Here is a 104,017-nt window from a genome sequence, read left to right on the forward strand (position 1 = left end):
ACACAGAACTTCAAGCAGAACTTGAAAGGACACGTAGAACAGGCCCTTAACCCAGCAGTGGGCCAGATTGGTGGGATGTGTTCCAGGGTCCTCACTGCACCAAGCTCAAAGAATCATATGTGTCAGCCAATTCTATTAAGTGCCTATGCTGACTGCCACCCAGAGAGCTGGCCTACCCATCCCCAAAGGAATTCTTAGACACCTTGCCCACTTCTCATGCCAAAGGCAGCTAAACACAAGCCTACAACTTCTAAGGGACCTGTCAATGTCCATGAAATGGGTAATAATCTAAGACACTTGGTCTTCAAAGTACCATGACGTTCATTATCTCATTTAACCCTCAATAACACCACTACAACCCCCTATAAAACAGACGTCACCATCAAATGAAGAAACTGAGGCATAGAGAGATGAGGTAACACGCTCGGATGAAAGCTCAGCTCCTCCTACATTATATCTCTTTTGTGTAAAGCTGAGAACCCTAAGGAGGAGGAACACTGGGAACCAGGAAGCCTCTGAGGCCTGAGTTCCTCTCAGGATTCTACCAGAAGAAGAAAGAGCCAGACTCTCCCTCCCCAGGTGCTGAATTCACCATAGGGACCTTCCTCAGGTCTTCACAGCCTTAGAACCACCAACATGAGTGGGTCAAAGGCTTAATGGAGAAGGAAAAGAGGCAAAGGGAATTAGCACAGGCTCATAGACTTGATGGGCCCCTCCTGTCCTGACCATCACTGTGAAATGCATCTTCAGAAGGATCCAGGAGAACAGTCAACTAGAGGAATCCTGGAGGTCTTTATGGGTTAAACTTCAGGGCTTCTCCCATCCGCAGTCCAGGTTGGTACAAGCCAGTGCCTGCACAACTTGGCATGGGATTCACTTTGATGTAATTTTTGCTATAAGACAACAAATGCTAATTTGTTCACATTTATTAGAGTTGGTTAATCAACCCAACAGCAGCAGCATAAATGAATGCTAATTGGCCTCAAAGTAATTCATCATCATTAAAGCTGTAAGACTGTGTGCTTACTAATCAACCAGGATTGCAGATAAGAGTAAAAGATTCACCAGTCACTGGAGTCTTCATTTATTACCTCAATAAATTTTACCTAGTACCTTCCAGAGGAAGACACTGTATTAGGTGCTTGAAAAGATGAATAAAAAAGGTCCCTGCCCTCAAGTAGCTCCAACCTTAATAGAGCAACGTATGAGAAGTCCTCAGATAAAGGCAAACTATGCCAAGTGCCATGGGAGGGTAGGAACTGCCATGGCAGTCCAGAGAAGGGATGATCGTGTGGGATCACAGAGGGCTTCACGAAGGAGGTGAGATTGGAGCTGGACATTGAAAAATGGGTAAGAGTAGAACAGACAGAGATGGTGGGGCATGCCTTCCAGGGAGAACATGTGCAATGGCGGAGGTGGGAAAAATGAAGGGCATTTTTTGGAATGAAGCAGTGCGGCTTCCTGGTAGACAGTAGCAGCATTTGTGTGCAGGGAAGTAGTTCGCAAGCACTGCTCGGGCCCTGCTGCGTGCCAGGCACCATGTGCTGTATGCAGCCTCTAGGCCTTCCCAGGGATACACCAGTAAACAAAACACACCAGGTCCTGACCTCACAGAGCTTACAGTCCCTCCTAGGATAAGGCCAAAAAGGAAGACTGAAGGAGCTCCAATTCTGCCCTTCTAAGTAGTTTGGGGATTTTCAGGTTGGCCGCAGGGAGTTAGTGAAAGTTTTAAATGCTGAAAGTTTATGATTAGAGCTTGTTGGAAAATTACTCTGGCCCCAGAGTATAAGGTAAATTTAAGACGAAAGAGGAAAAAATTGAAAGTCAAGATAAGAAGCTATCGCAGTAACTTAGATGAGAGATTATGACCGAAACTAGGGCAATAGGTAGGAAGGAAAACAAAGGTATGGATGGAAGAGATGCTGCCCAGGTAGACTATTACTCAATACGGGAACCAGCCAGATAGAAGGCAGAGCAAGGAAAGAGTGCAACTGACCCGGGCTCTGGAGCCTGGGCAACTTAGAGAACGTTGGTGCCCTTAACCAAAACCAGGGAGGCAAGAGAAATACACTGGGATGGGAAAGGAAATGATGAGTTAAGGTGGGGTATGCCCAGTGTGTTGTCCACCAAGGAGACAGAGCACGTTCCATCCAAAGAGAGCTGGGAATAGCCAAGAAACCATGAAGAGAGGGCCAGTAGGAAAGGAAGGCAAATGAAAAAATGACCAAATGAGGACTAGAGAGCGAGCAGTTACATCTCCTCAAGACTCTGGTACCTGCTATGCTCTCTTGATGTCTCCAAAGCTCTTTAGAAAGACACTGTCTCTTCCAGAATAGCTTCTCCCCCAGAAGACCACACAATGGAGAATACAGTAGAAATATGTGTGACAAATGTGGTGGGGATATCAAAGGGGATTTGGATTCTAGTGGTGGTGGGTGGACAAGGGGTCTCTGACTCCACTGTCCTGTGTAGCTCTAATACTTTATCTTGGTTTCTCCTCTGACAATGGTTCTCCCTCCACACTCTGGAGACCCCAACTCCTGGTCTAGAGATCCTGACTCGTCAGTTTTTCCATTACATTCTGAGCTCAGGCTGACCCAGATTCCAGATGATGGTCACCACTGGCATCAAAAGGCCCAGAAGTCACCCTCTTGGCCAGCACCCAGGGCCTCCTACCTACTCCCCATGTATCACATTATATCAGAGGCAGGCAGGCCTAGGCAGGTTTGGCATGGCAGTTCCCAGGCTGGGGTGAGAAAGTTGCCATCTCAGAGTTGACTCAGAGTGCATGTGCCCCAGCAGAGCACATCCTCTGGGACCTCACAGGCACTTTGGGTGGCATGATCAGGACATTTCTCAGGCCTGTAGCAGCCAAATGCAAACATCTTCAATTTGCAATCCCACAACCGGAGTCTCAAAAACGGACTGGAGCCGATTTCCACAAAGGAGCTGATTTCCTTAGAGATCTAGAATTCCCTCAGCGGCAGAGTTTCTTCATAAATGGGTTAGAAAAACCACTACGGCTTCCATTTTTCTATTGGATCATCTCATTCCTTTCCTAATGCCATTACACAAACCCCAGCAAAGTGAAGCTACTATATTGAAAAATAACTGTCAAATGATCAGTTCTCTACTCATCTCCAGCCCTGGAGATTAGAGTAAAAGTGAGGTCCATTCACAAGAAGATTCCCCTCTTTCTGGAGAAAGCCAGTCACGTTATAGACCTCTCTGAGCTGTGAAATTGAGCAAGACCCTCCAGGAGGAGGGGGCTGGCCCCGTGGCCGAGTGGTTAAGTTCGCGCGCTCCGCTGCAGACGGCCCAGTGTTTCGTTGGTTCGAATCCTGGGCGCGGACATGGCACTGCTCATCAGGCCACGCTGAGGCAGCGTCCCACATGCCACAACTAAAAGGACCCACAACGGAGAATATACAACTATGTACCGGGGGGCTTTGGGGAGAAAAAGGAAAAAATAAAATCTTTAAAAAAAAAAAAAAAAAGACCCTCCAGGAGGAAGCAAGAGAGAGATGGTCCACAGCTGGCAAGGGGAGCCATCACCACTCACCGGGCCCTGCTGATAACCCAGATATCGGGCCTCTGCCCACAGCTCACAAAGGCTGTTCATATCTCACCTCGGGGATATATGGCTACCTCCACATAAAAGGACAGAAAAATAAAAAGGGATTTTTCTTCTAATAAATATTCTTTTGCAGCTAATCCACCCTTTGTAACTGTCAGACTTCATGGGGCTGGCAGCGAGCCCATCGGATAACAATGCAGCTGTGACCGGAGAAACGTGAGAAGAGGAGCAGATTAATAAAGACGAAAAACATGTTTGGTAACTGTGTCTGAGGGGAGGTCCAAGGGGAGTCCTCAGAGGGATACCCTGGCAGCTCAGGGACCCCAAAACCAATGCCACCCAGAAGCTGCAGCCACCCCACAGGGTTAGGGGTCAGATGTGTGGGCCTTGAAAGCAGGCGGCTGGCTTCTCTAGCTTTCTGCGCAGGCATTTGCTCCCTGAGCCTTCCTGGTCAGCTTAATGGAAAACAGGAACAGAACAACAGAGGTGTCACAATAAAGTGTACAGTTAAGGCATAAGCTTTTGGTGTCCCCCACCCCCAGTGTTAGATTGAAGACACACACAGCTCTGCAGGGAGGCAGTACTGTGCTCCCCTCCCGCTCACTGACTAACTCTGGCAAGCAGCCCTATCTGAAGATGAAGCTGTAAGGAGAGGGATTTGACTAGTGGCTGTATTTTCCTAACCAAGAGTTAGGACAAGTGGCCCCACAAGGGCATGGGTAAGATGGAGATATCAGGATAGAAAACATCTGAGTTAAGGCTGTCCTGAAAACTCTGGGTTTTGTATGAATGACAGAGTATATAATGGCAATACTAACTAGTCTTCTAGGCTCAGTGTTATGACGAGGACTATGACATAGAAAGAAGAGGAAGAGGAAGAAGAAATTGAATTCCTTGTTTACACTTCCACACCTTCTCCAGCTTCCCTCCCTCCATCATCGTCTATAATCATATATCCTAACGGAAGATCTCCCTCAAACCAGTCCCCAGGATTTCTTCAAACACTACCAGGTGGTTCTTGCTGCTTTTCCTTGCATCCCTATCCCGGGAGCCTACGCAGGTCCTGCTGACCATGAGAGCTTTGCAAAGCCTCCACGCAGAGAGCCCCCTTCTCTCCCCAGAAGGAACTGGGGACTGTGGGCTTGGGCTCTACGGTCACCACACCAAGGACGGAAGACCGGAGGGGAGCCTGGGAGAACGGTCAGGCGTCATCAGTGCTGTTCACTCCCCAGTTAAACCCAGAACCCTAGGACACAGAGCACCACATTAAATCCTTTCTTTTGACTTCCCTCTACTATCCAGACATTCTCACCTATGTGGAGTTATTCCTACCAGCGTGAGGGACAGGAAGAGCACCACAGCAGCCAGGCTCTGGTAACCAGGAAGACAGTGCGAGGGCCACATTAGCTCAAGGAAGAGTAGGTCCAGTGATCGACCACTGAATAATTAAGCCAAATGACAATCACTGTAATAGACCACTCACTATGTTCCAAGCACTGTCCTAAATTTTTTCATTCAGAAATTTGTCCCATCTTCACAACAACTTATTTTTTTTTAATTGAGGTAAGTCACATAACATGAAACTCACCATTTCAACCATTTTAAAGTGTACAGTTAAGTGACTTCCAGTACATTCACAATGTTCTGCAACCATCACCCTATCCAATTCCAGAATATGTTTATCACCCCGGGAATGAAACCAGTACCGTTTAAGCCCTTACTCACAAGAACCTATTTTTCAGGTAGCGCCCTCTACTGACAAAGCTTAACATTGTGCTTTCTGGAGGGAGACTGGCTTCGAGTCGAGCCGGGACTGCAGAGCAGGAACCGGAAGGCAAGCTTGGAGCTGGAGGCGATAAATGGATAACTGGCACACCACCCAGGTTTTCCTGGTGAGGAAATAAAGCAAGGGAGGTTAAGTAACTTTCTCCAAGTCACACAGTAACTGGTAAAGTCAGGCTGTCTGACTCCAGAACGAGGCAAACACTTCTGTTTGGAAGATAAAGGGTGAGAAGAAAGATGCTCCATATTTTCTCAGTGGTAAACATATGGATAAGGTTCCTATGGGCTTGCTGAAAAAAATCTAAAGATATTAGGAAAAGGGAACATTTAGGGAGCTTTGAACCAGATAGTTTTAGGAAATTGAATGGAAGCACTCAAGAAAATTAGTAAACCTGTGAAATTCATTAGCTATAAGAGACACAGGCCCACCTAAATAGGCCAGGAATTTCAGTAGCAAACGATAAGCATTTGCTGAGTGAAGTTCTATGTGAGGCACGATGGAAAATACCAAGAAGCAACTCCCCAACTTCAACTCTCCTTCAGTTGGTCCAACTTAATTTCTCGTCTCTCCCCAGGGGATGATCTCTCCTCAGGAGCTGATGTCCATCCCACCGCCCTTAAACACTCCGTAGTCTTCCCTGGCTCAGTGCCATTATTGTTTTGCTTTCCATGTACAGAGCATTCTCCTCTCCTCTTCATTTATCTAACTCCCATCCCTTCTGAGCAGTATAGGCCTCAGTGAGCTCTTTCTGTGAATGCAGAAAGCGCACAGTAATAATCGTAGCCAACACTTGGGGAGCCCTTGCTGTGTATCATGCACCGTGCTGAACACTTTTCAGTGCGTGACCTCACTGAATCCTCATAAAAGAACCCAGATGAGGAAACTGAGACCTAGGGAAGTTGAAGAACTTACTCAAAGTCACACAAGCACTAAATGGCAGAACAAAGATTAGAATCCTGGTCTTTATGATTCCAGAACTTAATCTATTAACCACCGTATTTAAGGGCTTCTCAACTGAGATTGGCCATCAAAATGTAGCCCTTCATCATGTGGAGCTAATGTTGTTTCCTAATTATTCTACACATGTTGGCCTTTCCTTCCTTCCAGATTGCAAGCATTTCAAGGGCAGGAACCATGATATAAAAGCACCTGAGCACAGTGTCTCACATGGACAGACTAGCTTCCTTCTTCTCTTCTTTGCCCCATAGTGTCCTTCTTAGTGAGGAAACAGGGCCACATCCAGAAGGAGAAATTAATGGACTTATCTGAAGAGAGACCTGATCTTGTACTTGACCCAGAGAATAAAGGAGGACTCTAGTTTCAGTCATCTGTCAGTTGTCATCATGTGGCGGCTGCATGTTGTTATGATGCCAAAAGCTGTGCCACTGGGATTTCAAATACCAGCAGGGTCACCCATGGTGCACAGGTTTCAGCAGAGCTTCCAGACTAAGAGAGGCTGGGAAGAAGGATCCAGCCACCCACTTCCAAAAAAATTGGCTGTGAAAACCCTATGAATAGCAGCGGAGCATTGTCTCATCCAGCACTGGAAGGTGAGAGGATGGCGCAAAAAGACTGGGCAGGATTTCACTCTGCGGTACATAGGGTCACTAGGAGTCAGAATAGATTGGATGGAACTAACAAAAATGGTTTCAGTATTGTATTGAGAGGTAAACTGAGGGTCGGGAAGTGCGTGGCAAGAGCTACACATTGCTTTGTGGCTGGCCTAGAACCCCAGCTCCAGTATTAACGTCTGCCTAATGATATTATTAACTCTCATTTTTAGAGCCCCTGATATGTGTCAGGCCCTGTCCTAAGCACTGAATTTACGTTATCTCTTGAGTCCACATACCAAGAGTACTAGGTGGGCACTGCTACTATCACTGCTTTAGAGATGAGGAAATCAAGCTCAGAGAATTAGCTTTCCCAAAGGTTCACAGCTGCTAAATGGTAGAGTTGGAATTAGAATGCAGGGCTTTCTGATTCCAAAACCAGAGGGGAGAAGAGGACCCCCAAAACCTATTTAGGGGACAGGACCTCTCACCTAAGTTCAAATTGTTCATATTATCAAATATTCACTATTTATAAACAGATGTTAATTGAGTCATACAAGATATGGCCCCTGCTGTCAAGAGGCTTACAATTTAGACAAGAGGACAGATGAAGGAAAGAAGCAGGATGCAGGACAACAAGCGAGGCTGGACGACATCGAAATGGGCTGCCTTGTGATGGGAGTTGAGGGAAAGCACGGAAGTTTAGGGAGAGGATCTAATTAGATAACTTCTAAGTTTCCTTCCAACACTAATCCGTGATTCTATTAACCGGCCCACAGTCAACCAGAGATGGGAGAACTTAACCCTAAAAAGTTCAGAGCTGAAGACACATACTTTACAGCCATCAGCCCAAAAGTAGTAGATGCTATCACAAAGAGTGGGTGGGATTCCCAATGGCGGACACAGAGAGGGATTGGAACAGAGCCAGAGAACTGAAGATAAAGGAACAGTGAGAGCTAGAGCCAAGGAGACCCTGTCGGAGAGGAAGAAGGAAAATATAAACCAAGTTAGTCAGAGGGCAGCAGCAAGAGAGAGGAGGGCTCAGGGCAAATAGTAAGCACTCATGAGTACCTATTCTTCATGCCTCTGGCATTCTATTCATTCAACAAATATTCATTGATATTCTTGTGTGCCAGCGCTGTGCCTGGAGCTGGAGAGAATGCAGTGAATACACAGGTAAAGCCCGGCTTTCAGGGCACTGACACTCTTGGAGGATGCTTATGAGCAAGACATTCCATTGTGAGGTGACACGCAAGAATGGAGTTCGTGGTCCCTCCACCCAAATCACTCAGAGCTGGGCTATGGATACTAAACTAACATATGGCAAGTTAAATTGCAACCCAATATATAAGTAAGATGTAAAGAAAATAACAGACAAGAGAAACTAGCAAGTCAAAGTGTTATCCTGCCGGGTAGAAGAGACACGAACACGTTTGGAGGCAGGGAAGAGTGCCAGGCAAATTTAATTACATATCGCTTTACATTGTTTAAAAAATTAAACTTTCATGTTCCTCAAAAACTGAATCTTAATACCACTACTCTTCAAGCAGTATATCTGTCCTGCCTAGAAGCAGTTCTAGAAGCCCTTATCATCTCAGCTGGACCAACCCAAGCAGATTCTGCCCAGGAAGGGAGCCAGGAAGGAGACGGTGCCCAGAGTTCATTCATAAACCAGAATTTATTGTTTGCAATAGGCCAAGGAAATAAAATGGTCATAAAATGTACATCAAAGAGAGGAGGGACCTTAAAGATCATCTGGTCTGATTTCCCTATTTTATACATGAAGAAACTGAGGCATGGGGACATGAAACGGTGTGCACACGGTGAATTAGCATCATCAGCAGACTCACATCCAAGTTTCCTAGCCCTCCCGCTTCCTCCAGATAGAAAAAGAAGCATGTATTCAGGAGGCAGTAGGGAGGCAAGGACTCTCTGATGTTCTCCCTAGCCCAAGCCCTGGACAATATCTTTACCCCTTCACCTGTCACTCTCCCTGCCTGACTCTTTCCATCAGCCATTCCAACTCTGGCTGCAGAATAAAAGGCTCTCACCTGGCAGGTCTCTAAAGTTCAGACCGCGTTTGGTCCTGGGGCTCTCCAGCAAGACACAACTCGGAAAGGTTGGCGCAGGCTTTCCCAGGGTTACCTAGTTCTGAGCAGGACTCTGAAGTGTAGCAAGCCCTGGAGGATCCAAAATCAGTCTCGGGTTCTCAAAGCAAACAGAGGTGAGGGCACCTGGCCACAGGCAATGGCAAAAGACCTCTTTGGTGATTCTCTTTGCTGGAATGCTCCAGAACTAGCATCACTCAGGGCTGGAACAGAAACCCAGCAACCCAGCCTGGGCAGCCACTGGGCCAGGGGAAGCTCCAAGCCCTACTCTGCTCTCAAGGACTCAAACCGGGGATGAGGAAAATACTCAAGGGTAGTGTTGGAGAACCCAGGGGCTCTGGGAGACAGGGGGCGGGTGCCTGGAGAGGACCCACCACAACCACCACCACCATCATGGGAAAGAGAAGAAAGGGTCTTGTTTCCCTAGAGGCTGCACCCTACCTGGGGAGAGCAGCTCCCAAGAAATGACACTTGAGGGCCTGGCTTGGGGCCATGAGAGCATATAGCTCAGGGTTTTATTTCCCCTTTATAAATGGAGGCAGGTGAGGAAAGGAATTCTTTGGCTGAGTAACACAATACTTCTGGGTCCAGCCCACCAGGCTTGGCCCTGGGAAGAGCAAACAAGCTGTCTGCCCTGTCCCAACAGGTTTGTGGACACTGGCCCCCAGCTGCCACTCACTGCGCTGAGGTGTGGATGTTGGGGAAGGGGAGGGAAACTGATGCTGGGGGAGATGGGAGATGTGGGGGAGTATCCTTAGTCCAGCCTTAACCTTTGGCAAGGCCAGGGCCCAACACTTAATGCCACCAAGCCATCAAATGTAACTCTGCACCCCATCCCGCACCCCATGCCATCTCAGTTCCCTCCTTCCTCAATGATCCAGGCCCCAGAATCCAGCTGTAAGTCCAGGGTTTCTTCCCCATAGAGCCTATAAGCTGAGGGCCTTCCCAAGTGCCGCTTGTCCAGGCTGAGGGCCTCCCCTTCTGATGTATACGTGTTCTGCACATCACAAGCCAGGAGCAAGCCCCTGTGATCCAAACGCTCAGCCACAGAAGTTAAATCTTATAATAACAAGCATTCGGGCAGTATTCTGCAGCTTACCAAGTACTTCTTACAGATATTATTTCCTGCTAACAAGCTTCTAAGTTAGGCGTTATCATCTCCCCATTTTGCAGATACAGAAACAAGAGGCTGGGAGCAGTATTCACTGGAGCAGCAAAGTCAGTTCTTGAGCCCATACTACCTAACTCGACATCTCCCACTCGTCTGTCCCTCAAACCCAGCAGCCTGGTCATCGGTCTTGGAGATCAGTAGAGTCACTTACGACCAACTCCAGCTTTACAACCCCAGGTCTTTCAAACCTGGCAGTTGAACGAATGAGAGGCTCTCACCTGGCAGCCTGAGGTGGGGCAGGCGGACGTGGGCACAGACCTCCCCTGACCCCTGCGCTCCCAGGCCACAGAGCACAGCAGGTCCCCAGCCCGCCCCTGCAGGTGCCCTCCCACCTCTCCCCCCCTCTCCCCGCTGGCCCTCCCTGCCACACACTCCAGGCCGGCGCCCTCCCTCCACACGCTGTTTGTTTTGCTGAGAGTTTCCGTTGGCTCGCGTGTGGGTGTTTGTTGTATTTCTCCTGCAGATGGCAGACAGCGTGCCCTCCCCACCATCACCCCACCCTGAGGGCTGTGTGGAAAGCAGAAGCTACAGGGCAGAACAAAAGCCTAGCAGATGAACAGCCCTGTCTGCCGGCGTCTTTTATCCAACCCGAGTCCAGACAATATCTTTACAAAATTCCTTTCAACTCCCCCCCCATCATCTGGGACTCTTCCTGCCTGGGTCCCATCCGACTGGAGCCCCCAGCACTTCCCCCACCCTCACAGAAACCTTTGCTCCCCCGATGGGGCGGAGGACGCACAGATCCGAAGAGCGATTAGGTTTGTTTCTTGGGCTTTTTTGTTTTGGTTTTTTGGCTTCCATCCATTACGCCCCCTCAGAACCCAGAGACCCCGTGCTCACAGAAACTTCTGGCAAAAGGACAGGAATATATTGATTGTGGAAAATAGAAAATAATTGTCATCCTCCATGCTCAGAACTCCCCTCAGCAGAAGGGCCCAGTGACCCTCAGCTTTTTACTGCCCCTGAGAGGCCCCTTGATGAGGCCTGTGCTCCTGTGGGGACTAGAGCGGAGGAGTGCTGGAAAAGGATGGAATATCTCTGTTTTAAAAGTAAGTGTTTGGGGCTGGCCCTGTGGTGCAGCGGTTAAGTTCATGTGCTCCAATTCAATGACCCTGGGTCGCCGGTTCAGATCCTGGACGCAGACCTACCACCACTCATCAAGCCATGCTGCAGTGGCTCCCACACATAAAATGGAGGAAGATGGGCACAGGTGTAAGCTCAGGGCCAATCTTCCTCAGCAAAAAGAGGAGGATTGGCGGTGGATGTTAGCTCAGGGCTAATCTTCCTCAAAAAAAAGTGGGACTGTTTCTCATTCCCAAATCTCAGTGTTCCCATTCTGACCCTAAGAGAACCCAAGAGCTGTGCTCAGCTTGAGGACTGGTGCCTTCCCCTCTGGAAATATGCTGGGCCAATGCCAGTGAACCACCTGCTGCGGGGTTTAGGAGCCGGCAAGCTTCTGAGTGTTCTTGCCTCCCACGCCTGAGGCTAGAGCTCCTACGGTGAACACAAGCAGCCATCCCCTGCACCCCCGCCACTGTCCAGCCATCAGGAAACCAGGCTAGCCTCCCCGGTTTTCATCCTGTGGCCTCTTACATGCTTCTACCACTCTGCCCAGATTCTCGGATTGATGGCTTGGGTACCCACCCTTCCCAGGTTTTCTTTTCAGCCCTGGTCGTGTCTTTGGCGATCTTCATCAGCAGTATATCTCAAAGGCCAAGGGTCCATCTCATTCCACCCTCATGGTCAGCTCAGACCTACAGGACCCCAGCCAGACCCACAGCCTCCCAGGAGGAGGAACTGATGGCTATTATGCCTAACCCCTGTTGGACAACATTTCACGCCCACCTGGAAGTAGGGCCTGAGAGATGTCCTAGCTGACCCTGTCATCAAGGACCTAGAAGCAGCTGAAAATGCTGCTCAGGAAAAAGGTGAAGGAGCATGCCAGGGCATCTACAGAGCCATCAGCAGGCTCTGTGGCCATCCCCTGGCAGTTTGGCAGTTCTGCAGATGCTGACACAGGGTCCCGGAGTCCCTAGATGGGACTCCTTAGTTCGTGTGTTGGACGACTGACTCTAATTCGTGCAGGCCAAATTCAAGCACAAAGAGAGAGCTTGGGCCCTGGTATACAGAAGCTGCTTTGCCTAGTCCCCGGAGACGTGCTGTGACCCAGCACACATCGCTGGTCTGCAGCCTCTGTTTCCAACATGAACCCCTTGGCTCATGCAGCCTCCACCGCCTCACCTGCCCTGGCCTCCAGACCTGCAAGGCCTGGCTCCGTGAAGCCTTCCCTGACCTCCTCCTAATTGAAGCCAAGCACCCTCTCAAGGCATTTCTTCCAGTACTTACCAAATTCCACTGGGTATTTCATTATCTGGGTACACATCTTATCTGTAAACTCCCAAACCACAGAGATATCATCTTCATCTCTGTTCTTGCTGACCGCCCACCGCTCCCCACCCCCAGCACCTAGCACTGTACCTTGCACAGAGCAGACATTAAACATTTTCTGGATCAATAAATCCAGGGTAATCCCCACCACCACCAAGTCCTTCTGACTTGCCACTAGGGAGTCTGGCTAATGGTTGAGGGGAAATAAAACAAGAAAACCAAAATATGTCCCATCTCCTTGGCAGCCGCATATAATACCCTTAAGTTTCAAAGGAGAGAATGCTAGAGAGCGCCCTAGGTGAAACAGTCAGAAGTCCCTGGACATAAGAACCTTCCCCATGCTCACTGGACACAGCCCTGAATTTCCAGTTATACTTTCCTGGTGGCACTTCTCTCCCTACACTCCTATCCATCCATCAGAAACCTCTGGTTGACATGTTCAACACTCTTTTCAAAACCTCAATTTCCTGAACTTGAGAAAAAATAGACTTCTCCTGCCTGGGGTGATGGGTGCTGCCTGGCCAGCCGGCGCGTGTGGCTGCCCCCTCTCCTGCACACCCACCCTGGGCCAGCAGCTAAGCCTCTGTGGTCAGGACCCCAGGGAAGCCTCTCGTGATTTGCATATAATCACACACAATGCCAGGCACAACAAAGCCGCTCCACACAGCAGAGCCTTCTCAGCTGAGTTTAAGGTTTAATCTCCTTAATACAAAAGTTTCTGCTTTGCTTTGGATGGATTCTGGGACTCCTGCTAATGATGCTAAACAAATAATCGCCCTTTCTCCCCCTCTGGAGGGTTTGCCCTGCACATTGTGGCTGCACAGGCCCCGGGAGTTGTGGTTTACGGGCCAGGCCTGCACCTGCACTATGTGTGTGAGGTCACCGGGCACCCAGCAGAGCTCTTTAAAGAGAGCCAAGCACAGCCAGGGAGAAGGCGCCAGCCCAGAGGCTGCGTGAACCCCTCAGCCAGACATCAGCGCTAGGCTTCCCCAACTCCCACAGACCCCTCTGGAAGCCCTCATCCCCATGCCCTCCTCCCCAAATCCAGCCCCTTCTGTACTAGTCTTCCATGCTGATCCTCTTCCAGACAGTGTTCGGCCCCCTCGTGCTTCGCCTGCCAGACTCACCCAGCCCCTTGGTTTATGCACTCGTTGCCCCACCATCTGGGAGTCATTCCATACGTCAGTTGTCCTATTAACTTCCACACTTCACCCCTAGGTCTCAGGCTTTGCCCAAGCTAAGATCCTCTAGGACACTCTTGAAGAGATGCTTACTACCTTTAGTCTTCGCTCTGGACATCTGCCAGATCATTTCCAGAATGAACCATGATCCTCTGTCTCTTATATTGATGCAGGATTTGGAGGATGATAATCCGACAGGTGGCCTGGCTGTCTCAGTTATCTATGGCTGTGTGAAAAACAACTCCAAAACTTAGCAGCACAAAGTCACAATCATTTTATTAGATCTCATGATGTCATAGTGCAGAAATTTGTTTAGGGCTCAGCTGGGCAATTTTTCTGCTCTTTGTGGTTTTAACGGGGGTTCCTTTGTGATATTCAGCTGATGGATGGGCTGATCTGGGGGTCGAAGATGGTTTCATTTTCAGGTCTTATGCCTCAGTAGGTGTGCCTAGAAGGCTCGGCTGAGCTAGGACTGTTGACCAAAGGGCCTACATGTGGTCTCTTCAGCATGGCAGTCTCAGGATAACGAGATTCCTTATGTAGCAGATCGCGGTTCTCAGAGAGAATATTCTAAAAGAACGGGGCAGAAGCTGCAAGGCTTCATATGGCCTAGCCTCAGAAATCCTAGAATCTCACTTCTGCCATACTCTATTGGTCAAGCAGCTTCAAGAGGAGGGAATTGACAGACATCTTTCATCTGCCACACCAGCTAAAAGTCTTCTCAGGAGCCACCAGCCCCTATAACCCTATAACCAGTACAAGAGCAATGTCCTGGGCCCAGAGGCTGAATAGCCTAGCCTTGCAAATAGACCATCACAACTACCAGCCTGTATACACTAGGCGCTGGCATCACTCTCATTCTTTCCAGAGACTCAAACAAACATCCTACCCCAGGCCTAGTGCAGCGTCCCCAGTTGACTCACTGTTTGACCTGCCTCTCACCTGCCTTAGCTGCTAGAAGGACCTTTGGTTTTTCTCGGCTGCTGCCAGAAGTAGAGTTGCCCTTTTCAGGTTTTTGTTCACAGGTGGCTTTAGATAGGAGATAAGGAAGTTTGAGTTCATTTTTGCAGAGGCAAAGATGCTGCCACAAGATAGGGAGGTCACTGCTCCAGACTTCAAGTTTCATCCTAGCCTTTGCAGAGTGGCTCCAGCAGCAAGTCCCCACTGAGGGAAGGAGTTGTCAGCTGCTCTGAGGCTTTCTGGGAGTCAGAGACAAGCCTTGAGGACAAGGAGGGCAAGGAGAGTGGGGGGTAGGTTTCTGTCTGCCACACCACCTAGGTGCTCAGTCACATCAACACTAAGCAACGCCTGGTCAGACAGGCTCCGGCAGACCCACCTGGTCCAAACCAGCTTCACTGTTACTGCCTCCAGGCTGGGAGTGGCAGGCGTAGGTAGAGCAGTCTTTGCTTCAGGAGCAAGGGAGCAAGGCGAAGTAGGGCAAGGCCACACACAGGTCTTTTTTCGTTTTCTTCGTTAGTGTGCTTCAGATTTTATTATGAAATATCTAAGCCATGCAGAAAGGAAAGATGAATACAAAAACAGATACCCGGACGCCCACCCGCTAATGTAAGAAACGAAATGTTACCAATGCTGTTGAAGGTCCCTGCGGCACACGAATTTCAGGGCTCTGGAGAGCTGGGGAGAGAAGGGGGTGTGCTCATTTCTACCTGGGAAGAGGAGAAGCCTTGACAGGGAAGAGGGACGCAAACCTCAGCATTAGCAATTGCTGCTCCATCCAAAGCGGATCTGCTTACTGGGGCCCCAGTTAAAGGAGATTTTATATGAGTGTGGGAATAGAACACTCCTTCCTCCAACTCCCAGTTCAGAGACTCCCCAGCCCTCATGGTCTGAATTCCTCACTAGCTCCTTAGGGATTTCTTAGGGACTGACTTTTACGTCTCTACAGCCCTCCATCTCCCACACTTGACTGTAAACTGCATGTCTGTGCGTTATTCATGTTTGATCTCTCACACAGTTCTTGTGCCAAGTCAGGACTCTTTGCTATCGACTTGAATGTGTGATTAATTCTTGGGAAACACTCATGGTCAATGGGAAGGGGACAGGAAACATAACAGAAAGGGAAAGAAAAAATGGGTTGAAAAATAACAGACCAGAGCCTACTTAGCACCCAGATCTTGGTTCCTAATACCATTCTCCCACAAAAGGAACCAAGATTCCCTGGAGAAATGACTCATTCTAAGACTGGGGAAGGAATAAACAAGATGAGCCTGGGGCATCTTATAATGCCAGAAAGCAAGGAAATGCTAAAAAAAAAAAATTAATAAAAATATCCCCAATGATAGGTTATATAAAAGGACCCAGGAGCCAACTGAAAGAGCTCCCAATGGCCAATGTTGGATCTTTTTTTTTTTTTTTTAAGATTTTATTTTTTCCTTTTTCTCCCCAAAGCCCCCCGGTACATAGTTGTGTATTCTTCGTTGTGGGTTCCTCTAGTTGTGGCATGTGGGACGCTGCCTCAGCGTGGTCTGACGAGCAGTGCCATGTCCGCGCCCAGGATTCGAACCGACAAAACACTGGGCCGCCTGCAGCGGAGCGCGCGAACGTAACCACTCGGCCACGGGGCCAGCCCCCAATGCTGGATCATTTTGAGCAAAAAAGTATATATTTTCAACCCAAAGTATGAAGTCAATATCTATGAATCCATACTGAAATAAATAAATAACTGAATAAGTGAATAAATAGCGGAGAAGAGACAAATCTCCCAATCAGAAGAATTCCTTATACTTTATGTTGGCACTCCACCCTCAGGGAGGTGGGGCACAGCTCTCCCCTTCTTAAATGTGGGCTGTACATACTGACTTCCTCCCCCAGAGTACCATATGAAAAGGAGACAAATAAAAGAGTGACTTTACAGTGGAGAAAGCCTAACAAACACGACCTCAGCCAGGTGTTCATGGTCAACAACAACAGTGACACATCACGGTGATAGTATGTACTCTTGACATCAAGTGATGAAAACAGCACTTTATCTCTCTGGTCTTCTTACCCCAAACCCGTAACTCCAGTCTAATCACTAAAACAGTACCACACAGATCCCAATGGAGGAACATTCTACAATGTGCCTCATCAGTACTCCTCAAAACTGCCAGAGTCATCAAAAACAAGTAAAGTCCGAGAAACTGCCACACCCTAGAGGAGTCTAAGGAGACACGACAATAAATGTAATGTGGGATCCTGGAACAGAAAAAGACATGAGGTAAAAACTAAGGAAATCTGAGCAAAATATGGACTCCAGTTAATGTATTGGTTCTTTAACTATAACCAATGTACCATATTGATCTAAAATGTTAAAATACAGGAAACTGGGTATGATTATATGAGAAGCCTCTGTACTATCTTTGCAATTTCTCTGTAAATCTAAAACTTTTCCAAAAAAAAGTTTATCAAAAATGAAAAATCAGCATGTTCTAAGAAAAACTTAAACAGAACTATAAACAGACAGAACAAATAAGAGACTGAAAGGACTTCAGAATCACAAAAGTTAAGAAGTCCCCAACCTGTCAGACCCACTGAAGAGTCAGCTAAAACCAGAGCTGAAAGGTCTAGACCAGCCAGGGGACACTGCCAGGGGCCTGGGAGAGGGCGGGGTTAGGAGATGGTGAGTATGGAAGTCAGACAGCTAGGGCAGACAGTCCAAGGACATGGAAGCAACAAATGTAGACAGACTCTCAGGAAGTGTGTCTTTAGGGATAGACAGAAAGACGGGATGAAGCATCTGGCCTCAGTTAGAAGCCTCAAATTAGACAGACACTTAGCAACACAGATGAGTCTTTAAAACAGTGCTGAGGTGGGAAAGCAAAAAACAGGATGAGACCTCCACATCCATTTAAAAAGCACACGTGCATAAACAATACTCCTTTTGCAAGAACACACACATACACGTGTTAAATTTATTACAGTGTTTGTCTATGGGGAGACAGAAATGAGAATAAATGGAAAAAAAATAAGTGAATAAAATTGAAGAGGGTTCCTGCCCAGAACAGTAATGAAAATGTGCTATAAGCAACTCAAACCTCTACACCTGAGGGAGGTGGGCGGGGTGGGGGCAGGGAGGACGATGAGAGAGAGAGAGAGAGAGAGAGAGACAGGGAAGGGAAACAGGAGAGCCAGAAGAGGTAATAGAATTAGATTTTCTTCAGAACTGGAGGAAAGGCAGAAGAGAAGGAAATAGTGGAAAGGGAGGGGTTGGCAATGCCAAAGAAGGAAGGAAGGGGAGCACAGCATCCAAAGCCAAGTGGGGATTTCTCTATGGGGGGAGGGTGGGAAGGCCATATCAAAGCAAACTGTCAACTAAGGAAGTTTGTTTTTGCAAGCCACAATCTTCCTTGTCAAGTAGGGAGTTCCTACATAAGCTTTAAGGAACAGAAAAAAAGAAATATGGGGAAGGGGAAAGGAGAGGCCGTGGCAAAGAGGAGAGACTGGGAGCTCAAAGGAAAAACCTTTGAGATTTGATCATGGTATCGTGAAAAAAGCCCTGATGGGGGTTTGGACAATCGCCCTCATTCTGCCATCAACCCTTTATGCAACCTTGTGAAAATGCCTTAACCTCTCTGAGCTTCAGTTTCGTCATCTTTAAAATGAAGGGTTGGAAATAATGTCTAAGCTCCCCTCTTTGATTCCACCAGTTCATGCAGTTTGTGAGTTACGGCAGGAAGGAAGACTGGTAGCATTACCTGACGGTGGCTGGGTTCACTCAGCACTCTTCCTTTACTCTCGAGCTTCCATTGTTTATCGCACCAACGAAGCCCAGAGAATGACCTCTCTCTGCACCTTCAGCATGTATAGTCATTCACACAACTTAGCACCCAATTCTCCATCTTTTATTGTGCCTTCATTTGTCATATACACCGCCTGTGAGGGCAGAGTCCATTCATGTCTCGTGCTTCTTTTGTATTCCCACAGGACTGGGCCTAGGAAAGGTGTTCATTAACTACTTTGCCACATTCTAGGCCCAAAATCTCTCCAATGGCTAAAAACTCTCAGGGCAGACCTCTCAGTAGAGACCCATTCGAATCAGATTTTTTATTCAAACTTTGATCCGAGGAGCAATCTCAACTTTTTTTTTCCTCTTTTCCAGTTTATTATTCCTAGAAATCTGATCCAAGGACTTGACCATGTGGGAATTTTGTGTTGACCCAAGACAAGCCACTTCCCTTCTCTGGGTCTCAGCTTCCTCATCTGCAAAATAAGGAGGTTTAAGAATATAACCCCTAGGCTCCCTTCCAGCTCAAATACTCTCCAGCCACAGGAGTTAGCAGATTCTATTTAGGCCTCCAGGATCCTCTTAGCAGCCAAGTCCAACCTCACTGTCCAATTCACTGGGTAGAAAGTAACTGTCAGGATTGATTTCACAGCAGGAAGGGAAATGAGGAGAGCTGCTGGCCATGATTGTAATAGACACAGGATAAAGAGAGTCCAGAAGGTTACAGACCTTCCCATTAGATCTCAGAGCAGGAAGAAGCCCACCTATCTTCTCACAGAAGAAGAAAGTTTAATGAGATGAACCCACATTCTGCCACCTGGGAAATTTATGTAACTGATATGGAAAGAACACGCTTGGGAGCCAGAATACCTGGATTCTTCCCCTGACCTCACTTCCTATTAATGCTATGATCTTAGGCAAGTGACTTAACTTCTTTGAGCCTCCATTTCTTACATGATAAGATGAGGTTTATTGCAATGTCTATGTCACAAGATTGTTGTGAGTATCAAATAGGAAAGTGTGTGTCAAAGTTTCTTACAAAACTTTGCAACTTAAAGCACGGTGACCACAGCCTTATCTGTGACCTTTTTAGAAATGCAGCATCCCAGGCCTCACCCCAGATCACCGATAGCACTGAATCACAATCTCTCATTTAGGAACTCAAACACTTAACAGAAAGAAAACAAATAACTCAATTTTAAAATGGGCCAAGAACCTCAATAGACATTTCTCAAAAGAACACATACAAATGGACAACAGATATACGACAAGATGCTCAACATCGCTAATCATCAGGGAAATGCAAATCGAAACCACAATGAGATATCACCTCACACCTGTTAGAATGGCTATTACCAAAAAGACAAAAGGTAAGTGTTGACAAGGATGTGGATAAAAGGGAACCCTTGTGCATTGTTGGTGGGAATGTAAATTGGTATAGGCATTATGAAAAACAGTATGGAGGTTCCTCAAAAAATTTAAAATAGAACTACTGTAGGATTCAGGAATCCCACTTCCGGGTACATATAAAGGAAAGGAAATCAGTGTGTTGAAGAGGTATCTGCATGCCCATGTTCACTGCAGCTTTATTTACAATAGCCAAGATATGGAAACAATCCAAGTGTCCATCAAAGAATGAACGGATAAAGAAAATGTGGTATACGTATATAATGGAATATTATTTAGCCATGAGAAAGAAGGAAATCCTGCCATTTGTGACAACGTGGATGAACCTGGAGAACATTAAGCTAAGTGAAATAAATCAGACAGAGAGAGACAAATACTATATGGTATCACTTACATGTGGAATCTAAAAAAAAAAAGCCAAACTTGTAGAAGCAGAAAGTAGAATGGTTGCCACCAGGGGCTGGGAGCCTGGGAGAAACAGACAGACGTTGGTCAAAGGGTACAGAATTGCAGTTATGGAGGATGACTAAGTCTAGAGATCTAATACACAGAGTGATGACTATAGTTAATAATGCTGTCTTCGACACTGGAGATATGCTAAGAGAGTAGATCTCAGGTGCTCTCATCACACACAAAAAATGGTAACTATGTTAGGAAATGATATGTTAATTAGGTTGACTGTAGTAATCATTTCACTATATATATGTATATCAAATCATCATGTGGTAGACCCTAAATATATACAATATTTATTTTTAAAAATATATAAATAAAAGAAAAAATAAAATTAAAAGATCCCCAAGTGATTGGTAGGGACAGCAAGTTTTAGGAGAATTGTAAAATATTACACAGATGTTAATCTCAATTTCCACTAAAATAATTAAGGTAATGATACTAATTTATACACACACACACACACACACACACATCCTCCCTTGCAACAGCATTTCCTCTTCTCCCTCCATCGACTCCCCACAACCACCACCACCATTTCCTGCAAGCTCACAGTGCCACCTTCTGGGAAAACAAATGCAGGACATCTGAGCCACTCAGGAAAACAAAGCAGATGCCAGATGTGATGCGCAGAGCAGGGGGGACTCACAAGCCAAGAAGACCCTGTAGAGAAGTGACTTTGCCAGAAGATGATACCATGTCCAAAATGGTAATCACTAGCCACACAGGGCTGTTCAGCACTTGAAATGTGACTGGTCCAAATTGAGATGTGCTGTAAGTACAAAATGGATTTCAAAGACATAGTACAAAAATATGAAAGTAAAATATCACACTATTAGTTTCTATATTGATTACATGTTGGAGTAATATTTTAGATATATTGGGTTAAATAAAATATATTATTAAAATTAATTTCACCTGTTTACTTTTACCTTTATAATGTAATTACTAGAAAATTGTAAATTACGTATGTGACTGACATTATATTTCTCTTGGATGGCATTGATGTCAGCTATATTTTTTCAGAATATAGGCTCCCATGGATCTTAATTTCTTCTCCCTCAAATATGTCACCACAAGAAGCCTTTACCTCTGCACTCCGGTAATTCTCCTTCTGGCCTCAGTCCCACAAACAACATCCAACAATCCTTCAGGGCTTGCAGCACATTCCTGTAGGAATCACCAGCCCCAGAAAAAAGCCTGGCACATAGCAAGCACACAATAAACATCTATGGAATGAATGAGTGAGTAAGTGAAGGGCCCTCAAGTAGAGGGACACATGGTCCTGGATGGATTTCTTTCTAGAAGAAAACGAATTATAAGTTATTCAGAGCAAAATTTGGTGAATTACATGGGACAAATCAAATCAGATACATCATTTATTATTATCAAAACCAAGGCCTGATTACAAAGTCATGTAACAAGTTTTCTTAAGGCTCTCCCAATCCAGAACTATTCAAACTTGGAGTCAGAGGTCTCGTTTGCAAGTTGTAAGTTGTGCTTACAAGCTGAGTGGCCTTGAAAATCCCAGAGCTTCAGTTCCCTGGCCTCCGCAGCCACACCTCATCCATTACTCATCCTTTAGCACTCATTTCTGTTAGCGCTTTATGGCTTTCCAAGCACTTCCTCACCTGTTAGCTTGATTGATTTTCACAACTGCTAGGAAGAAAGCCAAATAGTGAATGTAACACCTGAAACCATAAAACTCTTAGAAGAAAACATAGGCAGTACACTCGTTGACATTGATCTTAGCAGTATCTTCTTGAATGTGTCTCCTCAAGCAAAGGAAATGAAAGAAAAACTAAACAAATGGCATTACACCAAAGTAAAAAGCTTCTGCATGGCAAAAAAAAGCCATCAACAAAACGAAAAGAACACCTACCAATTGAGAGAAGATATTTGCAAATCATATAGCCAATAAGGGGTTAATATCCAAAATATAAAGAACGCATACAGTTCAATAACAACAAAAATAAACCCGATCAAAAAATGGGCAGAGGATCTGAACAGGCATTTTTTCAAAGAAGATACACAGAAGGCCAACAGGCACGTGAAAACATATTCAACATCACTAATTGTTAGGGAAATGCAAATTAAAACTACTATGAGATATCACCTCACTCCCATCAGAATGGCTATTATTGAAAAGACAAGAAATAACAAGTGTTGGAGAGGATGTGGAGAAAAGGGAACTTTTGTACACTGCTGGTGGGAACGCAAACTGGTGCAGCCATTATGGAAAACAATATGGAGATTTCTCAAAAAGTTAAAAATAGAACTACTATATGATCCAGCTATTCCACTTCTGGGTATTTATCCAAAGAACACAAAAACACTAATTGGAAAAGACACATGCACTCTTATGTTCATTGCAACATTATTCACAATAGCCAAGAGTTGGAAGCAACCTAAGTGCCCATCAATGGATGAATGTATAAAGAAGATGTGATGTATATTTTATACAATGGACTACTACTCAGCCATAAAAAAGATGAAATCTTGCCATTGTGACAACATGGATGGACCTTGAGGGTATTATGCTAAATGAAATAAGTCAGAGAAAAACATGTATGATTTCACTCATACGTGGAAGATAAACAAACACATAGCTAGGGAGAACAGATTGGTGGTTACCAGAGGAGAAGGGAGTGGGGTGAGGATGAAAGGGGTAAAAGGGCACATATGTATGGTGATGAATGGCAATGAAATTTTTGGTGGTAAACACGATCTAGTCTATACAGTAGTTGAAATATAATGATATACACCTGAAATTTATATGAGGTTATAAACCAATGTGACCTCAATAAAAAAAAGAAAGCCCGGTGGCACTATTTATTACCACTTTTTAATAAATGATAAGTCAACTGATTATCCAATTTCCAAAGGTAATTAACAAGGCCAAGACTACATCCTTTCTCTCCACCACCTGCTGCGTGCCTTATCCATTGCATCACGTGGTTATTTTAAGGCCTTACGGCTGATTTGCAGTTTCTAGGTATTTCATGTATACATATTCTTTAAGAGCATTTGACTGGTTTATGGATTTGTTAAAACTTTCCATTTTTCTGGCTTCAGTCTTCTCATCTGTAAATTGGAAGGGTAGAACTAAGTGATCTCTCAGATCCTTTCTGATGCTGAAATGGTACGAATCTCTGAAACTTGGCTGAATGTGCACCAAAGGCAGAAGCCCTATGTTTCATTCCCTTTGCACCTCGCCTACAGGATTTTGCACACGCATAGTTCTTCAAACAGGTTGGCTGGCTTTGCCTTGCAGAAGAAGAGAGCTGGAATGTCCCTTGCTCTCACTGAGCCCACTTCTACACATAGACACACACAACTTCCGGCTGATCTTGGAAGGAAAAAGCACATGAAGAGAGAAATAAGAGAGTGGTACTATTTAAGTTGTCTGGACCAAACCCGTCCAGAGGATCCACATCTCAGATTTCATCTTCATGAAATATTTAGTGAGTGTTTCCTGGAGCTCCTGTGAGTGGCAGAGGCTGTCCTTCCTGGCATTCTCTCTGTGTGCAGATCCCTGGGCCCGGATCTCTCTGTGCTTCTCTGATCCTGATCTCATCCTCTCCTAGTGCTGCTGTCACTGTGTCTTTGTCTTTTTCTCCTCTCTCTCTCCATCTGCTTCCCCAGAGGTCCTTCTCGGTTTCTGTTCCCCCTCCACCCTTGCATGTCTGCCTCTCTCTCTGCCACTGTCGCCCCTGCCCAGAAGATGCGGTGGAGTCTGTCCTTTGGAGGCCTCCCTGGGACAAGGGCCTGTGTAACTCTCCTCTGCTTTGCCCTCCAGAGCACCACATGCCTGAGCAGGGAGAATCTTCAGGACTGTGGAGACAAGACGCCCTGTGGAGAAGAAAAGCCGGACCAACCAGGGTGCCCAGAGGGTAGGGGCTGGGGCTGAATTTGCGCCAAAAGAGTTAGGGGTAAAGTTAAGGAATGGGGAAAGAAAAAGTCCCTCCCTGGCTTCATGAGACCCCTGGACTGAGCTGGGCTGGGCTGGGCTGGGGTCAGAAGCCCCTGAGTGGGAAAGAGAGTAGTCAAGGGTCCACGTAGAGGCCCTGGAGGAATCACTTGGGAACCACAGCCCCTGGAAGTCAGTCTTCACCCTAATTACCGTGTTCCCATCACCGCACAGGCAGGCTTTGCCCTGGTTCACCACCTGCTCCCTGTCCCCCTGGAGCTTTCCACTCTGGAGCCGGTCCCCACAACACCCCCTTCTGCCACCTCTGCCCTCGGGGATTCTTCAACCCCTGGCCTGGCCAGAATGCCTGTTTCCCATGTGGCTCGGAGGCCACCCAACCGGAGGAGGGCAAGGACACATGCATCTGCCCAGGGCCTGGGCGAGTGTTCCAGGTATGTCCTCTGGCAGTGGGACCCAAGGACAGGCTGCATTTCCAGAGCTGTTTTGGTCTGAGTCAGGTTCAACTCAGGTGTAACCTGACCCGGGTTAGCTCAGGTTTCCAAGTGACTCACGGATAGGGTTGCTGGATAAAACACAGGGTGCCCAGTTAAACTTGAATTTCAGATAAATTACGGATAATTGTTTAGTACATTTCAAATAGTGAACGGGACATACCTATACTAAAAGAGGATTCATTGTTTATCTGAAATTCAAATGTAACTCAGCACTCAGCACTCTGCATTTTTATTTGCTCAATCTGGCAGCTCTACCAGAAGGAAAGGGCAGGCTGTTGTTCTCCACCATGACCTCGCCCCAAACCCACCCTGGCTCAAGCCCTTCCAATTCGAACTTTCCCTATAAGCCAAAAAATATGCATGTGAACTCTTCCTTTCCTGAAATTCCCAAGTCTTTCGGCTTGAAATGGTAGCACCAGCTGGACCCTGACCAGCACGTGCCTGTAACCTTCCCCTCTGATGTGACTCCTTTCCAGCCCTGTTGATCCCTCACTTCCCCTCCTCTGCCCTTATCTTCTGGCCCATCTCAGGCAGGGTCACAGCCCAAGGGTTGTGTGTGGTTCACCACAACGGAGTATTAACCAGCCAACCAGAAACTGCATTCCCTCCCTCCCCAACCCCCAGCCCAGCGACGGGCAGTGCCCCTGCCTCCCTGGCTACCAAGATGTTGGAGAGCCAAGGGGCTGTGTCCAGCAGGAACACAAGAGCTGCAAGGACGGGGCCACCCGGAATCAGGAGGGCCTGTGTTTGACAAAAGATCAGTGGAAAGACCACTGTGCCCATGAGGTAGGAGGCTGCCATATATCTTACCCCTTGCAGTCCTGGCCCTCTGCCCAATCACTCACATGCCTAACCTCCTAGCTGCTGGGTTCATTCCACTAGCCCCTCTCTAAAAATATGGAGACTTGTACTCTATACTCTGAAGTGGGGGAGAATTGGGGAAAACTTCCCACAAGGAGGTATACCCAAGAAGCTTGAGTCTTTGTGCAGGTGTGTGTTACGCCGGGAGATGTCCATGGCTATGACCCAGGCCTGGGGCTCTGTCTGTGCTGGGGACAACACTCAAGTGGAATGTGTGGCCCCCTGTGCCCAGAGACACAGAGACACATCCTGCAGCTCAGCTGCTCCGAGAGCATCCCGCAGATTTCCGTCACTGAAGGCACCAGAAGGCAGGTACAGTGCCCAGAGGTCCAACCCTAGGCTGAGCTGGGGCGACTGCAGAAAGCACAGACCCAGGACCTGTGGCCTCTGCCTCCTAAGAGAGAGCATGTGTGATGTGCTCGTGCACGGGGCCCAAGGCCCTGCTCACAGACCCACATCATTGGCACAACCTCTGGTACCAGAGAAAAGGCCCCGTTCTTGCTTTAATTTCATCCTATAAAACTCCTTGAAAAAGTCATTGTGTTCATTAAAGAGGGAGAAACTGTCATGGAAATTGTCCCACATGAGCAAGGGACAGTACCCAGAGTCATGACTCCAGGTTGCACCTGCCCCACAGAGCTCTTCGTCCTATTCCCACCACCACCACCTCCCCTCCAACCCAGTCAGGACATTCTGACAGAGCTCGAGGAAGGCCCTCTGCTCTCCCCACCTGCCTGCCAGGCCAGTGCGGTACTCACAGCGTCTGGGAAGACCTGACACTGGACCTCCCCTTCCCAGGAATTTTCCCTTCTGGATAGGCCTTCCTCACCACGTGCTGTGGGCCATCCCTGCAACTTGGACCAAGGGCAGAAGCCTGTCCCTCTGTATGTGGTCAGGATGGACGGTAAGAGAGCTGGACAGAGGGAGGCCCCAGGGAGGGCTACGGCTCAGGACCACATGTGGGTAAGGCTTGTCCTTACCTGGTGTGGACATTGCCCCCGCAAGCAGAACCTGGTGGATAATGGGTGACACCTTCCCCATGGGAAGCTCCCCAAGAAGTGCATGTGAATTCTGACCCCTTGCTTTTTTAGAAAGTTGAATCCTGCCGTGCGCAAGTTCAGGGATGGACAGCCTCTGTTGTATCCATGCACTAGGAAAAACTCTCCCCAGGCCTTGCAGGTTCAGCAAGATCCCTGTCTTGTTCTAGGGACTGGCTTCCTGGGCCTGACCAGACCAGGTCATGAACTACTGCACTCTCTTGGCCTGCCCCTCAGGGATCCAGGGCTCCCAGGCCAGGAAGCAGGTGAGCATCACAGCTGCCACCTGTTGCCTCTCTTCCTCCTCCTCCACCCTTCCCAGATCCGAGCACAAATCCACCTGAAGAGTGGCTACTCTTCCTCATGTTCTGAATCTTGCCCAGGAAAGTCAAGGGAAGGACGTCTGAGCTCTCCTTGGTTGCTGAGCCTCAACTCCACACGCCATGGGGATCTGTCTCCCCCAGAGCCAGGCATCCAAAACCCTACAGTCTGCCTCCAGACCAATGATACACTGGCCTTCCTGGTGACCCGTGAGCATTACCCCGAGTATGACCTGTGAGTGTCCAGAGAACACCACCCTGCCACCATCAAGGCCCTGGGTAGGAAATGCTCCTGTGCCTGCAGCCACTTCCAAGAGACAACACCCTCCTTCCTTTCTCCATCCCCAGGGGCCACTTCTATAACACCGTAGAGGAATTCGACTGGGGGCGCTTCCGAGCCCTGGCTGAGGAGTCCCAGCTCCAAGATCAAAGCCCCTACCTCTTTCTGCAGCAGTTCCAGCAGCCTGGGATCTACGTCTTTCGTCTGAGCAGCAATCGGCATCGGAAGATGGTTTGTCTCTGATGGTTTGCCTCATTGAAGACATTATCCCACCATCCCCCCTCGCTTTAAAAAATACTGCCTCCTAACCATCCCAGACAGATCTCTAAGGAAGGCAATGCCCTGGATGCTCCGATCAAGGTTTCAGTATCAATCCTAGCAGATAATTCTGGGGATGCCAAAGGTTCACTTGATAGCAGCCCACCATGTGATGTGTAAAGAGGGGAGGACTGTGAGGATGACAATACATTGTGTATCTAAGGACATCCAAATGTCTGGCTGTCTCTCACGGCTCTCCATTTCATTGCCCCTCCCCTTGTTTCATCCTGAAGGCACACATCCCAAGCCCATCTACACAGGCTCTTATCCATGTGACCTGCACATGATGCCACCGCCGATCCAGGGGCACTGTCTTGGTCACACACAGGATCTAGCATCTCCATCCATCAGCACAACTTCTAAGAGGTTGTGCTGACCTAGCCCCGGAAGATGCAGTCAGCTCCCCAGACAGTTACCTGATGTGAATTCATTTCCCAGGGAAAACCCAGATTCTGCTTCCCCCAGGGATGTACAAAGATCTGGACTGCTCGGTTACTGTTGACAGGCCTGGGTTCCCACTCTGTCCCCTGCCAGTCTCTGGCAGTGAGGCAAAGGCTGAACAGACTTCTTTCCACCCAGTACATCCGCACCCTCCCACCAGGGGGCCAGTGCTTTGGGGAAGGGCCCTTTGCCTCCACAACTCCCAGGTATCTGATCCAAACTGGCATCGCCAAGATCCCCAGACCCCCGAAGAGGTCTGGCTGGCCCGGAGTCCTCGGGGGGACTGTCCTGCTCCTGGGACTATGCCTGCTTCTGTTGGTGAGTAAAGCTGTGAACAAGTAACATCTTGACCACTATGCAACACCACCTCTCCAATCCCATGTGAATGGGTCTTCCAGTCCCCGTTTGCAGTAGGCATGACAATAGTTGCTAAGATGAAAAGTGACGAAGGAGGAGCCTCAGGCCTCCAGTGGTCAAAGTTTAGGAGGAAGAATAATAGACAAGGAAACAAATAAATGTCAGAGAGTGTTACAGAGTATGTCCATATAAAGTGTGTCCAGGGTGCCCTGGCTGCACAAAGGAGAGATTGATTGTTCTCCCTGAGGGGCATGAGGACAGAGGACAGACTTTCACAAAGTCTGCGATCCCTGAAAGAGGCTTGAAATATGAGCTGTATAGGAATGTGGTCCCTGTGCTAACAAAGGGATTGGTGAGCTGGAGTAGGGGGAGGGTAATCTATTTGGGAGGAGGAGTGGGGATGAGAAAGGGAGTATTGTGAACAAAGGCACAGAGGCGTGAAATGGCATTCACCTGCTCAGGAAACCAAACATGGTCCCCTGCAACTGGAGCTTAGGCTGCAAGGACAGGAATGAGCTTGGAACTGAGAGAGAGACCAAATTGTGGGTGGTCTCAAGGGCCCTGCTAAGGAGTCTGGACTTTATCCTCTAGGCAGTGGGGATTCATTAGGAATTTTTAGCAGGGGAGAAACCCTGGTAAGAATTTTTTTTCTTTTTTTTTGCTTAGGAAGATTGGCCCTGAGCTAACATCTGCTGCCAATCTTCCTCTTTTTGCTTGAGGAAGATTTGCCCTGAGCTGACGTCTGTGTCAGTCTTCCTCTATTTTGTATGTGGGTCACCACCACATCATGACTCATAAGTGGTGTAGGTCTGTGCCAGGGAAATGAACCGTGAACCCAGGCCACTGAAGGGGGGCACGCAAACTTAACCACTAGGCCACAGGGCTGGCCCCCAAGACTTTTATTTTTACGCTAGCAATAGGGTGGAAGACAGAGATGGATTAGAGAGTAGAAAGCTACAAAGAGATAAGCTGTTAGAATGGTCCAAACAAGAGAAAACAAGGTGCTCCCTATCCAAAGCTGAGCAGAGAGCTTCCTCCTCTCAGAGTCTTCAAAAAGGATGCTTCTCCCTCAGTTTTCCTTTATGTTCATATCATCACATTATGTACCTTGTAGATTCAGTATCAGAGCCTGAGCTGGGCCCGCAAGGCCGCTCCTCACCCCACCTTCCGGAAGCATCAGCAAGGATACAACCTGGCTGCCTACACTTTCCCAAGAACTGGGATGACATCAGTGAGGAGAGGCCGGTCACACCCAGACCCTGAGACCCCCGGAGTTGAGGGAGGTCACGGTGAGTGACAGACTTGGGCTAGAATCCCCGAGGGGCCCCCAAATCCACCTGGCTGGCTCCTGCTTCCTTTGTCCATCTTCCTAGATTACTCATTGTTCCAGTCCTCTCCATTCATTCAGTCATTGGCTCAGTAAATATTTACTGAGTGGCCACTGTGCCAGACACTGGCAGGTTCTAGGAGCACACAGTGCAGAGAGGAGTAGAGACATCTAAATACAAACTTTCCAAAAGAAAGGTACAATCACCGTGAACAAAGTTAGGAAACGACCAGGACTACGTGGAGGAGCGGATTGCAGAAGGCGTTACGTGTCCTGCTGAGGGGTTTCACCTTCTACCCGTCTACTCGAAGTCTGGTCCCCAGAGAGCAGTGCTGGAATTTATCCTTCTCAAACTTGAATGTGATTATTAATTGCCTGGGACCTTCTGCTGCAGTAGGTCTGGGATGGACTTAGAATTCTGCATTTCCACCAAGTTCCTCAGCAAAGCTACTGCTGCTCATCCAAAGGCCACACCTTTAGTAGCGAGTCTGTGTCTAGATGGTTGAGGGTCTGCAGGAAGCAGACACATTGGAGATCTGTAGAGAAGCTCCTATTTGCGTTTCAGGAGGATGACCCTGCTTCCCTTCCCCCACAGAGGGGAGCTGGGAGCCCGAGGAGCAGGTGGACCTGGAGTGGTTTGACACGGAAACCTTCTTTGGGATCCTGCTCAGGCAGTCTCTGTCAGTGACAACCAAACTCAGCCAGACCAAGGAGGAGGTGAGTGGAGAAGCCAGAGAAGCAAGTGGAGCCAGAACAGGTTTGTCTACGGCAGAGTTGGGCCATCGAGACTAAAGAAATCCTCAGTCCGTGCATAATGAAGCAGGAAAACAGGAGAGTATACGGGGAGGGGATAGAGAAGATTTCTGGTTAAATTTTGCACCGATAGGATGAGACCTAGGGCCTCAGATCAATGGTAGGAATCTACCAAGGCCATCTCTGGAGTCTCTTAGATCCCCATTCCTGGTCCTTAACCCAAGTGGGTGAGAAATTCAGGCCAGCAGGTGACAAGGGGCACCAGCAAAAAGAACGCACTAGAAGTCCAAGTGTCAAAACTTGGCCACGGGTTCCCCAGGCAGAAGGTGTGAGCTGGGACTTGCTGGCATCTGCCTGGGCTGGTCCTCACCCGTTTCTTCCAGGCGGCAGGGCATTTTTTCCTCTGGAGTCCCGCCACAAGCTGGCAGTAGGGGGCGCTGCGGTCAAGCAGGGAAAGGGGCTGGGTGGCTCAAGGATCTGAGTGCCGGCGAACTCCACCCTCTCTCACAGCTCAAACTCCTCTGCCTCAAACTTGCGAGCGAAGCCCGTTCTGTCCGGCAGCTGTGGGGTGCTCAGCAGCGCATCCCAGCCTGCACTGACCAGCTTTTGAGGAGCACCCAAGGAGAGTGGCAACAGGTCGGGCTGTGTTCATGCCTTCCCATCTGGTCCCTTGTGCCCAAATGCAACTCTCCCCATCACTGAGACCCACACTCCGCGCTTAGCACCTCTCCCACCTGTTCCATCTCCCAGGCCCCAGGGGTTTTACCCCCACCCCCACCCCTGGGGATTTCTCACCCCGTTTGCCACTGCTGCCATGCCCACCCAGAATGCTCTGGAGTTCCCCGGGGAAGCTGATGTCCGGTCCCCGAGTCTGCTGTCCCTGGAGGCTGTAGCCGCTGCAGGTAAGCAGGCAATTGTCTCTGACCCCAGGCTGCTGAGATGGCTGCCAGGGCTGCGGAGGAGGAGGCCAGGCGGAGGGGGCACCTGGCAGGCGAGTATGCGGCAAGCCTTCGTCGCCAACTGAAGCTCCTTCGCCAGGACCTCCGTGCAAGGCAGGAGCAGTGGGGTTCCTTCTGCTCAGCACTGAGGACGGCTCAGCGGCTGCTGAAGGCACAGACAGGCTCTAGATTGGCAAAGTCCTCCCAGGCTAGGCAGAACTCAGCAGGGTGTGTACCTGGTGAATATGAGTGTGGCTTCGTGAGAGCTGGTCTAGGGAAGGAACAAGTGTGGCTTTGTGGGGACTTGGAACTGGCCAGAACAAAGTGTCCTTTTCCCACCCCTAATTGCCTCTCCCACTGATGGGTCCTCCCCCATGCCCTTGCAGGGATGTCCCCCAGCTGGATGCTGTGCTGGGCCACCTGTCCCAGGCCCTGCTGCATGAGGGTCACCGCCTGAAGGCCTGGGGTGTCCTGGGCACCGGCACTGGGGCGGAGCTGCTGCGACCAGGTGAGCTGAGCCTCAGCCAAGGCCCCCCAGGAAGGCTGGCCCTGCATTCAAGGCAACAGGCCCTGCAGAAACTCAAATCTCACCCTTAAGAAACCCTGCAGGGGAGGAAGGGAGGAGGAGGGGTAAAGACAGTGGAAACCCCCAAGGTTGGGAGGGGCTTCCTGTACCATACCCTGGGCAAACGTCTGTGTTACAGAAGAGGGAGCCTCGGAAATGGGAAGAACAGAGGAGGAAACAAACAAAACCACCACAGATTAGAGCTTTACATGTAACGTAGCACTTCCTGAGAGCAAGAGCCTGGCCGATGAATGCACGGGGCCAGGTCTGGAAAAGGCTGGACTTGTCTGAAAGGAAGAGTGGGAGAAGGATCCCTCAGGGACCCCGTAGGCATGCTGAGTTCTAGGAGTCCCCCGACCCCATCTGGTCACCCCACAGGCTGTCACCACCATTTCCCAAGGTGCTTCCAGTCGCTTCCTGTCTGCAATATGATGATATCACAGTGTCATGCCCAGGATGTGGAGTCCCAACCTGGACTCAGCAAGAGACAAGATCCCCTGCCCTCGGGGAGCACCTGCTACACCTTGGTGCTGGGGTGTGGTTGGGGTGGGGTTCTCACCAACTTCTAGTCACCAGTGAAGGAAACACCTAGTCGCTCTGTTGGCTTCAGACCCAGGGCTGAGCTGGCCTTCACTTTCCTGCAGCCTCGGCAGGCCCTCAAGGGGGCACCGATGACATCAGTGTGAATCCTGTCACCAAGTTGATGGTCCCTGGCCCCAAATGCATGATGCTTCCAGCCAGTGGCCACGCAGGGTCCATCCCCCCTGGCTACTTCATCCACCCTGACACTGGGCGGGTGCTGCCCGAGGCTGGAAATCTGGGATATGATCTGCAGGAAGCTACTCTGGTGCCCACCACGGACTCCAGTTCTGGTGAGCCCCTGACCACTAAGTAGCCCCAACCCAGTCCACCCAACTCCTCTTGAATGAATTCATAGGGGCACAGCACAGCAAGCAGGGCACTTGGACAGTGGGGCTTGGTGACCAGCAGACCAATAACCACCTTCTCCTCCTTCCTCAAAAACATTCTTGCTGCAGAGGGTACCATGTTGAAGAGAGGTGCCAGATGAAAGAAAGCAGGTGCCCAAGGCTTCTCTCTGCCCCTGCTCTGCAAGGCTAGGGAGGGAGGCTGGCATGTCAAGGGTACCAACGTCTCCTTGTCTCCTTGTCCAGGTGGCCTCCGAACATCAGAAGCTGCCATCCTCCCCTATGTGCCCTTCCCAACCTGTCCTGCCACAGGCTCCCCTCCAGCCACCCGCCTGCCTGTCCTGCAGCCAAGAAGGACATCTCATCTGGGGGCTCTCATGACAGACCCCATAACTGGCATCGAGGTGCCCGTGCTGGCTGTGACTCTGCACCCCCAAACGAGGCAGTGGCTCACTCTTGGGGGGACATACTGCAATCCCCTCACCAAGACCTTGGCCCCTCTAGAGTTGGGGGGCCCCATGGAGGATCCAGTCACAGGAGGCATATCACCAATCCTGGGAGTTGGATTGGATGAAAACACAGGTCTCCTGGCAGCCCTCAATGCTGTCCTTCCACCCTCTCGTCCCTGCCTGGCCTGGCTTCCCAATCCCCTCCTCTCAGCCCCCAAGGCCCTCTGTGTTCTGGTCCACCCCAGCTCCATCTTCCCACCCTTCATCCTCACTCTGCCTCTCACTCCCACCTTCCCTCTCCTTCCTAGCTTCCTTCACCCCTTCCCCATCTCCAGCACAGTGCACCCAGGGAGGAAAAAGAGAACTGAGCTGGTTCTGCAGTAAAAGTAAATGGATGTTTTTCTTTTTCTTTTTTTTTGGCTGGGAAAGATGCACCCTGAGCTAATGTCTATTGCCAATCTTCCTCTCTTTTTTCTCTTTTTCCTCCTCAAAGTACCAGTACATAGTTGTATATTCTAGTTGTAAATCCTTCTAGTCCTTTTGTGTGAGCCACGGCCACAGCATGGCTACTGACAGATGAGTGGTGTGGTTCTTCTCCGGGGAACCGAACCTGGGCCACCAAAGCAGAGCGTGCTGAACTTTAACCACTAGACCATCAGGGCTGGCTATAAATGGATCTTTCTCAACCAAGAAGGGGCATTCCTCCTTCTGCCACCACCACGTGCTATCCGTCTGCCCTCTCCCTCACCTCTTACCCTCCCCATTCCCACAGCTTCTGATCTCCCACCTTGTCACTCTCTCTGCCCTCTGGTCCTACTTCTCCCTCATGCCTCATCTGCCTGCATCTCTGCCCCATCCCCTTCCCACCTCACTCTCTTGGGTTCCTGCTTCCAGGTCAGGTGCTTGCCCTGGGGGGCCTGCGAGATGCCTCGGGGAACCTCATGCTGCCTGGTGACAGCTTTGTGGAGCCGCTGAGCAGGAAGATGGTCCAGCTCCAGGGGGCTGCCCAACAGGAGGGCCGGACATTGCCCCACATGGGAGGGCCACAGGCCCTGCTGGATGCCAATGTGCTGGTGGCCCAGAGGCAAGTGATTACAGTGCTCCAGAGGTACCAGGAGAGGCCAGGCTCCAGGATCCAGGGGCCTCTGGAGGCTGCCATCAAGGACATGAGACAGGCACTGGCCTTGAGTCTACACCATGTCCTACAACAGGCTCGGAGACTGGAGAGACAGCTGGAGGCAGCAGATGGCATCGAGGCCAGCGGCGGCAGGATAGGTATGCACTGATCCAGGAAAAAGCTCTCAGATCCTGAAATCCCAGGCCCAGAATGACCTGGTGCTTCGGTGCTCGTCAGCCTATAAGCTCAGGGACAGGCCTGCAGCCCCCTGGCCGTGCACACAGTGACCAAGGGAAGAGAGAAGGAATTCAGTGACTTCATGCCCCGACCTCCTGAATGCTTGGCTTTTAACCTCTGTCTTTCAATCTCTTGCCAATTCCATTGGGTCTTATACTTTATGTTTATAAAGTGTATATTCTCTTGTTATTTCATAGGAATCCCCAAATATAGTAACATATTATGACACCCATTTGACACTAGAGAATGTGAATTCAGGGAGTTAAGTGATTGCCCGTCCAGGGTCCTATCGCTGGTTAGCTGCACAGCCAGGCCTGAAGCCTGAGTCTCCTGAGTCCTCAGCTCTCTTCTCACTTTTGTTCCTGCAACAGCCTTCAACTTTCCATTAATAAGCTCAGGAAAGGAGCCCACCCAACTCCTCTGCCTCCCCCACGGCACTAATACAAGGAAGGGCAGGGAGAGGAAGTAAGAGCGGTATCTTCCTGGAGCTCATCTCAATCCCTCTTTCCAGAGGCTTCTGCCCATGGGGTGACAAAAAAGAATGAGGATTTGGGGTCAGAATTTGAGTTTGAAGAAGTGCCCCACCATTTATTAACTCTTTGACCTTGGGGAAGCTGTTAAACCTTGCTCTGCCTCTGCTTTAGCATCTTTAAAATGAGGATAAAAAGTGTACATACTTTAGAGACTTAGTTGTAGAACCAAATAAAATTTAATTTACAGAGAGTTCTTAGCTCAGCCTCTGGCACATGGGAGGTGCTCAAGAATATTTGTTCCCTTGTTTTCCACCTTTTCCGTGTGGCCTGGAAATGGTTCTCAGCTTCCTGAAAGTCCTGATGCAGCTCAATTCTTCCCTTCTGAATTCAAAATGCTAAGCTGGGCCCCAAAGGAAACGATGCAGTCTTTGTAGGGGAGCCTCTCTGGTCAGGGATGTGGCCCTTTGAGCCTGGAAAGACCCTTGGTGTGACACTTAACCCTCCACTCCTCCTCTCTCTGCCCCCTCCCTCTTGTGTTAGGGATGATGTGCTATCCTGGGACAGAGCTGTGGGTCCCGGCCCTATATGGGATGGAGGTCCCAGACCCTGAGGGCTCAGGGCTCATAGTGCCCATCCTGGGCATGAAGAGTGATGGGAATTCTGGTGATGCCACACCCCTGGCAGGTTCAATGGAAGATGCTGATGGCAAAGGTAGGAGGGAGCTTGCAGCCTCTGAAAGCCCTCGGGAGATCAGGAATGTGACTTAGCCCTGGGGGAGAAAAGTCTGTAAAGTTCAAGAGGGGTACCCTCAGTCTGTTCACTCATGAGCCAAGGAATGGGATCATTCTGATGCTTCCGCTAGGGCTGCTGAGAACCAAAATAAAGGTGCTCAGAGATTCCAGAACCCCAGTACCACAGGTCATTTATCCCCCACTGAGAAAATTGGGTCCTTAAAAGACCAGCACTTCAGAAACTCAAGAAGCCCTCTACTCCAGCTCAGAGCCCTTCAAATGGTAGGAGGGGTTCTAAGGGTTCCTTTAGCTCCCTTCCAGCCATGTTTCCTTCTTCCCATGGCTACCCTTCTTTCTTTTTCCCATCTCTGCTTACTAAAGCTGGTGACGGGCTTGGCATCCCACAGGTCTTGTCCCAATCTCAATTGGGGCTCAAGCCATAGACCCGTTGACTGGGGAACCTGGTCCTGTCATTGGTGCTCAAATGGATCCCTCTGCCGGAGTGGTAGTGCCCATTGTCCAGGTGCTGGAGGCCTTACCTCGAGGAATGAGAGACCCTGATCTGGTATGTAGGAGGAGTTCATTCTATTCATTTCTTCGTTCACTCAGCAACTACATTTCGAGAACCTTCTATGTTCCAGGAACGGTGTTAAGTGTTGAGATGCAAAGACACCTAGACAGGGCTCCTATCCTCAGGGAACTGACTGTCTGTGGGTTCCAACCATGATTGTGGTTCACGAGGGTGTTAAGGGAGCCCAGGGGACAGCCATCTAAACCACACGGAGGAGAGTTCAAGGAAGGCCTCCCTGAAGAGGTAATACCTGGGCTGAAACCCAAAGAAAGAGTCAGAGAAAGGCCTAAGGGGCCAGCAAGCGTAAAGGTGGCAGGTGGAGACCACGAATGTTCCAGGATCATGAGGAAGGCATGAGGCAAAGGCAGCAGGTAAAGCCAATGAGGAAGGCAGGAAACAAATCATGAACAGCCCTCTGTGCTTGGCTAAGGCCGAGAAATGTGACTTCTCAGGAAAGTCATGGGGGCCCATTAAAGGATTCTAAATCGACACGTGATCTGATCAAATATGAATATTTTTAAGACTTTTAAATTTGGGAAATATGCAGCAATACAAAAGGAAGACAAATTATTCATAATCCTACTACATTTTTATAAGTATGCAAATGAAGAAGCTCCCTCCTTCCCATTCCTCTCACTCCATCCGCCATCAACACCCATCCTAGTGCTCCCATATCCAGACACTACTCACCTCTCCTCCAGTCTCTCCCACAAATGCAGCCACTATTAACAGGTTGGCACACCTCCTCCCAGACATTTTTGTGCTTATGTATGTGTATATATAATCAGCATTCTAGAAAGTTCCCTCTGGCAGCAGAGGATGGATGGGAGCAGGGCCAGACTGGAGCAGAAAGCCCTGTCAGAAGGTTATTGCAGTAATTCAGGCATTGGCAGATTTTCCCCAAAAAGACAATAATTTAGGGTCTGCCCATAAATTCTCAGCCGAGTTACAGTCTCAGAAACAAAGATGGATGTGTTATAAAAGATTCTCATTAGAAGCCAAGAAATGTAAATTCTAGCCCCAACTCAGTTTCACAGATGAGTAGGAAGGGGTAATATGAGAGGGTGAGAACAATTTCCCACTGCCGCGTGCTCATCTCCCCTGGCCTCCCAAGAGAGAAATGGGAGCAGGGAGACAGGTGACTCTGGAGAGTTCAAGTGTTAGAAGGAGAGAGAGAGGGACCGGGAGCTTGAAGAAGGTTTTACCATCTACAACCAAGTCAACTGCCTCACCAAGCTTAGTCACGGACACCCAGGGGTGGAAGAGGCCCATGTCTTGAGAAGCTTTGGGGATCTTCAATCAGACCACTTGGGGCTGTGAGGAGAAAAAGCATATGAGCCCTAAATAAGCTAAATGTTGTAGTTGGACACCCTGGAGAAGGAGCTGAGAGCCCGGGAGCAGTACTGGCGCCGCCAGGAGCAGGAAGAGGTGCGGCTAGCAGAACACCTGTGGGACCTGAGCCGGGAGCTCCTCTTCACTCCAGGCAAAGACCCCAGGCCGCAGGTGAGGTGCAGAGGCACCCCCTCACGGTTCCCACCCACCCGTCTGCCCAGACAGCACAGGTTTCTCTTGGAAGTGTGGAGGCCTTTTCTCCCTGTACCACAGGAACAGAATCTATCTCAGGGCAGATAAAGTCCCAAGATTCCCCAACTCCAGGCCCTAGATTTCAGCTACTCCTAAGTGTCGCAGCAGGATAGAGGGTGGGGAGGAGGAGACAACATGAGGTGGCCCAGCCCACAGCTCCTGCCTCCCCATTCATGGCCCTTTCTCTCGTGCTTCCTGTCCTGTGTAGCTGAGGGCTGCTGAGGAGGCCTGTGTGGCCCTGGAGTCCTGCTGCCTGCGAGAGACCGAGAGGAGAGCCAGAGCCCTGAACACGCAAAGCGGCCCAGGGCGAGGCCTGCTCTGGCAAGGTGGGAAAGCAGCCCCAGGGCCCAGACCTCCAGAGCAGAAATCTCCTGGGAGCGGTGCCACCACCCACAGCTTCCCAGTTGAAAATCCCTCCTGCTCTCTGCATGTGCTCATCTCCCAGGCTCCCAGCTAGACCCTGGCTCTACCCTGGCAGGTTCCCCTGGCTCCAATAAACTCCTGTGTCTTTGCTTCTATTCCCTACCCCCAGAGGTGGCTGCTGCCATGGGGCCCTTTTCTCTGCCCCTTGTAGGAGACAGAGAGGAGTGGGAACAGGAGGCACAGGTGGTGCTGGGCATGCGGAAGGTCCTGCAGAGTTTAAGACAGGCAGCAGAAAAGCTCAGGCAAGCAGCTGGCTGGCTGCAGGGCCAGGAGGAGGAGATATGGCTACAGCAGAGAAGGAATCAGAGCCCACAGATCTGGAACCGTCCCAGGAAGGTAAGGCTCAGAAGCTGACAAAGGGACTCACATAGGATGAGTACATCCTCCCATGTCATCACATGTGGCTCTTCAGGACAATGTAATGTTCAGGGATGGGTGGACCCAAGGAGCAGTGGATGGACTAGGAGGGGAGCAGGAGGAAAGAGAAAGACGCTGCATTTTAATTTGGACATCTTATTTCCTGTGTTCTAGGTGGTTCAGCATCTCTCTGATGAATTTCAGGCGGTGGTGAGAGAAAGACAGAGCTTCCTGGATAGGGCCCTTGCTCAGTTGCAATACCAACGGGATCTGAGCCGCCTCCAGCTCTTGCACACTCAGGTACTGACCTCTGGACTTGGTCAAGGAGAGCTGTACATCCAACTTTAATGGGGGCTTCAGAGAGAAGCTCGCAGAGCAGCCACGTGGGACATGTGGGAACCAAGCATGGAACTAGGTTCTGACTATTTCATCCTAGATGGTCGCCTCAGGAACCCCTGTGTGTTTGGAGAACTACCCTGGAGACATATTTTATGGGACAATCACAACTTCTCTCAGGGACTGGGCTGCGGCCTGCCCGCTGTTGATCCCCTTCCTGAAGAGCATCACGGCAGCGCTGGTGGGAGCTCAAGGCCGTGGCCCAGGATGGGAGGATCAGGGGCCGGGGACAGGTAAGGCTGGTCATGGGTCCAGTGTTCCCTTCTGCTGCCAATTCTGATCATGTTTTGATGAATTCTAATACTACAGTTAGGGCTTCAGGCACCATAAGAGTGTGGCCATGGTAGTCTCTATGGGAAGAAAATAAAGAAACCCAATGTATTGGTTATACATCACTATGTAACAAACTACCCCAAAATTTCCTGGGTTAAGACAACAAACATTTTTTTATGTCACAGTTTCTGTGGGTCAAGAATCTGGGTGCAGCTTAGCTGGGGCCCTCTGGCTAAGCATCTCACACATCAAGACGTCAGGCCAGGGCTGCAGTCACTGCAAGCTCTGACTGGGGAATCCAAGTTCACTCTTATGGCCCTTGGCAGATCTCAAGTCCTTGCTGGCTGTTGGCCAGAGAGATCAATTCGTTGCCACATAGACTTCTTAGGACAGCTCACAACATGGCAGCTGGCTTCCTTCAGAGCAAGCGAGAGAAGGCAAAAAAAATGTAAGCCACGGTCTTTTTATATCCTGACCTCATCACTTGTGCCATATTCTATTCGTTAGAAGCAAATCATTAGATCCAACCTACACTCAAGGGTAGGGGATTACACAAGGTCTGGATACGCCTGGGGGAATCATCGGGGCCATCTTAGAGGCCACCTGTCACACCAATGCTATGTCTGGCTCTTTTGGACTTTGGCCACAGTCCTGTGCCCCTACTCCAACAACTATTTTCTTCCCCTCTGTTCAGACACAGATAAAGTTGACATCATGTGGACCTCACCACTCCTTCCCATCCTGAAGAACGTAGATATCTGGTCCCAAGCCTACAAGGAGGGAGCTGAACTGCAAGGACAAGTGCATCACAAACCAGGTAACCTCCTTTCCCTGGCAGCTTCTGTTTGGAATTATCATGGCACACTGAAGGTGGGATAACCTTGGGTTCAATGCTACAACCCCTAGGGACTAGGAATGTCAGAATCCTGCTTTGCCAATCATCATTTCTCTCTACCCTCATCCTAAGATTCCCAAGGGATTTTTCCATATAAGGAATAATAAATAGGAATCACAGTCCCACTGTAATAATAACTTGGCCAGTCCCCAAAAGGGAATTCCTAAAGGCCTTCTACCTCCCCACAAAACACTGAATCTAAATCTTGGGATTTTATCCCATACCAGCCAGCCACATGTTACAAAGAGTCAATGGAAAAGTGTGAGACACGGAGATAGACAGAGGAGACAAAGAGAAAGAAGATCTTGCCCCAAAAAGGGACTCCAGATCGCTTACGAATACCACCCTTGAAATTGAAGTCAGAAGAGAATGTGGCTGGCCTGCCCTGAAGAGTCAGGTCTGTTTCAACTATGCACCTCCCAAGTAGAAGAGGATTAACAGGAAATGAGTGTATCCCCTTCAGCTGACCCTGATGCAGGCTACTAGTAAGCACAGTTCCAAGAACATCTTTGAACTTGACCAGGGGTCAGAAAACTATGGCCCACAGGCCAACTCAAGACTGCTATCTTCTTTTGTATGGCCCATAAGCTAAGAATGGTTTTATATTTGTAAATAATTGAAAAAAAAAGTCAGAAGAATAACATTTCTATGGAGTGCTGTACAATAGGTCTTGTGCTATTCTAACTCTTTGGCTATTTTAGCTCATTTAATCTTTACAACGACCCAGTGAAGTAGATACTATTACTCATTTTATATAAGGAACCTGAAGCTTCTGAATAGGTCAAGTAAGTAGTCAAAAATGATATTGCTAAGGAGGGGTTCAGCTGGAATTCAATCCCAGGGAGTCTTACCCCAGGGCCTAACCTAACCTGCTTCCCCAGATGAAAAATTATCCAACACTAGGAAGGCAATGCCAAAAGGGAGATGCAGGCAACATATTCTGGTGAGTTCCCAGGATGGCAGATCACCGTGTATCACAGAAGCAAAGGAAGGCTTTGTAGGAGAATGAGGTCTTCTACCATGATGACAGGGAACACTAAATTTGAACTCCAATTTTGCCTCTTGGCTGGCAAAGCCTAAAATATTTACTTTCTGCCCCTTTACAGAAGAAGTTTGCTGACCCCAGAACTTGACCAATCTTAGTATTAATTCCACTTCTCTTTGGAGGAAACTAAGAAGAGTATGGGCAGAGAAGTGGGCCCTCCTTTGAGGGGTCCCACCATTACGTCAACCTTCGTTGTGTGATAGTTATATTGACTTTATAATGTTGAAAGCAATTTTATATACATTGTCTTGTTTATGCTTGGAAACCAAACTCTAATTCTGTAAGATAGTGGAAGATTATGAACTTATTTTTGTTATAGATGAGAGAACTGATGCTTGAAGAAGTTAAGTGACTTTCCCAGGGTCTTACAGAACCTGGACCAGAATTCAGGTCTTCTGTTAGTTCAGCATTCTTTCCTCTGCCATGCTGCACGAGCCTTTTTTCATTGTCCTCTCAAGAATAAAAAAACAATAGAGGGGCTGGCCGCGTGGCCGAGTGGTTAAGTTCGTGCGCTCCGCTGCAGGCGGCCCAGTGTTTCGTTGGTTCGATTCCTGGGTGTGGACATGGCACTGCTCATCAAACCACGTTGAGGCAGCGTCCCACATGCCACAACTAGAAGGACCCACAACGAAGAATATACAACTGTGTACCAGGGGGCTTTGGGGAGGAAAAAGGGAAAAAAAAATAGAATCTTTAAAAAGAAAAAAAAATGGAAAATGGTTAAAGACCCAAAGCCCATTAGAGACAATTTTGTAGGGAACTAAGATTGTTAATACAGCTTACATTTACTGAGTACTTACTGTGCACCATACACTGTTCTGAGTACATTACGTTTAATGCTCCAAACAATGCTATGAAACAGTAGAAGAAAATCTGTTGCCATCTTTTCTGGACCCTCATTCTGTTGTTCTTTCTCCTCTGTTCCTATTGACTGAAACTCAGTGGCTCTTCCATGAAGATGGGCAAGAGAGCCTGAAACACAGTGCATACATAGCACAGGAGGGATGGAAGGATGGATGGATGGATGGATGGATGGATGCAAATACACCTTTTCCTAAGCTGAACTGTATTATTGTTGTTGTTACTGTTTTAATCAATATATCATTACTGTACAGAAAAGTCAGTGAAATTGTTACTGGTTTCTCTTGATCCCTGTAGCCCCAAAAAGCCCTTTGCAGGATTTTCCAAAACCTCAGATAATGCAGAAGGAAGAGCTGATAACTGTGCAATCCACAGACCTTTCTGCCAGGGAGTTTGTGGTTTACCAGTATGGCCTCTCCATCCTGCACCTCCTCATCCCCCAGCTTCATGTAAGTCTGGTTTCCGGCCCCTCTGTGAAGCAGTCATCTGTGGAGCCATGAAGCCAGGGTGACTAGGAAGGAGGCTTTGAGGTAGTAGATATTCCTTAGGATTAAACACCTGCAACAGGGAACTTTCTAGTCTCTCCTTTAAGGGGACTGATAGGAATCATTTTACCAATCTAAAGTCTAATCTCTCAAATGATAGTAATAGTAATAGAATGAATTAAGCACTTTGTACATGCCAGAAAATGTTCTAATAATTTGCATGAGTTATTTCATTTCATCTTCAAAAAAACCCATGACATCAATATTATAATTTTTTTTTCTCATTTTGAAATTGAGGAGGAAAAATATAGAGTGGTCGAGTAAACTTACCCAAGATCACCCAACCAAAAGGCTAGCACGAGCGTAGACTCCAGGAGTCACAGTTTGAGAGTCCTCAGGCCTGACTGCCAGTCTAGTCTACCTCTACTTAGAAGTAAATTAATTCTTAGCATAAATATCAAACACATACTCTTCCCACTGTCGTGTGGTGTATACTGAATCTACTTATCCTATTAGCATTTTAAATTGATGTTCCAGTGCTTTTACTTCTCTTTAATTTGGTTGGTGCTATGCAGCTGAGTTGCATGAGAATTTTTTAGCAAAATGATGGGTTTGGGTTTTGGTTTTTGGTTGGTTTTGTTTTTGTTTTTGTTTTTTGCTGAGGAAGATTAGCCCTGAGCTAAAATCTGTACCAATCTTCCTCTATTTTGTACATAGGATGCCACCACAGCATGGCTGACAAGTGGTGTAGGTCCGCGCCCAAGATCCAAACCCATGAACCCAGGCCACTGAAGCAGAGGGCACCAAACTTAACCACTACACCACAGGGCTGGCCCCTGGTTTTGTTTTTATTTGTTTTTTATTCTTTTCAGGCTCCAGAAATCACCCTGAAGATTGCTTCTCATCTTCCTGCCATGGAACCCTCCGACAATGCCTTCCAAGGTTCCTTCTTCTATCAGGTGCTGCAAATCCAGTCCCAGAGATGGGTTGTAGAATTCTAGAGTCTAGTAAAGATAGATGCAAACACAACAATGTTATAAAACATTTTCTCTCTCAAGTCCTGATATATTTTATTCTCCCTTGGTAATAAGTCATTTAGCTAAGGCATAATAAATGTCACCATGTAAGAGCTTTCTCTAATTAGTGAAATGAATATGTCCTGGCGTGTGCCCAGAGAATCATAATGGCTTTGTGCCCATTAATGAATCTCTGTCACTATCAAGCTGGTGGTTCCAGACTGGTGTTTCCCGTAAGAGTCACCGTTCCAGCTTCAGGAAATCCTGTACAATCAGCATCTTTCTACAGAAAGGGATCTAAATTGTTCCTGTCCGGGTAGTTCCTCAAATATAGAGGTTGGCAGTGCCTCAGTGCAACTCTAAGCCGGTGTATGTAGACCTTAAACTCTAATGACAGTACATTGGTAAACAATGATTGTGAAAGGAGGAACTGCTAATCATCGTTAGAGGACTGGGAAATGGGTTATACCAGACTACTAAATTGTTAGGGGATTTAATAAGACCAAAAATTACTAAAACATGCTACCCTCCAGGCATTATTTCACTTGATCCTCAAAGCAGCCTGTGTAGTAGGCAAGAATTTAATCCCATTTTTCTGAAGGGGAAACAAACTCAGGATTCATTGAATACTGTGTGTCAGGCACTTAGCCATATGCCTTACATGCATCATCTCATTTACAACTTACAACAACCCAACCCTACGGGGGCGGGGGGGTGGTACTCTTGTTATCTCTATTTTATGAATTAGGAAATTCAGGTCCAGAGAGGCCAAGTAACTAGCCCAAGACCACAGTGTTAGCAAGAGTTGAAACTCAAGTCCAGGTATATTTGAACACCAGACTCATTGTTTAACCACTAGTCTGTGCTGCCACCCACAGCTCATTCCAGGGATGGATCTCAGATTCCAATTCCAAATCACCTAAGGCTTTTCCATGCCAACCTTTTGCCTCTTAAGAAAATGAACAACGGAGTTATTTCAGATCAATTAGGCAAGACAGGAGATTGAGAACTTGATTGCAATAAAGGCATGACAGACAGAGAAAGCCTGAGAGCCCTCTAAGGCAATGATTCTCAAACTGTGCTCCTTGGGCCTCGTGCATCAGCCACCTGGGGAGCTTGGTAAAAATGGAAGTGCCGCCACCCAAAGCCCACAGAACGAGAAATTCTGGGATGGACCCCAAGAATAGACTCACTCCCGTGTGATTCATAGTCACACTAAAGTTTGAGAACTGCTGCTTAAGGAAACAATGATTGGAGGACATTGATAAAAGACAGAGGTACATGAGAAATTTTGCTCTCAATTTCCCACCCTTTGTTTTCTGTAAGATGAGGGTAGCAGAAAAATTGAGACACAGTGGAGAAAAAGATTTATTCACAGAGTTGAAATGAAACAAGAGTTTTCCCTTTGTCGTCTGAAATCTTCCCTTCAGTAAATTTCCATTAAGCCCAGGGAGTCTCTGACTTTATGATTCCAAAAGTTATTTTAGACCATATAAAACTAGAAAAAGAAGGAGGTAGCAGAAATGCTCCCTGAGGCTGACATCTCTGTGTTTGGGTATCTTCTCCACTTAGAGTGCTGAAAGCACACTGTTTGTTGGGAGAGAGTGTCTGGCATCCGTGGGAAGCTTTGTTCTGCTCTTGATCCACTGCCTGGCCCACATCGCTGCCGAGGACCTCCAGCAGGACTCCAGCCCCGCCTTTCTGAGGTCATTTTACAAGGTATTTATAACACACACAGGGCTTTTTCTTCTCTTTCTCTGTGACTCAGACTCTATTATCCAATAAACGCTTTAAGCTTTGTAACATTTCAAATCTACTTAAGTCCTCTTGGTGGCCTTTGGTTTCTACTGCTAGGCCAGGAAGAAGATTTTCCTGATCAAATTTCCTATGGCGGCATCTAACAAAATGCATGCGTTCTGTGAGAATGCTGGAGAGAAGTGGTCTTCCTATGAGCACAGTATCACAGCTTTCTCTGGATATTTCCTTGTCAACACATAAACCACCACAATTGCTAAAGCAATGATAACCCATATTGAGGACAAGTAAAGATGATAAATCTCAAGTCCCATTTTTCTTTCAACTATTATTTTAAAGCTTTAATAGCACTTGTGTAGAACAGTACTGATCTGCCCCCTCACCTTTTCCATGACCAGGGGTTGGAAGCCTATTTCAGAGAAGCATTCTCTATCACACTGCGAATGTCCGCAGTTTCCCGGGACAGTAAGCTGGACCAAAGCGTAAGCGCTCTTCTGCTAGAAGAGCAGCCCATCTCTGACAGAGGAAGAGATCTCCTCTCTAAACTCATTGAAATGAAGTGTGAGTCTCACTTGGAGCCAGAGTCATCAGAAGAGGTACCTAACTTTATCTTGTGTAGCACATGGCCTTCAGTAAAACTTTCTTCTTCACAGAGTAAATGCCTCAGTGCATGACCTATTCAGACATTTCTGGCCTCCCTAGGTGGTACACTGCCTTGACACTCTGCCTGCTTCTCAAACCACATATGACAATATTTTTTAAATCCTATATTCTACAAGGCACATAGTGGGTACCTGGCTCTCTGAGTTAAGAGAATTGCAAATGTGACTCCATAGTTACTTAACTTATATCACATAATATATTGTCCATAAGTAAGCAGAATTCCATCTATAAAACTCAGAGACTAAATTTAGATGCCCATGTGGTAGCCTATTTACCCAAACTTACAGTATGCTTTCTGTGCCAGCTTGACGATGGTATTCTTAATATTGTTATTTAAAGCACTTCTGTGAGAATATTATCAACCAGCTTTTTAACTATTACAAATATAAAATTTAAATATATGATCCTCCATTAAAGGTCAATTCATTCCTGAAATATAAACAAGAACATATCTTTTTTCATTATTTATATAAAACTTTCCAAGTTGCAAGGCACTTTTATATATATTGTCTCATTTGATCTACCCAGCAATCCTGCAAAATAGGGAAAATACATATTTTGTCATATTTTGCATTTAAGGAGAAATTAAGCAGTTTGCTCGAAATCAAGAAGCTGTTTATAGTGGTAGAGCTGAGACTCGATTCTAGATCTCCTGACTCCTAAGTAAATGTTCCATATACATCTCCCTGTAATCAAATCTCCATTAGCTACTGAGTCACAGATTTATTTTGTGGTTGATGTTGATGGTGATGTTGGTCATCCAGATCACAGAATTCTGTTACACCTACCTCCCGCAAATCACAGAGATGGTCAGTTCTCTGTCCTCATCCAACAGCAGCATTTACACATCTGATCCTTTTCTCCTCCTTGATATATTTTCTTCACTTGGCTCCCAGGACACCAAGCTCCTCTGGTTTTCCTCCTACCTCTCTGGCTGTTCCTTCTCAGTCTCCTTTGCTGATCCCTCCTCTTCTCCGTGGCCTCTTAATGTTGGAGGGCCAGGATTCGGCCCTGTCCTCTTCTCTTCTTTGTCTATATTTGTTCCTCTTGGGGATCTCATCCAGTCATCCAACTTTAAATCCCATCTATATGTCAATGACTCCCAAATTTTTATCTCCAGCCCCAACCCAACTCTCTAACTCAACTCATATATCCAACTGCTTACTAGCCATCTCCACTTGGATGTCTAATAAGTATCTCAAACTTCAACATGCCTAAAACCGATCTTTCCAAACATGCTCCACTTGAAACTTTCCCCATCTCAGTTAATGGCAACTCCATTCTTCCAGTTTTTCAGGTCAAAGTCTTCCTTGAAACCTCTCTCTCTGTTACATACACCCCACAACCAATCCATCAGTAAATCCTGTTGCTCTACCATCACAGCATGTCCATAATCTGACCACTTCTCATCACCTACATGCTACCAGCCTCGTGCAAGCCACCATCCTCTCTCACCTGGATTGCTATACTCACTAACCAGTCTCTCTGAGTCCAACCTTGCCTCTCTTCAGTCTATTCTCAGCACAGTAGTCAAAGTGATCCTTTTAAAATGAAAATTGGGTCTGCTCAAAATCCTGCTGGGCCTCCCCATTTCACTTAGAGTAAAAGCCAAAGAAGCCAAGTCTCCCTTGTCTCCCACCCCCTCACCCACTATTCTCCCCCTCATTCACTCAACTCCAACCACACCTTCCTCCTTGCTGTTCTCCAGACACACCAGGTAGACTCCCCTCTTGAGGGTTCCGTCTGCCTGCAATGCTCCTTCCTCTGAGTCGGTGGTTCTCAACCAGGAGCAATTTTATCTCCCAAGGGACATTTGGCAATGTCGGGGATGTTTTTGATTGTCCTACTCAGAGGAGGGGGGTGCTACTGTTAACTAGAGGGTAGAGGCCAGGGATGCTACTAAACATACTACAATGCATAGGACAGCTCCCACAACAAAAATTATCCATCCCCAAATGCCAATAGCGCTGAAGTTGAGAAACCCTGGTCTAAGGAGTTAGAGCATGCCTGACTCCCCTACCTCCTCAGGCCTTTGTTCAAGTATCACCTTCTCAATGAGGCCTACCCTGACTTGCCTGTCTTAATTTGCAACCCTCTTTTTTTTTTTTTTTTTTTAATTTTTTTTTCGGATGTACATCATATTTCAAATTCTGGATACATTACATCATGTTCACCACCGGAACACTAATTATAGTGCATCCCCTCACATGTGACCCTAATCACCCCTTTTGCCCTCCTCCCTCCCCCAATGGCAACCCTCTTTACCCATGTTCATCAACTTTTTCTTTCTCTGCTCTACTTTTTCCTATACCACTTCCTAAGACCTACACTGCATAATTTACTTACTTTTCTTTTCTGCTAGAATGTAAGTTCCATGAGGGCAGAGATGTCAGTTTTGTTTCTTGTTGCAGCCCATGTGCCAGGCTCAGAGGAGGCTTTCAATATATTTACTATGTTAATGAACAGGTTTATCTGGACCCTGATGCTATAGACTGAAACATTCCAATCTACCAGAGCTAATTATTAGGTAGACAATAGCAAACATTGATTACACACTTGCCACGTGCCAGATGTTCTGCTGAGAGTTTTACATGCATTATCTCATTTTATCTTCCCCATGCTCTTTATTCCTAACTTAAAGATAAAAAAAAAAAAATTGAGGCTTAAAAGCGTTAAAAAGAACTTTCCCAAGACAGAGATGGAGGTAGAATGTTAGTCCAACCACCATCTAAGAAGAGGTGTCATTTTACTTTAAAAGTAGAATTGTATGTAATACTCTCAGGTCCACATTCTGGCTGAGAATATCCAAGAGTACTTCACAGAAATGGGAGCAAAGATAAAACGTCTGTCCTCCACACTCTCTACAGTATATTAAGAAAAACAAAGATCTTCTCCTCTTCACCCATATGGAACATTTCCTGAAGAGCATCCTCACTGCAGAGCAACAAATCCCAAGAAAGCCAAGAGATCAATTTGGGGGTGAAGACACGGTGAGATGCCCTTATGATCTATAGCATTAAGATTGTACTTTGCTGTACACCTTGAAACTTTTTATCGTGTATTGAACATGTCAGCAGAACAAAGGATTGGAAATCAATGGTGATATGAATAAATTACATCATCATTCACTTTATTTAAGAGCTTTCCCAGTAGCAACAGATGGTGGATCTTAGATCTCAGAGTTAGAAAGAACCCAAGAGATCATAGAGTTCATCCTTCTGCCTTCAGGCTGGTAAAGTCTTGATCCTAGAGAGCTGGAACTGAGACTCAGACTTGCCCCAGTTCACCCAGCTAGGAGAGGACAAAAAATAACTAGAACTTGGGTCCACTACCTTCACAGGGTTTCTTCCACTCTACCACAGTGATACCTACTGCTGTTTTATAAAAGGTTGTTTTAATCATAAGCATTTAAAATGTTGTATCTTTTAAAAACTAATAAATATTTTGGTTCCACATGACCAACACTCATATTTTGTAAGGTTTATGAACAATTGGCAAAGAGAAAACCTCCAAACATCTTCATTTTTCCCATGCAGAGTGGTGACCTAACATGTCGAGATCAAGATCAGAAACTAGCAACCTGGAGAAATAACTGAACACTGACGCCAGCCCTGGGCCCCAGTCCACTTTATTTAAAGTTATCACCAATGTCTGGGGTGAAAACCACTTTTAAGACTGTATTAAAATATAATATAGCTTTTAAAAGCGTGCACGTCATAAATGTACACCTCATGAATTGTCAAAGTGAACATTCCCATATAACCAGCATCCAGATCAAGAAATGGAACGTTACCAGCTTCCCAGAAGCAGCCCACGTCCCCTCCTTCCAGTCACCTGTCCCGAGAGTAACCACCACCCTGACTTCAAACATCACAAATTGTTTTTGCTCATTTATGAACTTTACATAAATAGAATCATAAAATATGAATTACTTTATCCCTTCTTTTGCTCAACGTCACACTTGTGAGGTTTATTCATATTGTTGTATATTGTTGTAGTTTGTTGATTCTCTTTGCTGTAAAACATTCCACTGTGCAGATGTATCACAATTTATTTATTCTTTCTACTACTATGTGCATGTGGGTATTTTCCAGTTTGGGGTTATTACAAACAGTCTTGCTTACCTTCTGGTGACATTTTCTACTTAGTCAGGTATTACTCAGGACTACAAATTCTGGGTCTTAGAGGATGGATATGTCCTACTTCAGTAGATACTACCAACCAGACTTCCAAATGATTGTATAAATACATACTGCCCCCAGCAGTGGATAAGAGTTCTACTCGCTCTCCATCTTTATCAGCACTTAGTATTTTCCATCTTTTTTTATTTTATCCGTTCTTCTGGGTGTGTGGTTTTAATTTGCACTTCCCCGATGGCCAGTGAAACTGAGCATCTTCATATATTTATACACCATTTGAATTCTCTCTCTCTTGAGATGTACCTAGTCAAGTGTTTTGTCCATTTTCCATTGGATTGCCTATTTAATTGATTTATAGCAATTCTTTATTCTGCAACTATTTTTCATCATTCCGTGGATTGCCTTTTTATAAAACTAACTATATATAATGTTTCTTTTTCTGTTTTGTTTTTAGATCTAGAAAGAGAAAGGTGATCTCATTTCAGTCTGCATGATTAAAAGGCGTTAAATATATCAATACATCTGATGAAGCTGATAAGAGAATTTTTTTAAATACCTATACCATTCATGTATAAATCACATAATGTATATTATAATCTTGCATAGATATATCATACCAGGGTCTAATATTTGGCAAAGATAAATAACATGCTGACATTTTCACTGTGACTAAAAGATCATTAGACCATATATCTTATTAAATATTCATTATTTAAAGATATTGACTGGACCTCTTTCTAGAAATGTAAAGTTTGTATATATTACCATTTATTAGGCTAACATCTAAAATTCTCTGTTACTGAGTCACAGAGGTATATTTGTACAATATTTGGTGATCTGGAATGAGAGTACATAAAATATAGGCCACATGGCACACACAAAATTCACTTTGTAGGCCTTGGTTGGAACACCTCAAAGAGATCAGCTGCCACATGAAACAATTTTCCTGGTGAATCTGAGTGCTGATCAGGAGAGACACAACCATCACATGAATTCGATGTAAGCCGAAGAAATTTTTTCAAATACAAACTCCAAATCAAAAGGCTGCTCATATTACAAATCCAATGCTAGCAATTTAAGCTGCTTCTCACATGGATAATTCTCTTTATTGTGCCCCAAGATGAGAAGTAGAAGGAATTTTTTTTATATACAAGGTTTATTGAGTCTCTCAAGCAATGGAAGACAGACAGGCTAGTAAAAAAAAAACAACCTTTAAACAAACACACTATGTAGGTAGATAATGAATGATAACTAATTAGTGAATTCAGTATCCATCACATATTCAACACTTTTTAGTACTGAAGGTCTTTTGTCATAATTAAGAGGTGTCCATACATGGCTGAGGATTTAACTCTAAATCCAACCAAAATACTAATGGTAAATAACTTTAGGGAACATAAAATAAAAAACACTGTGAGACAACAAGACAAGAAGATTTACAATTAAGGTTTAACAAAGAGTTTTAAATCAGCCATAAAGAAGATCTGCTCAGAATCAACTTACTACATCGAACTCAACCATTTCTCCCATCTTACACTGACGTTGAGTTCTCATTTCTTTGCTGCTAGAGTTTAGTCACTTATCTTAAATATCATTCTATTTACATGATTAGATTAGCCATCAGGCAAAATAAGTACCAAATCTGTCAGCCTTAAAACTGTTTCATTAGTTACTATCTCAATTAAAATCACCTGCTGCCTTCATAGCACAGATACCAATAAACTGGTAGTTGCCCATAAGAATGGACTATGAGGCAGCTGTTCTCCTGTCCCTTCCGTGACCTGGGATCTCTTAAAGATAGCACACACCCCCAAATCAATGCATAGTAACTTCATAAAATTAAAGACTTCTCCATACTTTGAGAAGGTAAATCGTAGCTTGCTATGGTAAATATTGAGTGTGTCCTGAAGAACATTATTAAGCTATTCACATAAATTATGAAATGTATTTCCCAGAGAGCATAGTGAAGATTAATTAAACCAGACACACAAGACTATTTAGAATAGTTAAGCCAAGAGTCCAGGGCCTCTGAGAGAGATGGCAAAGAAAAAGTCATGCAGAAATTAAAGATCTTTCTTTTATATTCCTCATTCTTGGCTGAGCAAGGCATCTACCAAAACATGATATTAGCTTCCTGGCTGACTTCTTGGGCTCTTCATCTGATTCCATTAATATACTAACAGCTGCAAGCTTTTAATAAGCACATGCTTTTTAATGGAAATACCACAGATTACAAGCCAGGGATCATGTTCTCCTTCCTGCTGCATTATGTGTATTTATTGCTGAGTCAATAGCAAGCTTCTTTTTAAAAGTTTTAAGATTCTAGTCATCTTTAAGGAATTAGCTTGTGTGCACACACATGCACAGCCCACTGACCAGAAAAAGGATAAGAAAACCTCAATAGATATAGAAGCCATGTTACCAACTATTAACAAAAAGGACCTTCTCCCCAAAATATAATACTTAGTTGTTTCAAGAAAAATTTTTTTTATTTCAAAAGTAGTACACAGACTTCTGCTTCCAGGAAGATGGAGTAGGCATACTCTTCCCACTGAGTACAACTAAAACTCTTGGACATTATTTATAAAAAACAAACAAGAAGATTCTGGAAGGTGTAGAGAAGAAAATAGACCAGCTAGGGACCTCAGAATCCATAGCAGGATATGGTGGTGAACCCCACAGATTATCTTTTTCCCCTCATATATTACAGACTTGGAAATAAAGAAGCCAGCAACCCATAAACACCAATGGGCACAGACCAAAAAAGCTCCCAAAAAGCCTGCTGTCTCTAGCCAAAGGATTAAGAGAGGGACAGTGTAGCAAGATAGAAAACTTTTAAACAACAACTGCTTTACTCTAGCCAAACATCACAGAAAAGAAAAAACTGGCTTCATCCATGCCAGCAAAAGTTGAATGGGGAGTCTAAACTTCCACCCTTGCCAGGTTACCAACAAAGCACCCTAACCTCCTTCTGGCGCCATGTGAGAAGACGAGCAGAGAGCTGGCAATTTTCATCTTTTCATCCCCACAGGGCAGAAACAAAGCCCCCTCCTCATGGTGTTAGTGGAGACCACATGGTGAATCTGTACATCAACCAACATATGGCAGTAATGAGGCCCCTCACTACCACCTCCCTGCTCAAGTAGCATTAGTGGATGCCAAGTAGAGAGTCAGAACTTCTACCATTGCCCATCAGTAATGAGGCCACCCCCACCAAAGTATTAGTGGAAACCATATGGGAAGCTGGAACTTCCATACCTGCCCAGCAGATATGAGGAACCCCTTCCTTGGGTATCACTGGAGACCAACTGGGGAACCTGGACTTTTGTCTCCCACAAGGCAGTAACAAGGCAGCACCCTCCACTAGAATGGTATCAAAGGAAGTCAGCTAAAATAAAGTTTAAATAAGATGTCAAGTCTTATAACATCAAAACTGTACAGGTTTCAGTCAAAAATCATTTATCATATTAAGAACCAGAAAGATATAACACTGAGTAAAGACAATAAATACATGGCAACACCAAGACAAGATTTTAGAATTATATGACAATGAGTTTAAAGGAGACATCATAAAAATTCTTCAATAAGCAATTATGAACATGCTTCAAACAAATGAAAAAATAGAAAGTCTTGGCAAGGAACTATAAAGTCACAGCAAATAAAAGACAAACAAGAATCAAATTGAAATTTTAAAACTGAAACATACAAAAACCAAATTAAAAAGCTCACTGGATAGTCTCAACAGTAAAATGGAAGGGATGGGGGGAGGGGCGCGGAGAAAGCATTAGATGTTTAGATAGAACAAAAGAAATTACCCAATCTGAACAACAGAGAGAAAAAAGACTGAACAAATGAACATATAGTGCTTCAAGAACTTTGGTACTGTAACAAATGATCTAGCATTCAAGTCATCAATGTCTCAGAAGAAGAGAAAAAAAGGCAGGCTATAAAAGTACTCAAAGAAATAATGGCTGAAAATCCTCAAATTTGGAAAGAGACACAAACCTACAGATTCAAGGAGCTTAGTGAATTCCAAACAGGATAAATCCAAAGAAATCCACACCAAGACATATTATAATTAGACTTCTGAAAACTAAAAGCAGAGAAAAAGCAGCCAGAGAAAAACACCTTACATAGAAAGGAAATAAATTTGACAGATTTCTCATTAGAAACCAGAAAGAAGTGTCACATTTTTCTAGTACTGAAAGAACCATCAAACCAGAATTCTATATCCAGTGAAAATACTCTTCAAGAACAAAGAGAGAAGTCAATACATTCACAAATGAAGAAAAATTAAGAATATGTCACAAGCCAACCCACCCTAAAAGGAAAACTAAAGGAAATTCTCTGAAAGAAAGAAGCTTGGAAAATCAGGAAGAACATGGTAAGCAAAAATAAGGATAAATACACTAGACTTTCCTTCTCCTCTTCAGTTTTCTAAATTATGTTTGACAGTTGAACTTAAAATTACAACACTGTCTGATGTGACTCTAAATGTAGAGGAAATATTTAATACAATTATATTATATTATAAATGACAAAGAATTCAAGTTTCTATGCTTCACTTGAACTGATAAAATGACAATACTGGTAGACCACAAGTTATGTACATATGATGCAATATCTAAAGCAACCACTAAAAAAGCTATACAAAGAGATACACTGGAAAACACTATAGATAAGCCAAAATGGAATTATAAAAAAATGTTCAAGTAACCCACAGGAAGGCAAGGAAAAGAAAACAAATGAAAAACAGAATAAATTGAAAATTAAAGTGCAGACTTGAGACCTAACATATCTACAATTAAAATAAATGCAAATAGCCCAAATACACCAATTAAAATACAAATTGGTAGAAAATATGACAAGTATATGCTGTCTACAAGGAACTCATTTCAAATATAACAATATAGGCAGGTCGAAAGTAAAAGGATGGGAAAAGATATAGCACGCACACATTAATCAAAAGAAAGCAGAAGTGGCTGTATCAATATCAGATAAAGCAACATCAGGGCAAAGTAAATTACCAGAGACAGAGAGGGACATTATATAATGATTAGAAGGGTCAATCTACCAAGAAGACGTAGCAGTCCTAAATGTATATATACAAAACAACAGAGCTGCACAATATGTAAAACTAAACTGATAGAACTGAAAGGAGAGAGACAAATCACAATTATAGTTGGAGTCGTCACAAGATCCCCCTCTCAACAATTTATAGATCTAGACAGAAAAATCAGTATGTCTTCTTATTGTGTTTTCTTAATAAATTGTGTGTCAATTCTTACATCTGTACGTATATGTAGGATGACTGGAAAGATGGCCACCATTTAATGTTAATAATGGTAATTTCTGGCTGGGTAGTAGGGATTTTTTTCTTCTTGGGGGTGTGTTACTCTGTTAGCTTGAATTCTTTATAATGAGCATGTATCACTTTTATAAAATAAGTCATAATTAAGTCTGTTAAGAGGTTTAGAAATAAACCAAATTTTTAAAAAGATACACAAACAAGGGAGTTTTGCTCCTTAAAAAGTAATTTTAAAACAAGCCCTCACTGGTCTTGTAGAACCAGAATACTATACCATGAGGATCTCGCTTCCCTAAATGAAAGTCTACTTTTTCTTTTTTTAATGGCTAATGAAGAAACAAACTTTCAAAACTTTCTTACAACAAACTCAAATAGGAAGGTATTAAAAACACAATAAGTTTATTTAAACTGCTACTTTTCATAATTCATTGAATCTTATCACAGGTCAGTATCTTCATTCTATCATGTTATTGAGTACATTCACTAGTGTTACATAAAACTTCACATAAAATTAAATAAGAATTAAATTACAGCTAAGAACATAGTCATGATCTGTGTGAGAGGATTCACCATCATGCACTCTAGTCCCTAATGTGGTTATTTTTTCAGTTTCATGGGCCTCTCAACCTTAGACTCATTTTCCTTTCAGAGAAAAGTAACACAGCTTCTCTGAGCTCTATCCTACCGAGTGCTCAGTCACTGCATTATCGGTGCGTGTTGACCCAGTGGTACCTGTCCACCCGGTGTATGGCAGCAGCCCTATGACCCTTAGGGTTCTTATGCAACACATGATAAGCATTTTCTAGGAGGCCCATACGGCCATCCACCATATTATTTTTGCGGGGGATTTGGAACCAAGATTGAAAGGGTCGTTTCAAATTCTCAACCTGGAAAAGAAAAAGGAGGGGGAGGAGTGGGTATGAAGATCTTCTGTAAACTGATAAGCCAACTCTAAGGACCAAATACAAACCTGTAACTCAGAAGCTAAGCTTTTCAAAAGCATAGGAAGTACAATGAATAGAAATCAAAGTAGATAATCATCTTTGGAAAATTGGCTAGCATTTTGGAAGGTATAAAGTAAGTCAAGTGACATCTTTTAACAAAATTAATTCTTTAATCCAACTAAATAATTTAAAAACACATTTATTCAAATTTATGTGTATTCTTGGGTTCTTCCCTACCCCACCACCACCTCACTGGCCCAACCCAAAACTCTCTCATCATGATCTCTAAGGCTGAGGTCTAGAAATAGCCATTTTAAACATCCCAGATGACCCATACAGATGCTTTACAGACCACACTCCCAAAGGACATTCCACTAAAAGAATATAGCTGACTATAGATCTGATCCCTAGATGGAAGATCTTTAAAGATAAAAATAGAATTAAGAGCAAATATTTCACTACGTAGTTTTAAACTTTTATACATATAGGACTATATATAAACTATATATATAGTTTACAAAACTAAACGAGCTAGAGAAAAAATATTTGCCAATAATATGTCAAGGGGCTAAAATATTCCTAACTTTTGAAGAGCCTATAATAATACATTAAGACCTCAAGTGATAAATGGGTGAAGAAGAGAAAATCTGTAAGACAATAAGTACCCAAAATATTCTGGCACATGGAGAATATTTTTTAATATTTAATTAAGTTAATATCTATAATAGACAGCATTTTTAGGAAATTATTTTTAAATGAGAACATCCTATTTTAGGGAACATTATAAAACAGACACTTTCACATAGAGCTGATTAGACTACAAACAAAGACAGCTTTCTAGAAGGTATTCTGGCCATATATTGAGAACAATAAAATGACCATACCCAGTGACCCAGTAATTCCATGTCTGAGAATCAAGTCTCCAGAAATAACTTAAAACTCAGACATCTCTATAAAAACAATCAGCTTTTTTATATCACAACAATGTGGAAACAATTTAGATGACTACCGGTAACAGATTAGCTAAGAAAATTACAAGATGAACGAATATTTTTTAAAAAATTTTTTTAACTGCTCTGGTGGCAGGATTTCAGACCTTTGACCATTTCTAAATATTCCAAATTTTCCACGGGGAATGTTATTTTCTACTGGCAAAAAAGCCCACCAATTTTAATATTTAATTCTGAAGGAATTTAGGTGAAAGGAAACGTATGTATGTTCAAGTACTGTATGGAGAAACGGGACTACGAAAGATTGTGTACATACTAAGCACTCAGCCAAGCAGAAGGACTATATAAAGAAGAAAAAAACAGAAAAACTTCTTCTAGCATGTTAATATTGTCATTTTAACCTTTATAGTTTTGTTTTTTCCATGTTTTCCACTTGGTTCTCTGCTTTTACAGTGAGCATATTCTTTTTAGAATGAGAATAGAAAAAAGAAGTATAAAGAAGAACTGGAACACACTTTACCTGATAAATACTCTTTGGATTGTTGACTTTAGGAATTATCTGAGGTTCTTGGTTACAACCTTCTTCATCGGAGGAGCTGCCCGGGGAGGAGTCCAACGTGGCCCTACTAACAGCATAACTGATTTGTTGGGAGAGTTCCCGTTCCTCCCACCTGCCTTTAAAAGAAGCAATTGTAAATGGATGATTTTTCTCACCATACCTAAGTAGGAAAGGAAAGGAAAATATTCAGTAGGGATTCAACTTCTCGAAGTTTTGACCTCTAATCTTTTCTGGAGACAAGTCACTAATTTACAAAGAGTTACTTAAAAGAAACAGATTGAAATGGCTTGACAGCAAAGCTGAGAGGCATTATGACCTTCAGCTGCTACACTGTCATAATTAGTGGGGGTATTCTGTAAAAGCTATCTTGGTTAACAGCTCAGAAAAAGACAAGGACCAGTTTATTTTGTTTCAGCTAATGGACTCTGAAATGCCCAACGGTAAATAACTGTTCCCCCTAGATTTTGCCTATAACACTTAGACGTGATAATCTACGGTTGGCAGTTGGGTGCAGTGATTAAAGTCAAATTTCAAATACTATGTAAAATCTTTTTGCTTCCCACTCCATCCTCTCCTAATGGAAGTCTGTGTTGTCTAATAGATTCTAAAATCTTAGCCAACCACTGCCCTCACTGCTCACCCAGGGCTTTGGAGCATCATCTTTCACAAAGGTATACAGAGCTGACTAAATGACCTAAGGTTTCCAGGGGTCACAGAGCACACAGACTCTAACTCCAATGAAATTACTCACCTGCAACACACTTCAAAGGGATCTACCCATATGGTCATCTCCTTTGGGAGTCCCAGGTGAGAAAAATCCACATTGCTTTCAGCACAAGCCCTTTCCAGAATGGGATCTTTGTTTTGATTATTGTTTATCCTGATACATCTTAAAAAAATAATGAAAGGGAAACAAAGACGTGGTGACAGGTGCTTTCGTGGGAGAATCACGTTGTAGGCAAATAGTCCCGATACACACAGCTTCCACCTCACCCCACCCCCCAGCTTCCCCTAACCCCTTCCCCACCCTCCACAGTTTTACAAGATAAAACATAATTAACTTTTTACACCGCGAGTCAGAATGTGAGTTGCATTACTAAATCACACAATTAGTGCATCAAATCAAATGTTCACTGCATATCTTTCACGGTGAACATAAATTAGAATTGTTTAATCCACCTCACATAGGGGGTTTGTGCTATAATTTTCCACTGCACTGTCACCTGCTGCATCTCTTTCTTTCAAGCCCGCGTTCAAACAAATGATTTGAGCCCATAAAACTTTTGTGACTTATAGACCGCCAACAAAATCATTGCTGATGCTTGCGGCTTGCTTGTTGCTTCCCTTGTTGCTTGTTGCTGTACCACATCCTAGCTCTCACCTGAAGGCTTGCCCCTTAGAAGGGCAATCAGAGTGCCAGTGACTTCTGTATGTTTCAAACAAGATTGTGATCAGCTTTTCTGCAAAGTCTTCAATTTGCTGTTTACTCAGTCTGTCATGCTTTTTCACCAGTCTTGTGACAAAGAAAACTGTTGTTGCAATTTCATCCCTCATGATTCAAGAAAAACTTACAAGAAGTCTGCAGCCATTAAAAGGAAACAAGAAGAAATTAAAGAGAAATAAGGGTCTAACTTATTATCAACATGTAATTGCCATTTGGAAGTTTTTATACCATAAATTTAAAACAGAAATCATTTGCCAGTCTTTAACGAACTAAATAAGCCCATCAATACTATCAATAAAAACAGCCAAGAACACCAATTCCTCAACTAGCCAGCTTTAACGATTTTCAAAAAAAAAAATCTTTCTAAAACTTTAATACATTTAAGAAACAAATGAAACATCATTATGTAACTTAAATTTTAAAAAGTTCTGATATGGGGCAATAAACTATATAAGCACTACTTTTTAAAAACATATTTACAGAGAGCAAAAACATTTCAGGATACAATAGTTATAAAATGTGACTCAGGTTGCACACTTTAAGTAAAAGTTAAGGTTAATCAAACATATAATATACTTACCAGCAAAAGCTCTTCAGCCTCAACAAAAAGTGAGCCAGAATTAGAAGACACTCTGACCCACACCTGTTCTGTTAGTTTTAGGCTGAAGTTTATATAAGATGGGGCCCAAAAGCCTGAGAGGTACTTTACCTTACACAGGTGCTGTCTTTTAGGATAATCAGATAGCGTTTTCCAGGTCCCCATCAGGATGCTCCTTGGCATGTGTAGAGTGAGTTCTTTATTGAAAGTGGTTAAAGATTTTCACACTGGATTTGTATCTTCTATTTTGGTATTAAAGTCTTCTCTTTTATAACATAGATTGAGAATCAAGCCTTCTCCTTCCATATCCTAATATCCTACCTTCTGATAATTTCGTCTGTAATTGTAATTTGTCAACATATCAAAGAGTTGTGTCATGGATCTTTTATAAAACTTAAGACAACTTCCTTTGAACAATCATTACACTGACTACATCATTTTTTACTAAAATGTTTATTCGTAAAATAAGTGGAAGAAGAGGCCAGCCCCATCGCATAATGGTTAAGTTTGTGTGTTCCCCTTTGGCAGCCCAGGATTCAAGGGTTCAGATCCCAGGTGTAGACCTACACACTGCTCATCAAACCATGCTGTGGTGGTGTCCCACATACAAAACAGAGGAAGATTGGCATGGATGTTATCTCGCAGCCAATCTTCCTCACCAAAAAAAATAAGTGGAAGAGATCTCAGAGTTTATCTAATCTCACTTATTCTCAAAGTGTGGGTCACTGACCATCTCATTTGGACCCACTGGGCTGCTTGTTAAACATGCAGATTCTTGGACCTTATCCCAGATCTACTGAATCAATACTTCTAAAGGTGAGGCCTTGGAATCAGTGTTTAACAAGTTCCCCCAGGTGACTCTTATACCCACTAAAATTTAAGAACCACCATGCCTGACATAAAAGTCTTTAAACCCACAGTAAGTGGTCATTCAGGGTCTTCATCGTGAAAAAGAATTCATTCCCTTAGCAGGAAGCCCATTTCATTTCTAAAAAGCTCCAGATATCAGGCAGTCCTTCCTCCCTATCAGGAGCCCAGTCCACCTCTTTGATTCTCTCTCTGTGCTGCCTAGTTTTTCGTCTAGAACTACAGAGGTTCTATCTAACCCTCCACCACATGAAGACACTTCAAATACGAGCGTTCAGCTTCCCCGGGTCTTCTCTTTTCGGGCTAACTATTCTCAGCTTTTTAACAGTTCTTCCTACAGACATGTTACTCAGATTACTCAGACACTTCTCTGAGCTCGGTGCTCACGTCTGGATGAGTTCCAGGCATGTCAGGAATCCCCTTTTAACGTGTGGAGCTCAGAATCACACACAGTGCTCCGGGTGTGCTCCCCCTTACAGAGTAGAGTGAGGCTGTCACCTCCCTTGCTCTGAATTACAGTCAATCACATATTAAAGCCTGCCTAGCCGTTGTTACAGGAAGGCTATACAGCAGAGCAGCTAAGAAATCAGCTAGAAAGTCAAGTGTCATGGGACTGAATCCCGGTCCCTAGCTTACTAGAAACTTGGGGAAGTTTCTCAACCTCTCTAATCTTCAAAATCTCAACTATAAAAGGGGGTAAGAAGAGCACCCAAGGCCTTGGAATCAGACTGCCAGATTTGAATCCTAGCTCAATTTACCACATGACATTAGCAAGTTATTTAACTTCTCTGTGCCTCAACTCCCTCATCTATATAAAAGAAACAACAGTACCCACTTTGTAGGGTTGTTATCAGAATTAAGTGTAAAATGTCTAGAACAGCACCTGATACTCAGTAAATGCTCCATAAATGTTAGATATTATTACTTCTAGGACAATTACCATACTACTACTATTGTCTTACAACGTATTTGTCAAGATTAAAGTATATGAAGCATTTAGCAGAGTGCTTAGCATGTAGTAAGTGCTCAAAAAGTGATAGCTTTTCTTATTAATAAATGTAAGTTTATATTTATCATTTTATTACATCTTTTCTAATGCTTTGTGGCTTAAGTGGTGTATAAAACAACTACCTATTGCAGCTATACCTATCAGATTTCATTGTGTTAAATTTAGACCACCACTATAGGGAATCCAGATTATCTGTGACTCTGATCTTGCCATCCAATAAATTTCCTTATCTTTTTGGCTACCTGTTATCTGTAAATTTGACAAGAATATGTCCTGCTACATGTAATGAGTACATAAGTTGAATAGGATAAAGATGAAGCAGAGTGCTTTGACAAAATCCAAGTCACTCTCGAACACACTGGCATATATTCTAGAGAGAGCTGCAAGCACATACTCTTTAGAAGTCATTCTGTAGCCTAACTGTTTACAGTAACATTAGTACTACTATTTTGAAACTGTTATATGTATAGAGAGAGAGATGGAATAGAATAGGGTAATGAAAATATTTAACATTGTTATGAACTAAGATTTTCAATGTAAGGAAAAAGGGATAAAATTGTAAAATCAAACAAATTTAAGTAAAAATCCTATAATGTTAAATCTGGAATGGCAATATTAATATGAACTTGTGATTTTTTTCTTTTCAAAAATATGTATTATTCTGTCCACTGAAAAGTCCTAGAATCAATAAACAATCCTAACACTCATTTAATGGGAATCAGCCATTTCCCACTTAAAAAAAAAAATCCTTGGGGAAATGGCTGATTCCAGTTCTAGTTCAGGTAATATATGAGATGCGCCTGGAATGAATTATACCAGAAATCAAGGAAGCTATGCAAAACCAAAGGGTGATGTCAAAAGACACAAGAAGAGCTCCCACTGGCCAAAGGTAATTCATTTTGAACATTGTAACAGATACTGAGGTCCTTCAACCAGTTCCCCTCTTCAAGGTCAACACGATCATCTCCCAACTGCTGGCACCATCAAATGCTGATGGCTCATAGTTGCATCTCTCATTGGAAATTGCTCTCAGAAACTATCTCAAGGTAAGTTAGCCACTGACCAAGGGGTGGCCTGCAGCCACAGCTAATGTGGGGATACAAAAACCTGGCCCCTTTGCCTCAATTTGCAATGACTCTGAAGGGCCACCCCATCTCCAGAGCTCCCCATAAGACAGCTGAGACTTCAGTTGCAACGCATCACTGGGCCACCTCTCCCTCGGCCCAGTCCTCTCTTTCTCACTCCCTTATGTGTATATCTCTCAAGATGACTCCCCAGTAAATCTTCTGCGTGCAACTCCCCATCCCACAGTCTGTTTCTAAGGAACCAGTCTAAGACAGTTTGTACCAGAATGTTTTAAGGAAGCAAACTCTAAAATGTGATTTTGAAGATGGATTACTCACCTGCTGGCTGGAATAAAAACCTCATTGCTAGTACTAGCAGAAGATGGATATGGATAGCTCCTGGCATGCTGGAGTGGTGTAACTGCTAAAACTTTCACCAGTGATGAACTGAGAAGAAACACAGATATTAGGGGGTGCACTGGCTAGTGTAACATCTTTGATGCTTAAGTATGAGAAATGATGATTCAAGGACTACAGAAATGGATGGGTGAGCACCTCGATATCTAGTAACAACACGATTTAATAATCTAGTTCAATTCAATTTGGTAAGTATTTAATCATCTACTATATGCCCAGAACATATGAAAATAAAGTGCGACTAGGACATTAATGATCTTCCACTTTCACAGTATCTGATTTGTTTCAGCTTTCCATGATATATTTCTCATCCCCCTCATTCCATTGCAGGGGTCCAAAACTGCTGCTCTTTGGAATCATCTGAATATCTTTTAAAAATACTGATGCCTGACTCCTACCCCCAAACATTCTGATTTAATTGGGATGGAGTACAACCTGGGCATCAGGATTTTTAAAAGCTCCCCAAGTGATTCTAATGTGCACCAAAGGTGGAATATCATTAAAATAGATATCTCCTAGCTATCAAGGAGATTTTAAATTTATTTTACACTGGTTATTTTTTTTTTTTTTTTTGGTGAAGAAGATTGGCCCTGAGCTAACATCTGTTGCCAATCTTCCTCTTTTTGCTTGAGAAAGATTGTCTCTAAGCTAACATCTGTGCCAGTCTTCCTCTATTTTGTACGTGGGACACTGCCACAGCATGGTTTAATGAGCAGTGCATAGGTCCACACCTGAGATCCAGGCCTGCAATCCCCAAGCCACTGAAGCGGAGCACTTAACCACTTAACCACTTAAGAACTTAACCACTACGCCACCAGGCCAGCCCCTATTTTACACTTTTGAGTGGTTAGTAATGCCTTAAGCTTAACAAAGATTATTATAACAAATTTGCATCATTTATTCTCGTCTTTTCTAGCCTTTGCTGGGATAACTTTTGCAAAGATTACTTCTTAAATTTATCTTAGAAGTAACAAAACTGAAAATCAAGACAACTACTCATGTATTGCTGGAAATAAAATTTGCTTCAGAACTAAAGACAACATATGCATTAGCAGATACTCAAATTTTTTCTTTCCAAATGTTTGCATTTACAATATTAAACTGGTGCCAGGGGCTTTCATTATTTCACCTTCCTGGATGACATACTGTTCTATTGCTCTTCAAGTTGGTGACACACATTAGCTGATGAGGCTTTGAACCCTCCCCTAGCGTTATTTTCTGCAACAGGCCCAGGCAGGCCTTGGAAGTTCTGAATAGAACAGTAGAATAGCAATGTACTTAGATTTCAGAAAAGAACAATCAAACAGAAACTAAACATCACGCAAGACTTCCTTCAGTTGCTTGTTTACAATGATTTTAAACACCTTATTTAAATCACCTCCTACATCTTAATGACAACCATACCTTCTATTATCATTAACATTCACTCAGCGTCTATTTACTGACCATCTACTACATATTAGATACTGCTAAGTGCTGTGGGATTAAAAGAAAATTCATCTCTCCTTCCAAGAGGTTTATAATCTAGAGAAGAAAATCAGATATGTACACAAGTGACCATTTGGATACAAAGTTTGCGAAATGGGGTACTCAAAAACTGCTGCATGTTTCAAGCATGGTGACCAAGACAATAATGTTACCAGTGAAATAAGTGAGTTTGGCAGAAGAGCCAGTATAAGAAGAACAACGGTTGGTTCAGGTTGAGATATACTGAGTTTCCGATGGCAATTAAACACCCAAGTAGTAATGGCCATTGAAAGCATATTAGATTTTAGCAGAAGCTCTAGCCTAGGACAGCTTAAGCCAAACTCATATTTAAGTAAAATAGAAAATGGCTGCTCAAATTTGAAGACAAAAAACAACTCTTCCACTGTTTTTACGTAATGCCTAAGATCCCATCATATGACATTTATTGCCTTGATTAAGACATTGTCTTTCCGTGACTTCCTTTTGAAAATGTCCAATGAGTTCTCCACAGTAGAAGAAAAGGATCGTGTTCTGTCTGGAGACGTTTGGAAGAGGGAAGGAAGCCTGGGGAGGGCGCCACAGAAAATGAAGAAATTTGAGGTTTCTGGCCGTGTGAAATGAGGATGAAGAACAGAACAAAGGGGAAGCATCAAAGACATATTTTACCTTTTTATTAAGCTTATAACAGAGAATCAAATGGTATAAAACATGAAAATAACCAAAATGGCCTTGTACAAGTAATAGTTTCCAGAATTGCATTTCTTCATTTTAACACGAGGGAATTCAACTTGATCACTAAGGTATCTTCAAGCCCCAAGGTTCACCAATAAAGATAAACCTTCAACATCTGATTCTACGTTTGTCTTCTTGATTTTAGCTAAACTTCATCTATAAAATGAAAATATTTACATATAGAAGTTCAAACATAGGCAAAATAATTTTAAAATAGCATCTAAATTGAACATAAAATTCACTGGACTTCTGATGTCATAAGCAGTCTTCTAATCAGCCCTATTTGATTTCATTAGCTGCCATTCCTTAAGCTGCAGCTCACATCCCTAGGCTCATCCACCCATTTGCAAATGCACGTCATTGCTAATGAGGGAAAAAATAAAGACGTTTTAGCAAAAATACCACTTCAGACAAAAAGTGTATTTTTTTGATAACAACAAGTAAGTAGCACCATTTTGTAAAGCAATGAACTAATTCTACAACCCACACAGGAACTCAGTCCCATTATGATCAAACTGCATATAAAGGCAGTTATATGATCGAAACAAAACTGCATATACCAAAATTCAACCCAAATCAACCCAAAGGAAATTAAGGTTAGAGCTGCCTAACCTACTAAGAGAAACTCATTTACTAATAAACTAAATGAATCTTAAACCATATGATGCTTCTTTTTCATAAAGTTATCATGCTAGTGTTTTATTTACCATAAGCCTTTTTCTATTTTATTTTTATTTTCTATGTGCATTATTGAGCACTCAGAAGGTTAGTGGCATTGTGCCAGAGGGCACAAAAAGATATATATATCATGCATTAAGTTGGAAACCAAGATAGCCCACTAAAAATACTTGAGGGTGTGAGAAATTGTATATACAGTGCTCTGCCCTAATATAATAAATATGTGTTACATATACCAGCACTCTGTACTATTATAATAAAATGCTAATTTCAAAATGCTATTAGAGTATTGGAGAATAATGCTCTCTTACTAATGGAAAGTACTAATTATAGAAGGAATATATTAAGTGCAAAAGGAGTTAGAGAAGGGAAAGATCACCAAGGGAATGGCACCAAGGAAGATTTTACCCAGGAATTAGGACTTGAGCTTGAGACTGAAACAAGCTACAGATGAGCTGAGTAGGGAAGGACCACATGAACTTTACTAAATGTCAGCATGATGAAATCCTTGAGATGTATTCTATGGATGCAGAGGAAATAAAGATAACAAGTGAGAGTTACGGAATTTTTAAAAACTAAAGAATTTAAATTCCACCTAGAAAAATGGCTTAAGTGCGAAATGGGGAGAGTAGAAATAAAAACAAGAATAAGTAGACACAGAACGATGCTTAAGAGAATGGCATTTTAACGTATTTTCATTCTTGTAAATGAATTAACAAGATAATCAGTCAATTTCCTCCATTTGGCTTCATAGCGTTACAGGACACATCCTAGAACTCATAAGAATAGACTTTCTTTGTGCCCCTAGACTGCGTGTTCACTTGAAATTACCTCTGTAAACCTTGAAAATCTACCTGAGGTTTTTTGGAGAGGTCACAGAAGCTCATCAGTGGTGGGCAGTGCCCAGGAAAGCTAATCTGTTTAGTCATAGCCTAGAGAAGTTCATGGCCCCTCCAATGACTCACAGAATAAAGCCCTGAAACGTTCTGGTAGGGCCAGTGCAGTCACCTGCTGCCCTATGGCTAATTTCGCTGACCAAACGTTATGATGTGGTGGTGCCAAGGGAGTGGTTTCCTTTGAATTCCCATGTGTATATGACCCTGTTTAAAACAGCCTGGCTTTTGTGATCGTCCTCGCTGCTTCTCCTTGTGGACTAACCCTTCTCAAGATTTACTTCCTCCTGCCAGCCCCTCAATACAGCTGGATACTCTCAGAGCTGCTCCTGCGCTTTCTGCTTTCCTCATTCTATTCTCTATTCAGGAAAAGCCCATTGCTGTTAGTCAGCTACTCTGTCCTCTGTGAACCATAGCAGGTGCTGGAGGGTCAATGAAAACTAAGACACTGTACCTTTCTTGGGGATCTCATTTATCCTCACGAATTCAACTATTACAGCTTTAGAAAACTACTAAATTTCTCCTTCACTTCTGGCCTCTTTCCAGAGTTCCAGCTCCATATACCTAACTCCACCACAATGTCCTTCCATTACCTAAAACTAAACATGCGCAAACCTAAACACATCATAATTATCCTTCGCCTGGATTTGCCTCGCAACATCTCCACTTGTCATTGAAACCTGAAGGTTAATCTTGTTCTCGCTCTCTTCACTTTAACCAGTCACCAAGTCCTATGAAGTGTCCTTCACAAGTCTCTCTTATTCATACCATATATTTAATACACCACTTCATCCCAAGGCGATGAAAATAACCTCCTCCATGGGCTTTCAGTCTCCTTGTCTCTCTCTCTTCTAATCTATGCCAATTTATTAATCTCCATAAAACAACACATTATATAAGTCATAGGTCCTTCAGTCATTCTTCAGAAGAATGAGATTAAAACTCCCTGGCCTGAAATTTACAGTCCTCCATGATCTATCTCCTACTAACCTGCCTCTCTAATCTTACTTCCCCAGTGGGAACACGCTCATTGCTCTCCCAATTGACCATGTATATTATGGTCTTCATGAATATACTTGTGCTTTTCCTTCATAAGTTGCTCCTGCTACCAAGAACATCCATTCTCCATCTTCTTCCTTTACCTATGTCCTGCTCTTCCTTCTAGCTCGATCCCATATTTTCCATACAGCCTTCTCTGTGTCCCAACTTTTGGTGATTTTCCCTTTTCCTTTTTCCTAAATACTGGCAATAATGAAGCTTACATTAGTATTCAGGAGTCTTTAAACACCTATTAATCTAGCCACCTTGGTATTTAATATAATTATATATAATACAAATATATAAATAATAAATTATTATATTGCATACATTAATATAATTAATACACTATAACTTTCTTAATTAATTATCTATGTATACAAATTGTCTATCACTCCAACTTGACCATAAATCCCTAGACTGTGTTCCTTAAAGATGGTAAATATACAACATGGTTGCTCCTACTGCTAAGCCGTAACTAAGGGCTCAAGCAATTTTAATTATAAAGCCTATTTTTTAGATTGTGATTTACTAAAAGATAAATTAATCTAATGTTTTCATATTGGAAGCAACAGTATCGATTAATCAATAAATATAAACAAGAAGCTAATTAAGAATCTGGTGCACTCTTACTAATAAGAGTACCATGAAATGGAATCAGATTTATAAAATTATAAAAACTGCTGGCAGTTCATTTTAGCTGGAAAGAAAACATCCTCTCATAATTCAACGGATTCACTGATTTTTAGTTCTTTAAAGGCACTAAATTGACTTCAGTCTCCTCTTGCTTCAACATATAAACTAGTTCCTAAATATAGTATTATGAATGTTAATAAAGTAATCTGACAATTACTGATCTATCTAAAAATCAAAACATGGTTTTATATTTCCTAAGAGAAAACACACATTTTTTAAAAACAGGTTTAGAAAGAAGCTGCTAAAATCCGGTAATTTCTAATCAGTCTGAGTCTTCTCTTCTTCCTCCCTGACAACATCCATCAAAAGCTATGGAAGATACAAAATGTTCAGATGGTGTGTTTGCGTGTGTTGACAGGAGAAAATAGGTTGTCTCCATCTTTTGTAATTCCTCAGTCCCATCACCCTAGCCTCTTATCTAGGAGTGGTAAATCTAGCCAATATAAATTTGCCAGAGCTAAAGCAGAAGGTATTTGTTTTCTGTACTCTTCCTGGTTTCCTCCTAATCACCAATCTCACCTCCTTTCCTTGGTGCTCCTTCTCCATCACCCTAATCACCAAAAGCCCAGAAATTAAATAAAACAGTAAACAATTCCCCTGAAAGGTACCTTCCTGGTGCTGTCTAAAACAAATGCAATCTTCTGTTTGGGCATTTAAAACACCACGAGCATTCTTCCTTAGATTAAACCGTGGGTCTCCCTGGTCTCCAGGCATGCCTAGACATGAACCATAAAGGCAATGAGATCCGTGGAGTTTCTCTAGTAACTGCGGGCCAAACCAACAGCAACCCTAAGAACAAGCATTCTGGTTTTTTTTAAACAGAACTAGGCCACACACATTTTCTCTCGTTACTTTTTTAGTTGTACTACTTACAAAATAAACTGCCTTTAAAAACATTTATTTCAATAGGCAATGAATTTTGATGACTTTTATATATGAGTTTTATTTTTTACTATCTCTGAAGAAAAGTTTTAAAAATCTAAATTTCAAGGTGTCTACTGCAACCATTGCCTGGGATGGCAGCAATCCAGCTCAGGTAAGACATGCAAGATGCAACTAATAATCATAAAATGTCAATCAGGAAGAGGTATTAAATAGAGTATTGGGTAAAAATGACTAACAATTTAAAAGAGCAGAACTGTTTTTGTAACTATATCCTAATCAAGACTTATAAGTCTACATATCGTTAATGGAATGGAGTCTACGCCTGAATTTATTTTTACATATATATTTATAAAATACAAAATTAGCTCTACAGTTTTCTCTAGAAAGCTCAGTGGTTAATTAGCTCTGATTTCAGCCTGTTGCCTGGTGTGGCTTAGTACATTGTACATGTTAAGGGAGTATGAGGAATTTATGTAATGTGTTCTGCATTGTGCCTCTCCCAAAGATATGATGAATACAAATTATAGTTAGTTGTAAATGACCTGTCTTTTGCAATTTAACTTTACAAGTTAACTGTTACCATTAAGCTTTCTGCACTGTACATTTTATACTTCGCTCTGGTTTCTTACTCTTCAACTGGTATTCGCAGAACAAATGATGCATTGGGCAAAAAATGTGCTGTCTTTCATATTCAAAGAGAACACTATAACTCACGCAAACTTATCCCTGGAAAGTTCTCCTGGTGTTTCAGTAGTGTGAGTTTGGAATTTGTGTTAATGATCTTGATTACCTGCCCTTATCCATGTTACATCTGTCAGGTGGCATCTATGAGACCATTTGCTGGTCTTAGGGAATCAATCTATAGCTGGGAAGTTTCCCTTTGGGAAAAATAATTTAGAACTAAGCTTTCAGGGTCAACAAGGAGTACTCTATACTGGGTGCATGTGGACCATGTGTGAGGGGTGGCGGGTGGCTACTTCCAGTTGAGTTCTACAAAATGTTTAATCAGAGAATATTCTTTATCCTCTCCTGATTCATTCATTGAAGGAAAAGTGGGGAAGGAGTAACTAAAGGAAAGAAATATTAGTTGAGGTCTCCCAGAAATCCTCCGTCACTCTCCTCTTTGCCCACTCTACCCCAACTTCACACAGAAACACATCTACATCATCAAATGTGGAATTGTAAGAATAAGAAAATGTAACTAGTCACAAGACATCGTTTCTTTGGCCTCCCCAGCCCTCCCCCTGAATGCCCAAATTTAGTCTTGCTTCAAGGATCTGCTCAAGTGTCACCTCCTCCACGAAACTTCGTTGACCAATTACAGTTCTGGTCGATGTCCCACTCTACCCCCTTCTATTTCTACCCAATTTAGTGTGTATTATATACTGTCTTGAATGGTAAATAATGTGTATTCACTCCATGTTACCAAGAACGTACATATGGAGGGTGGAATGAATGACTTCGGTGCTGACCATATAGGAGATAGTTAAATAAATATGTGCTACAAATAGGAATAGTTTTGCCTAAAGCTGACCTTCAGAGTACGAAACTTTGGCCTTGATATCAAAAGCACGGCACTTTGATCTAATTAACAGCTGGCTAGCACAGTGACCAGAAGATCCAGCCTTCCACCTCATTGCATGGCCCTCCAAAAGTATAAGGGGAACCCAAGGGTACAGGTGGGACTCTCAAAGGCAGCCCTCCCACATGTCAGAGGCTACCCAGGCCTATCTCCATTTGGAAAATTTGAGCCTACAATTTGGTACCTGACAAGCTGTTTTCCCCAACAGGGATGGGTATGAAAACTGGGTGGGTTTGTGGGGTTTCTCGGGGAGGAGGAAGGGAGATGTCCCTCCCTCCCTATCAGGAAGAGAAACTTCTCAAGAATCTGTGCCTCTGTCTCCAGGGCCTCTTCCCTACAGGGGCCCGCCCTCTGCCCCTTCTCGTAGCTTCCTCCCCTCCCCCATCTCGCCCCTCCCCCATCCCACCCCGTCTCGCGCCCGCCCCACCCCCTCTGCCCGCGGGGTTCCAAGGGCGGTTGGCCCGCCACGGCCACGGTCACTCGGCCACTCGGAGCTGCACGGGGTTGAGAGAGCCGGCTCTAGGGTTTGGGCTAGGAACCGAAGAGAAGTTTTCTGGAGACGGGTCGCACCGAGAGTGAGGGAGGTGGGAGCTGCGCCCGAGAAAGCTGAGGGCAAAGGAGAGGGGACGGAGACCTGAGGGAGAGGGCCCTGGGAGGCGCGGGCGATCGCGGGGCAGGGGAGGTGAAGCCAGCCGGTCGGGCCCTCCCTGGAGTCACCTAGGGTGGGGGCGCCCGGCCCCGCGGGTGCAAGTCCCCTTTGGAGCGCCGCCCGCTGGCTGTGCCACGCCAAGTGTGCGCGGCGAGTCCGGCGGGGACCAGCGCAGCCCGCGGGCCCGGCGAGGGTCCCCGGTGGGTCTGGGGGCGTCTGCTGGGGCCAAGCACTGTCAGGCGTCGCCTCGGGTGAAATGTGGGGCCGAGGCGCGCCCCGATCCGCGGCCCGCTAGCTCGGGGACACCTAGTCGGCGCTGCGGACCGTCCGGGAGCTGCAGCCCGCCGGCGCCCGGTGCTCGGTTTGTAGGCAGTGTAATTAGCTGATTGTACTCTGGAGCTTACAATCACTAACTCCACTGCCATCAAAACAAGGCACAGCATCACTCGCCGCCCTGCTGGGAGGAGGACGCCACCCTCCGCGGCGAACTGCCGACCCGAAGCGTTTGAGAAGAGAAAGCTGCGCTTCGAGGCTGGATGCGTCAGCATTTCTTCCGCGCGGCGCGGCGAGCGCGTGGTCCGCGTGCGAGCAAACCCCCTGCAAACGCAGGCGGGCTGATGCTTCTAGCTGGAGTTAGTTAGCTATCGCTAGGAGTAAAAGCAAGATTGGGCGATCCCATGTAAGGAAAGCAAAATCTGGGGCGTTTAGTAGCTTTAATTGTAAGGTGTAAAGACGTTTGAATTGCTGGGGCAAGCCCCCTGTGTAACGTTCAGAGCTGTGAGTCACTGTGCCTATTTTCCAATGTTTATCAGGGTACTCACCAATCCACCAACTAAAGTGAGTACCACGGAGCCAGTGATCTGCCTGTCACGACGCATGGGGGCACCAACTTGAGACTGAAGTTTGTGATGAAAGTAAAGCTTTTTTGCTGTGAGTCTAGTTACTAGGCAGTGTAGTTAGCTGATTGCTAATAATACCAATCACTAACCACACGGCCAGGTAAAAAGATTTGGGAATTCAACCAGATGAGCTGCGTGTGCACACCGTTGGGTTTGGGGGCAAGAAGGGGATTGGAATACCCTAATAGTACGCATTGCCTGTTTATCCATAGCTCAGCCAAGAGAGAAATCAGCATTTTAGCTGCTAAATATACAACATGTGTAGTAAATATACATTTTTAACATATAATTTTTCAATGTTCCTTCAGGCGCTTAACCAAAAAAATTTTCAGATATATTGAGGAATAGAGGTTTTCTCTCTTAGCTCATTTATGTCATTGTGTAAACTTGTGATTATTGACTTTTGAACTATCTTTCTGTAAGACTGTATTACTATTTTGAAAGAATAAAGTGCCCTAAAGTCATAAATTGTGGTCATTCATGTGTCCATTGCCTTTCCTAAGTTGGCTTTATGATGTCCTTCTCAGCGCCTGCCACAGTAATTATAACTTTCCTATCGCTAAAATGGTTAAATTGTTCCTAGATTAACAAAATCTCCCGGGAAGGCTGTTCACAAGCACTTTTTAGTATTTTTCTAAGAACACGTTAACAAAATTTTCCGTATTTTTCATGAAGGGACTGAGTCCACTCATCAGGTATACCCCTTCTTTGAAGTGATCGTTTACAACTGTTGCGATCCAGGCAACTTTTACTGGGACTGATTAGCAAATGTAGTTACAATTTAACCCAGCTTCTTTCCTAAAATTTGTCTTAAAGGATTCAGGGGGAAATGTATAACCAACGCTATATACGTAGATACCTATCCGCCCAGTTCAGACCTCTAGTTCCCACAGGGTAAGATGTCAGCTGCCCTATGGAATTCTCCAACCGATGCAGACCCAGAACTTCCACATGGGGGATGCTGAGTTGGGGGCAATCTGGTGTAGAAGGGGTTATTGGGGCGGCGGGGCTAAGGAATTGAAAGCTTTCTTTAGATAGCTTTTTTGGCGTGGAAGCTGGGGTGGGGGTGGGGAGGCAGGTAGAAGGCTGACGGGATGTGAGAGCTGAATGGCTCTCCCACTGACTCCAACAGGAGAGGACACGCCCCAAGATTAGTGTTTTGACTCTCCGATCTCGACTCCAAGGCTTGGACTGGTCCGGAAGCCTGTCATCACTGCAGAAGTGGGCTTCAGATGGCCCAGAAGCGCGCGCTGGACCCCAACATCTACCGACGAAACTAAGGGCTTCCAGCCGAGACTGTTGTCAACTTGGCAGTTCACCAAGGGGCGGGGCTGGGAGACGGGAGAGGGAGCTTGGAGAAGCGTCCTGAGTTGCCATGGAAACGAGGCCCAGTAGCAGTCCTAGCAGCGGACAGGAGCCCCCTGAAACTTGTCCCCAGGGATTACTGGTGTTTGCTGGCTCTTCAGAAAAGGATGCCAACTTAGCCAAGCAGTTCTGGATCGCGGCGTCAATGTATCCTCCTAACGAATCTCAGTTGGTGCTGTCCAGAGGTAGCAGTCAGCGTCTGCCGGTGGCGGGGTGCCCTAAGAGCAGTGGGCTTGGTGAGTAGCTGCCTCCTATGGATGATTTCTGCCTCCACCGTAACTAACCTGGAAGATTCCAGAGCCCCTCCCAGGGAAAACTGCCGAACCTAATTCTAAAACAAGAATCTCATTGCAAATTAAAACCCTATACAAATAGTTATTAAACCTTCTCGGCAATCCTGCCACCCAAAAAGGATCAATGGCATCTCTGTTACATCTTAAACATACATTTTAAAGTATCCCTTAGATTATGGCATCTATTTGCTAAACAGTATAGAATAATCTGGGAGAATGTTATATGTTAGCTGAAAGGATATTAAAGGTAGTTGTTTACATAATTGAGTTCAAACATGAAAGCCCTGCAGAAAGTTGAAAGCAAAGTCAACACTGGGAACAAGTTTCCTGACCTGTAAGACCTTAGTAAAGCCTAAGATACGGAAAAATGCCATTTTTATAGGTATAGAAAGTTTAAATACCTTTAACGCTGTGGTTTTTCCAATAATTTCTTTATTTCCTTTTTATATCTTTTAGGGAAAAATTACTCGCAGCCTCTTTTTCCTAAGCAAAGCAGTAAGTACCAAGTTTTATGCCTTTCAACATCCTGATTCCTAGATTCTTCAGAAAATAGGTAATAAGCATAAGCCTGCAACTTTACACTTTGGGATAACTTTTTGAATAACATACCAATGAGACCCTGCCTCAGGGACCACCCGATTTCTCCAGAGGAAAATGTCTAATTTCCTATAACACTTTAAATAGGAATGTAGTAATTGGAATCTCTGATACTGCAAATATGTCCTCTTTGGAGACCTTTTCTCGTCTCTGGACTCAGGCTGACTCCTAAAGAGATTAGAGATTCCTTGCAACCATAGCCAATTAATTCAGTCTCCAGTTATTTCGAATCTGACTTATAAAGTTTCAAGACATAGTGCATATTCGTGTTTACCTTCCTACTCTATGTATTGCCTTTTAACCTTTATCCAGTTATATACCAACATGATTGTAAATTCATGATAAAATTATTTCAGATTGAATTTGACTTTATTTGCTTTAGAGAGTATAGATCCCGTTGCTGAAACCCTAAAGATTCAGGAATCTAAGGAGAAAGAAAAGTATCTCCAAAAGGTAAGCCAGTATTTCAGAAGATCATCTGATGTTCATTACATTTTCTAAATAACCCCATTTATTCCTTTTTAACATATATATATATATATATATATATATATACAAATTTCTGCTTCTGGCATGTCAGCTTGAGCAACTGGAAAACCTTTTTTAGAACTGAAGATTAATAAATTCTATCAGACTTTAACTATTCTCAGTCTCTGCAAAAACCCAAGGATGTATAGGAACAACAGAATCAGAGGAAAACGGGGAAAGATGGATTCACACACTTTCCATTCAATAAGGCCCCAAACCATATACAATGTCCTAAAAACGAATAATAGAAGAACAGAAAAACTCAAATAGAATTGAATTCTTAGGGCCTGTCCGGTGGCACAGCAGTTAAGTGCGCACGTTCCGCTTTGGTGGCCCAGGGTTCACTGGTTCGGACCCCCGGTGCAGACATGGCACCGCTGGGCACACCATGCTGTGGTAGGCATCCCACATATAAAGTAGAAGAAGATAGGCACGGATGTTAGCTCAGGGCCAGGCTTCCTCAGCAAAAAGAGGAGGATTGGCAGCAGTTAGCTCAGGGCTAATCTTCCTCAAAAAAAAAAAAAATTTGACTTCTTAATTGATCAAAATTAAATGATCAGAGGAATGAGTCTGTCATCTAGAACCATTTTGACTAAAGGCTGAAATTAAGCACATTGGTATTTGTTGTCAAATCAACTGAATGCCTCTCTTGGCAACATTTCTTGTTTGCTCCTCCTGATGCAGGCACAGCCTTTAACTCAGTAATTAATACAGTGCTTTATAGAAACATTTTGTTTGGTTAATGGATAAATTCCATTCCTGTAACTGTTCCTGTACTACAAAAGCAAAGATAGAGGATTCATCTTGGCCTAATGTCTTCAATCATTGGACATGTTGGCAAACTCTGAAAGACTTATCGGGAATTTTACATAAATTACAGAACAATGCATTTGAGTTTGCTGATCACATTAGTTCACTTTGTGGACTGTTGGTGATTCCTCCAAACAAATTAGGTGATTAGAAATAGTTAGTCAGCATTTTCTTCTCTCTTGAGAATATTAGGTACTTATATATTTATACTAGGACTTAATGGGGGGAGGAAGCCTAATTTTCAGTGAGATAAAAATCATTAAAAATTGACTTCTTCAGCACTTTTGGAGTTTTAATTTTCATTTATTTTCATTTTTGGAAGGGATTAGAAATAAAAGTTTGAAGGCAAACTATTATCAATTTTTATCATCTTTTGTCAAGCAATTAAGACAATTTGCTATGAGTTGCAGGTGGATATTCTGCTAATGGACTATTATATTAGTAGTCTTAGAACTAGTTTCCTTGCCTCAGGTTCTTCTATTAACTTATTAATTACTTAATTAATTCCACAGATGTTTATTGAGAACCTGTTCTGTGCCAACTTCTATACTAGATGCTGGGAATGCAAGGATAAGATGTGGTCCCTGATCTCAGGGAGTTTACAGTCTGGTGGAGGAGATAATCAATAAAATCAAGAATTATGATACATTATTATGATAGACGTATGCACATAATATTATGGGAATATGTTGAAGGACATCAAAATAAACCTTAAGGAGTCAAGAATCTTTCCCAAAGGAGCCAAGTTTCGAAGAATGTATAGAGTTGACCACATAATATGCAGAGCAATCCTCCACACTGTACTAGTTATCTTCCTCAAACCCAAATCCAATTATGCTACCTCCTACTGCATTAGTCAGCTAGGGCTGGCCTAACGAGATACCACAGACCAGGCGGCTTAAACAACCGAAGTTTGTTTTCTCACAGTTCTGGAGGCTGGAAGTCTGAGATCAAGATGCCGTCAGAGTTGGTTTCTGAGGAGGTCTGTCTTCCTGGCTTGTAGATGGCCACTTTCTCACTGTGTCCTCACATGGCAGAGGAAGAGAGCTCTGGTGTCTCTTCCTCTTATAAGGATACCAGTCCTATCAGATTAGGGCCCCATCTTTATGACCTCATTTGAGCGTAGTTACCTCCCTAAAATCCGTGTCTCCAAATGCAGTTACACTGCGGGGTTAGGGCTCACCATGGGAATTTAGGGGGAACACAATTTAGTCCATAACCTACTTTCATTTTTTTCCATTGCTCTCCACTTCTGCAGGATCGAGATCAAACCCTTGAGTATGGCATTTCCAATCCAACTGATTTCTCCTACCACTCTCTTCCTTCCCCGGTTCCCCTCCCCAGCCCCCAGTGTAGTCGACTCTGGACAGTTGGTTCTCAACCACTAGGCTGGGGCATACTGTGTACCCCAGCTCATATGGGTTACCAAAGTGGTGAATGGGTAAAACATATTTTTGCTAAACCTAAACATACACATTATTCTGTGATATCTGCCAAATTGTACATTAAGTCAAGTGGGTCCTGCAATGCAGTATAGAAGAAGATTCTATTTGTTGAGAGTATAAGGTAAGATGCCTAATAAAACTGCAAGCCAGCAGGAAAGAAAGAGAATGTTATTGAAAATGTGCCTTGCGAGTATAGTGTGGCAGAGCTTAGTCAGTCCTGCACAGTACAGTTCTGTTCAAACAAGGCCATGGTGCAAAAAGCAACCGTGAGAATCCTGCAATGTGAGTGCTCTTATGGTCATCCTCAGCTATTATTGTGGTGTAGTATTCACAGCAGCCCAGTTAGCAAGTGCTGACCATGTGCTACGTGCTAAGCTAAGCAGTTTACATGTATCAAGTCATAGACTGCTTAGAATAGCCTCATGATGATTATCCTCATTTAATCAACAAGGCTTAAACTATTTTCCAAAGTTCCCGCAACTGGTAAGTGGCAGAGCCCAGATTCAAAGCATGAATCCTAACCCCAAAGCCCATGAGACTCATTGTATTGTAATGATTGCCGGCTCCGCCTCGCTCAGGTATGCTGCCAAACATTCTACCGCTCTGAGAGTGAGAAACACTGTTTATAGCCCTGTGGGACTATAACCTGTTTCTTCAACCTGCAATGCACTTTTATGTCTCTACCTAAAATGCTCTTCCTTATTTACCTTCAAGGCCTAGCTCAAATGCCAGCTTCTCTGTGAAGCCTTTCCAAAGGTAACCTAGAGACCAGCAGAATGAATAGCTTCCTGCTCTATGCTCCTATAGCTAGTCACATATTCCTTTCTCATTGTATTTATTACAGTCTCTGATCTGTTATAGGTCTTTGTGCACATTTCTGTCATTCCTGCTAGATTACAGGCACCATAGTAAAGTGGACCATGGAGACAGAGTGGATTTGGAAGTCTAACTCTGCCACTTGTCATTTGTGTGACCTTGAGCAACCTATTTAACCCCTGTGAGACTCAGCTTCCTCAGATATAAAAGGAGGAATGATAAAAATATCCACTCCATAGAGTTGATGTCAGATATGGAAAGTGCCTGGCCGTAGTTTGCCCAAATGTTAATTCTCTTTTCCTCTATGAGGGCAGAGGTCATTTCTTATTTGCTTAACCTTGCTGCCTTTCCAGTTATTGAAACTCAATAAATATTTGTTGATTGAATAAACAAATGCATAATTGAATTAATTAATGAGTGAACATATGTTCTATTCAGTGATATTTCCATTTTGTTTAGCCTTTTCCACATATATCCATATGGCAAATTTTTCTAGGCTAATAATTTTTGCAAGAATACTCCCAAAAACTTGTCTGTTTGCAAGTCTGCTTTCGGACCATTTTAGCACATCACCTCTCAGTGATGCTTATCTCAGTTTTGATTATCTCATGGGCCTATATATGATGGGAGGGAATGTGACTCCCTGTAATTACTAAAACATGGAATCTATTTTTGGATACCACTGTTTGTTTTTCTAAGTCTATAGTACTCTCTCTGCATTGTTGCCACCACCATTCCAGACTTTTAGCTTGATGGCAGAAAATAAATGGGCATGGAAGGTTCTTTTTAACTAATAAAACATTTGCAATGATCTATTTAAGAGAATCTTCTACATGTTTTGAGTATATACATTGATAGGTAAACTCTTGGTATAATTTTCATTTTAAAATGGGAAAAAATATTTCCCATGGATGCTCTTAAAGGTTTTTTATTCCACTTTCTCCTTAAAATTAATTACAATCTAAAAATTTCCATCTCCCCTAAAAGTACCTTTATAGTTTTTTCTCCTCAACTGATATTGAATTTTCAGTTGTTGAACTTTTTTTAAACTTTGTTATCCTCCGTTTTGGAATATTTTCCAGGTATACATTATAAATGCTTTTGGTCAGTGGACAAAATGCTATTAATCATAACTTCTATTCCTGTGATGGATATCCATGGCAGAAAATCAAAAACAATTGAATCTGTTAAGATTAAAAGACTTACTCTGTCTATAAAGGAAACCTTATAGCACTACACTGGACCATTATTCTTCCTTTGAGAGTTCTAAAGGAGTCTGAGAACATTATAATAAATGAATAGTCAGCTAATTCTTTGAAATCATAAAACTAATTTGCTTTTTAGTTTTGCCACCTTTAAAAAAGCTCTTTAGCTGATTATCTGTTTATGAAAAGAATTATAAATAATTCATTTGCTGGAAGAAGGAAGAAGGGATCAGAGTGGTATTTTAAGGCATGTATATAGATGACATATTTGGAAATGTCATCTGGAATCAAAGTTTTAACAAGAGTGAAAATAAACTAAAGATTTTTACAAGGAAATTATTCAATCTGAAGAACAACGTCCCAGATATACTCTTTATTGGGATTGGAGTGTTAATCTAGCCCATCACACAATCTATACAACCAATACTGACCATAGTGTAAGTCTTCCTCAAAAATGTTTGCTACCTGGCACTTCCGTGAACCAGAAGCAAATCATGCTATGATGAGACCATTCTTAGAAGAAGACTCTAAGAAGCGTCGCTACACTAAGGTGTATCTTTAGACACTGAATCACGAAAGTGGAAAACTTTAACATTATTCTTCGTTATCTTACACTTGCAAAGTAGTAAGAGGGATACTCAGAATCATTATGTCAGTTTCGTAGAGCCAAATCAGAGATGCAGGGAATTTCCTCAGTGTCATTGCCAGGATGCTCAGATGAAAGAAAATCCGCTTCTTGTCAAATCGATCAGGATTGGCTTCCCAGACAAACATAAATTTTCTCAGTAACGTGTTATCTGGCTTTGTTTTAGTTTTGCTCTCCTGCCCTATTGTAATATTAACAAAATTCTTTTTCCTCCATAAAATAAATATTGTTAGAAGGTAGTGGGTTTCTCCTTCACCAACAAAAGCCACCTAGTCATTTAAATTTTTGTTGTTCTTAATTTGTCAAAGAATTCAACCGGAAGAATCTTAAAAACAGACTGTGCATTCACAGTAACAAGCAAATATTTTGGCGGCAGATGATAATTAGGAGATTGCATAAATATTAATGACTCTTATATCATCTATATACCACTTTGTTTTCAAACGTTATTCAGTCTTGGGGAACATTTTACATTGACAGGTGAGGTTCCCCTCTTAATCTTCTTTAGTAACATCTGCAGTCCATGAGAATATACTTGGGGAAAGGAATGAGATTTGGCATCAAATAGCTAAATTCATTGCCCCAGATAGACCCAGCCCCAGAGTTGGATAGGGCCATGCCCCAAATGCATCTCTTCCTCTTTTGTCCAAAGATCTGTATACTTTATGTTCTATACACATTCACCTTAAGAACAAAATAAAAGCATTTTAAATCTTAAGGTACTATTAGGAAAGGCCCTATACTAATTATCTGCTTGTAAAACATGATTAAATGAAACTATTGAGTGAAGCAAAAAAAGATCATGTATCTTTTTAAAATAAATGCAGAAGAACTATCAATTTGACTCCAGTTACATGAAGCTTTATTGTTCAAATTAGTAAACACCTTACAAGCAGTAGAGCAAATCAAATAGGATTTATTGAAGGATTGGAATATTCTGTGGGTCAGGTAACTCAGAAAATAATCATGACATACCTGAAATCAAAACCATAATTTACCTTTTCCCTTTGCCTCTATCAAAAGCAAGATGAAAATATCTGTAAGCAAGTTTTATTGGAGCCAGATAAAGTTAAATGATTTATGTATCTGTATTTACTTCACCATTTTCTATGATGAGGTATATTAGTCACATGAAGTGTGGTCAAGAATGCCCTCAGAGCCTGAGGTAACAGTCATTTTCTAGTTCGTTCTTGAGATTTTATAGTTCCCTAAGCCACTGTGTTGGTAATATAGTCAATCCTCATTATTCGTGGATTCCATACTGCTAATTCACTTAGTAGCTACAATTTGTAACCCCAAAATCAATCCTCATGGCACTTTCATGGTCATTGATGGACATCCGCAAAGCAGTGAAAAATCTGAGTTGCCCACCATACATGTTCCTAGCTGAGGTTGAATGAGGCAATGGTTGGCCTTCTTATTTCAGCTCTTATACTGTGAACAAGTTTCCTTTTTGCAGTTTATATAGTGCCACATCGTTTTTAGCTTTTTTTTTTTTTTTTTTGGTGACTTTGCTGTTTAAAAATAGCCTCCAAGTGCTGAAGTGCTATGTAGGGCTCCGAAGCGCACGAAGGTTGAGATGTGCCTTATGGAGAAAAGACATGCATTAGATGAGCTTTGTTCAGACAGAAGTCATAAGCGCTGCTGGCCATGAGTTCAATGTTGATGAATCAACAATGCATTTTAAATATGGTGTCTTTAAAGAGAAACACACATAAAACAAAGCTATATATTGACCCATTGATGAAATGTTGTGACCAAAGGCAGGCAGGAACCTAGGAGCAATGGTTCAGTATTCACTAATTCAGTTTTTGCAGACACTTTATAGAACATAGCTCCGTGAATAATGAGAATTGACTGTACTAAAATGGGTTGAAACATGGTTTAATGTACAAAGTCTTTCACTATCTGCCTCCTGCCACACCTCCCCAGCCTCCTTTACCACCATTCCCCTTTGAGTGCAATTCACACTATAGCCATTTTGAACTACTTGTAGTTCTGAGAACCCACCAAGGTATTGGTCATCCCTCTGTATCATTAAGCCTACCATTTCTTCTTCCTGGAAATGCCTTTCTCCCATTTCTTCCTATTTAACTAATGCCTACCTGTACAGTCATGTGCTGCATAACGACATTTCAGTCAACGAGAGACCACATACACCATGTTGGTCTCATAAGATTATAATGGAGCTAAAACGTTCCTATTACCTAGTGATGTCATCTTCCAGTTGTATGAAAGCAGAGCACAAAGAATTATGTACAGTAATAGCTGATAGTGATAATAAATGACTATGTTACTGGTTTGTGTATTTACTATACTTTTTATCATTGTTTTAGAGTGTGTTCTTTCTACTTATTAAAAAATAAGTTTACTGCAAAACAGTTTGCCCTGTTACACAGGCAGCAGGCTCACACATCTCATGTTTACCATGTCTCTTGAGTGCATGATTTTCTCCTGTGTATGATTTAACCTCATATTGTTTTGTTCATCATGGCCCCTAAGTGTACAAAATTCATTGCTAACGTTGCCGGTAAGAGCCCACGTCAAATGATTGACCTGGAAACAAAATTAATATTAAGGACTACAAAGATGGAAAATCAATGATGGTTATTGCTTGCCAGTCAGGCATGTCCCATTCCACCATAGCTACGATCTTGAAGAACAAGAACAAAGTGACGGAAGCTCTTAAAGGATCTGCTTCAATGAAGGCAACGAGACTAACAGAAACTTGAGAAAGGCCTGTATCAGACACGGAGAAACTTCTAATGACCTGGATTGAAGACCAGCTACAGAAGCATATCCCTCTCAGCACCATGACAATCACAGCCAGAGCAAAAAGTTTGTTTGCTATGTTGAAAGCAAAGGCTGGACCAGACTACAATGTTGAATTTACTGCTAGCTCTGGGTGGTTTAAGTGATTGAAAACTGTTATTCTTGACATATTGTGAAAGTGAGTGGTGAGTCTGCAACTGCTGATGTGAAGGCAACTGAAGAATTTTTGGAAACTCTAGATAAGCTGACTGTGGAGGAAAATTACTTACCAGAACAAACATCCAATATGGATGAAAGCTCCCTATTCTGGAAACAGATGCCTGAAAGGACTTTCATCCAGAAAGAGGCCAAGTCAATGCCAGATTTCAGGGGTTTTAAGGACAAGATAACAGTCTTGCTTGGGGGCAATGTTGCAGGCTACAAATTGAAACCTTTTGTGATCTGGCACAGTGAGAACCCCAGGGCCTTCAAGCATTTCAATAAGCACACACTGCCAGTGTGCTACAGGAGCAGTATGAAGTCATGGATGACCCAGTTCCTCTTCCAAGATGCCCTCCTGAATTCCTGTACCAGCAAAATGGAGAAGTACTGTTTGTAGAATAATAAATGTTTCAAGATTTTGTTTATTGTTGATATTGCTCCCTGAAATCCTCCTTTTATTGGTGATCTTCATCCCAATATCAAAGTGATGTTTCTCCCTTCAACCACCACCTCTTTGATCCAATCAATGGTTCAAGGAATTATAGCAGCTTTTAAGGCCTACTGCCTGAAGAAGACCTTTGCCCAGGCTCTTGCTGCAACTGAGGAAGACACTGATACAATTCTGGAAGAATTACAACATCTATGACTGCATCGAGGACCTTGCTTCGGCTTGGAGTGATGTCACCAAAAAGTGTATGAAGGGCATTTGAAAGAAGACACTCAAGAGGTTCATCCATGACTTCAAAGGATTTGCCAAGGATGAGGAGGTTGCAAAAATCAACAGGGCTGTGGTTGAGATGACAAACAACTTAACCTGGGTGTGGATGAGGATGACATTGAGGAGCTCCTAGAGGTGGTTCCTGAGGAAGTGACTAATGAGGGGGTGTTGGAACTGGAACAGGAATGCATAGCTGAAGAAGAGGCAAGAGAAAAGGAAACTACAGGAGAAGAAAAAAGAAGAACTCTCAAGAAAATTCACAGTGAAGAGTTCAGCAGAAGCTTTTGCAGAGCTCAACAAGGTCCTTAAAAAGTTGAAAACATGGACCCCAATACCGAAAGGTTTTCATTATTAGAAAGGAATGTTCATGGTGCATTATGCGCTTACGAGCAAACCTATGATGAAAAAAAGAAACAAACCAAGCAAACCACGATAGTCATTTTTCTGAAAAGAGAAACACCTCCTCAAGAAGAGCCTCAGGCAGGTCCTTCAGGACGTAATCCAGAAGAAGACATGGTTATCATAGGAGATCAAAGCCATGCATGTTATTGTCCCGGAAGACCTTCCAGTGGGACAAGATTTGGAGGTGGAAGACAATGATATTGACGATCCTGACTCTGTAAGCCTAGGTTAATGTGTGTGTGTCTTTGTTTTTATCAAAAAGTTTAAAAAGTAAAAAAAAATTACAAAAAAAAGCTTATTGAATAAGGATATAAAGAAAGAAAATATTTTTGTACAGCTGTGCTATGTGTTTGTTTTAAGCTAAGCGTCAAGAGAGTCAAGAATCTTTTGCCTTTGACGAAAGAGTCCAAAAGTTAAAAAAAAACTAAAAAGTTTATAACGTAAAAAGTTTACATTAAGCTAAGGTTAATTTACTATTAAAGAAAGGAAGACACCTTTTTATAAATTTAGGGTAGCCCAGGTGTGCAGTGTTTGTAAAGTCTACAGTAATGTCCTAGGTCTTCATATTCACTCACTCACTCACCCAGAGCAGCTTCCAGCCCTGCAAACTCTATTCACAGTAAGCGCCCTATCCAGGTGTGCCGTTTTTTGTCTCTTTTTACCGTATTTTTACTGTAACTTTTCTATGTTTAGATACACAAATACTTACCATTGTGTTACAATTTCCTACAGTATTCAGTACGGTGACATGGTGTACAGGTTTGTAGCCTAGGAGCAATAGGCTGTACCATATAACCTAGCTGTGTAGTAGGCTATACCATCTAGGTTTGTGTAAATACACAAGAACGAATCGCCTAATGACACAGTTCTCAGAGCATACCCTCATCATTAAGCGATGCATGACTGTACTTAAAACAACTCAGTGGTCACATTCAAGTCGTTTCTCACCCTCACGTATTCCCCAGTCTGATACAAATGCCCCTTCCTTTGTGCTTCCCTAGGACCCCGTGCATTTCCCTGTAATAGTCCTTGACATAGAGTGCTGTGGTGTAGTCGATGTATTTCTCCTACAGACTCTAAGTTCTTTAAGGAAAAGGATCATGACTTCTTTGACTATAATCACAGGTCCTGACCAATAGCAGATGATCTCCTGATCTTCCAAATAAATGCTTATGGATGAGTTAACTTGTGTGGACCAGGATCCTGCGTGATAGCCCAGTTCCTTGAGCTAGATGGCATATGAGGTACTCATTTAGTCCAAAATAGCATTGACCAAGTCTCAGAGGCCTCACAGACTCATAGGTATTGAACAGACATGTAGTTACTTGTGCAAAAGGATGAGGATGTGCAAGCAACAAACAAGAATGGGAATACAGTCTGTAGGTCACAGAAGAAAGCCACAGTAGATGAGCATTATATAGTCTCTGAAGGAAGTGATACCAGGAAAAGGCAATAGGTCAAAATTTAAGGTCATGGTGCCAAGATTCAACAGCATGTAAGAGAAACCTTGACATGGGAATGAGAATATAGGATCAGGAGTGGAAAATAAGGCAGGACCACTGTCCCAGATTATCCAGGATACTAGACAAGGAAACAGGATACAGAATTGAATCCAGAGGACAAGACAATATTCCATATACTAAAACTTTGGTACAAGAGAGAGACTTGGCTATAAAAAAGAAAGCAAAGTCCTAGAAGCATATACCCTTCCCCCAATCTCCAATCATATTACTAAACATTTGTGTCATTCTTCCTGCCATACCCGCAAAGCTACTTTAGAGCCATCACTATACAAGACAAATTGACCTAAATATGGTAATTTTTATTTCTTTGGCCAAGCCAAAAAAGATTGTTCAAAAATCAATTTAAAAACAGTTGATTCTATTGTTGAGATAAACTCTGTTAAATAACTTTTCAAGGAAAAAAAGGGCATATTTTCATTGTAATAGTAATTCAGTAATTTATTCAAAAAAATTGGAAGTTATTTAGGATAGTACATCTCACCTTTGAAACTTTTATTACAAAGGATAAATTTCTAGAACACTGAGTAAGTAAACACAGAAAGAAAAAAGTTCTTAACTGTGTTTACGATGTTTATGTATTATCTTTGCATTCTCTGGGCTTTATGACCAGCAATGTTCCCAGCAGACAGAATGTAGATGTTGGTGTAGGTATAGACATTAGTCTGTATGTGTGAGGTTGAATTGGACGTATAGGTCTCAATCCCTCAATCCATACAGGTGAGGACCCTGCCCTGAAATGTAGGATCATAGGACCCAGCTGAACTTTACAGAATGTTTGCCCAAAGCAGCTGAAAACTTTGCATCCTTAAAAAGAGATGTAGGCGAGGTAAGGGTCAGAGCTGAAGAGGCAATGTCAAGCTCAGGCAAGAAGGGCTGAGCAGAGCCATTTGGCCATGAATCATGGGGCCAAAAGTTAGGAGAATCTGATATGGAAAAATTGTGCAAGATTCATTCAAGAAATATTTATCGAGCACTTCTATGTGCCTGGCATTGTTCTAGGCACAGGAGAACAATGATAAACAATAAGAAGAAAAATGTTTTAAAGATGATACAAACTCTGTCTTTATATGAAACTTGCAATCCAATCAGGGAAAGAGAGATTTATGCAAGAATCATATATGATATTAAGAGGACGTTTAATAGATCAGTATTGATCCAATCAAGGGAATCAGGGAGGGTTTCTGCAAAGATTAAGCTGAGGTTTGAAGAGTGGGCATTAATTAGGCCAGAAGGAGGGGGTGGAGTGAGCCTTGGGAGAGCATTCTAGACAGCAGAGGCAGCCATGCAAAGACCCCGTGCAGAAGCTGAATGGCCAGTGCGGTGATGCAAAGGTTAGACCATGGTGAGAACAGTAAGAAGCACCTGCAAGGTTTTAAATGGGGGAATGATAATATCAGATTTATTTGAAAAAGTTCAGGAGACTGTAATATGGAGAATGGATTCAAAGTGGTCAGAGCAGAAGTGGGGAAAACCAGAGTGAGGCCACTGCAATCATCCAGATGGGAGGTGATGGTAGCTTGGATTAGAAAAACTAGAGAGATTTGAGAGAGGTTAGGAAGTAGAAGAACCAGGATTTGAGTCAGGTAGTGGATATGGAAGGTGTCAGAGATAACTCATAGCTTACGGCCTTGCATAACAGGATAGATGGTGCCCTTCTGTGAAACAAGGAACATTAAACGAAGGTCTGATGTTAGGGGGTTTTTTGGAGGCGGGGAAGGGGTTAAACATTCAGTTTAGACTTATAGAATTTTAGGTGCCTTTGAGATAAGCAAAGATAAGCCTATTTGAACTGTCAAGTAGGGCTGTGAATATATGGGCTAGAGAAGTAAGGGCCTGAGTGAGAGAAGATAGCCATCTGGATCGGGTGTCTCCCTCCCCACCCCCTTCTTGCATCCTAATTAGCAGGACAGGAAAGACATACCTGAAAGATGAGGTCAGTCCCATTCACCCATTCATCATATCTCTGTAACCATCAACATAATGAAAACCTTAAAGACTCTTAGTTATTTGCTTGCTAAGGACAAGCCTTGATAATTACTGTAGACTAAGTCATCGGAAGTATATAATTCAATCATATATAGAAATATCCTTAGTATATCTATACTTGATTGAATTTAAAAACATAATGTTCACTTTATGCTTATATTTTTCTCAACATTAAAATTCAAATCTCACTTACTGCTTTTTAAAAAATAAGTGCCTTTGAAAGCAGCATTAAAGCAGTTTTTAAAAATCCTGCATGCACTTTTACTTTCATGCATTTGTTTTATGTGAATGTTTTCAAAGGAGCTATGCTCCAGGTAATTATTGGCTTTCCATTAAAATATATGTAACAGAACTAAGAAAAAACATTTAGCAGGACCAAGAAAATACATGTCTTCTGCTTCTTCAAAACAGATAAATTCATTTCTTGTTGAAATCTACATTTAAGAAAAATTGTATTGACTCCTTCTTATGTAATAGCTGATACGTTTTTCTCATTTTAGTGAGCTGTTATTTTTTAAATGAAAATTATGTATGTCAGAACTGGGAATTGAGCCAGGATCAAGCAATTTCCAGGAGGGATGAAAAGGTGCTTAGACATGCATCTTTTTTCTGCAAGTCAGCATTCTTCCTCCCCGCAATTAACAACCCTCCACCATCTTCCATCCACTCCCATCGATTATTGCCATTAGGTCTACGTTCTAAAAATCAGATTAGTGCTGGAGAAAGCTTTCACTGATTATTCAGGCTATCTTGGAAAGTGTGTAGTAGATCATTTGAAGTCCAACAGTTCTGGATCTTATTATTGTAGTACTTATAAATTTACTATATGGAATTTGTAGAATCTGCAAAGCAGATTCAGTTAATAGACGCAGGGATGGTAGTAGTTTCATAGACTGAATTTGTAGCTGAAGCATTCTCTTATCAAAATCTACACGCTAAGAGGTACATACTGCCTTTTGGAATCAAGCCCAAATGTGAGACTTTTTACTGATACATGGTTTTACCTTAAGCCAATAAGAATTCTTACCTTCCTCAAGATTGCATTTGTAACATAGAACAGAAATGGAACTTACTGAGGATTAAGACTGTGTGTAGAATAAGAGCTAAAATTCCCTAGTGACCCTATTGGACATTTAACTCCCAATCATTGGCATAAAATGAAAAATTAAATTCTGGAGCCTCAAGAAAAAAATCAGATAATGTTTTCAACCTCTGTAAAACCATGGAACCCTTGTTTTGCTAAGGTAATATTCTGAATTTGAAATGTAATTCCCATTTTACAGATAACATAATCAAAAACTCTATCATAAATATTAATTTACAGTAAATAAGATCTTAGAAAGCTCATCAGTTTATAAGTCCCACTGTAATTCAACTGCTTTTTACCCTTTAGCCCCTTTTTGCAAAATGCTACGTGATTCTATAAAATAAGTAAATTAACTTTGATCAAAACTGACCTCAACCTGGATGGGCTCCCCCTGCTGTGTATTTTCAGAGCAAACATTTTCACCTAGACCATAAATTTTTCTGAGAGCAGAGGCTGTATTTGTCTCCTTCACCGTGGTTAATCCTAATTAATTCTTCATTTTCAGAATGAAGATTGAATGAAGAAACCATCTGTCACTGTAGGTGTGTGTTTGTGTGTGTAAGTGTGCCCAAATCTCTAGCATGTGTATAAAGTAATACAACAAAAGAAGTATAGGATGTGGAGTCAAATAGAACTGGGAATGAGCTCAAGTCCTTGGCTCCGCTGGTTACTAGTTAACTAAGTGACCCAAGAAAAGTTGTTAATTTTTATGTAGTTGAGTTCCTTCTATCTGTAAAGAGATAATAATAAAAATGATATCATCTACCTCACTGTGTTAGGAGGATTAAATGAATAATCTTTCACACACAGCCTGACATCCAGCAGTTACTCAATGAAAGTTTGTTTTTATCGTCCCTACTTTCCCTCTTTCTTTTTATTAACCCATAATTGAAAAATAAAATTTTAGCAGGTACAAAATAAGCTTTAGTATTGAATGAAATGCTTTGACTGAAGTGGTGCATCTCAAAGGACAGTGAGTGAATTCCTAAAGGCAGGGCCACCCGAGGATCCCCGTCCTCATTAAAAGACACAGTCAAGATTGGCTTGCTCATACCAGTCGTAAAAAGGGACTCTCATGATATTTTCCCTTAATCCTATCTTTATCTATCACTTGCAAAAAGAAAAATTACCACTGAAGATATATTTTGAAATTTCAACTATGGAGCAAAAATGTGTGGGCAAAGTTAATTTAACCCTTGCAAGTAAATAAAAGGTAATTAGATTTATCCTAGTGCCTCTCTCTACAAGTGTAGATTAAGAGGTGAATGTCATGAAGATTCTGAAGGTTTGGGTCAGTGGTTCTCAACAAGAACTCTATCAAAAATGAACTAGGAAAGGAATATTTTCAACTATCCACATCCTTTGCAACAATTCTTGGAAACCTAGAAGAAGACTCTAGTACAGAAGCTAACTTACTGAAGCCAAGGCACTATCAGATGTGGTGAATAGTACGGTGAGCAGACCCAACTCAATACAAGGCAAACCCATGAGCTATATGGTGACTAAAATTAGTTGAAATGATAAATATGGCCCTAATCTGCATAAAGACTATAGGTTTGGTTTGCTTGCTTATTCTGGTTTTGTGTTTGAATAAATAGATGGGCCTGTCTTTTATTTCTTGAAATAGTTTGGTAAGTTATTTTTTCTCTAGGAAATTGTCCATTTCATCTACATTTTCAAACTTATTGGTTAAAGGATTCATAGTGTTTTAAAGGACTTATTGTTTTAATCTCTGCCATAGCTCTAGTTATTATCCCCTTTCATTTCTAATCATTTGTATATTTTCCTCTTAAGTAATTATGCCAAAGAGTTATCGATTTTAATAGTCTTTTCAAAAAACCAACATTTGTGGCTGGGCTGGTGGTGTAGTGGTTAAGTTCACACACTCTGCTTTGGTGGCCTGGGGTTTGGTGGTTTGGATCCCAAGCATGGACCTACATACCACTCATCAAGCCATGCTGTGGTGACATCCCACATACAAAATAGAGGAAGATGGCACAGATATTAGCTCAGTGACAGTCTTCCTTGAGCAAAAAGAGGAAGATTGGCAACAGATGTTAACTCTGGGCCAATCTTTCTCACCCAAAAAAAAAAAAAACAGCATTCACCTTTATTATCCTTTAAGGTATTTTTGTTTTCTTTATTAATAGTTATTGATTTTTATTACTTAAATTTTGGGTTAGTTCTTATTTTCTTTCTAACTTTCTTTCCTTTTCACTTTGTTTCTTAATTTACCATTTTATCTGTTTTCTAATATAAGCATTTACAGCTATAAATATCCCTCAAAGTACTATTTTAGCTGCGTCTCACAAGTTATATAGTATTTTCATTAATATTCCATTTTAAATACTTCTCAATTTTTATTTTGATTTATAATTTGTTCCATGAATTATTTAGAAGTAGACTTTTTAATTTCCGAATATATGACATCTTATCTGTTTTTTATCTCTAACTTAATTACAGTGAAGTCAGAAACATAGTTCCTATCTTCTACTAAATCAAGTATAAACAGAGCTATCTTTATGTCAAGATCATCCATATGATGCCATTCAGCTGTCCTTCCCTATACTATACCCCTATTCCCCAAAACACTCATCTTGTCCGTCAAACCAGGCTTATCACCTTTAAGCTCATTCCTACCTCCATGTCTCTTTATTTTTGATTGGACTTCTATCTTCTTTTCATCACTGAGAGTGCTTTTTGTGTTATGATCATTAAGCTAACCCACTGCTTCCCTAGCTGCCTTTCTCCCTTTGAAGCATTATTTTTAAATCCTTAGATTACTTTGTTGAAGCTCCTTTTAGGTTCTTCTAAAACTTTTACATGTTTTAAAATTTTAAACTTATATTAAGATTTTAGATTCAGCAATGGATGTGTGTAAATATTATTTTTCTTTATGTGCTTTCTTTCACATTTTCTGATGTTTGTGCCATGAGCATATATTGTATTTGTATTCAATGGAAAGAATTTTTCCATTTGAACTAATCTATTTCCCCCACTGCTTCTTAGTCTATTTTCTTCATTTTTTTTTCCCTTTCAGAACATCTGCTCCTCTTGCTATATAACAATAATATTTTTGAGAAATAACTACATAGCATATACACTATAAGTCCTTTACTCATATTCTTATTTAATCCTCAGAACAACTCTGTCTCAGAAACATTGTAATTACAGATTATTACAGATGAGGAAGCTGAAGCTGAAACATGTATGTGACTTTTTCAAGGTCCCAAAGCTAAAATATAGTAAAGACAGCTCAATCCGGGGTCCTCTGATGATGGAGCTAAGGTGCTTGACTACTATACCATACTGGTTTCAAGAGTTTCTAGATTCTCTAAGTATTGGGATGGTTGCCAGGTAACTAAGCAAAGAGCTGATTTTGGAATCAATTCAATATTCTTCTAAGATATTATTAAGGTTAAATTCGGTAATTCAGCTTTTATACTATGGTAATCAAGAGCAAGTTTCTTTTGTAATGTAGATAGGTAATCAGAGAAATAAACACTACCATATGCTTTTTGTTTTTTTTTTTTTGGTGAGGAATATTGGCCCTGAGCTAACATCTGTTGCTGATCTTCCTCTTTTTGCTTGAGGAAGATTGTCACTGAGCTAACATCTGTGCCAATCTTCCTCTGTTTTATGTGGGATACTGCCACAGCGTGGCTTGACAAGGAGTCCTAGGTCTGTGCCCGGGATCCGAACCCATGAACCCTGGGCTGCCAAGCAGAGTAAGTGAACTTAGTCACTACATACACCACCAGGCCAGCCTCTACTGTATGCTATTTTTTTTTTTTTAAAGATTTTATTTTTTCCTTTTTCTCCCCAAAGCCCCCCGGTACATAGTTGTGTATTCTTCGTTGTGGGTTCTTCTAGTTGTGGCATGTGGGACGCTGCCTCAGCGTGGTCTGATGAGTAGTGCCATGTCTGCGCCAGGGATTCGAACCAACGAAACACTGGGCCGCCTGCAGCGGAGCGCGTGAACTTAACCACTCGGCCACGGGGCCAGCCCCTACTGTATGCTATTTTTGAAGAATGTTTCAGTCGAAAATTTCCACCATAATACAAGGAAGAAATGCATTTTTCATATGAGAACCAGGTCTTGAGAAGAAAAGACCTTTCTTTTAAAGTCTAACATTTATTACAAGCTTTTTTATAACTGCAGATTAACTTGGGAGAAGATTTATATACAATGGAGAAGTTGTGGACAGAGGAATTTGCACTGCACAATTAAGGGCAAGTAATATCTTAGATATTCCTCCTTGTTTCTCCTTTCTTCCTTCCAACTCTATTTACCAACTCCCCCAGAGGTCAGAGGTTGAATCATCAGAAATTCTCCATACCTGTACACAGAAGCTAGGCAATCCATCCTTTTCTTTTTTCCACTCTTCCACATTTTGAAAGCATCAAAAGAAAAATTTTCTCTCATAATAATAATATTGCTTCCATTTATAAAATATCCACCATATGCTGTGCATTCTGTTAAGTAATGTTTGCATTATCTCCAATTTTCACAGCAATCTTCTTTATATATGAGAAATCCAAGACTCAAAGAAGTAGTTCTTTGATTTACCCAAGATCACAAACTTCTAACCTATGGGTTAGTAATTACAGTTGGAGGGAAGAAAGGAGGAACCAGGAAGGACAGTCACAATATTACTTGTCATTAATCACTCAGCAGAATTGATGTTCAAACCCAAATGCATTTGACGCCACTAATCTGTGTTGCCACCCAAGTTGTTTGGCTCTGAAAAGCCAAAAATAGAGAACTAAGCAATTTTCTTGAATTTTCTTGAATAGTTCTTAGAGTGGCACTAAAACTCACTAAACATCTATGAGACATTAAAATTATATATTATCATATTCTAATTTCCAGGAATCAATTTTTATTCCATAATTTATTTTTTCAAGAATAGTATATCAATGTAAATAATAGAAATAAAATGTATTAGAAAATATCCAAAGCAAAATATTGTAAATATAAAATCTGACCCCCTTGTAGTAGTATTTGAAGAATTAATAAATTAAATGATTAAAGTATCTTATAAAACTCTATTAATGAACACAAACAAAACACTATGATTAGAAATGAGAATTCTTTTGTTGTTATGAAATTAACAAGTAAATTATTTATTCCTACTACTAAGGTAAATTGTAAGGATTTCCTCTTACCACTGAATTTATTCAGTTATCCTGGAGGAGATTTCTTAGAATAATCGGCAATGTTTTTGTTCTGATGACACAGTTGCTTTCAGTAGTTTGGTTATTCATTCCCAGGAAACATGTCCAGGAAGCAAAAATCAAATCATGTTTGAAAGCTTTGTTTCTGGTGCATTATACTATATTATATTATAAAACTGATTAGGCCAGTATAATAAAAAAAGGGCTTGCTGGGCCCAGCCCAGTGGTGTGGTGGTTAAGTTCACATGCTCTGCTTCAACAGCCTGGAGTTCGCAGTTTTGGATCGTGGGTAGAGACCAAGCACCACTTATCAAGCCATGCTGTGGCAGAATCCCATATGAAATAGAGGAAGATTGGCACAGATGTTAGCGACAATCTTCCTCAAGCAAAAAGAGGAAGATTGGCAACAGATGTTAGCTCAGGGCCAATCTTCTTCTTCAAAAAAAAAAAAAAAATTAAAAAAAAGAACTTGAAATCAAAATTTTAAAATGAACGAGGGGCCGGCCCCATGGCCGGGTAGTTGAGTTCATGCGCTCTGCTTCGGCAGCCCAGGGTTTTGCCAGTTCAGATCCTGGGTGCGGACATGGCACTGCTCATTAGACCATGCTGAGGCAGCATCCCACATGCCACAACTAGAAGGACCTACAACTATGTGCTGGGGGAAATTGGGGATAAAAAGCAGAAGGAAAAAAAAAAAAGATTGGCGACAGTTGTTAGCTCGGGTGCAAATCTTTAAAAATGAACAAACTTTTTCTTCTACTATTATTTTAGAATCTCGTAACTAAATATTTGTCCTTTTTTTATATTGGAAGTCTTAGGGCAATATAACTTGCCAATGGCTACCTAGTAGTTACACAGAAAATAATCACATCGTTTTGTTCATAGGGAATTTTAAGAACTAAACTTACCCACTGTTCGATTTTGCTTTTAGAAAATTTTCTTTTTTGCTTGGGCTAATAGTTATATATTAGACAGTGTAATGACTTCATTCATACATCATGACCCAATTCAATTCAATAGAAATTCATTGATTCTCATATACAAGGCAGTGCTAAGCTCTAAGAAAAGATAAAAAGATGAGTAAGACTCTGAAAGAGCCATGGTAGCAACTGTGGGATAGAGCAGAGAGAGTAAGATCAATGCCATCATAAAGGAATAAAGTGCTATGGAATCACAGGATGAGAGCAATTAATTCCAAGTGAGTACATGCGTAATGGAAAAGTTGGAAGGAAACTAACATTGAATACCTACACTGAAAATATCCCCGGTCTTTATCTACAGACATTATTTTGTTCAATCCATAGCAAGTTGACAGGTATTGTGAAACTTAGCTTGATTCTAAAAGTACCCTGAATATTTTTTTCTTTCAATAACTGTGATATATGATGCCTAAAATTCAAGTAAAAACTAGAAATCTTGTCCCCAAATAAATAAAATTCAAACTTTGAAGGTTCTTAAAATGCAGGATTGATACAACTTGAACAGAATGATGCAAAGCCAAGGCACAGCGTACCTGGCCCAGTGGCTGGTTCCTCTGCCCCAGCACAGGCTCCTCCACTCGAGTCGCAGTGGAGCATGCCTGAGGTCTGCAGCTTCTCTTCAGGCCTCGAGACTGAAGAATCCACCTGAGGAATGACTCAGCGATGCAGCAGCCTCTAAGGCTTTGCACACTGTTTCCTCTGCCTCAAAAGCTTTCTTTCCCATCCTGTCTCCGTGGTTATCTGGTGACTGCCACTTCCAGGTCTGAGCTTGGACATTACCTGGTCTAGGACGTCTTCTCTAAGTGCCCCCCACAGATACATACACACCCTAGTCTGAATTAATGGTCCCTTTCAGGGTTCTAATTGCACCCTATACTAACCCCATCATAGCACGTTCTAAACTATTTACTTGTCTTTTCTCCACAAGCCTGAAATCACCTTGCAGGCACAAACTGTGTTTTGTTCAGCCCATAGAACAGTAATGTTACATGGTAGGTGCTCGTTAAGGATTGAAATGTGTCCCTCAAAGAAAGATATGTTGAAGTCCTAACCCCCAGTACATCAAAATATGACCTTACTTGGAAATAGAGTCATTACAGATGAAATTAGTTAGGAAGCTAATCCTGGAGTAGAGTGGGCCCCTAACGCAATAGGACCCGTGTCTTTATAAGAAGGCCATGTGAAGACAGAAACACACAGAGAGAAAGCAATGTGACAACAACGGCAGAGAATGGAATAACATGGCTGCCAGCCAAGGAACGCCACAGACTGCCAGCAAACCCCCAGAAGGTAGGAAGGAAGAGGCAAGAAGGATTCCCCCACAGGTCAGAGGGAGCAGGTCCTGTCGGACACCTTGATTTTGGACTTCTACCCTCCAGAACTGTGAGACAATAAATATCTATTGTTTTAAGCTACCCAGTTATGATACTTTGTTACAGGCCTAGGAAAACAGTGCAGATCTCAATAAATTTGAATAGATGGATGGATGGATGACTCAGAATTTTTACTTGCCTATGACAAACTGTGTTGGTTCTCAGTTATTTCTTGCTTCTGTCCTTGATCTAAACAGAACTTCTTTCATTTTATTTGGCCATTCAAAGCTACAAGTTTTATTTGTCAGATTCTCAGGTTTTTCTTTTGTTCCCAAATACTCATGTGATTTTCTACCTGGCTATTTTCAAAACTGAACAACTGGATTCTATGAAAAAAAAAATTGTACCTATATTTACCTCTTTTTATATGGTCTGTATCTTGATAAATCTTAATGCTTGCACTAGATTAGCTTTTTACACTTAGGAAAACTTACCTGAAAATGTGCTTATCTCAATACATAAGACAGAAGAGAGATGAGAGGATAAGGCTCTGTTCCATATTCAAGATGCCAAGAGCCCTCCTGTCATGGACTGAGGTGGTGGCACGCTATTGGAGCTTGCTGATGTGGTATCCTGCTACCATTTAATGGCAATTTAGTGTGGTGGTCAATCACTTGTGCTTTGTTGTGAAATAGACCTGATATCAAATCCAGTTCTGCCCCTTTATAGCTTATAAATCATTTAACCTTAGAAAGCTTCAGATTCCTCATCTGTAAAACGAGATGATAGTAATGTCAAACTTCTGGACTATGTTGAAGTTCTTGCGATAAAGTGCTTGGCATAGTTCATGTAGTAAAGTCTTAATAAAAGTTAATTATTATTAGATGGGCAAGAAAAATCCCTTCCATTTAGGATCAAAATAAAATTATTTTGTAAAGGAGCATCCTCTGGAATAAAAACTGGATTGTGTTACAAATGAAAAGTATAAATTTATCTTGGAAAAAATATTTTAAAATTCTGCCAAAAAATACAAGAAGCAAAATGAAAAACTTCTACCCTCCATAGGCACAATGCTTTATTATTAAGTCAGAAGACTCATACTTAGGTCCAGCCCCGTGACGTAGTGGTTAAGTCCAGTGCACTGCACTTCAGCAGCCCAGGTTTGCAGGTTCGGATCCCAGGTGCAGACCTACACCACTGTCAAGCCACGCTGTGGTGGCAACCCACATATAAAGTGGAGGAAGATTGGCACAGATGTTAACTCTCGGGCAAAAAAAAGAGGAGGATTGGCAACAGATGTTGGCTCAGAGCAAATCTGCCTCAACAAAAAAAAAAAAGACATCCTTGTTTTTTTTTTTTTCATTTAAACAGGCTAAAACAAGAAATGAGATTCTCCAACTCTTAAGAAAACAAAGAGAAGAAAGGATCTCGGTGAGACTGACAGTGAGACATTCAGATAAATCTATGTGTTGGGGGGTGAACTATGGCAAATTCTCAGACGTTTTATAGATTGACCTCCTAAATCTAGATACCCAGGGTCTAGAGGCTTCTATGTGCTGCAGATGGGCAGGGTGTATAAACATCAGATAATTTGGCAGTCCTTGATAAACCAAAGCTATCTCCAGAGTGTGCAGTTCTGCTGGCATAGAAATGACATGTTAGTGTCAGTGGGCTTATTGTCACATACTGTAAAGCTATAGGATATTAATATGGGGTATTAACAGTGCTTATATTTATTTTACAATGATTGATCTTGCTTAGATCATACAAAAGCAAATGCTAAGTGAAGAGAAACAAGCTTAATAAAAACAATAATAGCACCCTGTAAACTTATGGATGTACAAACACACACTCTCCTCAATGAACCCCAAATTCCCTAATCTGGAACATTTCCGACCCCACAGTCTCCAGATTTAAGAAGCTAGTCTGTCTAAACTCTGATAATTTTACCTCATTTTTTTTCAAGTAAGTAAATTTCATCCCACGCAAGAAGTAAAAATTTTCCTTTTTGATTTATATTTTGTTTTGTTTTGTCTTGTTCTTTCAGAAAGAACTGGTTTCCCTTCCTTATAAACCAAAGGCCAAAATACACAAAGCAAAGTAAGTTTACTTCTGTCAAAAGCTTCTCACCTTTCTAGTTCCCCCATAAAAAAGCATTTCTTTTTTCTTACTCACTTTACCTCCCACCCTCAAATCTTCTTAAAACTCTCCCAGCATTCTAGAGATTTCTTGCCTTGAATAAACTTTCTCTTCCTCTACGTTAAAGCCTGTGTGCCCCTTGCATATCTGTGCAATATACAAGCATAGGTTGGTGCAAACAAGAGAGTAGATCAACCTTGAATCTCTGTACACATTCTCTCCCACTTCTTTCTCAGCTTGGGTTCTTGTATTCACCTGCCATCGTGCCCTCTCAGCTCCCCTCTCCCCTCCCCACACCTAGCCCCACATCTTCAGCAAATCAGCAGATCTCCTAGATTATCAGCTCTGATACCACCAACGGCATGCCTAAGGTTGCTAAACCTAAATTCATGTAGCAAGGGCTTTAGCCCCACAGTGCTGGGCCTTATCCCTGGAATAATGTTAGAGCAGGACCAGGCACATGGTCCAGAAGAGTTTAAAGAAAACCAGCTATCACCAATTAATCATTAAAGAACCCCTAATAAAAAAATCTCTCCATTTGTATGTTAAGACTGAAAACCAATGTGGCTAACTCAACATTAATTTGACAAATATTTATTTGCATACTATATTCAGGGAAGAACAGAAAGTAATAGAATTTTTATTCTTATCTCATTGGTATTGAGGCTGATTCCCTTTAAATTTATCAAATGCTATTAAAGAAAAATGAATATGTCTATAGTAATTTTAAAAACTTCTGGAAAAAATGGAAAGATCATTTAAGCACCTGGCTATATTGTCTACACAACGCTCAGCAACTTAACTTCTTGCTTTTTAGCCAGATCATAGGACTTAGCTTCCTAGGGTAGAGCAAACAGTCAAACCGAAAGATTCGCTTATCTGATTCAAACAATAGATGGAGACTGCTACTTGAAGAGCAGGAAGAGCTGTGTCTGGGTGCCTTAGATTTCTGTGCACATTTTTACAGGAATGATCAGAACATTCCTGCTACTATCTATGTGGATCCACCTAAGAGTAAAACATTATTTCACAGTTTGAACAAATAATTCCCATAACGATTTAAATGCTTACTTAATTCCTTTTGTTCATCAGCTTGCCCATTCTCCCTCCTCCGTCCTGAAGCCTTGAATTTCATTCCCTTTCACTGTGACATCGTCTTCCTCTGAGCTTCTTACACAGTTGTATACAACAGTACAGTTGTATACTGTCTGTAGCATTCTTTTGGCAATTAGTCGTGTACTACTTTGTGCCCATATTTTATAATTGTTCAACTCCTTATCTCTTATTTAACATTTTGCATATTTTTGACTTATTTATGACTATATTGTAAGCTCCATGAGAAACTGGATCACCCAAAGTGCCTAGCACACTGCCTATATGTAGGAACTCAGAAAATATTTGTAACAAAAAAAATTTTAGTTCAAAAACATCACGTAATTCAGTATTAGCGAATTTAGAAAGTGATGTTTTTATACTGTACATTAATTTATAAACTTTTTTAAATTTTGAAATATTTTAGACACAATTGTAAAATACTTTAATTTTTCCCTCTTTTTCCTGTCTCCATCCTTTTCTGTCAAAAACCCCCCTACATATACAGATACACCCTTCCTCCAACAGATCTTAGGATAATCCAAGGCCCCTTGTATCAGAAGGAAAGAACTAGAAAGTGTGTACATAGTAAGGCTTTAGTAGCAATATGTTTGCTATCCACCCCAGGAATATTTGCATTTTGAAAGAGAGCTGACTAGAAGGAACAATGGGTAATCCAAAAAAATCAATTACCAATGATGAAATCTCGGAAGTTTGACTCTTGGGCGAGCCAAATATATTTAGGGTTAGGAGGTCTTCTCCCATGCCCTTCAAATCACACTTCACAGTAGAATGACCACTCCTCCCACGTGTAAGTTTATACTTGGTTGCAAATCTAATGCATAGTCAGTATCCAAGACAGTAAATCTAATTGGGGAAACATTCACCAGTTGTTTTCATGCTACATTCTGTTCACAACTACAGAGTTCTGTGTTTTGAAACTGTTCATGTTACTGCCAACAGGAAAGTGATATCAGAGTCTGACAAAGAAGAACAAGAAGAAGTCAAAGCCTTGGACTAATTTGATTGACACATGGTAGAGGATGGCTCTCTTAGATCTTCACTTTTGAAACAGCCTGCTCTTACAGCAGGATCGCTGGGATCACTTAGTTAAAATAGACAAAGAAATAAAAGCTAAAGATGCAGTATTCATAGGAATTTTACCAGTTATTGAATACTTGTGTCTATTTTACTTATTGGACACTACTGTATTTGACACCACACAATTATCATCTTTCTCATCTTACACATTCTCAAACTCCTATTTATCTCATTTTCATTTGAAGGATATTTCCAAAATTGCTACATTTAATCTATATTATGAATGTCAGATAAACAAGAAACAGGGGCTTTACATGCCCCAACTTGTAGACCACCCGTAAAAACAATTAATACGGAAATAGGGATGAAAGGGTAATCCTGAAAACTTTAAAGTCTTCTTGCTGTAAAAAAAAAAAAAACCTATTTGCCAAAATTTGGTTTATTCAGTCTCTGGAAAACGTCTGAAGTCAGAAATCAATTGCTTCTACTTCTGTGAATAGCTGGCTTAGCATTCCTCTGTCTTACACAGATGTGCATAATCCCAGCGCCAACCTCCCTCACTTTCAAAGGTCATTCCCCTTGGTATATATTGGAAAAGAGAAGGTTAAGTATTTGTCCCTTCTGCATTTTCCAACTGGCAGTCCTACTCAGGGTTGTACACTCTGCTCCAGTGCTCACAGCGCTATCTAGGACCACTATTCCCTTCGCTCTTGGCCTCTACCTACAACTCCTGGACAGCACCTCCGTAAGATGCAGCTCCCACTCCACAGTGCTGAGAAAGGAATGATGACCCATTGATCAGAACTTAATCACAGGGACACACCTGCAAGGGAGGCTGGGAAACAGTCTTTAAATAGGGGGTCATCCGCCTAGTTAAAATTCAGGACTCTATGGCTAACAGAAGTGGAGAATGGATATTAGTGGACGACCAGCAGTTTCTGCCACAACACCATTTGGAGAAAAGTATTTTGAAGAGTACTTATTTTGAAGAAGAAAGGCAGGCCTAGAAAAGGGAAATTCAGAAAGTTGTAAATTGACAATCTTATCTCAGCCCTCTTAAAAATAAAAGAAATGCTAGCAGAGTGATGTGTTTGTCTGCCAGACAGATAGGTCTCTGTTGTGAAGATGGATATAGAAGGCTATCAAAGCCTAAACTTTCAAATCATCTAACTAATTCCCTTTGTTCTGATTCCATGCTCACTGAGAAATATTCTCCTGCCCAGAGGCAAAGTATATGCTCAACAGACCAATGTAAACACTGGTTTACCTGATGATTACATTTCTCAATGTGTAAATATATTAGTCTCTTAGATTGAGTTTGAGCTTGTCAAACGAAGGATTGGGCCCTGGACCAAGACAATTTCACCAAGAAAAATTCCACTTTGTGAGCTTTCTTGGCAACCAGCCTTCCCCTGGTGACACCCCTCCGCATTTCCAGGCGTCATGGTTATGTGTTGCTGCAACAATACTCCATGACAAAGTGACCTAAAGCAACAGTTCTTGGTGCTCACCCACCTGTAGGTTGGCTGGGGGGTTGGCTGATCTAGGCTTGGCCAGACAGCTCTGCTTCAGGCTACAGCACCAAGGCAGGCCTGCTTCTCACGCCATGTCTGTTGACTCACTGAGGGAGCTCTGCTCCACACATCTTCTTTGGGATGTACATGGACCAGTGGGATATCTGAGCCATGTTCCTCTCAGAGAGTGGCAGAGAAGCAAGAAAACAAACAAAAACATGTGAGGCTTTTTCCAGTTGAGGGTCAGAAACTTCTGGCTCATTCTGTTGGCCAAACAAGTCACAGGTCAAAAACAAGGACTGTGTTTGGAGAAATACACTCTGCCTCTTTAGTAAGAGGAGCTGCAAAGTCAAGGGTAAAGGATGTGGAGACAGGGTAGAGTGAAGAATTGAGGTTGTTGTCATAATCTACCACCTTAGGTCAACTGCACACCTTAACAAAGTCTATCTGGCCCAAGGGCCAGGGCATCAAAGGGAAAACTCGGGGCACAATTTAATTATTTGGGCCGAGGTAACAGCTTCTCTGAGTTGTAATAGATGTTGTAATATTGGAAATAAATCGTTTGCAATTGACATTAAGGGCCCAGTATCTGCACGCTTACATATCTATTTGCCTTATCAAACCTTCACAAAACTCTTAAAGTAACTTTTAGTGTTACCAAGAATTAATTGAAACTTAGGCAAAGAAACGTCAAAGGCCATGCGTACATTAAGTGAAGAAAAGCAGGATTGGAAACACAATATCAGTTGCCAACTCAAGTGCTTCTTTTCACCATAGCAGCTCACTCTTTGATTGTTTTAATAATCAGGAATTTCTAGAAAGAATGTATGTTGCACATGAGATATTCTCATTCGGACATTAAGGGCTGTAAATGAACTTGCCATAAAGGTCAGTCCTCATCCTGTGGACGCAGCAGTAGCTGAGCTTCCCCATATTATCAGCTCACATTGAAACAGATCCCCACAGACTGTATTCAGGGCTGTTTGTCTGGAGTTGCAGTGGCTCAAGCTGAGACCAAAACCCAGAAGTCAGTGGCTCAGATGGGGCTTCCGCTGTGCTTCACAAGAGCACGGAATGGAAGAAAAGGCAAGAAAAATCAGACCCACCGTCTGCCACTTAGTACCTTAGTTTTTGAACAGGAGGCTCAGTTTATTATTTGAATATATTTGAAAATATTTTGTTTACTCTAAGAAGCAAACGTAAAAGACAACTATTGTGGGAGTTTAGAAGCAGCAGCACACATTGAGGGCTGGGTTGGTGCAGAAAACTTCCAGAGGAAATGGGGTCATTCTTTCCTGTGGGATCTCCCTCTGCCGCCAGTCCAAGGC

The 104,017-nt window shown here is 42.8% G+C and overlaps 4 protein-coding genes across 11 annotated transcripts; 3 read left to right on the forward strand and 1 right to left on the reverse strand.

The window, feature by feature from the left end:
- Positions 1-31,758: 31,758 nt before the first annotated feature.
- Positions 31,759-35,359, forward strand: LOC139084047 (uncharacterized). The gene is made up of 4 exons (XM_070624631.1): positions 31,759-31,906; positions 32,608-32,835; positions 33,136-33,471; positions 34,233-35,359. The coding sequence occupies exons 1-4, from the start codon at positions 31,759-31,761 to the stop codon at positions 34,622-34,624; spliced, it is 1,104 nt and encodes a 367-aa protein (XP_070480732.1). The 3' UTR covers positions 34,625-35,359.
- Positions 35,360-35,572: 213 nt separating this feature from the next.
- Positions 35,573-50,876, forward strand: LOC139084048 (uncharacterized). The gene is made up of 14 exons (XM_070624632.1): positions 35,573-35,876; positions 36,304-36,461; positions 37,830-37,970; positions 38,260-38,377; positions 38,626-38,810; positions 39,006-39,131; positions 39,268-39,460; positions 40,195-40,317; positions 42,599-42,750; positions 43,659-43,745; positions 45,375-45,521; positions 45,956-46,153; positions 49,088-49,210; positions 49,757-50,876. The coding sequence occupies exons 1-14, from the start codon at positions 35,708-35,710 to the stop codon at positions 49,814-49,816; spliced, it is 1,980 nt and encodes a 659-aa protein (XP_070480733.1). The 5' UTR covers positions 35,573-35,707; the 3' UTR covers positions 49,817-50,876.
- A 5,173-nt stretch (positions 50,877-56,049) lies between these two features.
- On the reverse strand, positions 56,050-71,765 carry BTG4 (BTG anti-proliferation factor 4). 3 transcript variants are annotated; one of them, XM_070623082.1, is made up of 6 exons: positions 71,675-71,765; positions 60,274-60,499; positions 59,502-59,699; positions 58,872-59,009; positions 58,082-58,280; positions 56,050-56,554 (listed from the first exon to the last, which is right to left on the reverse strand). In XM_070623082.1, exons 3-6 carry the CDS (start codon positions 59,672-59,674, stop codon positions 56,372-56,374), a joined length of 693 nt encoding a protein of 230 aa, XP_070479183.1. In that variant the 5' UTR covers positions 59,675-59,699; positions 60,274-60,499; positions 71,675-71,765; the 3' UTR covers positions 56,050-56,371. The 3 variants fall into 3 exon arrangements, with proteins under 3 accessions (XP_070479183.1, XP_070479182.1, XP_008525489.1); XM_070623081.1 differs by lacking the exon at positions 71,675-71,765 and adding an exon at positions 63,442-65,058; XM_008527267.2 differs by lacking the exons at positions 60,274-60,499; positions 71,675-71,765 and adding an exon at positions 63,442-63,551 and having other exon boundaries at positions 56,238-56,554.
- HOATZ (HOATZ cilia and flagella associated protein) lies at positions 69,784-101,282 on the forward strand. Of its 6 annotated transcripts, none has more exons than XM_070623083.1 (7): positions 69,784-70,059; positions 74,171-74,639; positions 75,153-75,191; positions 75,676-75,746; positions 98,275-98,346; positions 98,951-99,003; positions 101,098-101,282. In XM_070623083.1, the coding sequence occupies exons 2-7, from the start codon at positions 74,414-74,416 to the stop codon at positions 101,153-101,155; spliced, it is 519 nt and encodes a 172-aa protein (XP_070479184.1). In that variant the 5' UTR covers positions 69,784-70,059; positions 74,171-74,413; the 3' UTR covers positions 101,156-101,282. The 6 variants fall into 6 exon arrangements, with proteins under 6 accessions (XP_070479184.1, XP_070479186.1, XP_070479188.1 ...); XM_070623085.1 differs by having other exon boundaries at positions 98,275-98,334; XM_070623084.1 differs by lacking the exon at positions 69,784-70,059 and adding an exon at positions 71,931-72,074.
- Positions 101,283-104,017: the final 2,735 nt, after the last annotated feature.

The sequence above is a fragment of the Equus przewalskii genome, chromosome 6, assembly GCF_037783145.1.
Source record: "Equus przewalskii isolate Varuska chromosome 6, EquPr2, whole genome shotgun sequence".
Lineage (NCBI taxonomy): Eukaryota > Metazoa > Chordata > Mammalia > Perissodactyla > Equidae > Equus > Equus przewalskii.

What these genes read in the sequence shown, in the direction of transcription:
- LOC139084047 (XM_070624631.1), top strand. Translation starts at nt 31,759, where the DNA reads ATGGGTCCTCCCCCATGCCCTTGCAGGGATGTCCCCCAGCTGGATGCT. An exon ending in GGCGGAGCTGCTGCGACCAG is followed by an intron (nt 31,907 to 32,607) that starts GTGAGCTGAGCC and finishes ACTTTCCTGCAG; the next exon opens with CCTCGGCAGGCCCTCAAGGG. An exon ending in TGGATTGGATGAAAACACAG is followed by an intron (nt 33,472 to 34,232) that starts GTCTCCTGGCAG and finishes TCCTGCTTCCAG; the next exon opens with GTCAGGTGCTTGCCCTGGGG.
- LOC139084048 (XM_070624632.1), top strand. Translation starts at nt 35,708, where the DNA reads ATGATGTGCTATCCTGGGACAGAGCTGTGGGTCCCGGCCCTATATGGG. An exon ending in TTCTGAGGTCATTTTACAAG is followed by an intron (nt 45,522 to 45,955) that starts GTATTTATAACA and finishes TTCCATGACCAG; the next exon opens with GGGTTGGAAGCCTATTTCAG. An exon ending in AGCCAGAGTCATCAGAAGAG is followed by an intron (nt 46,154 to 49,087) that starts GTACCTAACTTT and finishes CACTCTCTACAG; the next exon opens with TATATTAAGAAAAACAAAGA.
- BTG4 (XM_070623082.1), bottom strand. Translation starts at nt 59,674, where the DNA reads ATGAGGGATGAAATTGCAACAACAGTTTTCTTTGTCACAAGACTGGTG. An exon ending in TCTAAGGGGCAAGCCTTCAG is followed by an intron (nt 59,010 to 59,501) that starts GTGAGAGCTAGG and finishes TATTTTTTTAAG; the next exon opens with ATGTATCAGGATAAACAATA. An exon ending in ATCCAAAGAGTATTTATCAG is followed by an intron (nt 56,555 to 58,081) that starts GTAAAGTGTGTT and finishes TTTCTTTTCCAG; the next exon opens with GTTGAGAATTTGAAACGACC.
- HOATZ (XM_070623083.1), top strand. Translation starts at nt 74,414, where the DNA reads ATGGAAACGAGGCCCAGTAGCAGTCCTAGCAGCGGACAGGAGCCCCCT. An exon ending in CCCTAAGAGCAGTGGGCTTG is followed by an intron (nt 74,640 to 75,152) that starts GTGAGTAGCTGC and finishes TATATCTTTTAG; the next exon opens with GGAAAAATTACTCGCAGCCT. An exon ending in GGATCTCGGTGAGACTGACA is followed by an intron (nt 98,347 to 98,950) that starts GTGAGACATTCA and finishes TTGTTCTTTCAG; the next exon opens with AAAGAACTGGTTTCCCTTCC.